At 33.4% G+C, this 121,896-nt stretch overlaps 2 protein-coding genes across 5 annotated transcripts; both read right to left on the minus strand.

The window, feature by feature from the left end:
* Positions 1-61,843: 61,843 nt before the first annotated feature.
* DIP2 (disco-interacting protein 2) lies at positions 61,844-106,138 on the minus strand. Of its 3 annotated transcripts, none has more exons than XR_013878445.1 (18): positions 106,081-106,138; positions 105,492-105,663; positions 104,722-105,125; positions 101,084-103,966; positions 98,009-98,281; positions 96,939-97,385; positions 96,346-96,545; positions 95,087-95,212; positions 94,410-94,516; positions 88,771-88,994; positions 84,644-84,838; positions 79,792-79,877; positions 72,297-72,388; positions 67,823-67,946; positions 66,724-66,829; positions 65,777-65,841; positions 64,132-64,441; positions 63,431-63,599 (listed from the first exon to the last, which is right to left on the minus strand). XR_013878445.1 is itself a non-coding variant. In XM_080156824.1 (17 exons), exons 2-17 carry the CDS (start codon positions 105,583-105,585, stop codon positions 64,360-64,362), a joined length of 5,508 nt encoding a protein of 1,835 aa, XP_080012950.1. In that variant the 5' UTR covers positions 105,586-105,663; positions 106,081-106,138; the 3' UTR covers positions 61,844-64,359. The 3 variants fall into 3 exon arrangements, 1 of the variants encoding a protein (XP_080012950.1); XR_013878446.1 differs by having other exon boundaries at positions 63,470-63,618; XM_080156824.1 differs by having other exon boundaries at positions 61,844-64,441.
* Atg6 (Beclin-1-like Atg6) lies at positions 106,115-119,170 on the minus strand. Of its 2 annotated transcripts, XM_080156826.1 has the most exons (12): positions 119,088-119,170; positions 118,664-118,736; positions 117,701-117,782; positions 117,470-117,543; positions 115,379-115,465; positions 114,769-114,810; positions 114,093-114,173; positions 113,546-113,691; positions 108,757-108,879; positions 107,701-107,854; positions 107,097-107,213; positions 106,115-106,727 (listed from the first exon to the last, which is right to left on the minus strand). In XM_080156826.1, exons 1-12 carry the CDS (start codon positions 119,162-119,164, stop codon positions 106,515-106,517), a joined length of 1,269 nt encoding a protein of 422 aa, XP_080012952.1. In that variant the 5' UTR covers positions 119,165-119,170; the 3' UTR covers positions 106,115-106,514. The 2 variants fall into 2 exon arrangements, with proteins under 2 accessions (XP_080012952.1, XP_080012951.1); XM_080156825.1 differs by lacking the exon at positions 114,769-114,810 and having other exon boundaries at positions 114,093-114,215.
* Between the last annotated feature and the right edge of the window lie 2,726 nt (positions 119,171-121,896).

Here is a 121,896-nt window from a genome sequence, read left to right on the forward strand (position 1 = left end):
GTCGTGCAACTAAAGATTTTGTTGTTTGTTGTCTGATGGGTGTTACTTATACCAGTATCTCGGTTGTTTCGACAGTAAAAAAGATATTTGGCTCCTTTTAATTATCCTTGGTTGTTGGACAGCAGCCTCGCCCTTATTCATAAGATCCAAGTAATATTATATCCATTGAATGATATTTATTTAATTATAGTTTAATTTTACTTTATAATTCCACTAGCGGCTTCGCCCCTAGCCTCTAGGGGCTTTGCCCCAAGAGGTAATTAAAAAAGAAAATTGGAGACGCAACCACTTATTTCGAACATATTAAAAAAAAATATTTTGGTGCTGCGAACCATAATTTTATGAGTTATCCATAACGCTTTCTTTTTAATCTTTTTAACGGACAGACAGACATCTTTCTACTTTGTATTAAAGATAAAAATAACTTATCTATATTCCACCAATATATAATCTGAAGTATAGAGAGGTATATTTGTTTTGTTGGTGTATGTATCTTGTTGTAATGTAAACACTAGGTATTACAGACAACCAGGGAGGTGGGAGAGGTCAATGGTCTGTTTATTACACTATTCCCCAAAGTTTTATAATATGATTTTTGATTTTTGAATTAATAACTTTGTAGAAATCGTTTGAATTGTAATTGGTTGGTTCATTAAGTTGAGTGTCCAAACGTTTCAACCACTATTTGTAATCTACAGAGGAGATAATTTTGTGTATCATCATTGGTATTTACATAAATTTATCGGCCATTGTCTTATCCCTTTAGATCCCTGACAGATAATACATACAATATTATCCCAATCTTTCTTTTTTCATACAACAGATAATAGTTGGGGAGTTGAAAGTAACTTCATAACAAGTAGCGGACTCGCTCCTTGTCGCCGGGAAGGTTCCAATCTCCGCTTAACCCATAACTTAAGACGTTAAAAATAGTTCCTACTACTGCTATGCCAGGAGCACAACAAAAAAAAATTGAAAAGGGGAAATTCCCTAGCCCAAAACAGGCTGAAATTATACTATGCACAGATAGGACTTCCAAGACAAAGGTTGTGCAGTCAAAAGATTGTTGTCTGAAGGACGTATGACCATATAACCATGCACAAAATTAAGCTAATTGTCTTACACCATAACATTTTATCTTTTGATTTCTATTGCTATTTACTCTATCTTTATAACAATTTTACCTTGGCTTATTGAATTTTATATAAGAAATCTTGTTTTGGCAGGATTTTGAATTTTAAGATATCCTGTCGTTGAAGCACTTTATGGTGTCTCCAAAAAAGGTGGACAAATGTTCCAACGTTTGGTCGAATTATGCCAATTCCTTCAAATATGATGTAAATTGTGATAGTTTGGCAAAGACAAGACCATCATAATTGTTCTTTTTATTATGCAGTTTGTTTTGTTGTTACCTTTATAATGTAAACAATATCCTGTTTGTAATATAAGAGTGGTGATTATTTAATTTATGTCTATATTATGCTGTGCACTAATCCTACAGGGCTAATACATGCGGCACCCTAACCATTCTGGGCTGCCCTGGAACCATTATAATAACATATTCTGACCTAAAATACTGACAAGTTAAAAAATACCCCCCCTAACAAATGTTTTATTTTTAAAATTAGGGGGGAGGAGGGTTCCTTGAGGAAGACCTCCAAAAACAATTAACAACAATCAGTTTAGTTTATCTTAAAAAACAAAGGTATCTTTATTTCAACTGCTATAGAATATGTTTGAAGCTCCCAACTGAATGATGCTATTAAATAGGGTATTTGTATTCATATCCATTATATAGACATAATGCCTGATCCTAAAATTCCAATTATTTTCACATCACCTAGGAATAAAGAAAATGTGAAAATTATGAATTATTGGAAGTATACATACATCCTTATAATAAAGTAACAGGTTCTCTATGTGTATGTTTGTATCGAAGGATCTCGCCAAACGATAATCCAATGGTTCTCCTTTACAATATAGCTAAAGGTCCTGGGAAGGTTTATAACTGTTTTAGGGGGAGGTTACCTCCACCCTCCCAAGTGGATATATTGACAGGGGAAAATGTCGTCAAGTTTTATAAAAAGAAAATATTAATTAGATATTTGAAATTCATATTTTATTTTATGTATGTCTATTATGTCAGTAGCGGAGTTACTCTGTAATTTATTTTGTCTGTACGTTTGTCTTTACGTCAGCTAGACAGTATCTAACTTACCTGGTTCGTTCGCCTGTCGGTCATGCTACAAAACACATACATTTTTGGATTTTCCTAAACCTATCATATTCCTATCCTTTTTCATGACAATTAAACATCTGCTTATCCAGCCATTCTTTTGTGCTTCGAAACTATGGCTATTATATGGTCGGTCCTTCCTTACGGCCGGAATTTTGAAATCTATTCGTTATCGTAATGTCCGTACGTCCATTTCAAACATGTCTATTTTTCACCTTTTAACGACAATTTTTTATTCAGAGCTTCGCTTTTATGTATGTTGTGATCATTGTTAATTTAGCATTATTAACCTTGGCTAGAGTTGAAAGAGAAGCTAAACCAAGTTTATTTTACAGTTAAGAAAATGAGTTGACTTCTGTGGGCTTAGGCCTATAATCTACAATGCAAATTGTAGAGCAATTGAAGTTATTTGAGGTATATTTAGCTGGCATATATATCAGGGAGGGAGGGTACATTGGGCTGTTTATTGCACTAGTCCTCAAAGTTTTATTTTATATTTTCTTTTATTCAATTTATTGTTATGGCTTAAAGCTTTGGGGACTTTTGATTTTGATTGGTTGGTTCATTGATCGAGTTTAGTGTCCAAACGTTTTAACTACTAATTGTAATCTACAGAATTGTAATTATGTTTGTTTATCATCATTAGAGATGTACTTCAATTTATCTGCCATTGTCTTATCCCATACATATATGCGAGAGTGTAGTAAAATAAGCACTTAATTTAACATTAGTTCACTTATACCTCAAACTATTTCAGCAGTGGTTTTAGCATATATTATACATATGTTAAGACTTTATTTCCCAGAGGGGGTGCCACGACCCACCTTCCCAGACTTAAATACATTCTAATATACATAAGCCAGACTCAAAAATTAAAAACCTTGTTAAAGACAAAGGATGTAGAATATCCGTGTATATAATTGTGCGTATAAAGGTGCTTTGACTTTTTGTGTCAGAACCTAAATTGGGACATAGTGCATTTCATTACCCTAGGTTAGGTAACTTCATTTCACTTTTCAATAAAATCTAAAATGCAGCCGTTTTTGAAAAAATTAGATTTGAAAATTTCAAGTTCAATTTTCATCCACTAGGAGTTACCGCATAATCATGACAAGAAAAACAAAGGTTATTTATTTAAATTTTTGAACAACTTTGCTTTTATAATGTCTGTCATAAAACCTCTCTATATATGATTTATATAAGGCTGAATTTCCGTGACCTTAGCAAAGCAACTGATAAAAAAAGACATTAATTACCTCACTTCAGGAGTGGTTTTATGAAGAACTTTATTAACCTTTACTAACCTAGGGTAATGAAATGCACTATGTCCTAATTTAGGTTCTGACACAAAACTCAAAGCACCTTCATACGCACTGTGATAATGACAGGGGGAAAATTGTCGTCAATTAAGGTTGCAATTTTCCGTCTCATTTATCGGTCAGTTTGTTTATCCAGTAGAATGGGGAGGTAATGGGGTAAAGGGTGTGTAGGGAGGGAATCGTTATTTTAGCCTGCTGCGTTTTCTGTTCATTAGAGAACATAATAATCTGGTGTAACATTCAAGTAATAATAAATCCATTGTTAGAAAACAGTAAAAGTGTCTGACTATGACGTCAGAAATATATAGCGGCCTCTCATTGGTTAATTGTTAATTTTTTCTGACGTCATAGTCAGACACTTTTACTGTTTTCCATTGTTACTTTGTCCGTCCGTCTGTAACTCTGCAGAGAGTATTGAAATTCGGTGGAGAAATTTTATTTTCTCTCACAAGCTCCTACTTCAGATAGATATCATCCTTTTAAAAGGGCAGAACAATATTAACAGAGTTTCTTATCAGAGAGGAAGGGGACATTGGGCTATTTATTACACTAGTCCTTAAAGTTTTATAATCACGATTTCTTATTCGTTGGATTAACGTCTTTAGGACCTTTTAATGAATTTTGATTGGTTGATTTATTAAGTTGAGTGGTCAAACGTTTCAACCACTAATGGTAACCTACAGATGGGGTAATTTTGTGAATCACCATTGGGGATGTAAATCAATTTGGCGGCAATTGCAATGTCCCATTAGATCTCGGTTTCTTATGGGGGAAGTTCTTGATTTGTGATTTTGCCATACCTATGATATTTTAACATAGGTCTAGTGTTATTTTTTAAATGATGACAGTAAGAAAAAAAGGAATTCTATTTCAAGCGTGTAGTTTTTTTTCGCCAGTAAAACTTGTCAATAAGATGTGTATAGTTTTCTACCTTTAAATCATGAAAATCAAATTATAAGCTTTATATTTTCATAAAATTAGAGAATATTATTTAGATACAAAGCACAGCAAAAATAGAATAATACCATACAAAGACTAAAAATCAATGTAGACAAAAAACAGTCCTGGACCTATGTGAAGCTTTGAATGGAGTATTTTATCGGTTAGGAAATTAGACAAACAATAAAACCTTACTACATAGTATTGTAGGCTTTCCCTACATTTTTTACTCACTAAAAGCTAAAATTGTGAAAGGTCTACCTAAAAAGAATCAAACAAAGAATAATTAAGATTTTAAGAACAAAAACATACCCAACCCTTTACATAACAATTACCAAAATTGATTTTATTTATATTAATAAAACTATACAAAACATTTTGAGTAAAAATATATCCAGTATAGCTTCTAAAGCATTTAATATCTACTGGACCAGAACCGGTTTTCATCCATACTGAAATATCATGTGTAGCATCGTGTTACAGACAATATTCCACGAATATTAAAATAATAACCATAAAATCATTACTTTTGCCCCTCGGGGCCAACAAAACTTGTTTTATCTTATAATTTTTAATTTTAATATTTGCGAAAAACTGTCTATAACACGATGCGATAAACAACTATTACCTATACATGGCTGCAGTATTTTTATGCATAGAGTTGTAAAACATCATATCTTACTTTGGGGTGTGCCATTAATTACGCACAAAAAAAAGTTTAATTCAATCGAAAAATAATTTTCTTAAATCTTCGTAATCACCCAGAAGTTTTTTGGCATCTGGGGTAAAATTTTATTTGAAGAAATATTTTTTTTTCTTTGGGGGGGGGGGTGGTGGGGGAGAAAGGGGGGGGGTTAATATGAATAAAAATATTTGTTATGGATGGTGGGTGTTAATTGTATTCGTCACCCCCTCCCCCTAGGCAAAAATAGCAAATCATTAAATATCATGATAAAATAAATATTTAAGTTCTTTGACATTTGGAATTATTTTTAACAGTAAAAGGCTAAAACAAAATTTGGCAATGGATATATTATAATTGGACCTTACACCAGATTTTCGAACTCAGTAATAGTGTCTGACTGATTATGACGTAACAAAAAAAAATTAGCAAATGAGAGGCCGTTATTGACCAATGGTAAAATTTATAGTGGCCTCTCATTGGCTATTTTTTTTTTGTTACGTCATAATCAGTCAGACAGTATTACTGTGTTCCAGATTTTCATGTTCTCTAATAAAATAAAACGCGCAGAGGGCTAAAGTAACTACACACCATACCCTCCTACGGGATGAACAACCTGATCAATAAATAAGTTCCACGTTAGCAAATAATAATAGGTGAAATTGACGACAATTCTTCTCCTGTTATTATATCAATATAATACATGCTACATCCATTTTTGGCGGTGATATAAATTGGCGCCAATTATAAGACGGTGGAAATGATGAACCGCCCTTACTTTGAGTTACTCCCCGACACCAATTATAGAGAAAATATGTTTATACAGATTATTCAATACATAAACCAATATTCACTATTGGATGGATGTGTCTATCTAGCATATATGTATATAAGTATTGTGTGTGTGTGTGTGTGTGTGTGTGTGTATATTTGTGTGTGTGTGGGTGCAGTGTCCGTGTGCTTTGATTATTTATATAAATGTATTATTGCAAGAAAGTACAGTGATAAACAAGATAAAAATTAGTTAATCAATTCTTTTGGGGATTTTTAGGTGTATAAAAATCCTGCAACATTCATAAAAAAAATATTAAAATTTTAAATTTTGTTGTATAACCCATGGACAGACAGCCAAAGTAAGTTGTATATTGGATGCTCATTGGAAAATAATACCTTCACAAAAAAAAGAAAAACAAGCAATCTATGTTCAATAGCATCAGAGAAAATCATGGAAAGATGGAAAATCTGATTATCATACTGTTAGCTACCCACAAAAATTTTTAAAATAGGACTACCCAAAGTTATGCATGAATATAAAAAATGCGCCGCTGTGATTGGCTGAAGTTCTGCGCACCCCGATTTAGCACACCATTGAAATGATTTAAAGGTCCAGCTGCTGAGAAGCAGATTTACAGCCGTCGGACGGCTAGGGATGTACTGTCTATACTTAAATAAACCATAGTAATAGGAAAAAAAAATTCATTTTCCCAATAGCGATAAGCACTGACGTATAGACTGACAAAGTGAACTATAGAGTAGCCTCACTAATGGACAAAGTGAGATATAGAGTAGTTTCGTTAAACAAAATCAGAATAGGACCATTCTTAATATAAATACACTTCTCAATTACAAAGCAAACAAGAATAACATCATCCATAAAAGCGAAGCACTGAAACGGTAGGACAAACGGACATGAACACTTATATAATGTCAGAACTGAATAATCAGAATATAAATGTATAAGAGTCGAAGCAAAGTTGTAAGTAAATTTGTTGAAAAACTGCTTTATACAGGATAATGGTTATGGACATACTTACATATTTAGGACTTGATTATAGAGTTGCTTTGCTTATAGCTTTAACTTTGATGTCCAATGAATCAAAAATCAGATAAATCGGATGATTAGATCAAATAAAAATTTGTTGTTAAAAAAGTAAAAAAATCAACATGTTTAAAATAGACGTACGAAAATTTTGGTAATGATTATAGAGTTGCTACGCTTTCTAAATCGTACCTAACTACTAAAGGAATCACCATGCAAAATTTGAAATCGATAGGACAATTCTAACATGCCTAAATTAACGAAAAAAGCTATCCGTTACGAACGGACGGACGGACCGATCCTAATTGTAGAAAAGCTTCGCTTTTAACAATCTAAAATAAATAATTAATGAATTAAAGGGTTAGAAAAGTTTTAACAATAACATAAAGTTTAATAACTAACTTTCAAATAGCCGCGTCCGCACTTTACCCGCCGCTTGAAAAATTGGGGCTACACTCCCCTAATGTTATGTAGCTTATAGTATAACCATGGAAGGGAGGGGACAATGAGCTGTTTATTACACTAGTCCCCAAAATTTTATAATAATGTTTTCTTATTCTTTGGCTTAGTAACTTTGGGGACTTTTAATGAATTTTGATTGGTTATTTGATTAACTTCAGTGTACAGTCGTTTCAACCATTAATTTTGATCTACAGAAGGGAAAATTGTCGGCCATTGTCTTTAGTCTTATCCCTTAAGATACCTGAGTGTAACCATGTTTACATATTGTTTCATCTTCTTCTCAAATTAGTCGCTGTACAAAAAGTTAACTGATGCACATCTGTTTCCTTACAAGAACTTTTCATTTGGCAAGCTGATGGAAAAACTGTGGAAAACAAATACATGCAATATCTTTACCTTGTTTTCATTAGTTAACTTGTGTATATACAGGGTGCAAAAGTAGTTTCAATATGTAAATTGAGCTTGTGTAGAAAATATGAACTGTCCATTTTTGTTAACACCCCATATTACACATATGATATGTACAATTGTACGGGTTTTTTTCTCAATGCTTTCAATTTCTATTCTTTTTTGATAACAACTCTGTAATTCTAAATGATTATCTAATTATATTAATAGCATACAAGTCTCTTTTTTTAGTCACCCTGTGTTAAATATTGATTTATATTTTATTTCTCTCTGTTTGTTTTAAATGAATTAAATTTTTACTTTTAAAGGATACCTTATTAATAAAGCAACCCATATATTTCTGTTTAAAGTCTTTTTTAGCTAATCACCCTGTATTACATGTATATATTACTTCTCTGTTTTTTTCAGGTCAAAGATAAATTTGTTTGTCGGAAGAAAAATAACATCTTCTATTCTTTTTATATCTACCTACTACAAATATCTTAAATGTTAAGTCTACCAAATAAATGTAGAATAGGCAAAGATTTGTGAAAACTTTTTTTATTTGATTTACATAAACAAAAAAATTTACTTTACACATGGATAATATTTAGATACATACTCTTTAAATCAGCCAAAAGGAATGGTGGAGAAATATTATATATTGGTTAGAAAGGTTAGATTTATACTACTTTTATGGACTTACATAGTTATATTTCATATACTTTAAAATAACCTAACAGCTTTGCCCCCAAAGAATATAGCTTGAAACCCAACACACGTACATCAACTAGGTATTTTCCTGAAGATTAAAGCCCAATCGGTTCAGCGGTAACCTAGATTGCAAGGCTCAGACGGACAAACAGACATTGTTCTGCTTTGTATCATAGGTAGTTTAATATAATGATGTATTTTTTCAACTAATCAACCAACCAATTAAAAAAAATTATAGTAACTTCATCTTCATCATTTGATAAATTAATTAATGTTTAAGTATTCACTGTCAATCAATTAACTAGTATATTAAGGACTGAACTATGATATATGCAAGATTATTAGTAGACACACATACACATACACACTCACACCACACACACAGACACACTCACACCACACACACAAACACAGAGCTTATCAAACTCCTCTTGTATGTGTAATTTCTCTAAAGTTTGAAATTAGTTGGCTGGAGGAAGTTTAATAAGATAATCTGGGAGATGATGACAAAGTGGAGCTGCCAGGTAAACCAAAGTAATAAACTTGTTTAAATTAGCCGGCATTTACACCTCAATATTAAGTGGACCTATAGATGTCCTAGGAGGGGGGGGGGGGGGGGGGGAAGGATTACATCCAAATTGAAACCCCCTATAAATTAAAAAAAAAATACATTAGGTCATCCTCCTTTGAAACCATACTGGTAAAAGATTTACTGGTGTAAAATACAACCCTATTATCTAAGATGTTTCGATTTCAATAGAAAGAAAAATGAATAATTATTTATCGACTTAGAATAATGATTCTAAATAAGTAACAATATGTAATAGTAAAGTAATTTATATTTTAATTAACTGTTATAACCTTTACAGCATTAGCCTAGATCACTGTAAACAATAGTATATTATTTTTACAAAAAAAAAGTTTTTTTTACCGAATGCTCATTTAAGTATTTTTTATTTTTTTCCCTATTTAAACTATAACAGTCAAATATTCTATTAATTCTTTTTAGTATAGTTAAAATGGCAGAAAATGACAACAACAAAAATTAAAACCAACGGATAGTTATGCTAATTAATGTATTTTATGTGGGTGTTTAATGTTTATTAGACTTTCAGGGGTTGTTTACTTTTTCAACAGACTAGCTTCTTGACTTTATTTGTGACTTGTTATATTATTTTCCCTTATTTATACATAAACCTGTATACTAAACCAATAAAAAAATATAATTAAACAAATAATTGAAATGTTATATTGTTTTTTTTCAGCCAGTTTCAGTTTCAATTGGTTGCGTGGCTTTTCTAAAAGCTTTATATTTGTATCCATCCGTCTGCAATATTTTTTTAAAGATCAATAATTCTTATTATGTACTACAGAGAATTTTGTTTTATGTGAAAGAAAAGTATTTTGATCTAAATCTTCGAAGAGTCGAAGGTTTTTATTAAGACAGAATTAGTTTAAGTAACACCCATCAGACAACCAACTCTTTGGTAGCTCGACCTTTGCCTGGAAGCCCTTAGTCATCCCCCCCTACTCTAACTATTTATGTCGCGTACATGACATAGCAGCAGTAGGAACCATTAAGCCGATATTCGGATCTATCACGCTACCCGACGACAAGCGGATGTACTACGTGTTGAGCCACAGTCATATGGGTTCCCATCTCCTTTTCATGTTGATGAGGCTAGAAGCGGAGGCGCCTGTGAAGAAAATAAAACACTCAATATGGGAACTAGAATTGTAAACGCCCGAGATTCAATTGTTTTAGCGCAATATAATCAAATTGCATTGCATTATATAAAAATATACACACAAATGTATATCTATGAATTAAGGGTGTCCCAAAACATATCATAAATGCGGAATTCTACAAGGGCTTGGCAACCCACAGGTTAAAAATTAGCTGAATGTTTAACCTGTTCCTAATATGGCATTTTTGTATTTCCTTTTAAGCGCGTTTAAATTGTAGATTGAGGGAAAATTGATCAAACTTATGTTTTCGTTAAAAAATTTAGTAGTTACTAAATATTTAAAACAAGGACAAAAATCTCCTAAGTACCTTAAGGCTCATGTTATCTAGATTCAGAGCTGAGTCCTATGGATTCTATTGCTTTAATTTTTACTAGCGGCTTCGCCCCTAGCCTCTAGGGGCTTTGCCCCAAGAGGTGATCAAAAAAAATTTAGGCGAAATTCGTAAAAGGACCAAGGAAATCTTCTGCATAAAAAAAGGACCAAGGAAATCTTCTGCAAAAAAAAGACCAAGGAAAGGGAATTTTCATTTTTGGGGGGGTTGGGGGTGTCCCACCCCCCAAGAAAATAGCTTAAAACCACCACAGGACCGATAGGTATACACCCTAAAGTATAATCCAATCGGTTAAGTGGTTACCGAGATCTTAAGCTTCAGACGGACGGACAGACAGACAGACATTAAGCTACTTTGTATTATAGAGGATAGTACATAAAATAACGATAGTTCATACACGCCAGCTTACTAAACACTTTTTACAGATGGATATATCATGACTTGGATCTTACACCAGATTCTAATATTCTATAAAAAAGTGAAACACACAGCAGGCTAAAATAACGATTCCCCCTTCCATCCCTATTACCCCATCCCCTCCTCTCCTACTGGATGAATGAACTGACTCATGTCATAACATAACACCAAAAATAACATACACGCCAGTTAGTACTGAATTTATTTTACTTTTTTACCGTTCTTTTTTTTACACTTTATTAGACACAATTGTCTTTGTTATTTTTTTGTGCTGACACACCCTGCCAACTACTTTGTAGTATACATAACACAAAGTGTAATTGAAAATAGATCCTTACAACCAAAAGTCAAATCAAATTTCAATCTATATACATGTATAAAAGTTATGTAAATTTATTTTAAGTGTGGCTTCCAAACTGATAAATACCACCTGGATTAGAACCGGTTCTCAGCAATAATAAATAATCATGTATAGCATCGTATTACAGACAATTGTCCACTCATATTAAGATAAAAATCATAAAATAGATACCAGTTTTGATAACCCCGAGATTTTAATCTTATAATTTTTTTTGATATCCGCGGAAGGCTGTCTAAAATACGATGCGTTAAATAACCAATATATAATAAAAATAAGAATTTCATGTAAAAAAAATCGACAGTCTAATCAAAAACTTTAATGTGTAAGTACAATGATACTTTTGTTTGGTCAATAAATAGCGCAGCTTTAATAGCTATCATTATTTGAGAGGAAAATGAAGTTTAAACCTTTCTATAGTAATTTCAAAAAGCTTTATGAAGATTTATTAATAAAGATTCTTTTGAAATTTTAAGTATGGCTGAGAACCGGCTCAAATCCACCGGATTCTAATCGGTTTCAAAGCAATACAGGATAATATTTTCCAAGCATACCTAACAACATTAGTAGCAAAGCTATTCTATAATCAACTTTATCTGTCGGTATGTCAGTCTATCAGTCTATGAAGCTTTAGAAATACGCTTCTTCGGCTATTATTTCAGATAGACTGCTGAGCGCACAGTATACATATACTGGGGTCAGTCTGTCGATCATGCTACATTAGACATTTATAAGTATTTAATATAAAGGTTTTGTGATTTTCCATTATTCCACCTCTCACTTTCTTTTTAACCTTTCTTTTTTATGACTACCGAATGTTACCTTTATAACTTAACTAGCGGCTTCGCCCCTAGCCTCTATGGGCTTTGCCCCTAGAGATGGTAAAAAAGTGTGGAAACCTTCCACAAAGGTTACAAAAAAAAAAAAAAAAAAAAAAAAAATGCAGCCTGCGGCAGCCTGTAGTAGAGCAAAATAAATATAAGGGGGGAATTTTTTTGGTTTTTGGGGGGGTTAGGGGTGTCCCACCCCCCAAGAAAATAGCTTAAAACCACCACAGGACCAATAGGTATGTACCCTCAAGAGTAGAATCCGATCGGTTCAGTGGTTACCGAGATCTTAAGCTTCAGACGGACAGACAGACGGACAGACAGACGGACAGACATCGTTCTACTTTGTATTATAGATAGTCCAGAGGTGAATTCTTAAAAAACTTTTGCCCCACTAAAATCGGATTGCCCCACTAAAATCAGTGGGGCAAACTAAAAATTTAGCGGGGATAATTTTGCCCCACTAAAATTTTAGTGAGGCAAACTGATTTAAGTGGGGCAAAAGTTTTTTTAAGAATTCACCTCAAATGTCTAACCATATTTTTTTGTGCTTTGTTACTTATGGATGTTATTAAACTTGTTTATAAATTCACTTATGTATATTACATTCATGTTTTTAAATTAATCTTTCTAATATCACATAAACTCAAATAAATAAAAAGGATGTCAACATCCTTTACAGCGAAGCAATAACGGAAGGACAGAACATTAACACTTGTAGAGTGTTGGAACTGAAAAAGCAGAATATAAAAATTAAGTCTGAACAAAATTGCAAGTAAATTTGTTGCAAAACTGTTAAATGCAGAATACTGGTTAAAGTACTTACTTACATTTTTAGGACTAGGTTATAGAGATGCTTTACTTATAATATTGTACTTTGTTGTCCTATGAATCAGTATTCTAAAAATCACATAAAAATTTGTTGTCAAAAAAGTTTAAAATCAATGTGCTTAAAATGGACGTACAGACTTTCTGTTAACGATTATAGAGTTTCTAAGCTTTCAAAATCGCATTGGTTCCGATTGGACGTACAGACGGACGGACCGAACATAATTATAGGAAAGCTTCGCTTTTAACAAACACCATTTATTTGATCTTCTCAATAAATCAATGTTTTGAATTATCATGCTTCAACACTTACAAATAAAATCACTTAAATCATTTAAATTCAATACACATTAAATGATTTTTCATTTTAAAAAAATCATTTTGATTCACAAGAGGGAGTTTTATACAAAACTAAAGTGTTAAAATACATAGCAGCGTAGCTCAACAATTAAATGGATAGACCGACGCACATGAAAAGAATATGTGTAGAGCAACAACGCATTTAATTTTAAAATACTTAAAAGTCTGAATATGTTCTTATAAATATTTATACTGAATTTTTTTACAATACAAATTACTAAATTTTATATGACCTGGATATTTTAAGATTTGATTATAGAGTTGATTTGCTTTTGACATGGTGCCAAAACAAACTAAGAATTAGAGCTAGGTTTGTAATCAATAAGACGATTCTGTCTTAATGATCAAAGCTCCCCGTTCCTACTGAAGACGTACGGACCGACCAAACTTATAGAAAAAAGAGGATTTCTAGTATCGCTTTGAAACCGATTAATATCCGCAGGATAAGACCCGATTCTCAGTCTACAGACAAAATTTTATACGTTTATATACTTTTCATAATAGTAATATAATATTTTTATTTTAATGTCTGCGGAAAGCAGTCTGTAATACAATGTGATTATTAACTATTTTTATACAATTTCCAAAAAACAAATTCCAATTTAGTACTTTGCAGATCAAATGTATTTTTTTCCTTATTTTTTGTGTACCATAAAAGCCAACAAGCAAACAAATTAAGTTAATATGTATAATGTTAATGGTGGGAGTGGACAGGTATACAAGGATTGGGCAATAAAATTTTATTTCAACACAAAAGTTTGGTCTGTAAAGGTTAACAAAATAAAGGTTTGAAAAAAAAAATATTTTTAAACCATTTAAGTAAAATTTTTAGACAAATTTAATGTCAAACATGTATTGAACTATGTCCACAAATCCTGATGCCAAATGCTGTCTTCAGGGTGATAGAGATCAAATCTCTTATTTCTTTCTTTTTTTACAGTTTTTAATAGTACAAAAATAATTTTTTTCTTCTAATATTTTCATCTTTTTTTTCATAAATTTGTTTTAATTTAATGTGCTAAATAGTTTTTTGTTATACGAAGAATCGCCCCTTAAGGTGCAATGCCACGAAATGGACTATACCCAAAAGTTTTTAGGGATAAAAACAATGCAAAATATTTCAATTGGGCATGACTAAAATATTTAATTTATATGACAAGCTCTTGATTTTAATAGTACAGCTAATATTTTGATTTTAAAAATGTGCAACACGGTGTATGTATCTCCCTTTATCCCTGAATATTAATAATGAACCTGATATTATAAACATATTATTACCTTATGTTATAACTAGCTGCTTCGCCCCTAGCCACTAGGGGCTTTGCCCCAAGAGGTTTGATCAAACCAATTTTTCGTATTTTAGATTTAAAAGAAAAATTTTTTAAAAAAATATTTTTTGGGGTATTTTTAATTTTTTGGGGGGGTTGGGGGTGTCCCACCCCCCAAGAAAATAGTAATAAACCTTCCCGGGACCTATGATAAGCTACCCTGTTAAGGAGAACCCGATCGGTTTAGCGGTTAGCGAGATCCTACGGTACAGACACACAGATACACAGAAACACAAACAAACAGACAAACATCCTGTTACTTTAGTATAAGGATTATAATTCTATATTATTGTCTATCCCTATATTTGTGTAGATATATGATAAACAAGATGTTATGAGCATATATTTGTTTACCCATCATATTATGTGTTAGTCAAGTAAACTTTGACATGTATAATGTGCATGTGTGTGTGTATGTATATTAAAAAGTTTTTTATACTTTGCCTAAATCTTTAAAATAATTACAATAAAGCAACAGGATGTCTATTTGTCTGTGTGTTTTTACCGAAGGATCACGCTAACCAATGAACCTATCAGGTTATCCTTTACAGGGTATCTTCTCATAGGTCCTGGGAAGGTTTAAAACTATTTTGGGTGAGGGTACGTACCACCATCCTAAGAGAAATAGCCCCTAGAAAAAAATCCCCCATCCAAAAAATAATTGTTTTAATTAAATTTTTTAAGACGAAAATTGAAATTTAAGGGTGTTGCCCCCTCCCCCCCTCAAAAAAACATTTCCCCCCTCCACCCAAAACCTATTTTTTACTTTTTCTTTTTAAATCCAAAATATAAAAAAAATGTTACCAAATTTATTTCCCTCCCTCAAGTGTCCCTAGAGGCCTCTAGGGCCGTAGCCGCTAGTAATTCAATAAAATAGATCTTCAAAGGAACACCAAGCTTAACTAACAGTTGAAAATTGAAAGAGCCATTTCAATACAAATTGTTTAACAATAAATGTGTCACATTTCTGTCTCTTACCATTATCTTTTTCAGGAAGATAAAAATAATTTGTTCCTTTTCTAAAAGAGAATTTAAACGCTTATTGACATTCGGGTTATCTCTACCCAGTTGGACAACTTTCTTTAAGTCAACTTTAAATGTATTGAGGCTTATCAAAAGTTCTGAAAGTTGTACATCAGTTGTTTCAGAACTGAGGAAATGGACATGAACAAACAAAGTTATCATAGCTGAAAAATATATCTTAATAAAAATGGTAAAACCCAGGGAGAGAGAGGGGGCCATTGGACTAATTATTACACTAGTCCCCAAAGTATTATTTAGTTGGAAAACAAGCAGCTTATCCAAAACCTTCTCAATATAATCAGTACTGCCAGGGTTCACTTAGATTCCTCTAAAATTTTTAACATGAATGTAAAAGAGATTTGCAGGGACGAAAAACTTTGACTTCACCATCCTGATTTTTTGCCAGAATTAAAGGAAAATTTAAGCACACTTCCTGATGACGACAGAAGAAATCTACGTGAGGACTTTAGGGATTGCATAATTGCTGATATTGCTTACCTTGTTAAGAACATGAACTTCGACAAGTCACTTTTAAAAAGTGTTTCATTTTTAACCCTCGTGAGTGCAACAGTAGATTCATCGCAAACAGCATGCTTGATGTTGCAAGAGCTACTAACCAATTTTCATCAGAGGAAATGAAAGATTTGTCGAATGAAATTGATATTTACAGAAGCCTTGACGCAGAAAAATTGTCAGTATTCAAGGTTGGATCATCAAGACTTGACAAGGATTTTTATGTAGTGTGTGGAAAATCATGACAGATTACATGGGAAGAATTCCTGAAGCTTTTATCAAATAAACAAAATGTGTCATGGACAAGCAGCTGTTGAACGTGGGTTCAGCAAAACTAAAGCAATTTTGCAAAGAGGTTTAATGACCAAGAAAAAAGTTGAGGGCTAAAAACAAACAATATGTTTAATAAGACAATATGGCTCCGCCAAAAATGTCCCTATCACCAAGTCTTTACTCAACCATGTCAATGAAGCAAACGCCAAATATAATGATAATATGGCAAGGAGAAGAAAGCAGCAGAGGAGAAGGCCTAAAAAAGAAAAATGGTGAGAGAGATAGAATTCTTAGGGAGGAACTAGCTGTCGCAAAAATGAATGGGATATAAAGTACAATAAATGTCTGGAACAGATACAAATTCTAGAAGCTTAACAGGCATCGCTTTAATCTATGGAACAGGCAAATAAAATAAGTCTGGTAAGAGATAAAAGAGTCATCACCAAGGTAAATTTACATTTTCCTCTGTAAATACACTTATTTCTTTGAACAATAATAACTGTCCTTTTTATTATTTTGTTGATGAGAAAAACATAATCTTTATCACATTATCTTCTTTTTTATTACATAACTTGTATTGATTATTATGTACGCAGTCTAAATTCAGTTTGATGTACATTAATTAAATAATCACACACATCAAATTACTGTGTTTTTTATCTAAAAAACTTCCTATTGTATATTAAAGCATCTTTAACTTTTCTGTAAATCCAATATCATTAAGCCATGTACTTAGGAATTAATTTTCTTTTATGTAAAATTTAGTTAATCAAATCTGTTGGGTACTCTACACAGACGTTACTGAGAGTTTACATTATAGCACATCAAAGTGGAGTGGATACATAAAAATTATTCAATAACTTATAAATTCTGATTAAAATACAATTTTATTCAATAAAGCACATAATAATTAACATAATATAAATTGATTAAATGATGAACCTCCAGCAAGCGTGTTCCAACCGGTGTTTGAACTAAACATAAGAGACCACTCTACAACTAATCATATATAACAAAATATGATCTTTGGGAGCAGCTAAAGTCCATAATTCTCTGATAATTCTCTGTTAGAACAAGGCGAATTAAACTTTTGGAATTACTAATCGGTTTACAAATAAATTTAAGTATTGGTATCTTCTGTAGCTTATAGGAACGGAGCTACTCTACAATAACTTAAATATAATAATCATAGAATATATGAAGACTACACATGCTAAAGGGTTGAAAAAAACAAGCTGATAAATTTAAGTATTGACCTAATTAACAGCTTGTAGGAGCGGAGCTACTCTACATTAACTTAAATGTACTAGACATAGAATAAACAAGGGACTATATATGCTAAAGAGAAAAGAAACAAGTTGTAAGGAAAAACCTAAATAATGATTTCTTTAACAGCTTATAGAAGCGGACCTACTCTAGAATAACTTAAATATGGTAGACACAAATAAACATGGAACTTTTTAAATATCTCTATCAAACAGATCTGAGTACTATCCTTAAATGATGTTAGAACTTCATACTACTATCCTTTTTTACCTTCAATGTGCTGCTTGCCTGTTGAGTATTAGATTAAGAGTTTGGAAAGCCAATCTTCATTTATTGGACCAATGATGGTTTACCATGAGCCGTAAGAGGTTAAGAACTGTGCTTATCCGGTTATTCTTGTTTGGGTACAATCCTTTAAAATATAATTAAATATAATAGAGTCATTTAGAATAGATTATTCCTCTGGAGGCCATATCTAAATTAAATAATATAAATCCACAGAGTATCTCTCTGTCTAAGATGGCCTTGCCTGAATAAAGTTTATTAAGATTCCTTACTACTGAGAAAGTTATTGTTTGACAACATAATTTTGTATTCTGTTAAAACAGAATGGAATACAATTATTTAACTAATTAATCAGGAAGGAAAAACTGATAGATTTGGGTTTCTATCCAACAAGCTTGAGACAGACCAGAGCAGCAGGGAAAATACTATTCTTAAAATAACATGAAGAAATAAAATTTGTACTTGTTTAAGTCAGGATTAATCCATAAATTTTAAAATGCAATAATACTACCTCAAGACAGGCTTGCAATGTTGATAGAAATGATGATGATAGAAAGAATCAGTCACTTAAACTGACCAATTATGCTTTTGCATGATACACAGTTTTTTGGAACAGAACTAATTTGAAATAATAGTAGCAATTATATCTTAAAAACAAGAATAAAGCTACAAAACAATATCCTATATTATAAAGTAATAAGGTTCTTAGCCTCAAGTTAAAAGATCTTGAAAATTCTGATCCTAATTGGTTGCACTTTCCAGAGAAGCAATGTAAAAGCCATCGGTGGATTTAGACTATTTTCCCAAGTGCCCCTGGAGGCCCCCAGGGGCATAGCCAATAATTTATATGATTATATGGATCACTGATATTGTACGCTAATATTAAAATGAAAAATATAACAATATGTGTATAGCCAATGAAGGTGTAATAGTTTTTTGTAATCCAATATTGTGAATTTTTAAAAATTATCATATCCAATTATACAGTTGTGATATTAATTAAATTTAATAGTTTTGTTGTAACATTTATAGTTTAAAATTTCCAATTGTAGAAACAAAATGTCCGAAATTGTGGAGAAAAAAAAATTGGTGTAGTACCAAGAAATGGTTGACCATATGAAGACATGTTTTTTAACGGTAGAGAATGGGAGTTTAAAAAGCTGCTCCATGCCTCCATGGAGGAAAAAAATAAGAAAAAGGATGAGCTGAAAAGGGGTTTGGCATCATTTAAGATCTTCTGGAGGAACAATTACCCTGGCCTGGACTTGGAGAATAAAAAGACATTCAGGTATATTAAGAAGGCGAGGGCTTTAATGGAAGCTACCAATAGAGCGTAAAGTGCAGAAAATCGGCATGCTAAGGTAAAAACTATTATATTCTCTTTCAATATATCAAACTTTTAATGTGTCTTATTTAATGGTTAATTTATTTCAAACTGTTAAATGATATTCATGTAAACTAAGCTAGCAATCTATTTGCTGAGATGATACATGTTATTATTATCATAGATATTTTTATAATTTTATGTTTATCTAAAACTACCTATTTTTTTAATAATACCCTACCTTTCATCGGAGAGGCTATTACTCTACATTTTGAGTTCTATATTAACATTAACTCTAATCCCCCCCCCCCCTAAATAAGGTTATCTATGATACAATGTAATCAACCTCCCCTCTCTTCAAGTGATGCTAGTATACTTATAAAATGTTCAACTGTTTTCTTCTTTCTCAGGAGGATAGGAGAATTAGAAGTCTGATGAACCTGACTGATGGTTGTTCACCTGTAGAACCCGATTCGGTGCCATCCGGCGACCAATTGATTCCGATGGTAAGTATTTTTCTAATTCACTGTTCATTGTCCCCATACTTTGAATCCAAATTTAGACCAGTTGCAATAATACTGTTGAATGAAATATGTTATTCTGTAGAAATAATCATTGTTTAATTAATTGTTATAGTTATAATATGTTATAGTCTATAACCAGGTCATCACCTACAATCAGATCTGGAGGTGGTCCAGGTGGCCTTCCTGGTTCTGGTACCTCATCATACATATGACAGACAAAATTTAATAATTTCTAAATAAAAATTTTAAAAATTAAGTTGTGTAAAATCAATAGGCAAGGTTACTAGATGGATAAATGTTTAAGGATGTTGGTCTTGATTGGCCTACTTAGGATTTAAATCCGAAAGAGAAATGAGGTTATATCTAAATAACATTTAAGTCTTATTTTGTATATTAATGTTTTATACAATCAAATATATCTATTTAAAAAAGATTACAGTAATGATTTAGGAAAACTTAATAATTGGAATGGGGAAACAAAATACAATGTCTTTAAAATTTCAAATGAAATATCAATCAATTGAAGATTACCAATTCAATATAGTAGTGAAGTAATGTAATAATGATATTAATTTTACATTGATTATCTATAGGATTAAATTCACCTATAAAATTCTAAACATAATTTATGAAGTAGAATCCCTGGTACCTGTGTGGGCAAAAATGGAAGTCCCGATTATTAACATTTTCACCATTCCGATAGAGGAGGTCTACCAAATCAAGGATGCTTTCTTTACAAAATCTGTAATGCTGGTAAAACGTAAAACCGCTCAGTCAATACAGATCAAATCTGAATTCTAATAATTCCAATCTGTTGACGCCATTTCATTTATTGAACACTAGATCATTATCTAGTAAATTCACAAATCTATATAATTTTGCATGTAATCTGAAAAAAAAGTTTAAATGATTTAAAATTTATATCTTATTTTATTAAAATAAAAATATTATTTAACTAAAATGATATTAATAAACAATTTCTTTATATATAAATTACTACCTACCTAATTTTATATTTTTAAAAATTTAAAGATTCTTTACCATGCAAAAGAAAAGTTGATCAAACAGAAACCAAATAATTTCAATTAGAGCTTTTAATAGTAGTCAGAAAAATCTATTATTTGTTTAATTAATAGTAGTCATAAAAATCTATTATTTGTTCAATTAATAGTAGTCAGAAAAATCTATCATTTGTGCAATTTATTTGCAATATTTATCACGTTGGACCAACAAAACTTGTATTATGAGTTTAGTTTCAATATTATTCTCTGACTATAATACTTTACGAACATGATTTTTTTATCATGGCAAAGAATGACTTCTATTCTAGAGGATATTGACCAGTTCTAAAGATATATGGGAAAAATATTAAGATCACTATTCAAAGTGACATTTTTGTCCCCATTATGAATCAGTAAAATACCCTCCCCCCCCCCTTAAAAGTTTTTTTTACCCATGATGTAACTTAAATTCTATTCTTGCCCTTTGAGCTTACAAATATATTATTCTAATCAAAAATTATTTAGTTAGCAGAGAGGGAGTGTACATTGGACATTGTGTAAATTATAGGTACCAGTACCCAAAGTATTAAAATGTTTCATTATTTTTAATCAATGGGAGAATTTTTGATAATGATTCATGGGGATGTAGATGAAATTATTGTCTGATTTCTTATCCCTTAAATTTCCTGATATTATTGAAGGACTTATCAACCAAGGATCTAAAGGGAAAAGACAATGGCAAATAAGTTCATTCTCAAAACACTCCTATGAACTCTCACACTGTAAAACTATCCTATTATTATTTTTTTTTCAGAGAAAATGAGATCTAGATCAGTAGTAAGACACCATGCATTGCTGAGACATTTTACTAAATAATATATTTACTACCTAGTAGAAAAATGTATGGAAATTTTACGAAAAAATGTTTGGATTTTTTTTAACATATATAAAAAACTTTGTGGCCACCCTGCAATTAACCAGTTTTTAACAGTGCAGTGTTTCATTATGATAGATTTATTAAGATAAGATTATTTTAAAGTAACATGAGATATATTTTTTAATGTCCAATTTGTATAGGTATATCATATAAAGGCTTAATAAGAAAATAAAGCATGTTGAAATGTACTTGTTTCATAATAGCTTATTACCTTACTAAATAGTTTCTTAGAGCTGAAATTCGGAGTTATTCATTGTTGAAAAGTTTTGATGGAAACCAGCTTTTCTTTTCCTCTCCTTGTCAAAAATTATGCTAACTTGATGACAGATTGTCCAAATTTAGTCTGTCAGAAGACCTGTACAGGCCTTTTGGTTTCTTTTTTCTCCATTTTTCTGAAATTGCAGGAATGAAGGAATCTTTTAAAGTGTGGATTGGTGGCAAATTGGATCTACAAAAAAAACTCTTTGTCTAGGTTGTTTGGTCTTAAATTTCTACCTTTTGATAACTGCATTTTCATCATGCTACCTATTGTCTCACATATTGCTTCAGTGAAAGTTCTTATATTGATGTATTCAAAAGAAAGTTTATCATTAGGCCTAGCTAGTTTGAATTGAAGAATTTTTTATATCCATGTTTGATATCCTGTATGTTTTCAAGGCTTTGTAACTCCTTTAAAAAGTCAGGTATATTTACCCTTCTCTTTATGCTTCTAAAAAATTTTAAGATTCAATTAAAGTTTAAGACCACTTTTTAAAGAGATTATTGTGCTTTTTCACCTAAGGAATACAAGCCCAATTGAATCTCACCCATGCCCAGAAGATTTTAAATTTAAAAGATAAAACACTAGAGGTAAAAAGGGTTAAATAACTGTATCTCCCCATCAAAACTGCCTTGTGCAATCTTTCTATTGGGTCATTGAAATTCAACCAATGGTGTCTCTTATATAAACACAGCCAAGTAGCAGAAAATAATTTAGAAGCAGACAAAAGAGGTCTTTGAAAAAGGAAGGGAGGTAGTCGTCTTTATATACATCTATAGCATCACCTGTAGCTAATTGTAAAATATGGTCTAGATCCCATGATCCAAAAAGTCCAAATATGGATCTAAACCAAAATGTTCAGCAAACTTATTGGTTAGATAAGCATCCACTACCACTGTCCTCTGGGGTAGCATTTACACCGTCGAAAGCCGCATGAACCACTTATTCTGCTAATTGGTACCTTGAATACTCTAAAGACATCATTAGATCATCTGCAACAAACTTTGCTGTGCTTTCACTATCATATTTAGTTGATAGCATAGGGTGGATCCTGTTCAAGTACAAGTAAAACTTGCCTAGGAAGAAGTAATTAGTCACTTAAACAGTATATGGTATATTACTAACAGTAACTTTGATTAGAGACCATCAAAAACCAAGTTGAGCCTAGGATAAAAAAGTTTATAAATTCCATTTTGTAGAAATTAGAGAGCAGAAATGTGAGTTAATAGTTTTATACTGAAATTGTTTCCATCATTCAAATCTTCTGCTCTCTTACCAATCCAATTCTATTGGAATATACAGTTGTTTACCATAACTTAAACATAAGTTTGTACAACATCTCTGCACACACAGTAGTAATGTAGTAATTGCCCTAGAAATACAGTCTTCTTTTAATAGATTCACGAATCGGAGCAATGTAATGGAAAATATCTAATTTTGACAATCCATAGAAATATCAGGTAGAAATCTTTTGCCATTACCAGTGATTGTAGTTCTGTTATTGACATACTCTTTAACTTGCTCCCAGGAATTATCTACTGGCACTCTCAAAATGTATTAAATTGATGATAACCATACTACTATGCTATGCTAACACTTAATATCTCAGCAATACATAAAGGAAAATAACAGCCTACTGAGGTTCTACCACCAAAAATGGACTTAACATTTCTTGTTGCAGTCAGTGGCAGGTTAGGTATCTGCTCTTTTAACACACACAGGGTGGGCCAAATAAATATGGACTTTTTTCAAATAGCCATAGCACCAAAACTACTTGACCAATCAGGAGATTTAAACATAGAAAAAGCTTTGGTAATTACCATTTTGCCATTAAAATTTTTGGACAATGGAGGACATGTACTCTGTGCTGGCAGCGCTTATGTTCAACATGGCAGATTCGAAATGCACAGTTAGTTAATCCTGAATTCTTGACTTGTGCCCGCTAAATCTGATCTCAGCCCATCAGTAGCTGAGATAGACTTATGAATCTTGCTAGAGATATTGTTATGTACTTAATGAAGACAATAGAAAAGACTAGAGCTCTCTATCCCATCTGGTTTTGCTGTAGTATTCCCGCAAAGTGAAATGTGGCAGATTTCAAGATGTCAAAAATCTTGAAAATTTCTCAGTTCTTGATTACATGGGCCCATTTGGAACTCTAAAACTCGTTTTAGACTATGTGTTGCAATTATAACCCTAGCTTAATCTTCATGCCAATTCCAGGTATAAACGTTATTCTAGCTTGATTATGGCCCAATGAGAGAGCTTCGGTGTCAAAATAGCATGAAATTTAAGTCATGAAGTTACTCACGTCCTTAAGGAGATGTGGCCTCCCAGCTGCCCTGATCTTCATCCAACTGACTTTTGGGCCTGAGGCACCATTCAAACATGAACCTATAGACACGCCCACTTTTCAAAGACCTCCCTCATTGTTACCATCAAGGAGATCTTTGCCAGCTTGAACAGGGACATGGTGATCAGAGGCGGGTAAAGGTGGTGGTTGAGGCTTGCAGTGATTTTATTGAATAATCTAATAGTCATATACCTAGTTTGCTTCCCAGTTTTTTAAATTTAATAAAATCTTTGAAATTGATGATTTTATGTTCATTTGTTTAAAATAAGAAAAAGTCTGGATTTATCTGGCCCACCCTGTAGTACCATGGTGATGTTATGATAATAGCTAATATGTATAAAACAAGCATTACTGTTTGCACCTGATTGATAGTCCAGGATAATTGCTACATACTTAATCAATGATTATAATCATCTCTTGGGAAGATTTCATGATAAAGAACTGGCTTATGGTAGGCCTTGGCTTCCAGGCAAAGTTCAAGAAGTTTGGATCCAACTACTAGAGTATTTTCATCAAACTTCTTTAACTCTTTCAGGTCAGCATTTTTTCATTTAAAAAAATACTTTCTTCTCAGTATTACTTAAAATTTTTGAAAACCTATCTGTCTGGTTTTGCATAAGTGCCTAAAACAATAATAATCTCTTTCAAGGATTGCTATTTTAAACATATGGTGTCTTCACATTAAACTAAGAAATGGCTTAGAATTATAAGTTATGGATAATTTCATTTTCATCCACTGCTTCACCAGAATATGCAGGTAACACACCAAGCAAAAGGTCATTCCTATTTTCACATTCAGGGATGCTGCTTATGACTGCAACTCGTATCTTTGACTACAGATTGTGGTGATATCCTCACAGGAATTATATTTCATACTATAAAAATTTATTGGGCGTTTTAACTGATGCTCTTGCTGTTTTTGTGCCCAAATATGATAAATAAATTAGAAAAGAATTATATCCAATTAAGCTTGGCCTTACAGCACAGTAAATTTGCCAAGAAGATCATTAATATTATATTATGTTAACCCCTTTTAGAAAAAAAAAAGGAATTACTTGAACACTCTAAACACTTAAACTTCATTTCCTTAGTCTGCACAAGTCAATTCTAAAATATTACCCTGTGTAGAGAAGGATCAAGCTATTCAAATAGCATAAAAATTGGGATTTAGTAAACCATTTTGTTGCAAACATTGAAAGCCTAAATTATCAGTTCAAAGAAAATAATATTAAGAGTATAAAAATTTAGATAAAATATGTTTATAAAATAATAGAGGAAAAAATACAAAATATGCTACTTTTTAATAAAACGTGTAATTCTGCAATTAAATGGCTAAAAATCTATGAATAAATACAACATACCTAAACAAATTTCTTCTGATTTTCTTGGAATAAAGAGATCTTTGATGTTTATAGATTTTTATGTTACTTAAGTTGCAATATTTGAAGATGATCTTCCATACAAAAATGTTTTAAGCAACTTTCTTTTAATGTTGCATCAGCATTTTTACTTTCATTAACAAGAGAAGCAATTCCATTTTCTACACTGTCAGAACATTCCATCTCGATTTTATCATTAAATCAATAATATCTCCATGACTGGAAATTTCAACATCATAAACACTGTCAGGACTCTAACCACCTCTTTCCTCCTCAGCCTTTTTTTATAGAGTAAACTAAATCTTTGCTTTCGAAGTTGGATCTCCTTTCACTGGTTGTTTTATCAACATTAAAATGCAAATTCATGCTTTTTTTTGTATCCTAATGTTGGAACAAGAACTAGAAATCTAAATTTATTTCTCATATTGAGAGCTGGCACAACTTGATTAGTTGATCAATTTTTGTAATATATTAGTAGAACTAACATGAATAGATCACAATGAAAAATCTGTCTAAACAAAATTTCCATGCATTTGGTAATCCTACTGTGCACCATATAATTCAATAACAATTACAAATACAGTTTTAAAAAAATTAAGAGTAAAAATAATAATAATTAATACATACATTACTAGGAACATTTAATTTATTTTTTTTATATGATCTTATTAATTATAATTGACATATGGCCCACTTTGCTTTAATTTCTACATATTCTTCTGTTAATCAATTATTTTAGAGACAATTCTTTAATTGAATATTAATTCAAAAATTAAGTGTTTCTCCTGAGGACAAGCTGGGATCATTCCATTTTATTTGTTCAATAGTTGAGAAAGTCCTGATGGCGTTATCCAAAGGATTTTCCCACCAACAATTTCATAACTAATTTTGTTCTCGTGTACAGTACATGTTTAATTCGTCCTCTTTACATTTTTTTCAGGTTTGAATGGAGCTGTGAAGTAAACTTTAGAGATTGTGGTTTTGTTGTGTGAATAACTGCTTGAAAATCTCTATTGCTAAGTTTTTCTGGATTTATAAAAAAGATTTCTGTAATTCTGATATTTGGATGTAATGTTTTTGTTGAATCAAACTCTGAATAATGTCTATTACTTAGAACACTTGAATTACTGCTTGGTGGCAGTGATTTAAAACGTCCCTTCTCATCCCATACTGATTCTACCTCCTTGTTTACCTCACTTACAAGCTCCGAGGGTGTCAACAAATCCTGCATGAATTGCTTCTCTACAACTATTTCATCTCATGGTTACTTGGTTTCATGGTATGCTTGACAATTAGCTCATTCTTTTTCTTAGTAATAATTAAGCAGCTCTCTGTTACCATTAACACCATTCTGTGTCTTGTTAACGAATCTATAGCTTGGTTTTGTGAATTTCAGTCCAATGAGAGAAGAAAATGAGTTTGTTTAAATAATTCAAATGAATTTTGGTAATATTATATTTATCCTTACTTTTAAGTATTTGTTGATGGCTTTGATATTGTTTTAATTGTAATATTTATTATTTTGTCCCATATTTTGATGTTTTTTTTTTAAATAGGAGAGGATAAGTATTTGAGACTGCCATATCTGATATGTCGCTCAAATCAACTTGATGCACAGGTGCCAAAGTACTCAGTATTTCTTCGGCATATCTGTCATTGTTGTGGGCATGCAATTTCCTGTAGTAACTAATTGGAGTTTGATTATCTTTATTCCACTGGCACAGTGTCATTGGGGTTAAACTCAATATTTTTACTGTATACTTCTTCTCCACACTGATGGCAATGAGGAAAAACTTCATTTTTGAACAGGAGCATAAGAGTACCATTCAACAAAAGGATGTATGGGTAGACTTGTTTCATTGTTAGAATGAGCAATCGTAGTAATTTAAGACCTTATCACATGATCAATATAAATTTCTGCTGCACTTTCATTGCATAAGGAGTAATATTGGTAAGGTTTTATTGTTTTTATAGGGTAGAAAGCACTTTAAGCTTCTATATTTCCACCTTTGTCTCCTGCAAAACACACATCATGTCTGCCAGTGATGCATACCATTTCTTCATCAAAAGATCATTCTATGCCTCTTTGGAGAGCCTCATTTAAAGGGCTCAAATCTCTTTTGGATGTGGTTAATGTTATCCATGATTATTCTTATTTTACTGCAAAAAGAATAGAGATACTCAAGAGATATAATGTCTAAATCAGCTAATCAGGAGAATTCTGAAGGTACATTCAAGACATCTCATTGCAGGTTAAAGCATTTTACAGATCTTGATACTTAAGGGCATAATTTTTTCATTTTGTTTGCATTATGAGTCAGCTACAAATATTTCTGAGGGTAAAACTTTTCTTTGATAAATTAATTCGTGTAAAAATTTCTACCCTTATATAATGTGAAGCATAAGACAAAACATTTAATACATACTTTGAATAAAATTAGCTTTCTAAAAATTCCTCTCAAATTTCGCTATCTGTAATCTGTATCTCGTGTATAACAAAATGTAAACACTGGTTTTTGTCTGCAAAAAAATACCTTCTTAAGTTTGACAAAAAATAAGATCAGATAGATTATCTAGATATATTATATCTATTTGTTAAAAGTTTTGGTGATTAGTGTTGTCTATACAATATACATCAAACTCTCTTTTTGCGGCTTGTTTAATTTACTGAGAAAATTTATCCCTCTTAAATACGAAGATATTGTGTTGACATAATATTTACTGTTAACAATGGGATGCATAAAAGGGTAATTTTTTGCGTATTTTCCGTAGAGTTGACTCAAATGCTCTTTTTAAGTCAAGCTTTTATTATTAGAGCATTTGAATATAAGGATTTAAACACAACTTTACATAAAACATAAAAATAAACATATTTATTTGGGCATAAAAATTAAACAAAAAAAAGTCATAAAATCAAAAAAAATATAATATACAATTAAAATTACTATAACAATAAACAACCAAAATCCTAATCAGTTCTGCCCGGGTAACCATGAATAGATCACTATGGATCTGTCTACTTTGCCCAAAATATATCAAACAAAGGAATCCTGGATCCCATTAAACTTATAGAACCTAGGTAGTATCGCCAAAATGAAAATAACATAAAAAGATTGCAAAATTTACAGAGCTGGAGATTTAGATTATTTGATAAAAATAGCTATTGCAAGGCATTAATTAGTTTAGACTTTATAGATTTAGCAAAAAGGTTTCTATCTTCAATAGATTTAAGCTCATCACTTAGATTATTCCAAAGGATGCCAAAGTTGAAAATTGGATGTTTTTTAAGATATTCATATCTATGAGGCCTTATATGAATATCATTGCCATTTCTAAGATTGTAATTACCATTTAGGTGATTATTTCTAATCCAGGTTGGATAAAAAGAAGGAGATAGAGTTTCATTTAAATAGTCATGCATAATCATAAGAGATGAATATTCTATTTGTTGCATTATTGGAAGGATATTATGTTCCTTAAATAGAGGTGTAGTGTGTTCATTATACTTTACTTTTGAGACTAATCTTATAGCTTTTTTCTGCATTTTAATAATAGGATCAAGTGTAGTTTTAGTACACATAGACAGAATATTTGAACAATAATTGATATGAGATTGGAAATTAGCATTATATACCAGTTTTAATATTGGTGTAGGAAATAGATTACTTATTTGTCTAAGTGAGTATAAATTTCTGGATAATTTTGAGTGTAGGGATTTAACATGTTCTACTAGAGTGAGATCTTGATCCAATAGAACTCCTAGTGCACGTACAGAAAATATTCAAAAATTTATAAGCTAACTATAATTTTTGTCGACTTAAACTCTAATGTGAATAATATCTTCTAGAACACTATAGTATTAAAATGCACAGAACAGGCAAACACATGAAAATACATCCTATGAATTTTTGGTTTTCCAGGTAATGGTTTTTAGTATCCCCACCACCATATAGAAAACATTTACATTTATTATTTTAAAAGTTTTTTTATAGCATTTTAAAAGCAGTGCAAACAAAACCAGTACTTGCGAGCAATTTTAAAATGTCTGTAGTGAAATAAATATCAATTTCCTATCCCGCGCACGGCGACCTGTGAAACTGTACCTTAATTCTGACATTGCCTCTCTGTGCCCAGAGATCTAAAGATATAACACAATGGTCGGTAAATAGATGTACATCTCCATTGATGATACACACAACTGTCACTTCTGTAGAATTAGCGGTTGAAACGTTTAATTACCAAACTAAACGAACCAACCAATCAAAGTTGCAAAGCCAACGAATAAGAAAACTTTGTCCCCTGTCTCTCTGTGTAACATCAAATTGGAAATAATCTCGATATAACAACAGCAACAAAGCTAAACGGATATTTTTGTATTTGATGAGCGTAAATTATTTGTTATTATAAAGGTTTTGATGAAAAGGTTTATTGTTTTAAATTAATGAGGTTTCAAACAGAAGTATTGTTCCTGAAAATTAATAAAAACGTGGAAATTTTCTTTTTCTATAGACAAATATCTAATAATTTTCTTAGGAACAAAATTTGAAGGTTTAGTATGTCAAATTTATCAGATACTGTTTGGTGGCTGGCAGGGAATGGACATTTGGCTGTTTATTACACTAGTCCCAAAAGTTTTAAAATAATGTTTTCTTATTTGTAGGGTTAACAAACTTGATATTTAATTTTGATTGGTTAGTTCATTGAACTTGTGTCCTAACGTTTCAACTATTAATTGTAATATAGAGAAGGAGTATTTTGTGTATCATCATTAGGTATGTGTATCAATCGTCCATTGTCTTATCACTTTAGATCCCTGATATGCTGATGAGGTATGCTTATTTGTAAGGTGAGGTAATCTTTGAAGATGACTCCAATAAAGACCAATTCGAAATTAGTCATTCCAAAAAGATGTTTTTTTATAAACCATAGAATTTATGATAAGTTTGACAATTAAAAAATCCAACTTAAAGAGTATCAAACAAGGATGACAACATCCATAAAAGCGAAGCTCTGAAATGGAAGAACACACGAACATTAACAATAGTAGAGTGTCAGAACTGAATAAACTGAATATTAATGGATAGGCTTATATGTACAAAATTGTAAGTAAATTTATTGCAAAACCGATTAAATACATGATACTGTTAAAGGACATACTGACGTTTTTAGGACCTGAGAGATGCTTCGCTTATCACATTGTACCTTGTTGTAATAGGAATCAGTATTCAATAGGTAGAATAGGATAATTTTAACATACAAAAATTTGTTGTCAAAAAAGTAAAAAAATCTGTTTGTTCTAAATGGACGTACGGACTTTCTGGTAGCAATTATAGAGTTGCTTCGCTTTCTAAGTCGTACCTAACTGTTATAGGAATCAGCATACAAAGTTTGAAATCGATACGACAATTCTAACCTGTATTCTCTAAATATCATATTATTCATTGGTTAAATTATCCCATTTTCCTATTAATTTTCTATATTTGCTGCCAATTATTGCTATCATCAATTATGCCAATTATGAAAGGTATAAAAATTATGTATCTTTATATATGTATCTGTTTTTTAAGTGCCTACTCAGCTGTATTTAGATAGAATTTGGGGGATTAAATATGCATGGTGTGTACATTAATGCACTCCAACACCAGCAGGCATATAAAGGGATAAGACAATGGCCGATTAATTGAAGTACATCAATAATGTTGACACATAAAATTACCCCTCTTGTAGATTATAATTAGTAGTTGAAACGTTTGGACACTCAACGTGATGAATCAATCTAACAAAATTCGATAAATGACCCCAAAAATGTCCATGCAGTTAATAAGAAAACGTTAATATAAAACTTTGGCTACCAGTGTAATAAACAGTCCATTGTCCACTCCCTCCCTGCACACCAGGTGTACACACACACACACACACACACTCACACTAAATAGGCCTGTTCATTATTTTAAACACTTTGAAAGTTTATGCTGGACTAAATACATTTTAGGGAAAAAAAACTTTGAAACCCTTCGTCTCAATTTCCTAAAAAGTTCATCTATTTTCAGTTGACTTATGTACATTTTTAATCTAAAATGTGATCAGATTTTCCCACCTTGTATTCCTATTGGTCCAATTACGGATTGATCATCTAGACTTTCTGTATCTAGTGTTGGGTCATGATATTCCTTTTCATGGTAATATTCTTTTAAGAAAAATCCTTATTTTTAAAGCGAAGCTATTCTATAATTAGGGTCGGTCCGTCCGTACGTCCGTCCGTCCGTAACGGATAGCTTTTTTCGTTAATTTAGGCATGTTAGAATTGTCTTATCGATTTAAAACTTTGCATGGTGATTCCTGTAGTAATTAGGTACGATTTAGAAAGAGTAGAAACTCTATAATAATCATTACCAGAATGTCCGTACGTCCATTTTAAACATGTTGATTTTTTTACTTTTTTAACAACAAATTTTTATGTGTTTTAATTACCCGATTGATCTGATTTTTGGTATATTGATTCCTGGGACAACAAAGTACAATACTATAAGCGAAGCAACTCTATAATCAAGTCCTAAAAATGTAAGTATGTCCATAAACATTATTCAGTTTTTCAACAAATTTACTTACAAATTTGCTTCGACTCTTATTCATTTATATTCAGATTATTCAGTTCTTACACTTTACAAGTGTTTATGTCCGTTTGTCCTACCGTTTCAGTGCTTCGCTTTTATGGATGTTGTCATCCTTTTATAGCTAGGCTTTGATTTGTATAATTATGGCAGCGCAGAAAATCTATAGTTATGACCTGTCTACATACGCATATCAGTCTATCTGTAATAATTAGTAAATTTTTCGGTTTCAATCACACAAACACATTTTTTGTAAGACAAAAAGATCTAAATTGATCTGAAATTTTTTTAAAGCGAAGCTTTTCTATAATTATTAAAAGCGAAGCTTTTCTATAATTATTAAAAGCGAAGCTTTTCTATAATTAGGGTCGGTCCGTCCGTCCGTTCGTCCGAGATAGTTAGCTTTTATTCGTTAATTTTGGCATGTTAGAATTGTCCTATCGATTTCAAACTTTGCATGGTGATTCCTGTAGTAGTTAGGTACGACTTAAAAAGCGTAGCAACTTTATAATTGTTACCAGTGCAGAATGTCCGTACGTTCATTTTAAACATGTTGATTTTTTACTTTCTTAATAACATTTTTTATGTGATAAAATCATCCGATTGATCTGATTTTTTGATTAATGATTCCTATTACAATAAGGTACAATATTATGAGCGAAGCATCTCTATAATCAAGTATTAAAATGTCAGTATGTCCTTAAACAGAATTAATTCTGTAGTTAAGAAGTTTTGCAACAAATTTACGTATAATTTTGTCAAACCTTTTCATATTTTGTATATTCAGTTCTGACACTAAACAAAAGTTAATGTTCGTCTGTCATATCGTTTCAGAGCTTCGCTTTTATGGATGTTGTCATCCTTGTTTTATTAGTTAATAACATTGTTTCACAATCAGCGCAGCTTCTATTTTACACTTTAAATATACTTACATATTAAAAATTATTCAGTGTTCATGATAAATAAGATAGCTCTGCAGCTACAACCACCAAGTTTTAAATTCAGCCATCCAAAGTCTCAACAACTAACCTGACCAGGCGGCGTTTTAAACCCCCGTACCTGCTGAAATACAACAAAACTAATGCAGCAGCAGCAGCAAATAATCGCAGCAAATACTCGCAGCCTCGGGAAACTCTCAGCAACAGCCACTCAATTTTAAGTCAGCCATCTACAGCTGCATATTTCAAGATTTGTAAAGTGATTTCTCGTATTCATTCGAATCTGGTGAATAGGAACCGGTTCTCATCCATACGAAAAAACTATGTCTAGCATCGAATTATATCCAGCTTTCTACGAATATAAAAATGTACAATCATAAGATTAAAACCAGTTTTTTAGCAGGTGTCTTCGGCACCTCGGGTCTAAAGAAACTGGTTTTATTCTCATAATTGTACATTCTATAACCGCGGAAAGCAGTTTTTAATACGATGCGAGAAATAACTATTATTTTATATTATTAGAGGAAAAAAACAAAGGACCAATATTAACAAACTGGTAATATACTAGAAAATGGCAGTGGGGCAGCTAGTCCTACAACCTCAAACCGTTCCATTTTTTTGTTAAAAAATAAATGTTTTTATAATGTTTCTTTTAGGATATATGTTACTTAATATTACTTTGATCTTATAAATCTTGTAGCTGACTAAAATAAAGTACCCCACCCCCCCCCCCTCCTACTGAATGAAAGAACTGACCAATAAATGATGTCCATGTAAACAACCTAAATTGGCGACGTTTTCGAGAAGCCTTTAAGTGCACTGCAGGGTTAGAGCCACCTAGAAATTTTAAAAAATTTAAAAGAATAAGAAGGTGGGGGGATATATATGGTCCACAAGTCTATTAAAGGAATTGTAGCGACAAATAATCCAATCAATATTGGAAATTTGTGATAACACTTTATATCAGTCAGAGTTGGGCCAACTTTGAAAATTAGAGGGTGATACTTGTATTTTCTTTACATTTCAAGCATGACATTCAACTTTTCAACATATTACATTATGTTCTATAGAACTTTGTTTCCCAAAATTGTTTTCAATTTTGCTGAAAACTAGAAAATTATAAATGTACTTTCAGCATGAGAAAACGCTAAATGTAAGGGTCTTGAACTCTTGCCTCCAGATCTATCCACCATTGAGGTGGAATATAGTTGGCCAGAACACAACTAAATTTGCGGAATTTTTATGGATATTTTAGCATTTTCTTTATTTTAGTAATATGTGATCATACTGTATCATAAACAAATTTTGTCAAATAGTTAAGAATCAGAGAGTTTTCAATAAACATACGGACGTTATGGTAACAATTATAGAGTTGTTACGCTTTCTAAATCTAATTGTTACATGAATTATCATGCAAACTTTAAAATCTATAGGGAAATTCTAACGAAAAGAGTTAAACGTTACGTAGAGACGTATGAAAGTACAGACCCTAATTATAGAAAAGCTTCGCTTTTAAAAATACACAAAAAGTATAAAAATGATATTGTATTACATAATATGATGTTGGTGATAATCTATATTCTTTCTACGTTGAAATCTTGTCACTAGGTTATAAATGATTGACACTTTCTTTTTACATTTTATACCAACAAGGATGACAACATCCATGAAAATCAAAGCTCTACAATCAGAAGGAAGGAAAAAGAAACAATAATAATCATGCAAAGTTTGAAATTGATAGGCAAATTCGAACATGCATATATTAACGAAAAGAGCAAACAGTTACGGATGGACTGACCGACCCTAAGTATAGAAAAGATTCGCCTTTAAAAAATATCTATCCATTTCCTAAAGTAATTGATTCCTATACAATACAAGACTTTTCATACATGGTATTAAATCGCTAGGACTATTCAAACATTGGATATATTAGAGAAGGCGGCTTTCCGTCATGCCCCAAAGACTGTATCTAATGAAGGAAAATTTCGAGTTTTTTTCAGCAGTATGATATTTAGAACTTACGGTTCTAACCCTGCGGGGATATATCACTACAGAGCTGGATCTTTAAATCATTTTAGTGGTGCGCCAGATCGGGGTGAGCCAACTTTCCACCAATGAGAGCAAAGCATTTTATGAAATGCCGCACTGTGATTGGCTGTAATTTGGCTCACCCCGATCTGGCTCACCACTAAAATGATTTAAAGATCCAGCTCAGATTACAATCCCTGCGGTGATCTTTTTTTGAAACAATAAGGTAATCAGGTAAAATGGAGAAGAAAAAGGGGAGGAATGGGTAGAAAAATTGGGGAGAAATAGAATGGAAGAATATATGGAGAGGGAAAAACGTTACAGACAAACGGAGAGACAGACAGACAGATGGACATTTTTAAACCAGCTTCTCTTTTACATAAATTAGTAAGGGTTTTTTGTCTGCAGGTTAAGATTTCGATTAAATTATCTAATTTATGGAAGCTTCCTATAGATTCCTGGATGGTTTTAGGCTATTTGATTTTCATATCTTAGTTTGGTTTTAGGCCATTTTCCTACTTTCCTACCTCCTTCGAATACAGAGTTTCTAGATGCTAGGAATGCAGCCGCTTGTTGGAACATAAAGTTTATAAAATATTAAAAGCCTTTTTTTATCCCATGCCATGAAAAGTAAGTGAGCCCCGATATAGAATGTTGATTAGAATTCACCTCTATACAGGGAATATAGAAAATTTATTGTATTACTCAGAAATCCAATGTCACTTCCGTGGCAAGGTAGGGAAGGAACTGTGTTATTATTTTGGACCAAGAAAGTTGAAGGTGGTAATCCAAAGAAACAGAATAAAAATTACTATTGTATATTTTATTAAATATATATACTTTCATCTATTGCTTTGTTTGATAACGTTTGCGTATTTGTTGACTTAACAACTTTGGGGACTTTTAGTAAATTTTGATTGGTTGGTTTAGTGGTCCCAACCACTAATTGTAATAGTTAGTTTGTATTATCATTAGGGATCTACCTCAAATTATCGGTCATTTTCTTATCCCTTTAGAACCCTTTATTATTATCATTTTCTAAAAATATTTGCACTAATTTTTTTTATAATTTTATATACTTTCATCTTCTGCTTTGTTGAACACTAGCGGCTTCGCCCCTAGCCTCTAGGGGCTTTGCCCCAAGAGGTGATTTTAAAAAAAATAACGCGAAATTCGTAAAAGGACCAGGGAAATCTTAAGCAAATTCTTTTAAAAAATAAAAAAGAGGGGGATTTTTTTTTTTTTTTTTGGGGGGGGTTGGGGTGTCCCACCCCCCAAGAAAATAGCTTAAAACCACCACAGGACCAATAGGTATATACCCTGAAGAGTAAAATCCGTTCGGTTCAGTGGTTACCGAGATCTTAAAGGGACAGACGGACAGACAGATGGACAGATGGACAGACGGACAGACAGAAATCGTTCTACTTTGTATTATAGACTAGCGGCTTCGCCCCTAGCCTCTAGGGGCTCTGCCCCAAGAGGTGATAAAAAAAATTATGGCGAAAATCGTAAAGGACCATGGAAATCTCCTTCAAAAAAAAAAAAAAATTGGGGGGGGATTTTTTGGTTTTTGGGGGGGTTTGGGGTGTACCACCCCCCAAGAAAATAGCTTAAAACCACCACAGGACCAATATTTAGATACCCTGAAGAGTAGAATCCGATCGGTTCAGTGGTTACCGAGATCTTAAGGGACAGACAGACGGACAGACAGACATCGTTCTACTTTGTATTATAGATATATTTTTTTGGAAATTTGTACTGTCTTTAACTTTAACTGGACTTTAGCCCATAGTTGGGGATAATCAGAGAGAGGGGACAATGGGATGCTTATTATATTAGTCCCCAAAGTTTTATAATAACGTTTTCTTATTAATTGGCTTAACAACTTTGGGGACTTTTGTGAATTTGATTAGTTGATTTATTAAATTGAGTGTACAAACGTTTCAACTACAAATCTTACGCTACAAAGGAGGGTAACTTTGTGTATCATCATTTGGGATATACAATATTTTATCAGTCATTGTCTTATCCCTTTAAATCCCTGGGGATAATGATGTATAAAAAATCTTTATCTTTTTCCGTTTCAGATTTCTGGCAGATTAGCTCAGCTTCGGTAACAACCAGCTCTGGAAGGGAGAAAATACAAGAATAACAATATCCATAAAATAACCATAAAAGCAAACTTAAGAATCTGCTTATACTTTAATTGAAGATTAATTTATCATGTTAAAATGTTAGTGCTTATTAAGTCGCTGTGACGTCATGTTCTCCATCTCTTTTTTGGGGATTTTCTTTCCCACTTCTACTCTCATCTCCCTATTTTTATGACGTCACAGGAAGACAACGTGGTGCAAAAGTTATGTATTTTGGGCTTCGTCTTATTTCAAGATTTTGCCTCTTCTTTAATGGAATCTTCACGAAAATGTAGTTTCAAACGGGAATATTATAATCTTACGCAAATTTCTAAAAAAAACTGGACTATTCCTAAATGTAGAAAAGCTCTGCATTTAAAAGAGTTCTAATGTAGAAGGATTAGGAAAGATTGAAGTGTGTTGAAAGAGATTGGGGGGGGGGGGGGGTTGAGTTGTAGACATTATTATAAAGGTGTCCATGGAGTAGATAGTAAAGAGAATAGGATGGTTGTGACATTGTTATAAAGATGTCCATTGAGTAGATAGTAAAGAAGAATGGATGGTTGTGGCATTGTTATAAAGATGTCCATGAAGTAGATAGTAAAGAGGAATGGATGGTTGTAGACATTGTTATAAATATGTCCATGGAGTAGATAGTAAAGAGGAATGAATGGTTGTAGACATTGTTATCAAGGTGTCCATAGAGTAGATAGTAAAGAGGAATGGATGGTTATAGACATTGTTATAAAGATGTCCATGGAGTAGATAGTAAAGAGGAATGGATAGTTGTAGACATTGTTATAAAGATGTCCATGGAGTAGATAGTAAAGAGGAATGGATGGTTGTAGACATTGTTATGAAGGTGTCCATGGAGTAGATAGTAAAGAGGATAAGATGGTTGTAGACATTGTTATCAAGGTGTCCATAGAGTAGATAGTAAAGAGAATAGGATGGTTGTGACATTGTTATCAAGGTTTCCATGGAGTAGATAGTAAAGAGGATAGGATAGTTGTGACATTGTTATCAAGGTGTCCATGGAGTAGATAGTAAAGAGAATAAGATGGTTGTGACATTGTTATAAAGATGTCCATTGAGTAGATAGTAAAAAGGAACGGATGGTTGTAGACATTGTTATTAAGGTGTCCATGGAGTAGATAGTAAAGAGGATAGGATGGTTGTGACATTGTTATAAAGATGTCCATTGAGTAGATAGTAAAAAGGAACGGATGGTTGTAGACATTATCATAAAGGTGTCCATGGAGTAGATAGTAAAGAGGAATGGATTGTTGTAGACATTGTTATTAAGGTGTCCAGTCCATGGAGTAGATATTAAAGATGAACGAATATTTTTGGACACTGCTATGAAGATGTCCATAAAGTATACATTAAAGAGGTTAAATTAAGGACAGACAAAAGAGAAAATTATAGAGTAGATACCCAAGGGCCATGAGAATCATTATTTTTCTACAGCAACCAAGAGAATCATGATTTTTTTTTTAACATTTAAAATAAATCATGTCTTTAAAAGCTCATATATTTATTGTAAAAGCTATTTATGATTTCATTTAAAGATAGTTTGAATGATTCAATAAATCCCAAAGATGTAAGATGTTAATTCTCAGTGGATTTTTATAATCCCATTTTCATAGATCTCCCCCCCCCCCCCCCTCTTTACAAGCTTTCAGTATGTAAGAAGGGCTTTAAAAATAAAGGGGAGATAAACCCCCCCCCCCCCATTTCCAAGTATGTTAAAGAAAATAAGTAATCATTTATAAATTTATATCTTTTCTTGTGTATTGATATTTAAGAGTCTGATAATAACATTAACAATAAAACAAATATCAAGAATTGATAAAAGAACCCTATATCTACAACTTTTTGCTATTCTAAATGCGAATTATTTGTGTAATGAAAATCACAGCCACCAAAAATGACACCCACCCAAAATAAAAACCTGTGCACGCCGCTGGAGGCAAGAAGCAAATATTCTAAATCCTTTTAGTATAAAATGGTGCCAATATTTCAGTTTAATCCAATGGATGAAATTAGTTTCTCTACAAGGTTGCCTACTAATTTAACACATGAATTACCAAGTATCTTATTTAATGCGTGTGTGTGTGTGTGCGTTAGCAGGAATCTAAAGGGATAAGACAATGGCCGGTAAATAAAGATATATCCCCAAAATTACCCCTTTTTTTTAGATTACAATAAGTGGTAAAAACGTTTTGACACTCACCTAAATAAACCAGCCAATAAAAATTCAATGAAAGTCCCCAAAGTTGTTAAGCCACCGAATGAGAAAACATTTATTATTAAACTTTGGAGACTATTCTATTAACCAGCCTAATGTTCTTTTACTCCCTGGTTCGTTAGGCCTTCTCATTATTTGTCTTTTAATTTTGTTTGTAAATGAGAAGAAAAAAACAAAGGGGACCAATTTTAAAAGTTTGAAAAATAGATTTATAAAATTGTATATCCTTTAAATGGTTCAAATACGCAACTTTTCTTCTTACTTTTTGATCTATACAGAAGAGGTAATATTGTGCATCATCCTTGGTGATATACATCAACTAATCAGCCATTTTCTTATCCCGTTAGATCCCTGTCTTGTGTGTGTGTTTGTGTGTGTGTGTGTGTGTCAGCTAGAAACGTGATATATATACATTAACAAGGATGACAACATCCATAAAAGCGAAGCACTGAAACGGTAGGACAAACGGACGTTAACACTTGTATAGTTTCTGAACTGAAAAATCGGAACATAAATGTATAAATGTCGAATCAAAATTGTAGGTAAATTTGTTGATAAACTGCTTAAAAACAGGATAATGTTTATGGACATACTTACATTTTTGGACTTGATTATAGAGTTGCTTCGCTTATAATATTGTTCTTTGTTGTCCCAGGAATCAATATACCAAAAATCAGATCAAACGGACAATTAAAACACTTGAAAATTTGTTGTTAAAAAAGTAGAAAAATCAACATGTTTAAAATGGACGTACGGACATTCTGGTAATGATTATAGAGTTGCTACGCTTTCTAAATCGTACCCAACTACTACAGGAATCATCATGCAAAGTTTGAAATCGGTAGGACAATTCTAACATGCCTAAATTAACGAATAAAAGCTATCTATCTCGGACGGACGGACGGACGGACGGACGGACGGACGGACGGACCGACCCTAATTATAGAAAAGCTTCGCTTTTAAAAAGGTGTAAGCCAAAGTTCACACCCTTCGATGCAAAAGATTTAATAAACAAGAATGACAATATCTATAAAAACGAAATACATAAAACTAATTTAAATATACATGAATTTGATCTAAATAGACATGGATTCTCAAAATTTCTGAAACATTTTGTAATATTTCCATTAAAATACCGAGGCGATTCATAATTTTGACTTTATCAAAGCATTTAATGTGGAAATTTTAGTATCATTTAATATTAAACACATTATGAAATATTACATGTGACTAAGCTAATTTATGTTCTTATAAGTCTTGATTATTGGGTCTCAGTTACAATTAGTCTGAAATAGGTAGCCTATGTCTTTGAATATTATATACAGTAGTAAGGTTTTTTGTCTGAAGCTTAAGATTTCTATAACACCTGAACTGAAGGAGTTCTTCTCTTAGGGAAGCTTTACATAGGTCATGGGATGGTTTTAGGATATTTGTTTTTTAGATTTAATCATTCGGATGGTCTGAGGCTTTTTTTCTGCTCCCTCCTTACCCCTTTAAATAGAACGCCCCTGGATGATTATATCTTAATTCAAAAACGGTAAAAGCATACTATTGCAGGTGAAAATAATATAATTGCAGAAAATCTTTGCTATGAAAAAGTGCCAAACCTTGAAATTTTCCTTTTCACGGCTATAAATCTACACAGCCATGAACCAATTTTATACTTTTTCATTTCATTAGTAGTTTTTACAGTAGGACTTCGAAACCTATTGATATCCGTTGGATTACAACCGGTTCTCAGTCATACTGAGAAAAAAAACATTATATCTCCGTATTACAGACAATTTTCTATTAATATTAAAATAAAGATCATAAAATTAAAACAAGTTTTGTTAGCCAATGCCTTTATTTCCCTCGTAGAAAATTGTCTAATTTTAATCCAGCGGATATTAGTCAGTTTTGAAAAAAATGCTTATTTAATTTAAATAATGCTTTCTTGTAACAAGAAGATAAATTACTTAACAAATGCACTATGCCTCGCAAATCTATTGATATTTTTTCAACGAACAAGCAAGATTAATTAAATGTTTCTAGTTATCATAGCATAACATTTTTTTTACTTTTTAAAACATTGTTATAGAAACTTTTAAACTTTTTTTTAGGATAAAAACACATATAAAGAACTTACCCCATCCCCCCCCCCCCCCACCAACACACACACATATACAATTATAAGTTAGGTTAAGATTTACTTGGTTTTTGTCTATGTCTATTGTATATAAATAAATGTATAATCATAGATGCATAACCCAGACAATTTTGTGTTGGGGACCTTTTTCATCTGCTAGCAAATTGCTATCTGCTCTTTTGTAGCGACTTGCTGTGTTTTCCTGCGCTATTGGCTTTTATTCAGACCCAATTGAAAGTCGGCACTCCGTGAATATACAGTTATTTAACTTCTACCCCCTCTATTATTTTACTTTAATGTACATAATTTATGTATGTATGGTAAAGTTTGTTAAAAGGAAATGCACCCAAATATATAAACTGTAAAGTCAAACTTATTTCAAAAATAGTTAACACTCATTCCAACTCTTTCAACAACTTTTCAGACACAAAATTACATTTTAAACCTTAGAAAACAACTTCCTCACATTTGAGGCTTTTTTGCGGCATCTTGATGCGCTTTTTTGCATATTTGCATTATGCATTGCATTACCCAAAGTTTAAATATAAATATTTAAACTATAATTTTTATTAAATTTACAGGAATATTAACTAAACTTGGATTTTACGCCAGATTTTTATGTTATCTAATGAAGTAAAACTTGCAGCGATCTAAAATAACAATTCCACCCCCTTTACTCCATCCTTTCTAGTCATACTGAATGAACGAACTGACCAATAATCGAGTTCCATGTTAGCAGCCTAAATTAACGACATTTTTACCCCTGTCATAATATCTACGTGTATTCTATATGGATTGTGGTATTTTTGTAAAAACTTTTTAGTAAGATACATCTATATAAGATAAAGTCGAAATTAAATTGTAAGTAAATTTGTTGCAAAGCTGGTTAAATACTGGATACTGTTCAAATTTCTACTTACACTTTTAAGACTTGATTATAGAGATGCTTCGCATATAACATTTTACCCTGTCGTAATAGGAATCAGTATTCCAAAAATCAGATAAATAGGATAATCATATCACATAAAAAAGTATTTTCAAAAAGGTTAAAAATCAATATGTTTTAAATGGATGTACGTACTATCTGTTAACTATTAAAGAGTTGCTCGCTTACTAAATCGTACCTAATTAAGTGTTACAGGAATCATCATGCAAAGTTGAATTCGATAGTACAATTCTAACATGTCTAAATTGATGAAAAGAGCTAACCGTTACGGACGGACGTAAGTAAGTAAGAGAGACGAACATTAATTCTTTTAGAGTGTCAGAACTGAATATACAAAATATAAATATATAAGTTTTGACAAAATTATACATAAATTTGTTGCAAAACTTCTTAAATACAGAATACTGTTTAAGGACATACTGACTTTTTTAGGACTTTATTATAGAGATGCTTATAATATTGTAGCTTATTGTTAGCGAACGGACGGACGGACATACAGACGAACCGACCCTAATAATAGAAAAGTGTGTGTGTGTGTATGTGTGTGTGTGTGTGTGTGTGTGTATGTCCGCAAGTGAAGACAAATCACTGCTTGTGTGCAGCTACAATACCACACAAACAAACATATGGACGTATTTCATTTTTATACCCGCAACCCCCATATTTTCATGTTTCTAAAAATTATAGAAATGTTTTGGCGTTCATAAAGTCGCAGGAGCTAGCTTGTTCTAGTATACTTGTTGTTTTGTCCTTAGTTTCCAGAGGCACAAAGCAAAATTTATATTTTGTGGGTCTAGATTTTTACGGGTGTGTGTGTAATGAATCACACTCCCGAGTGCTGCAATCTACCCCCCCCCCCCAAAAAAAAAAAAAAAAAAAACCTTCTACTTAAAGTTGCCTGAATCTTTTATAAATATTCTTTTTTGTACGTGGTAAAAACTATTGATGGTGAATTTCATTCTTTCAATTTACTAATGCATTTGCCTCAAAATTTTCTTTGGCCAAAATTTTTAAGGTTGGGTAAAATTTTCCGGAAGTTGGTTACCCTAAAAATTCTTTAAATCGTCACTAAAAAACAAAACCCAAACTCATAAAAATAAGAGACGAGAGGAGAAGTGGGAAAGAAAACCCCTTAAATAGAGATGAATAATCGCTCATCTTTATGACGTCACATGTCTGATTTTTGAGTGACTTTCTCCATTTATAAAGTTCGATTCTGACCAGAATATATATATATACCCTTATAGTATAACTAGAAATAGGAAAAGATTTATGAGGGCTGAGAATAAATGATCAAACATTTGTAAACCTTGCATCAATTCTCACATGGATTTACAATACAACCTCAGTCAAGCATTTGTGCTGTTATTAAATCGACAAAATACAGTTGTTATGAGCCTATCTGAAAATTTGATTCAGTGTTTTTGCCCTGGGGGGGATGGGGAGAGAAAAAAGAGGAATGTAGGTCCACTCAATTTAAATTTTAGGGGAAAGTGATGAGTGTTGACACCCATCCGCACGCCTTTGTCAATCCTTTAAAAAATCAAAATGTCTATTAACAGATGTGCTGAAAATGGATTGCCTATTTATTCACTAATTTCCAAAGTTGTACAGCAGATAACCTAATTATTTCAAACGCTATTTTCAGCTACTCCGGTCAAAGGGAAAAGCGATATAATGTATAAACGATTTATACATTATACATTCAAAATTTAAATTTTTTTTGGACGTTTGAAGCTTTTTTAGCTAGTAGTAAATATTGAGATAGGACGCGGAGGCTTGGTACACTTTCGGAAACTAAAATTCAGTACATCTATTAACAACATGTGAATGATGGGATACAATTCCTGCAGTACTTTCTTAACCCTTACATACCCCAAGGACTGCTATTCAAGTAATTCCATTTGAAATTGCCGATAATCAAATATTTTGTTAGAGTAAAGTTGGAGTGAAACTTGTTTTTTGGTGTAACTGAAAGGGAAGTGGGTAAGAAGGGAGAGAAAAAAGGGAAGGTGGTTGAGGGAAAATTTTCACTTAAAATTGTTTGTTAGAATCACATTCCCCTTTACCTGACATAACCTAACACAACCCCAAATTTCAAAAAGTTCTTCCTTCCTCTATATTTAGTTAGAGGGAAACCGACTGTAATATATAATACTTGGACTCAATTACTAACATGTAATTATACTATTATTTACAAAAGTTTACCTTGTGGCGTGCACAGTGATTCACCAGAATGATGTGACACCTTAGGGGATGAAAAAAGGGGAAAGGCGGATCTTACTAAAATTAATTATGATGGTGTTTACATCCCTACACCCCCCCCCCCCTACCGCACACCACTCTGTATAGACAAATAAAAAAACTTTATGAAAGCACAAATATATGAACAATAATAACTCTTTTAGAGTCAGAACTTAATAAACAGAACATTAATTTGTTTCAAAATTGAGTAAATTCAGGATTCAGTAAAAGTACATACTTTCATTTTCACGACTAAATTATAGTGATGTCTCGCTTATAATATTATACCTTGTTGTCCTAGGAATCATTATTAAAAATTAAATAATAGGACAATCGTATCCTAAATCGTACCTAATTATTATAGGCATCATCATGCAATCAATATAACAATTCTAACATGTCTAATTAAACTAAAGGAACTAACCGTACGGACGGACGGACGTACAGAACTACCCTAATTATAGAAAAGCTTCCTTGCACAAAATGTAAGAAAAAGTATATCAGTAAGTTTATCTATTTGTTTTCAATATTCCGCTAGTTTCAATATTCCGCTGGTTTCATGAGTCCTAAATGATATCAATAAACGATAAAATTATTATACAAGGTGTTTCACATAAATTGTCCGATTTGTAAATATAAAATGAATTTGAAAAAAAAAATTAAGAATTATAAAAAGGTAAATGAACACAGTAATAGTGTCTGACTAATTATGACGTAACAAAAAAATAGCCAATGAGAGGCCACTATAAACTTTACCATTGGTCAATAACGGCCTCTCATTGGCAAATTTTTTTTGTTACGTCATAATCAGTCAGACACTTGGAACAAAACGCTGTTCTCGAGGAGCTAGATATGTTAGTGTTACCCAGCTACAACTCTCACTTACTCGTAGATACAACAGTTTAACCCGTTCCGTCAGAAATTCAATGTATATTTTAACCCTTTTGTACCATGTCCTAAATCCTAAGTCAGATTGAGACTAAGTTAATTATACTTTTTACACTTAGAGTCAATCCGCCTTAGAATTATCAGTTTTCCTACTCAAATTCTACTGCCAATCCCTTATCCCTGGCCTTCAAAAATTATCAAACAAACTGCCAGGACGTCATTTCCTCTAGCCTGGGTTTGACCCAGAAATTGTTTGAATAATCCAAAAGCGGAGGATATTCTGCTTACATAATTTCTAGTAATGTTGGGATTAGTCCCCTTAATTAATTAAAGAAAACCAGTCATTAAATTTCAGTATTTATTTTAAGTTCTAAGAATTAAATTAATTTTAAAAATATTCTATTACAGGTGCTATTGTATTTCGAAATCACATCACAAATGAACGGGCTTATGGCGATGTACAGAAATTGAACCTGATGTAGTGGTACCCGAAAACTGATACAGAGATCCTATTGTATCATGTATTTATAAGATTCTGCCAGTGAAAGTGTTCATAAGCGGAGGTGAGCTTAACCCTTTTTTGTGATGTGTTTTCACATAAAACCGTGATAATATATTAAGAAAAATAGCAAGATCACAATGTTTAAGAAACTATTTAAAATATACTAAATCATTATAGACTATTTCATGTTACGGGTTTTATCATAAAATATTATAAAAATGTCATCACATATATTGTTAACATTTGTTAAAAATCACAAATTTGATAATCTATTATTTCATTATATGTATACAAGATTCCATATTATAATCATGTAATTTTCTGTATAAGTTTTAAAGAGAAAAAAATATACTATTTTGGTAAATTTGTTGTTTTATAAGAACGTTTATTAAAGTAGAAAGTATGTTTGTCTGTTTATAACATTATGATTTTGTTAGTAAAAAGGAGCTGAAGGTTGCATTGCGTTTTATTTTAACTAGGCCATTTTAACATAACTGGATAAAACTGGAAATAGAAAGTGTATTACTCAAATGATTTTTCATATACGTTAAAAAGGGGAGTGTTCGTCCCAGTCTTTGTTAGGTTGGGTGATTTTGATTTACTTATGTTTTTAGTCCCCGTAAACAAAGACAGGGTCGAGTTCCATGAATTTTACTATTTTAATACTGTTATTATTATAACTTTCTCTTTTTTAAAAGGTCAAACTAGTACTTGTTATTTATTCATTGTAATATGGTTTTTAGAACTGTTTTTGGGATCTTATACGATCCACACTATTACTGTGTTCAAGGTAAATTGGTTAAAATTCGGTATCTTAACTTCTAAATTTTCAAGAAGGGATGGGACATGGAAGTGAAAACTACACTGGTACCCAAAGTTTTATAATCATGGTCTCTGATTTGTTAGTTTAAAAACTTTTATTACTCTCATAATTTCTTATTTGGTTGGTCAAATTTTCAACAAATAATCTAATGCACAAAAGGGGTAATTTTGTTAATGCACCAATTCATCGTCCATTGTCTTATTCCATAAGATCCCTATAAATTAGTTATGTGATTAATATTCAAGAAAACCTGTTAATTTCTTATGTCAAATTTATGAGTAAAACAACTCAGTTGAGTGATTTTTTATGCATTTGTAAATGTCTAAAAAAAATTGGTCATTTTTTGTGACGCACCCTGTACTACATATGAATATAACATTAGGTATATATATTACACAAATAAATATTTTTAGTTATAGAATAATGTTTATTTTAAGAGGGAAAGGTTGTTGATAACATTCATCAATAAAAATTCGAATCGATGTTTTTTAGAATAAAAATATAAAATTAAACTTGGGTAGCAGGCCCTCCCCTTTTGACCCCGAGCAATATATTAAAATTCCTCCCCTCCCACCCCCCCCCCCCCAAAAAAAAAAATCAAAAAAGTAAACATATTCAGTCTTGGCCTGTGGAAAAATATTCAACAAAAACAAATAATATGTTTAAATGCCAGTTTGTTCGCCCAAAGCCTCTCGTGGAGGGCAGAGAAGGGCATTAAAAAAGCATCAAATTTCCCCAATACATTTTTAAAAAGTTTCTGAAAAGTTTAACTTAAACAAACCAGCAATTTTTGAGTTTTAAATCTTCAGTCAAAAAAATTTAACTACTTTATAAAGACAAGAGTTTATTTAAAACTTCAGTGTAAAAAAGAATATAATCTAACAATAATAAAAAAAATAATCACTTATAAACCGTAGAGTTGCTATGCATCTACAAAATATGTCTTTATTAATCAAAACGATTTGTCTTTTTGAAGACTTGTTAAAAAGCATCCATCTAGAATAGTTTTAAAATTGTGTCGAATGCTATTATTAGGTCTAAAGTACATAAATTATTCCATGTGAAATAAATTCATGTCAATGTATAGATATTAATCAATATACACATGCTAAATGATTATTAAAAATGCTTTGCTAAAAGTGTTGCTATTGTTTTGAATGGTTTTGCATCTGAAATTTCTATATAAAAAAAGGTTTTAATCGCACTTTGTTTATCAAAAGCAGTTGTGAAGTGTGAACTAAGTTGATAATTTGTTTTTCTCGTATTCATTCGAATCCGGTGGATAGGAACCGGTTCTCATCCATACGAAAAACCTATGTCTAGCATCGTATTATATCCAGTTTTCTACGAATATAGAAATGTACAATCATAAGATTAAAATCAGTTTTTTAGCCGGTGCCTCCGGCACCTCGGGGCTAAAAAAACTAGTTTTAATCTTATAATTGTACATTCTATATCCGCGGAAAGCCGTTTATAATACGATACGAGAAATAACGATTAAGTTATTAATACACACACATGTATAAACTATTAAAGAAGTAATGAGTTTGTGTATTAATTCATGTTGTTAAGGATCACACTTTACGCTCAATGTATGTTTGATTTATGCACGTATGCAGTGCAAATTTTATTGCCTATTAAAAGATTATTCAGCTGATTTTTACGTTATTCAACGACCATTTCCCACTGCCTTACAAGTAACTGTTGCGCGGCTGTGAAGACCGAATAAATTTATACTTAATTCAAAATTGTAATCTAGTGTTTATATATGCTCCATTAATTCGTGTTTATTTCTTAAATGTTCCTTTTGAGAAAAACTGCAAAATTCTATAAATTCGGCTGTCAATCTACTACTAAGTTGTCTTAACTAACTTTAAATAACTCGATTGAAGACTTTAGAAAAAGAACATCCAATAGTTCAGAAAAATGACCGAGGTTGGTGGGGGTTAGTACCCTTAAGTTTTTTTCGTGATATAATGTTAGTTATGTTTCTGCAAACTGTATAAACAAAAAATGTTAATTGTGAATAATAAAAAATTATGACAATGTAATAAACGCTTATGAAAATGTAAATAAGTCAACTATTGCAGTTAGTTGATATACTAGGTCAAGTTATCTGGGTTATTAGATTTGTCAACACATCTCGAAACTAACTTTTTACTGCATCAAACTTAATGTGGGTTCAGCCCAACAATTAGCAGAATATCAAATCGGACTATACATTAATGCTTACAAATCAAAATTTTTCCATTACCTAAACTCCGTTTGGGGAGTATGGAGAATTTTTTTTGATAATAAAGAAATAAAGAATGTATGGATTTTAATGGAGGGTATAAAAACAGAAAAGTATTAAAGTAAAAAGAAAATTTTACTCAAGAAAACTTAAATATAGGCTGATTGATATAAACATATGTACTTACATTTGAAGACATAATTATAGAGATGTTTCGTTAATAATATTTGGTCTTATAATCCTAAAAATCAATTGTCAAAAAATCAAGTACATTGGATAATTGGATAGGACATGAGGACTTATATGAAATTATTATTGAGTTGCTACAACTTCTGAATTGTACTTACCAAATACATTATTCATCATGCAATCGACAGGACAATTCAAAAATGCCTAAATCAACGATAAGAGCTATCTTAAATAGAAAAGAGTGCTTTTAAAAATAAATTGCTAAAATTAATGTTGCTACATTTTTCCAGTGCAATAGTTTGAATTATAGTGGAATACTTGGCAAATGTTATACAAGTGATGGTATGTGTGGTTCAAAGACCGTCTCTAGTAACTTCAGCTGGATTCTAGAGCTAGCATATTTTAGTTCGATGCCATTATAAATCTAGTGGACTAGTATTGCTGTGACAAAAGACTTCAAGAATTAATTTTCCGGTTTATGGCTGATAATCCAATTTTTAGAATTAAATAAACAGTTCAAAATTGATAAATAAACTAATAAAAGGAAAAATCTCTAAAGCTTTTTCTATTACCGTATTACGTAAACAAAGCCTGAATTAAATGATTTGATTTGATTTTCGTATCCTTAGACAAATGACTAAAAAGATATAGGTTCAAAGAGAAAATATAAAATATAAAAGTAAATCCAGAAATCTTTGTTTTGTGAATTTTAAAAATGGGTTACAACCTATTACTTTATGTCTTAATTTGATTTAAATCAAAATTTTTTTTATAAGAAAGGACATTTTAAACAAATTCCACGTAGGTGGAGGGAATATACACGACTTGTATATACTAAGAAACCTTGTAGTAAACATACCTTCAGCGGCATCTCAATGTACCCTTAACTCTTTTCTTCAAGGTTTTTTGATTAAATTTTTTCATTGATAAAAAAATCCTCCATCTAAAAAACATTGAGAAAAATCCTCCAATGAAAACATCCAATAATGTTAATGCTAATCTTTCTAGAATTAATTTTCCACATCCTTGTCTGTCTCGCTGATCCTGTGATAATCCCTGAACTTGACTCCCAGCGGATCCAGATTCCAGGTGAAGATACATTTTCTTACATACTAACAATAAAACTTTGTAATGCCTTCCATAAACATGCAAACTATTTCCAACATTTCACAGAATTTACTTTTTTTTTCTTCAAGTTTGTTCCCAACTTGTTTAGCAAAGAAAGCTAAAAGAGTGTTTACAGTGTAACAGTAAACACAGCAGGAATAATTAAAGGGATAAGACAATGGCCGATAAATTAATATACATCCATAATAATGACATACAAAATTACCCATTCTGTAGATTAAAATTAGTTGTTGAAACGTTAGAACACTCAATTTAATAAACCAACCAATCAAAATTCAGTATAAGTCCCCAACGTTGTTAAGCCAACGAATAAGAAAAGGTTATTATATAACTTTGGGGACTATTGCAAATAACAGCCCATTGTCCCTCTCTCTCTTTTTCTGAGTGAACAGAGGACAGTTATGTCCATAAACAGCGAAGCAATTACACGTTGACCACAAAAATTAAGGGAATTTACAATAGAAAATTTAATTTTTGCTATGCACTATTAATAATGTCCATACATTTGATAGCTAAATTAATCAAGTAACTGGGATTTTTTACCCATTAGTTTAACATTATCAATGATTTTTTTAGTATTGGGTTCATTACCTTAATTCTATTACTATGGAAGAAATTTAGATACACACATAGGACAACTTAACTGACAGAGTAATCTTTTAGTGTAACTTTGCTACATAATAATAGATTTTTAGCTGATTTGTAAGATTACCTTTTCGATTAAGAGGGTAATGGTATGTAGTACACCATGGGGTGTGCAATTATTCTAGCAAAAAATCAATATCATAATGTCATGACACGACGCAACTTTCTTGTTAATCTTAAACACAAATTGATTAAATTAATAAAAAGCAGTATTAAAGATGTGAGCTAAAATAACATTTAATATCCAGTTACTATATATAACAACAAAGCACTTCTAACAAGCACTTGCAATTCTTTTAAAAAACAGAGGTTTATTTGCTATATTGATTTAACACCAATCGTGAGATTATTATGTAAAAATCATTGTTTGGAATCAAATCAAAAGATTAAACTCTGGGTCATTTATTGCAATTTTTATTTTCATTTGGAATTTTTATCTTTCAGTGAACTGAAAGTTCATGAAAAACTAAGCACAACTTTTATTATTTAATTTTTCATTTTCAAGAAAGAAAGTTTTTAAAACGTTTATACAAAGACGGAGTTATAACAACCCAACGGGAAAAAAATATATCAAAATATAAAATTAGCATATATATATATATGCAGATTACAAAAATTAAGTATAGATTATTAGATACCCTAAAGTTTTATAGCATTGTCAGTAAATTAGGAAAGACTTGGAGTTTTTTAATTATGAAACATGTCAATAATTAAAAAAAGTTGGTTCCTTTTCCTACAGAGAAATAGGTTTAACAGACAGTCTGAAATACCATCAGGCTCTGATGTTGAGTAGCTACGCTACAAAAAAAATATAATGAGAAAACCTGAAACTCTTTGTACGACCTTTGTCTGCAATTTTTAGATGTGCTTGGTAATGAGTTGTGCCTGTTTAAGGCCAATACATGCCTCCTACTCTAACATTTAATGTCACGCATCTGACACCAGTAGTAACATAAAAAATATGGATTTTGGGGCATTTGTTGTCTACATTAATGAATTTGTTTATATTTATATATTTATTAATGTAGTGTCTTAAAGAAAAAAGTCAATCAAATTTTAGGGAGAAAAAAAAACATACTGCTTTAAGTAACTGACATATAAAAACATTATGTATGCTTTAATAATTGTGGGGAAGCTTAATGATAGTTATTTATCGCATCATATTATAGACAGCTTTTCTTGGACATTAAAATTAAAAGATAAAAACCAATTTTGATAGGCCCGGGGGACTAAAGGCCCGGCTAAGTATTAATTCTATGAATTTTATTTCAATATTTCTGGAAAATTTTCTGTAATAAGATTCTATACATGGCTCAGGACCAGTTCTAATCCAGTGGATATTAATCGTTATCGAGGCCATACTTGAAATGTACATCCTCCTTCTCCCTGGGCCGAAATGAGTCTGCAAAGTTAAAACAAAGGCCATTATAGTTAAGTGAAAGTTGATGGCAAAAAATTTGCTCATTTCTTTCCTTTCATAACTTGTGGCCAACAAAAGAGGAACAAGATAAACTTTCTATAGAGGCCGCAAAATAAAATTGCTTTGTTTTTGGAGCGCAGCTCCTCTACAATGTAATGTAAGGTGTTAACTAATGTGAGTTACTAGAGTAACCCTTAATGCTCCCTCCAACCGCAACAACCTCCATTAAGTTTTATTTGTGTATTTGTGAAATATTTGATTTTACTAGCCGCTGCGCCCATAGCATCTATGGTTTCTGTTTTTTTCAAAGGGAAAAAAAGGTTAGAAAATGGACTAAAACCATCCCGGGACCTATGTAAAGATAACATTTAAAGGAGAACTAAATCAGTTTAGTAGTTTTTGAAAGCTTTAGTCATTGACAAAAACCTTCTGTACTACTACTTCTTTATAAAAAGGATAAAAGGCTAAAATTTAATGTATTTTTATGTCCAATGACTGTACACAACTGGGAATTAAAATTCTTTATTGTCACCTTTTTTTGGGTAGCTACAGAATGCCAGCAAACCTTTTTTTGGAAATCCAGAGATGACAAAACATTAAAAACGCTAAAATATTACATAATAAGTGTTCAAGCCTATTTAAGGTTCAGCTTTGATCATGCAGGTTCAAAATGAATTTTTTAGGTAATTTTGTGGTATTCGGCAACCGTGAGCCATGCCTATGGCACCCCTGACCGGGGTTCGGTGGAGGGTCAATGGCCCTCCCCCGAGTCCTGGGGAAGGGGTCTGTCGACCCCCTCCCTATGCCTAAAATTAATGATTGAACCTGCCAAGTTTTATTATGGTTAACTGTATTGTTAATTCCCCCCCACCCTTTCCAGGGATGGGGGATCATTATTGCCCAAACTGACTATTGTATATGTATTATAATGCTTTTATGTTATGATTATTTATTCCTGTCTGTGTAGTTATTGTTTGTTGTATATAGCTTTAGTACCCTTTAGACCTGCAATAAAGTGACAACTGAAATAGATGTTGATTATTATTTAGTGAATGCTAGAGAAGCGTAGCTTCTCTATAGTAAGGTGTCCACGTCTGTCACACTGCCGTAATCTAATTGAACTCCGGTGTCTGCCATTTATCCTCGGCGGATACCACAACTTTTGGTGACAGCTGTGTGAGATTACGGCAAACCACAAGTGTAGAGCAGACGCGCAGCTGAGGCTAAGGTACTCCCAGCAGTGAAACTGGCAAAACTGACACAAGCAACCTGAATTACCCACCCTGGATAGCAAGGTCTAACTCTGCATCCGGCAGTTGTGGAAGTGAAACAGCGAAACTTGACGAAGAACCGCGAGAAGCGCCGACATCTAACGGAGAATTGAGCGCTCAAAGGGCTGAAACAGGCCTGCGGACCGGCTGAAACAAGCCAAATAAGTGTAAACGGCTGAAAATAGGCCAATTTTACTGCAAGAGATAGCAGGATCCGAACCAGTGGCGCTAGCAGGACGGGACATTCCCTGCCGCCATCAGCCGGATTTGGATCAGCAGCGCTAGCAGGACGGGACATTCCCTGCCGCCGATAGGCTGAAACACGCCACATAGCTGCGAGCTGCGAGCCAACATACGAGTGTAGTGCACCAAAGCAGAGAAAACTACGTCAACTCCAAGTATCCTGAGAGGCTACAACGCAGCCACCCATCTAGAAAAACAGATATTATATCACATTGCAGGGATTACCACCCTGGTGTGATGGCTAAACAATAGATTTATGAGCAAAGATTGGCAAACAATTTGTTGTGTTGTGATAAAACTAAAAATAGAACAGGGTTGGTAAACAAATCTGTTATGTAATTGTGATAAGGACAAAAATAGAAGCTAGATGTAATATAACAAATGCCCTGATACACAATCTAATCACCTCAAGCCTACAGCACAACAACAATACACCCCTTATCTCAGAGGAAAGGGAGGGGCCCACTCTCCACTGAAGGAAATACAATCAAGGTGACATAACAGATAAGCCTAGGATTAAGGAGAAAGGGCACCATTACTTCATCACACAGTTACCTCAAACCCACAGCACTCCCCCCTTCCTCACAGGGGGAACGGACGGATTTACCCCCGTCCCCTCACGCGCTTCCCCCCTCCTACCCACACTAGACTAAGTCCGCCCACGGTGTGGAGCTAGTGGCCGGGAACACAGAGCGCCATTTACGGGTAGCGCAACGGAGTGCGGAAATATCATAAAATTCAACGGACAAAGCGGACCAATGAGAGAGCGAGTTGAGGGATAAGTGTGCGTTTTACCTGTGTGCGCGGATTTGACGGTGCGTAAGCGCGTTGCAAGGACAGGAGATTTCACGCACACACACACACACCGGAGCGGAGCTACTCCATAGCATCTAACAGAGGTATTTTTAGAAAATAAAGAATTACAAGCTTCCTCCTCCTATCTGTAGTGTGATAAAGGAAAACCAAATCAGTTCCTGACAGCAGTTCAGACCCTCAACACCTATCTACCCCTACCAGCCTACTCTACAACCTCAGAATTCAACTAGTGATAAGTACAGCTAAGTTATATCTTTGTAACTAAACTACCAACCTAGTGATAAAAACAGTGTTGGCTGTTAGGCTAGAAAGCCTCAAGTGACAAACCATTATCCTATTGCTTTATAACTTTGTGTCCCGCCGTTGAACCGTTGACCCGATGGAACAGCCGCAAGCGCCAGGAGGCGACCAGGCCCCAGGATGGCTCCAGGATGACCCTCAGCCGGCTCCAGCCGAGTACCGCAAGCTGATGCTGAGTAACCTGCCAGAGTATAGAGGACCGCCCAAGCAATCCTGGAGTTCACATATCCGCAGACTCGAGATGTCATGGGCGGCTTACCGCGTGCCACCCCATGACTCCCTCAACCGCCGCAATGCCCTCTTACTGTAACTGGTAGGGCAAGCGGCGGAAATGGCTTCTCATCTGTTTGGCGAGGCAGGCCAAGCCTTGACCTACGAACAGGTCAAGGCCGAGTGTGAAATGTTATTTCGTCCTGCTTTTGAATCCCAAACGCTTAAACAAGCGTTTAGGGATTACAAGCAACACTCGACAGAACCTATACAAGCATACATATCAACCAAGTGTGCCTTGTATAGGGACGCCTACAGCCATGAGGATCTCGAGTTGTTAGTGGACGAATTAAATCGTGGCATTCGTAACGCTAATGTGAAACGCGAGATGATGAGTCATGAGATCACGAGTGTACCTGAGTACACTCGTAGAGCCATGTTCACCGTCACCATGATTACCAAGCAGCTGAAGGAGGGTGTGTGCCTAGTGGACTCTACCGACGGGCTCACTGGATCGGCCAGCATCCAGTTGCCCCAGTATGACGAGTCGGAGCCAATGGAGATTGGCGCCTTGGCTCCGGGTCTCCACCAGATGGGGAAGGTCGCTCCAGATGACAAGGTTCCAGGGCGCTGTTTCCGCTGCCAGGGGAGAGGTCACCGAGCTCGAGACTGCCCGACACCTATGGAAGTTAGCCTAGAGGAGAGACGCACCCAGCCACGCCGTGACCGTTCTGCCAAGTGCGAGCGTTGCCACTATGACGGTCACACGGCGGCCGAGTGCAGAGCTGACTGGGCCCAGGTAGCCAGCCGCAGGCGCACCGCCGATAAGGGTGCCCCTCCAGGGAAGCCCAGCAGAGTGGCCCATATGGAAGGGAGCGCGCCCCCAGCACCACCGCAGCAAGCAGCCGCCCCCAAAGCCGCGGACCGAGCCGACGGGATGCCGCAGTTTGGGACCGTTCCAGCTAGGATCAACGTACTGGGCGGCGCGGCTGAACCCAACCGGGTTGGCCTGGGCTTCAGTCTCAACCACCTGGGGCCGGAGTTGGTGCAACCCTACAACATCGCCGAGCCAGAAGTTCTGAGGCCCCAGCCGTTTAGCCTCAACATGATGGAGCCTGCTCGACCGAGCCTACCCAGCAAGAGTGGAGGGGCGCTACCCAGCGTCACTGAGACGGTGTACGGGGAGGCCCTGGCGGCCGCTGAACGAGAGAGGCAGGAGGCGCTAGCCAGCGCATCAACATCGATGTATGGGGCGCCACCCGGCGCCGCCACCTGTGATGACTGGGGGGTGCTATCCAGCGCCTCCCATCTGGAGCCTGGGGCAACAACCGTCGCCGCCACCGAGATACCTGGATCCTGGAACGAGCCAACCTCCAACCTGGTGCCTGGGGCGACCTGGCCAGGAACCGAGTCTACACGCTGCCAGGCAAGACCCAGCCACTGACGTTCCAGCTGAACCATCCCCTGTTCTTCACCCTCGATATGGTGGGCGCCCTCGTCAACAGCCCCGAGGGGGTGGGTTGTGAAGGGGAGGACGTCCACTTCGAGGGCCAGCTGTACCGCAATGAATTAGTGCTCCAGGAGCGACGGCTGCTGGTCAAGGAAGAGACCTACGTAGTAGAGGATGGACGGGTGGAGTCCCAATCTGACCACCTGACCTTGGAATGTCCCCATTCAGAGCTGTCTTGCATCACTGGGGAAGCAACCTACGTGTGGGACCACCTGGGGAGAGATTGCCCCTTGAGGCTGATCCGCAGCCTCCAGCCTAGCCTAGTGATGGATGCGTTCCTGGTTGACCATCAAGCACAGTTTTTCATCAACATGACCAACCCCACCTCAATAGTGAACTGCGACTTTGAGGCCCATGCTACCAACCACCCAGCATTGTTCGTGGCAGCTGACCCAGCCGCGGCAGCGCTGCCCAGAGTATCGGCCAGGGATGTTGATGTCCCCCTGCAGGCCCAGATACATGCAGGTTATATTGGATTTACTCTGGAGACACGCATGAAAAGCACAGCAGCAGAAGAAGTAGCGGCCAACTGCTGGAAGCTCCAGCAACTAGACCCGGCCCACCCGGTGCGTGTCCAGGGGAGCACGTTCTCGGTGCTGAGGGGAGATGTCCTGCTCCAGCTTACCTGCCAACGCAACAAATATGTTGTCCGTGAACACAAGGAGTGTTGGGACAAAGTGCCAGTAGAGCCCACAGGGTTTGTAGACGCCGTGACACGAGTGTATAGCAGCCACGCCACCAAGATTCCCTGCTTCTCCACCTACCCCCTGACTGTGCACGCGGAGGAAGGCTGGATAGAGTTAACCCCCGCTCCTAAGAAGAGGCCACCCCCGCTGGATACGCCTAAGCAGCTGCTGACAGAACCCTTGGATGACTTCAGTTCAGGGGGCTTGTATTCGCAGGCTGAGTTGAACGACTGGCAGCAACTGCTGGCGTTCCCAGCATATAAAAGCGCCATGCTGACCGGCCTGTCCTATGGCTCATGCGTTCAGCAAGGTAGCTGTTCGGCCACAGGTGACCATGGGATAGTGTCCTACAACATCGACCGACTGGCGGAGGAAGGAGAGGCCGCCCTGGATGTCTGGGCTGGGTTCAGACAAGCTATCCACGAGTGGGGAGATGGCGCAGCCATACTGTGCTTGCTGTTGTTAATCCTCAAACTGCTGGGGGATCTGACCATCATTTCTCTGGCAGCAGCACAAGGAGGTGTACGGGCAGCCATGAATGCGATGTCACAAGTGTTCCTGTACCATCCAACTTTGTACAGGAAGGCCTTGGCCAGAGCCCGGCTCACCCATGCCAAGTCCCGGGACTTTTCAGTAGACTGGGATGCCATCCCCATCGGCCGGGAAGCAGCCGAGGAAATGGTGTCCATGCAATCAGCCGATAGCGGGCATGACCGCCCAGGCAGGCCAGGACCGCCCTCTGGAAGACCCCGCGGCCCCTCGGGAGGTCAGGCTGCCGCCCAGACGGTCAACTTGGCAGCCAGTGCCCCAGCCGCTGCCAACAACAACCAACATGCTCCACTGCTGACTGTCCCAGCAACAACTGTGCCACCCGCCAACCTGACACCTGCCGGCGCTGAACTACGTGTCCAACCAAAGCCAGCCTTTGCCTTCTATCCCACGTTGGGACCCCATCAACCCTGAGAAACACTCACCACTAGGATTCCATTGAATCATTATCGTTTGTATATATCTTAGCCCTAAGGAGCGGACCGAAGGCCTCAACCACTGTCGGAAGTCTGGTAGGGAAACCCTCTCCCAGCCTTCCGAGGGGAGAGTTGTGGTATTCGGCAACCGTGAGCCATGCCTATGGCACCCCTGACCAGGGTTCGGTGGAGGGTCAATGGCCCTCCCCCGAGTCCTGGGGAAGGGGTCTGTCGACCCCCTCCCTATGCCTAAAATTAATGATTGAACCTGCCAAGTTTTATTATGGTTAACTGTATTGTTAATTCCCCCCACCCTTTCCAGGGATGGGGGATCATTATTGCCCAAACTGACTATTGTATATGTATTATAATGCTTTTATGTTATGATTATTTATTCCTATCTGTGTAGTTATTGTTTGTTGTATATAGCTTTAGTACCCTTTAGACCTGCAATAAAGTGACAACTGAAATAGATGTTGATTATTATTTAGTGAATGCTAGAGAAGCGTAGCTTCTCTATAGTAAGGTGTCCACGTCTGTCACACTGCCGTAATCTAATTGAACTCCGGTGTCTGCCATTTATCCTCGGCGGATACCACAATTTCACTAAATTTTAGAAATAATAAAAAATAAAAAAAAACTTTAATCAGAGTGATCTTTATGCGTCTTATTTTTTTTTCATTGAGTATTTATAAACACATCCTTACTTGTTAGAATGTTTTGTAAATAAAGCTTATATTAAAGAATTTTTGCATTAATCATTTCTGCACTTGCTAAGTTGCTTGCAGTTAAGGTCAAAAATATTTATTTACTTTAAACCAAAAATTTTGCAAACCAAATTTTCGGAAGAATCGCTTTAAAAGACTAGTGGATCTCCAACCCCCATTTTTAGAAATGTCCAAAAGTATACAAACATGTTTCTAAATGTTTTTCTTTTTAGATAAAATGATCATTATAATTATGTTTTCAAAATCCCCAAAGAAGGGGATTGTAGCTCAATGGTTATTTCATTGGATAAAGAATATACGTGGATATTATCACAGACGAAAAATTGTCGCCAATTAGGTTGCTAACATGAACATCACTTATTGGTCAGTTCTTTCATCCATTATGAGGGGATGGGGAAAAGGGGGTGGATTGTTATTTTAGCCAGCTACAAGTTTCACTTTATTAGACTACATTATAACCTGGTGCAAGATCCAAGCAATAATGAATCCATTGTTATTGCCAATTTTTTATCGTGCAAACAGTATGGTAAAGGCAACATTAGATCATTAAGTAATACAGGATGAAGATTAATTATGAGAATTTTAATGAAAACTACACTAGATCTTTTATGCGCGCATTGTAAAATTAATTTTGGTGGTTATTTTTACCGGGTAGATTTTTCTTTTGGGGGTTTAAGTATCCTCTATTTAAATAGTTAAAAACCTTTTTTGGACATATATGAAGCTTTACTGTAAAGGATAACCATAATAACAAAATTAAATCATTTTGGATCTCTGCCACTCGGGGCAGGTAATTGCCTGGATTATAATCTATACTTAAACTTATACATTTATTATCTAGTCCTTAAAGTCATTCCTTATCACGTATAATAAATATTTGCCAAATAATTGTAAATCAAAATATGATTGTAAATCTTTTCTTAAAATCCAATAAAAATGTCAAAGTTCTTGGTACAAGTTTAAGAAAAATAAATGCAAAATGAATATAGTTTTAAACCGCATCTATCACAGCTCTCCTTTTGCCTCTCTCCGGTCCTCATCTCCTGCAACATTTTGTTAAAAGCGAAGCTTGTCTATAATTAGATTATAATTATTAGTCCGTCCGTTCATCACAATTTCAAACATTGCAAGATGATTACTGTAAGAACTATGTACGATCTATAGAGCAACTCTTTAATAGATACCAGAAAGTCCATACATATACTTTTTGTAAGATATAATTATTCTAGAAATCTGCTTTTTGTAACAATTATTCCTAGGACAACCAAGTATAATAGTTTTAAGTGTAGCGTCTCTATAATCAAGTACTAAAAATGTAAGTATGTCCCTAAAACAAAACACTATATTTACACAAATTTGCAATAAGTTGAATTTATATTCTGCTTAACAAGTTTTGACTCTTTACAAGTGTTCAAGTTCGTTTTTTCTACCGTTTTTTATTTCAGAGCCTCGCTTTTATGGATGTTGCCATCCTTGTTATAAATATATGTTGTATATATCAACTTATGTGTCATGTTCTGTTTTAAAGTTTTTGCAGTCTCAAGTCCCAATTCCCCAGTTTCAATATATTTGCGTCTGCAACCCAGGGATCTAAAGGGATAAGACAATGACCAATAAATTAATGCATATCCCCAATGATAATACAAAAAGTTATTCCATCTGTAGATTACAATTAGTGATTGAAACGTTTGGACACTCAACCTTATGAACACATCATTCAATAAAAGTCCCCAAAAATGTTTAACCAACGAATAAGAAAACTTTGGGGATTAGTGTAATAAACAACCAACTGCCCCCTCACTCTTTTTCTGCAAGCAGAGGTGTGCATACACTTCCTCCTATACATCACATCGTCATAAAAATATGCAGTGTATTACAACCATGGATATATTATTACTTGGAACTTAAACCAAATTTTCATGTTCTCTAATCAAGTGAAACTTGCAGTGTGCTAAAATAATGATTCCCTCCTTCAATCACCATCTACTGAATAAACGTTATTTTAGCCCACTACATGTTTTACTTTATTAGAGAACATGAAAATCTGGTGTAACATATTTAATATATCCATTGGCATATCATATGGGTGACTGGAGTTAATAATTATAAAACAAGTTCAATAGGATTAAATTTATTCAATATTTTTAAATACATTGCAAACAACAATTTCTTATATAGCTTTCTAAATTAATATTTCACTTTTTAAAATAACTAAATTAAAGGACTGAACATTGATATTCTTATACATTACATATATATAATATATCTAACTTTGCTATCTTTTTATTTTATTTACAAAAGTCGTGGTTTTAGCACAGAGAATAATTTGGCTCGTCTTATTCCCATATAAAGTTGAAATAGTAAAAACTTGTTGTGATTCTATAATACAAAATTATGTAAACTACAATAGTAGAGGTTAATAAAGGGTTTTAAATCTTCGATGAAAAATCTTCGTTATTTAAATTTATATATTAAACTTTTCAGCTGGTTCCAGAGTTGTTTTGTCATAATTTGATAATAACTACATATTTATAGGGCTCGGCAGCTGTTCGTCAGATGCCTGTAAGCTTCAGGAAAATCATTATTTAAAAAAACCAGCTGGAATTCTAAACCTGACAAAATTAGACAATCTCTCTTTCCAAAAAAAAGGTTTAAAAGCATCCAAACGGGTTTAAATTTGATGCTTAGTCGCGGCTGTCGAGCCCTGCATGTTTGTAAATTGGATTTTTAAAAATTATGACAGATCAACTCTAGAATCAAGAATCTAAAATTTCATAACAATTTTATTAGGTTTTATAGTAATTATGAAGCTATTATATAAAAGTTTGGGGTAAAAGGTAAAATTGTAAAAATCTAAAAAAATGTTAAACAAAAAGGCAAGTTAGTTACAATAATAGTTAAAATATAAAAAGAACAATTCTTGGTAAATGTATGTATATAGGCAAAAGAAAAGGGTTCGAAGAATAATATGTCTTACAGTTTGATCCCTTGTAAGAAGAAAACAAGTTAGTTTTGGGAGAGATAATAAAATATGGATTGGAGTTTAGTCGTTGCAGTTTTTAATTCTTTACTTCTTCTGCACACAACATGGTGCAAAATACACAAACTAAAAAGACACTCACACACACACACACACACACAAACACATAAAAACACACATACACACACACACACAATCTCGCCTAAAGTTTTGCACACAATATTTCAAGCATAACCCAGCAAACTGATTTTAATATCTTGCTAAAGAAAGAGTTGGGGATCTCTCTACCACAAGAAGGGATAAAATACACATCTCTCATCAACAAAATATTGGCCTTAAAATTACAAAAACGGCCGTCATGAAAACTTGTGCGTTTACTTAAAAAAAGAATTTTTTTTCAATTCCAAATATCTTGTAAGAAGAGCAGCTACAAAATCTTACTACTTGATTTTTGAAGCATTTTTCTGTTGAGGATAGGTGGTGTACATCATGGACTGAAATGAAAATTATAATAAATCCAATTTCCAGTATATGCTTCAAGCCCGCTTATTATCCGCTGGATTAGAAACAGATCTCAGGCATACTGGAAAATCATGTATAGCATTGTATTAAAGACAATTTTCAACGAATATTAAAATAAAAACCATAAAAATAATATAACTGGTTTTAATCTTATAGGTTTTAACTTTAATATCCGCGGAAGGCTGTCTATAATACGATGCGATAAATAACTATTACATTTCTTATCTCTCTGTCCCTACTAAAGAAAAAAAACAATTATAATTTAAAGCTGTAGACAAACAGTTTCAATTTTATGAGATCAATATATGTAAACATTCAAATTCTAATAAGCAAACTGCAGCTCAAAATGGCTCTCTAAAAGTTTTTATGCTGATTTTTAAATTTTTTTCTATAAAATGTAGCATCCAATAAAAATTTTGTGAATTAGGTAACTAAAAAGATTCATTTTGAAAATCACAATTAAACAAATTTAATATTGTAAAATATTATTGAAATTCTAAAGAAAATCACAAAAAATCTTTAAATTGTATGAATTAAATGGAATAAAATTTATATATCATCTAAGTAGAAAAACAAGTACTGTGGTATTTTCTTTTTTAAATTCTTATATATTAAAAATCAATACCAAATTACGTAAAAAAATTTGTTTTCTTTTGTGATATTATAAAGAAAGATTCTTTAAAGAAGAAAAAGATTCATAATAAATTTATAAGCAGTTTTAAACATGAAGCAATATTATGCTAAATTGCCAATATATTAATTAATATCCTAACTAAAGTAAATTACATAAATATCTAATTTGGAATGAACATTTAAACTCGTCTAACAATTAAAAATGTATCGCTTACTTTTTTTATAAACTAAACTAAAAACTAAAATGGATGTCTTTATAGAAATCAACATTTATCTAAATAATCCATACATTTTAAAATTGATTACAATGAGCATCAATCAATCTACAAAAAAAAAATTACTGATAAAATTTTCACTTTTTTTGATTATTAATTTGTAAATATTTGCCACGTGGATCCAAGTTCTCTGTTCTGATAGAAAGGATCCAGCTACAAAAATAAACAACAAGAACAAGACTTTTCACAGTTAGAAATGTAATTTTATTGTTTTGTGTGTTTTACATGTTGTATGCCACGTAGATTGGGTCTAGTTGATCCGCTAGGAAACCATCTCGCAAGTGCATCCGTTGTTTCTCACCTCTGAAAATCAAAACAATTGTGATAAAATTGTGAATGTCTGCTTAATGAATATATAATCAGCGTTGCGGAGTTTGATTTTGGTGCGGCTCCGGCTCCGACGACATATTTTTTTCCCACGTCTATTTTTGACTTTTAGAGGTTTTAAAACTTCAATTTTTGATAAAAATGGACTTGAAAAACTTAATAGGGACATTTTCACATGACAAAACAGAGTTACCAAATTATAATTTATAAAAAAAAATTCTTTATTTATCTAGTCCGGAGCCGGAGCCGTTTTTTAACGAAAATTACGGCTCCGGCTACAGCAAAATATGGCGGCTCCACGGCTCCTATATATAATATACGTTGATATTATAGCAGGGGGAAAAATTCTGTCAATTTAGGTTGCTAAGATGGACATCATTTATTGGTCAGTTCGTTAATCCAATTAGAGGGTAGGGGATGGGGTAAATTTTAATTTTTAAGAATCGTAATTTTAGCCCGCTGCGTTTTTCACTTCATTGGAAAACATGAAAATTTGGTGTAAGATACAAGAAATATCATATCCATTGATATAGAATACGTGGATATTGCAACAGGGGAATTTTGTCTTCAATCTAGGTTGCTAATATAGTTCTCAGATATTGGTCAAGTATCTTGTTACGGGATCTAGAGGGGTCTATGAACAAGAACATGTTAGCAATACTGAACCTATATGTAAACTTTCTTAAGACATTGCAGGCACTAAGTACATATCAGCAAGATGGCAACAAAATTACAAACTTCTCAATTTTATTTGCAAAAGAATTTTCCATCAAGTTTTTTGTTTCCCGCGTACTTGAGCTAGAGTTTATATTGAGAGGGTACAGCTGAGGCTGTGCAATCTCAAGTAAAAGGTGAAGGATCACTCATTATATGATTAAAAAGTTTATATCAACGTTTTAAGATACAAGTTGCACAAAAGTTCAGTTACGAAGCACAACAATTATCATAGGGAATACAATAATCCCATAATCTCATGGAGGGAGGAGACATTGGCCAGTTTCATACACTAGTCCCCAAAGTTTTATAATAACGTTTTCTTAATCAATGGCTTTACAACTTTAGGGACTTTTATTGAATTTTGATTGGTTGGTTCATTAAATTAAGTGTCCAAACATTTAACCGCTATATGTCATCTACAGAAGGGGTAATTGTGTGTAACATCATTGGAGATGTACATCACTTTGTAGGCCAAGGTCTTATCCATTTAGATCACTGACAAAGATCCCACATTCTTAGGACCTTTGTCTGGAAGTCCTATCATCATGTAGCACAAGCAAACCATAAACTACTTGATCCAAAGAAAAAGTTTACCTGGAATTAATTGGAACCGTTCCAGGATCTGCTATCACAACTATTCCAACTATTAACTGGTGATCCTAAAATTAATCTTTGCTTTAAAAAATTGCTAACTAAAAGTGAAAATATCAAAATGGGGGTCTTTTTTTCGCGTATTTTCCGTAAAGTTGTGCCTTAGCGTTTATTCAAATGCACTTATTAAGTCAAACTGTTCTTAATGACAATCTCATAAATATACATTTGGTCATGATTAAGAACAGTTTGACTTAGTAAGCGCATTTGACAAAATTGTAAATACGAGAAAAAATTACTCGTTACATTATAGTAGTGAAATTACAAGTATTTTTTGCTAATAATCTCTAAAGGAGGTAATTCCTTGAACTATTCTACTTTCAACTTTACAAAACTATATATAATTTCTTGTTGAGATACATCCAATCTTTTTATTTCAATACCTTTATCTATAAGTCTTATCTAAGATATGTGTTTAAGACTGTTTAATGGCCAAGACATTCTATCGACTCCTAACTATTAATTTTACAGGCCCCGGCAATTAAAAGAAAAAAAAAATTTTAAAAGTGTTAAAACTATAAAAAAAATAATAGTTGCTATTAAATATTAAAAGGCATGAATACGTTATAGCCAATAAGCAAATAAATATAAAATAATATTTTGAAGAAAAAAAGGTTGACATTACTAATACGCTTTGCGCTCCCAAATCTCGAAAACTTCACGAATATTTTTTTCAGTATGGCTTCGAAACAGATTAATATCCGCTGATTAGAACCAGTTTACACTCATACTGAAAAATCATGTATAGAAAATTTTCTACGAATAATAATAAAATAAAAATAATAAAACAAACTGGTTTTAATCTTCTAATTTTTCATTTTAATACATGCGGAAAGCTGTCTATAGTGCGATTCGATAAACTATTTTCGAACTAATTTGTTTTAGGTTACCTCCAGGACTATATTAGTGACTAGTGGGACAAGGTCCAGTGCTTCATTCTCTCCTCCATCCAGCTCAGCAACAACCACCAGAAGGTTCGTCCAGGTGAACACGGCACTAGACAAAAACAAATTCTTATAACTCTATAACTGGAAAATTTTGTCAGGTATGAAACAATCTCTGTATGTCTGTCTGTGTGTGTGTACCGAAGGATCTCGCTAAAGAATGGATGGCTGTGGTTCACCTTTACAGTGTATCTTGTCATAGGTCCTGGAAAGGTCTATAGCTAATTTGGGGACCGGACGGTACCACGATCCTCCCAAGAGAGTTCGCCCATTAATATTTTCAAATTCATGCTAGTCTCTGCAGCTGTATACTTACTTGACTTTCCTTCATGAAAGGATGCCAAAACTTTTTCTTTTAAAACTAAAAAGAAACTAGGAAAGCCGACTTTTAAAGATGGGTTGTTTTTTATTCCTTTAAAAGAAAACTTATTTTATTGCAGTCTAAGAATTGTAATGTGTGTGTGTGTGTGTGTGGAATGAAAATGAATGCCTCTAATTAATATACCTTGAATTTGTAATTATATTGTGAAGCGACGAGATGGAAACAATTAATATTTATACAACAATTATACACACACACAAACACACACACACACACACACACACACACACATACATACACACACACATACACACACACACACATACACACACACACATTTTTGTCTATTAATTATAGAAAGTAGGGTCTCACTACCGCTGACAACTATCATTGATTTGGATGATAAAACCAAAATATATCATGAAAAGTTAGAAGACAAAAAAACTATCTCCCTCAAAGAGAGGGGGGACATATAAGACTGTTTATTACACTAATCCCCAGGATTTTTTTAATAATGTTTTCTTATTCGTTTGCTCAAATACTTAGGGGACTTTTATTGAATTTTGATAAGTATTATGTTTGTAAATCATCATTGGGGATGTAAATAAATTCATCGTCTATTGTCTTAACTCTTTAGATCTCTGACCCCCCCCCCTTTCTATGTGTCTACTGCAAACATAAAACACCACCTCTTTTAAAACTACACAAATTTAGCAAGCTTACCATTCAGCAATTTTCTTATGTGATCTGAGAACTGAATTTTCAATGTCTATAGGATGATATCTCATACCGCGTAGCATCATGGTCTCATCCAGTGCACCAACAACAAATACTGCATCATGTTGCTCTAGAAAATATTATCCATTATATAAATTAAAAAGGGTTTTTGAATGAAGCTTAATATCTCAATTACTTCTGAACTGATTGTGTTCTTTATTTTAAGTAAGCTTCATAGATTCTCTATTTTAAGTTAGTTCTGTGATGGTTTTAGGCTATTTCATTTTCATATTCGAGTCCTGGGATGGTTTTAAGCTATTAATCTAGCCCTTTCTGACCATTTAATTACAGTTTCCCTAGAATATTGGCGCAATTGGTTATTATTTTATTAATATTTTGTAAGGATGCATTTTTAATTTTTCTTTCATAAAAACAAATACTTTAAGATACAAAGATGATAAAAACGGCTATAGAAAATACGTGAATATTATGGCAGGAGGAAAATTGTCGTCAATTTAGGTTGCTAACATGGATATCACTTATTTGTCAGTTTGTTCATCCAGTAGAAGGGAAGGGGAAAGGGATGGGGTAAATGGAATGGATTGATGGGATCATTGTTTTAACCAGCTACAAGTTTCACTTTATTAGAGTATATGGTAATCTGGATTAAGATCCAAGTAATAATAAATCCATTAATATTACCTATTAAGAATTAATTCCTTAATATTTTGTAGGGTAGTGCGGGGTTATTCCGGTCAATTTTTTGCTTCAACTTAAAAAAGAACATACTTCCCAAAATCTTTTCTGTTTTTAAGAGTGCAAATGAAAGATATGGCAATAACGAAGAAGCCTGTCTTGGTCCCGTTAAGATCTCGCAACTAGAAGTCGGTCAAAAATCGGTTTTAAGGGCGGCGGTTGGCCTATACCGGAATAACCCCACCGGTGGGGCTATTTCGGTCAGTTGACTTTGGGGGGGTGGAACACCCCCTTAGAATATTTTTTTTTAACATTTTAAACTATGAGTAGAAAGCTGAGGTCATTAGCTTTCTAACAGTACTAGTCGCATGCAGATCAGAAAAATTTTTGACCACATTTTGCCCATTTTAAAAAAGTCGGTAAAATCGCAAAAAAAACATCGATTTTTTCATGCAAACTTTTTAAAAAAATCATACTTTTTATTATATGATTAGGTTTTTTAGAAAATACGTGAATATTATGGCAGGAGGAAAATTGTCGTCAATTTAGGTTGCTAACATGGATATCACTTATTTGTCAGTTTGTTCATCCAGTAGAAGGGAAGGGGAAAGGGATGGGGTAAATGGAATGGATTGATGGGATCATTGTTTTAACCAGCTACAAGTTTCACTTTATTAGAGTATATGGTAATCTGGATTAAGATCCAAGTAATAATAAATCCATTAATATTACCTATTAAGAATTAATTCCTTAATATTTTGTAGGGTAGTGCGGGGTTATTCCGGTCAATTTTTTGCTTCAACTTAAAAAAGAACATACTTCCCAAAATCTTTTCTGTTTTTAAGAGTGCAAATGAAAGATATGGCAATAACGAAGAAGCCTGTCTTGGTCCCGTTAAGATCTCGCAACTAGAAGTCGGTCAAAAATCGGTTTTAAGGGCGGCGGTTGGCCTATACCGGAATAACCCCACCGGTGGGGCTATTTCGGTCAGTTGACTTTGGGGGGGTGGAACACCCCCTTAGAATATTTTTTTTTAACATTTTAAACTATGAGTAGAAAGCTGAGGTCATTAGCTTTCTAACAGTACTAGTCGCATGCAGATCAGAAAAGTTTTTGACCACATTTTGCCCATTTTAAAAAAGTCGGTAAAATCGCAAAAAAAACATCGATTTTTTCATGCAAACTTTTTAAAAAAAATCATACTTTTTATTATATGATTAGGTTTTTTTAAGCTTTATACATAAATTAGAGGCAATTTCTGATTCGCAGGTCTTGGAATTTCTTGAAAAAAGTGATTTTTTCCAAAAAAAATTTTAACTTTAAAAATCCTGCCAGTTTTGACAGCAGTTTTTGATACATTTTTTCTTGTCTCAAATTGGCTAGGATTGACCTACAAGGGTGGTTAAGGTGTCTAAAGATGCAGAATTACATGCCTGACAATTAACTCCAAATGATATGGGGTCTAACTCTAATATTTCAACACATTTTATGCAACAGGAATTTTGAAATTACAAAATCTTGAATATGTACTCTAAATCTTGGAGATAGAACCCATATCCTGGGGAGTTTTTGTTAGGACATGCAAAGAGCTTTCTAAAGACACCTTAAACACCTTTCTAGCTTAATCCTAGCCGATTTGACATAAAAAATCCAAACCGCGCAAAAATCGCGAACACCCTCTTATACGAAAAAGATGCAAGGGTTTCATATGGAATTTTTTAAATCTTCTAGCGGTCTTTCTAATAGACATACCCCTTCTTACATGAGCCAATGCAGCTGATACATCTTCTGGCAAATATTTAAGGCGTTCCTTTGGGTGATATACTCTTCCCATTACTATAAAAATGTGTCTGAAAAATTTTTAATGTCTTTACAAATTGAAAAGCTTAGGCAACAAAACATGACATAATACAAGCAGTAAAATGACTAGTAATGTACATCACACAACAGGCAAGGCAATGATTAAAGCTTAGGTCATGCATTTGGGTTGTTCATGCTTCCAGATCACCTAAAAAAAAATTAGGGTATTATACATTTATAAATACAGTAATAAAAAAAAGTAAAAAAAAAGTGACCGGAATAGACCCTTTTTTTGAGACGAAAAAAAAATTAGGAAAAAATCAAGTTAGAACAACGCCTCCAATTGCAAACGATAAATGAATGCCATATCTTTCATTTTACAAAAACCCAGGGGTCGATAGGACTTACCATTTTTTCACAATTTTAGATTGAACATGGCCTATTTTGAAATTTTTTTTTTGCAAATTTTTTGCAACTTTTTAAGGGCAAAAAAATCATAGAAGGAGTGATCTGACAAAAATTTGCTAAAAAAGAAATGAAAGTATAGGCAATAAACTACAACTTTGCTTTTCTGAAGATAACTCGCAAACGTTAAAAAACGGTTTTAAAAAAGTTGGTCGAGTGACCGGAATTAGACCCCCCTACCGCATTAACCCCGCACTACCCTAAGGATGCAGTTTTTATTTTTTTTATTTTATAAAAATAAATACTTTAAGGTACAAAAATTATAAAAAATTAAAGGATACGCTGTAAAAATTGTATATCCCCTTTAAAACGAAATGGATGTTTTCAAAAAAAATTTGCAAAGATACGATAATAGCATACAGGCTATTAGCTGGACGTATATGGTTCTCCTTTATAATGTAGCTTCTCATAGATCCTGGGAAGGTTTATATCCTTTCTTTGGGGGAAGGTTTCGCCACCCTCCCAAGAGAAATCACCTCTAAAAAAATGACCTCCCCCCTCTCAAATTGTTTTAATAAACAAAAATTAATGAGGGTTGGTCGACTTCTAACCACCCGACAAAAAATCCCCCCCTTTCCCCAGTATCCGATAGTAGCAAGTATTGCATCAAAATGGACCATTCTTAAGATGCATTGTTTTTATAATAAATCTTTAATAATATTAAAAATAACTTTTATGTTGACATCTGATAGAGACTGTCAGCTATATTATTATTAATACATAAAATTATTATCTTTCGCTTCATAAAAATACCTAGTACTATACAATAAAACTAGCGGCTTCGCCCCTAGCCTCTAGGGGCTTTGCCCCAAGAGGTGATAAAAAAAAATGATGGCGAAAATCGTAAAGGTCCATGGAAATCTCATGAAAAAAAAAAAAAAAAAAAAAAAAAAATGGGGGGGGGAATTTTTTGGTTTTTGGGGGGGTTGGGGGTGTCCCACCCCCGAAGAAAATAGCTTAAAACCACCACAGGACCAATAGGTAGATACCCTGAAGAGTAGAATCCGATCGGTTCAGTGGTTACCGAGATCTTAAGGGACAGACAGACAGACGGACAGACAGACATCGTTCTACTTTGTATTATAGATAGTTTCTACATTTAATTTTAGTTTATAATATATTTAATACTCTAATTCCCATAATATTTTCATTTGTTAAAATTTTAACATTTACATTACACTGTAATTTATTTTTTTCTGACATAATGCAAAATGACTTGGTCTATATCTTTATGAAAAATGGCTCCGTCTGTAGCTTAGGGTCTTGCTATTCGCTTGGCCGATATGGTTCTCCTTTACAGTGGATATACTTCTAGGTTAGGCACACACTATAATAGGGGAGGGTACCAACACCCTCACAATAAAAAATTACCAGGGACCCCCCTCCTAATGTATTTTTTTAAGTTGAACTAAAATTGAAAGTTAGATGTCCCTAAAGGGCTCTAGTGGAGTAGTAGTGGATAAACTTTCCCATTTATTCTTGACAAAAATATCAATGGTCTTAAATGAATATTGCCTACCTCCATCGCAGCCAATTGACTGAGTTCTGCGTAGGAATCCCAGATATCCAGTCCTGGCGTAACAAGTTCGAGTGTTGCTTCCTGTACTCAACCTAAAACAAAAACGTATTTTAATTATTTTTCTTCAAAGTATGTAATTTAGAATTAAGACACAATATTGAAAATCAACTTTTTAACAATGAAAAGCCAGCGAAATATTTTAGTAAATATTCAGAAAATAATAAATATGAGATCAAAGTATTGAGTTGGTGATTTTACTCAAAGCCAATTTTGGAATACAAAATCCCTTCTCCGTAATTTATGTCAACAAGATATTTCTAGCCGTGCGGGGAGCTATAACGCTACGTGGAATTTAACAAAACGCAGTACTATTTTCGAGCTGTTCTAATTATCTTGTATTATTAAAGTTATGGAAAAGGTATATGGAATTTTGGTTTAGGCAAATAGGTAAATCATTGTTAATAAATTAAATTTCTTGATTAGTATAGCTTGGCTTTTTATATATGTTGTCATCCTTGTTTAATAAACGAAAGAAATACATACTATGGTGTGAGCGAGAGCAGGAACCTAAAGGGATAATACAATGGCCGATAAATTTATATACAACCCCAATGATGAAACACAAAATTACCCCATATGTAGCGTAAGTTTAGTGGTTGAAACATTTGAACACTCAAGTTAATAAAACAACCAATCAAAATTCACTAAAGTCCCCAAAGTTGTTAAGCCGACGAATTAGAAAACTGTATTATAAAACTTTGGGGACTAGTGTAATAAACAGCCCATTGTCCCCTCTCTCTCTGGATTGAGAGAGTAATAATTTATCAATCTTATGATAAAATTAGTTTGTGATGGGAGTGCAATACTTTAATCTGCATATTTTACACAAACTCTTCTTAAAATATAAAATTATTTCTTTTAAACTTAATCAAGAACGATTCTGTCCATAATTATAAATCAAACTAATCACCTTATGAATTGCAAATCAGAAGTCTAAAGGGATAAGACAATGGCTGATAAATTGATGTATATCCCCAATGATGATACACAAAATTACTAATTTTGTATATTAAAATTAGTGATTGAAACGTATAGACACTCAACTAAATAAATCAACCAATTAAAATGCATTATTATTCCCCAAGGTTGTTAATCCAAGAAATAGAAAAACGTAATCATAAGACTTTTGGGACTAGTGTAATAAACACCCCAATGTCCCCTCCCTCCAAGGAAATTATGAAAATAAATTCTAAAAAACTAGCCAAACATAAATTTTTTGGTCTCTTTAATAAAGATGAATCTTTTGAAAACAATCAAAAGCTTATTTTCTGCACTATAAAATCAACAAAATGATATTTGAAGTAATCTTGAGATAATATTAGATTATTTTTTTGGTTGAACTGTAGCTGTTGAATGAGTTTACTTGAGTATTGCAATTTCTATATTGGTTGCACAGCTAAACTTTATCCAGTAAGGATTATGAGTGAATTATTATTTACAAGAGCTTATCTGTTTTATTTAAATTATATATCGGTTGGACAGCTAAACTTTATTTAGTAAGGTTATGAGTAAACAATTATTTACTGGAGTGTATGGTATTCTGTTCTGTTTTATTATCTATATGGGTTGAGTTGAAGAGCTGAACTTTATCCAGTAAAGTTATGAGCTTACTACTACTTCCTAAGGTTGATTTAGTCGTCTATTTCATCTTAATAATAATCATATCAGGAGTTGTGTTGAAAAGTAGGAACTTTTATCCACTTCAGTCCACTGAAGTACCTCACTATTATCTGCCTCTCAACTTCTTCTGTACATTACTTACTTAGGAGTGACACGGAAATAATTTTAATTCATTCTGAACTCAGTTTAAACTTTAATTCTTGTACTTAAGTGGAATTTATAGGCTCTTGATTTGAAACAATCATAAGGTGCTATATCTTTCTGTTTCTCAGATGGACAAAATTGTAAAAGAATTTGCTACAGTGATATATTTTTCTAGAGTTTTCGTATTTTTAGTTCTTAGCTATATAATTAGGTCTTATTTCAGACTTTGTCAGCTATGAAATTGTCAAAAAAGACAATGACCTAGTTCAAAATCTTTGAATATAAGCCTGCATCCAATCATACTTAAAAATATTGTTAAGGCTCTTAAAAAAGATTATATTGAAATTTTTGTGAAACTGAAGACCCAAAAGATAATGCTAATTTAAAAAAATGAATGAAAGTGTCAGAATAACCCCAAGTTTCATAGGCTACGCTGGTAGAGTTGATAAAAACTTTATGTACACAATTTTAGCTGAACAATTCTAAACTAGTTTTAGGTAAATAAAACTTTTTAACACAGCTTACTGTACAGTAACTGAAACTTTTACAATTAAAATTACAACTCATTAAGCTAGAAATAAAATTTCGTTTTATCCACAAGCTTTTTTTTAAAAAGTGGGTTCAATACAAACTCTGGAATTAAAAGTTTGTAGAAGACGGATATTTTACAAATTATTTTCTACTTATTAATGCAGGATTTTTTTATTTAAGCAGATTTAATTTAGAATAGTCAATATTTAAAGTAGATTCAGCATTAGAAGTTTAGCATTCAAATTAATATTTGTTAGATGTTTGATCAAATACCCGATTAAAATAAATTTTAACATCTTAAAAACCTATTTGTAAAGATCAAGTTAATATAAATCAAATGCCTTTATCGTTAACAAATTAGGTGAAAAAAATATTAAAAGTTAATTGTGTCTTAATAGTGACCAATGACCATATAATGATTATAGAATTACTATGCTTCTATGTTATACCGTAACATCATTGTAATGATCTTACACATAGTTTAAGCCCGATAAAAATGTCCTTTTTTACAAGCAGATCTTTCGTGCGGACTTTCCATATATCTTAAAAAGCATCGTTTTCCAGGGAGGGAGGGGACCATTGGTTGTTTATTACACTAGTCCCCAAAGTTTATAACGTTTTCTTTTTCGTTGGCTTAAAAACTTTAGGGGCTGGTAAGATATTTTGATTGTTTGGTTCATTAAATTGAGTGATCAAACATTTTAAAAACTAATTTGTAATCTACAGAAGGGGTAATTTTATGTATCATCATTATCGGCTATTGTCCTAATCCTTTAGATCCTTGAATGCTTTTAGAAATATGAGGAAAATTGAGTTTATTTGGAACTAGGATGCGAATTCAGCCAACATATTCCGTTTTCATTAGATTAGTCTGGGTTGTCAACAAACAGATGTCAATCAAAAACTTTAAAATCAATTATCAAAGTTTAAAATTGAGGCAGCTTGCACTTGGTTCATCAAGTTGACACCTTCACAAGTTAGGTACATGTTTGATAGCTATTAAATTAGGAAAGCTTATTAAAAAATCTGGCAATCTGTTATTGAGATCTTAAGCTTCAGACAATAGGATAGGTTTGATAATAGGAAATAAAAAATAATAAAAATCATAAGCCAAACAGATAGACAAATGCCTTTTCAAAACCTTCTTTGTCCCTTTTTAACGAAGACCGACTCTTTTGTCACCATCTTATATAATCAAACAATATACATTTCTTGTACAATGTACATGACTATAAAAATCTTTTTAATAAAACAAAAAATAAGCTCTTCCACTGCACAGAAATCCATTCATGTATCTAAATGTTTTTATTCTTCACCCCAAAGTTACAATCCAACTAATTCTAATGTGGGGAGAGGGTGGGGGTGGTGGTTATTGAGGGGTGCCCTAATTTCCTTCTATTTACTGTTTTGTTTATTTGAGACTAATTTACCTGTTCTGGTGTGCAAATATTAAGTTGCAGAGGGGGAGGGGACATTGGGCTGTTTATTGCACTAGTCCCTAAAGTCTTATATTATCATTTTCTTATTTGTTGGCTTAACACCTTTGGAGACTTTTATTGAATTTTTAATGGTTGGTTCATTTTGTTGAGTGTCAAACGTTTCAACCACTAATTGTAAGCTACAGGAGGGGTATTTTTGTCGGCCATTATCTTATCCCTTTAGGTCCCTGATTAAGTTGTATCTGAATAAGTTAGATAATCAGTCAAATTTTTGTCTACAAGTTTCCTATTTCCTTATTGAATTAACCAAATTCAAAAGCTGAATGTGTGTATGTATGTGTAAATTCAGAGATCTAAAGGGATAGGACAATAGCCGATAAATTGAGGTACATCCCCAATGAAAAAACATAAAATTAACCTTTCTGTAGATTAAAATTATTGGTTGAAACGTTTGAACACTCAATTTAATGAAACAACCAATCAATATTCACTAAAGTCCCCAAAGTTGCAAAGCCATAGAAGAAGAAAATGTTACTATAAAACTTTGGGAACTAGTGTAATAAACAGCCCATTGTCCCCTTTATCTCTGGTATAAATTTGATTATTTGTTGTAATTTTTGCAGGAAAAAGGAATAAAATTGAAAACTCTAATAACACTTGAATAGGATATCAAAGGAGATTAAATTCCAGTTTTGTAAACACAGATTTTAATGTAGACATAAAAATTCCTTTGTGTAAATAATATTTAATCTAAGATGGCTTCTAAAACGATTAATATCCGCTGGATTAGAACCAGTTCTCGGCCAAACTAAAAAATCATGTATATCATCGTAATCAGAGCAATAGCTGTACTGGAATATTTATTCATCGCTTTGTATAATACGGCGTATAATACGATGCGAGAAATAACTATTATGCCTTCCATCACTTCTATGTAATAATAATCATATGATGTACAAAACCAAAAAAAATGTAGAGATAGAAAGTTATTTATAGACAGTAAGGCAAATAAATTACAATACCATTTGTTAGCTCGATGTTTAGTGGATAAAAACGTATGAATGAGAATTTATTTTTTAAAGAAAAATTATTTAATAAATGAAGAAAAATGTTTTAACGTTGTAATACGAAAATTACATTTATACTATGCAAAAACTATTTTCCTTAAGGGCTGATTGACCATCTTTGTGTGCGTCATTTTTAATCTGGATCATTATGGTAGGGGAAGATAAGGGAATAGGTAATTATCACATCGTATTATAAACAGCTTTCCGTAGATATTGAAATAAAAAATATAAGATTAAAACCAGTTTTGTTAGCCCCAAGAGGCCGATATCCAACAAGGCTAACAGAACTGGTATAAATTTTATAATTTTTACTTTAATTTTCGTGGAAAACAGTTTGTAATACGATTATATACAAGATTTTTCAGTATGGCTGAGAACCTTACATAATAAATATAAATAATCACTTAAATATCCTTTGTTTTTTGCTTGTAAGACCATTTATTTCTTCTAAAACCCGGAAGAATGCAGAAGAAAGTAAAATTGACAATTAAAATGGATCCTAAGGACCAAAGTTCCTCCAAATTATGTACTATCTATTGTCTGTTCTAGTTTGAAACATACTGTGACTGCAAGCAATTTTAAGCCACCAGAATCCACTTTTTTATCAGTAAAGGTGATTAAGAAGATAATGGTGTAATTCTCTAATTAAAGTGTACTCTTAAGAAAGGATGAAAATATCGGTTGTAAATTGCATTCCAAGGTTATATCTTATTTTGAGGAAAATTGAATTTTTGTAATTAGGTACCTAGTAAGGTGTTACACAAAGATCATTAGGTACCTAGCTGTATTTTTCTGTTTGACATCATTTGATTTTTTCCTATTAGATTTTAGTCGATCCATTATTTAAAAAGTGAAAATTGATGTCTGTAGGCGATGATAATCATATTATCCATTACCATATTATTATATCCTTAGAATTGCAAATCCTTATATAAAAGTAACAGGAACTGTGTCTGTTTATCTTTACAGAATTATCTTGAAACCCGCTGAACCAGAATGGTTCTCTTTTAAAATGTATCTTCTCCTGGTAAGGTTTTTAACTATATTACGGGAGGGTACCTCCACCTTCTCAAGATAAATCGCCCCTAGAAAATATAACCCCCCCCCAAAAAAAAAAATCATTTAAAATGGCATAAAACCTGTCCGTGTCCATAACCATCGAATTGGACATGAATTGCAAAGAGTAAGAAGCAAAAAAATAAACAGCAATAAAAACATTCATTAATTGCAAGGTCATCATAAGGTTTGGTTGTTAATACACAAGATTACATCGGACGACAAACTTTTCATGCAAATTTAACCATTATTGGCCAAATCTTTTTACAATTTTGCTGTGTGCAAAAAATTGACTACAGTGAAAATGTGCATCAATTTTTGCATAGCCCCAACTTTGTGACTAAAGATAATTTGGACATTAATTAAGAAAGTTTTGAAAGGTATATCAGAATAAGTTAGGATTGTAATACAAAATAATAGTTCTTTTATAAGCTGGGTGTCGAGAAAATCTAAGCAGTCTAGCTTTAATACAGAAAATGATATAAAATTAGGTATTGATGTTTTTATGACATCATTATTCAAGTAAAGCATTTGAATTCAAACCAAGGGACCAATTCAACGGAAGATTAACAAAAAAATATCCCTAAACATTTTGAAACTATCTTAGAATTTAATTCTGATCAAATCTTATAATTAATCTTCCATATACAAGTCCCTGTATTTCTTAATTATTCTAGTTTTTAAATTTTATATAAGAATTGGCTAGGATGGGTTAAAATCAGGGCTCAGCAGCCGCGCGTCTGCCGCCTGTAAATCTTATAGAAAACAACCTTTTACAATTTCAAAATTTAATTAGCTGAAAGTCTAAACCTGACCAAAATATGGCAATCCCTTTAAAAAAAAGCATACAAATGGGTTTAAATTTAAGGCTTGGACGCGGCCGAGCCCTAGTCGAAACTTAATGAAGCAAACAGTAAAAAGTGAAGGTAAACTCTCTGGAATGAAATCAATTTAATTCGGTAAAAAATACCCAGGGAAGAAAAAGACGGTCAGATTAGCCATGGTCCCCCACCCTAGCTTCCCGTCAATATTTATCTGCTACCAAACTTCAAAGACATAATTTTTTCATAAGAGTTGGGACGAAATATAAATTTTTGATCAATTGTCTTATGCCTAATCCCTGGCAGAAAACCTGACCTCTATATTACTGGAATGCAGTTATTGTCTAACATGCAACCAAACTAACCCCCCCCCCTCCCCCTCCTTTCCATAATCAAGAAAACAAATATATTCACAAAGGTAGAAGACAATGGCAGAAAAATTTATCTCTCCCCAAAATTGTGAAATCCCCTAGAAGCAAACCTTTTCGATATAAAAAGGGTCATTCTTTTCCCGTATTTTCCATAAAAATGTGTGTTAGCGTTTAGTCAAATGCGCGTATTAAGTAAAACTGTTCTTTATTTTGACAAAATGTATAAATATGAAATGTTCATAATTAAGAACAGTTTGACTTAATAAGCACATTTGACTAAACATTAACACACAACACTACCGAAAATACGCGAAAAATTTCCCTCTTTGGATTGGAGATTTATTTATCTATCCATTGTCCGATCCCTTTATCCCTGGTAAACTTACTTTGCAGCAAAATGATCGTTGTATGTTGCATCCTCTCCGTAGATTGTGTAGTAACCAGTGGAATTGTGCGGACACTCAACCCAGATCTAAATAAAAATAGTTATCAATTCGTTTCATAATACTTTTTTGACATATGCGAATAACAAAAATAAATAATACTAAAAAATAGCCTTCAAAAAAAGTTTGGGACTTAAAAAAATATTTCAAGTATGGCTTCGAAACCGATTAATATCCGCTGGATTAGAACCTGTTCTCAGCAAAATTGAAAATATGTATAGCATCGTATTGCAGAAAATTTTCTACGAAAATTTACAAAAAAAATCATAAAATTAATAACAGTTTGGTTAATCTTATAATTTTTCATTTCAATATCCGCAGAAAGCTGTCCATAATACGATGAGATAAATGACTATTATACTCTGTTTATTATTGTAAAATGAAAAAGTTTCTGATATTGTTAGGTAACAGACAGAAAGACAGACGGACAGGCAGGCTCACATCATATCACTAAAATAGGATTTAATTCTTATATTATATTTCTATCCAAAAAGAATTTAGTTTAATCCAGGTTTCTTGTTAATGCCTTTTGTGTGAGTGGTAAGTGTGTTTGTGAGAGTGTGCATGTGTGTGTACATGTGTCTGTGTGTGTGTATAAAGATGTAGATGTCTGTTTGTGTGTGCAGGGATTTAAAGGGATAAGACAATGACCGATAAATTACCACTTATGTAGATAACAATTAGTGGTTGAAACCAAATCAAAATTCAATAAAAGTCCCCAAAGTTGATAAGCCAACGAATAAGAAAAGGATATCACAAAACTTTGAGGACTAGTGTAATTACAGAATAATCTCACTACATCCCTGTTGTGTGTGTGTGTATGTGTCTGTGTGTGTGTCTGTGTAAATGTGTGTGTGTGAGAGAATGTGTTGAAAGCCTTAAGGAAGAAGATGGTCACCTCACCTAACCAACTAATCTCCAACCTACTTCTATTCTCATGATATGCCAGCAGCCACTCAACAAAATTAGACTAATCACTTATAAAAGTAGATCTGAATCTGGAACAAAAAAAATGCAGCCAAGGCCAATTAGGAAGAAAGATTTTGTTGATGCTAAGCACAACATTTCAATTTATGTTGGGGCCTTTATCTGGTTAGAAATTCTCGGGTTGGTGCCGCTGCTTATCTTGTCTTATTTCCACCTTGCCTCAAGGACACAAGGGCATCACACTTTATCAAAAAAACAGGCATCTTTGTATATTAAAGGCTAATTTGCCTCTAACTCCAGACATTTAAAAATACGTTTCGAATATTATTAACTTATTTGGGTCCTAAAATAATTGCTTAATTGGATATGTTAAAGATGCCATAACCTAGTCTCTGACTTCTAAAAATTGATTACCCCATCCCAACATGTTGGTATATGATTACAAGGAGGAAGGGGACATTGGGCTGTTTATTTCACTGGTCCCCAAAAGTTTTATAATAACGTTTTCTTATTAGTTGGCTTAACACTATAGGGACTTTTTTTAATTTGATTTTGATTGGTTGGTTTATTAAGTTTAGTGTCTAAACGTTTCAACCACTAATTGTAATCTGTATCTTTGTGAATCATCATTGATAATGTACATCAATTTATCGGAATTGTCTTATTCCTTCAGATTTATGATATGATTATGTGTGCAGGGATCTAAATGGATAAGACAATGGCCGATAATTTGATGTACGTCCCCAATGATGATACACAAAATTACCCCTTCTGTAAATTACAATTAGTGGTTAAAAACATTTTGGCAACAACTTAATGAACCAACCAATAAAAATTCAATATAATTCCCCAAAGTTGTAAAGGCAATTAATAAGAAAACGTAATTATAAAACTTTGGAGACTAGTGTAATAAACAGTCCAATATCTCCTCACTCCCTGATGGTGCACAAGGAGATAGAAGACGCTAGGGAGTTGCATTGATTGACAGATGAAACCCATTCCATCAGATGGGAAATGCACAAAAGCCTGCTTTTACGGAAGCAGAAATAAATATGTTCAAATCTCAACCTTGGACCACAAAAAATGTCCAAGTTTGTGGAAAGTAAACAGTTAAAGATTTCTAAGAAAAATGAGGAAAAATGATGCAAAATAAGTTAGTACTTTACTTGACACACACACTAATTTGTCATACACATACACACACACACACATTAATATGTCATACACCTACACACACACACACCCACACCCACGCACAGATTTTCCAGCTAGCACAAAATAGCTCATTTGAAAAGTAAAGTTTGAGAGTGAACCCTAGTGTTTAAAACTTGTGGTTAGTGAGCAAGCATAGCACCATAGAAAAATTAAATAAGAGTTGAATTGATATTCTTAGCATAGCAGCATAGAAGAACAAAATAAGAGTTGGGTTGAAATTCCTACATACCAGCATAGAAGAATAAAATAAGAGTTGAATTGATATTCCTAGCATAGCACTATAGAAGAATAGAATAGGAGTTGTATTGATATTCCTAGCATAGCACCATAGAAGAAAAAAATAAGAGTTGAGTTGAAATTCCTACATAACAGCATAGAAGAATAGAATAAGAGTTGAGTTGATATTCCTAGCATAGCACCATAGAAGAATAGAATAGGAGTTGGATTGATATTCCTAGCACAGCACCATAGAAGAATAAAATAAGAGTTGAATTGATATTCCTAGCATAGCACCATAGAAGAATAGAATAGGAGTTGGATTGATATTCCTAGCACAGCACCATAGAAGAATTAAATAAGAGTTGAATTGATATTCCTAGCATAGCACCATAGAAGAATAGAATAGGAGTTGGATTGATATTCCTAGCACAGCACCATAGAAGAATTAAAATAAGAGTTGAGTTAATATTCCCATGCAAGTTTTATTTTGTCCTAAGCTAAAGATTTCAATAACCACAGAACCGATTAAGTTCTTCATTTTATGGTAGCTTTACATAGGTCCAGAGAAAGTTTTAGTCTATTTTTCACCCTCCTTTAATACAGAGGCTCTAATTGTTAAAGGCGCAGCCTCTAGTAAAACAAAAAAGAGAAATGCTATTAAACCTTATTAATTCAAACTTCACATATTTCATAATAAAAATTAATTTTTATAGGTTCTAATAAAGGTACATGGGGTTATTATAAAAATAATCAAAAATAACGTTGAGCATCTTTTTAATTAGAAACTAACAATAGATTTTTATAGCATGATATTATTGACAGCTTTCCCCGAGAAGCCGAAGGCCCGTGCTAACAAAACTGTTATTAATCTTACAAATTATATTTTAACATTTGAATAAAATTGTCGGTAATACGATGCTATACATGATTTTTCAGTATTGCTAAGAACCGGTTCTAACTGATATTAATCACTTTAGAAGTCAAGCTTAACTTAAATCAGGAAGGTATTAGGATTATAATACATTTATTTCTTTTAAAAGAACAGTTTTCGTGTAGCAACCATAAGGGCCCACGGAGAAAAGGATGGGGACAGCGGGAATGCAATTCACACACAAAAAAAAACTTAGTTCATAAAATATTTTCTCCAACTTTTGGTTTCTTCTGGTGCATTTCACATTTTTGTGGGGGACAGGCGAGAAAAAAGACAGGAATCTACAGGGATGAGACAATGGCAAATTAATTAACGTACATCAAAAATGATGATAGATAAAATAACACCTTCTGTAGAACTGTTAGTAGTTACAAAATTTAGACACTTAACTTAATGAGCCGACCAATCAAAATCCTATAAAAGTCCCCAAAGTTGGTAAGCCATCGAATGAGAAAAAGTTATTATAAAACTTTGGGGACTAGTGTAATAAACAGCCTAATGTCCAGTCCAATCCCTTGATGGAAAAAAGAATACAACTACAGAAAAGGATTCTTTTTGTAATGCAATGATGGTAGAAAATGGTTTGGTGTCTCTATATACCCCTTTGTCTGTCTATCTGTCCGTAACGCTACGGAGGAAATGTAATTTTCTCGGCTGCTATTGAAGATAGACAATTGAAATTTTCAATGAAGATTCCTATGACATATGTGCCAATATGTCTGTCTGTACGTCAGTCAGTCTTAAATAGACATTTACCTTACTTTTTAAAGGTTTCGTGATTTTCTTTAGCTTTTGCATATCGTCTCTCTTTCTATTCTTTGTTATGACAATTGAACGTCTACTCTAAAACTCACTTTGTCCCTTTACCATTCCATGATTTTTGTACTTGGCTAATTATTGATGTTGTCATCCTTGTCTTATAACTGATTGAGAAAGGAAAGAAAATATTGAAAAAAGTTTGTGAAATATATTCTTTCATTGATGACATTATTTTTACTGGGTCACAAAACTTATTCTTATTACATTTAGTCACATATCATTTTTCTTCATTTGTCTATCAAAAAATAAAGAAAATAATAAAATTTATGCTATAATGTTTCTGTAAATAAGGATGATTATAACCATTACTAGTAGAAATAAGTTTTAAAAGGATTTGACATTGAAAAAAAATTATCTTTCTCATAATATTAGCATTTTGGCGTTAAAAAATTCTACACATCAGAATGGATGTATTATTACTTGGATCTTACACCAGATTAATCTACTCTGATCTTGTAGCTTGCTAAAATAACGATCCAACATCCACCCCCTTTATCCCATCCCCTCACCTAATGGATGAACAAACTGACTAATAAGTGATGTCCATGTTAGAAACCTAAATTGACGAAATTTTGCCCCTGTCATGACTCATAATATCCAAGTGTATTCTATATCTTTCCGCTTAAACAAATTATTCCTTTTTGAAAATTCTGTGCAATACAAGCCATGTAATAAAAAACTTACCTCGCCCAAATTAGAGTCACCACACTGGCCCTTAGTTTCTGGATCCGCTATTACGAGACTCATTCCTGGCAACAGTTTGCCCGACTCCATGAGAGGGAGGGAGTGGGGGGCGCCCCGCTCCACTAGAGTGACCCGGTCATGGCGCAGAGCACGCAGGTCCACGTACACTGTTGAAGGATCTGGCGAACTTGCACCCTAAATATAAAATTTGATCACAAACTTTTTTTCAGCTGATATCTTCAGACTGCTGTAGTCTTTTGTGAAGATTCCTATGCCAACTGAGCAAACATTCAATAATTTACTATGTTCGTCTGTTGGTTTGCTGTGTCTTTTATATAGACATTATGATGAAGAAATGTAATTTTTTTCTGTTGCTATTAAAGATTTTTGTATTTCGCTAAAATAAACATCTACGTTTTAAATTACATTTTTACTTCTGTTGTTGATTGTTGTTTTGAAAGCGAAGGTTTTCTATAATTTGGGTCGGTCCGTCCGGAACGAATAGCCTTTTTCGTTAATTTAGACCTGTTAGAATTGTCCTATCGATTTCAAACTTTGCATGATGTTTCCTATAGTAATTAGGTCAGTACGTCCATTTTCAACGTGTTAACTTTTAACTTTTCAACAACAAATTTTATGTGATATAATTATCCGATTGATCTGATTTTTGGAATACGAAAGGACAACAAAGTACAATATTATAAGCGAAGCATCTCTATAATCAAGTCTTAAAAATGAAAGTATGTTCTTAAACATTATCCTGTGTTTAAGAAGTTTTTCAACAAACTTACTTACAATTTTGTTTCGACTTTACACATTTATATTCTGATTATTCAGTTCTGAAACTCTACAATTGTTAACGTTCGTTTGTCCTACAGTTTCAGAGCTTTGCTTTTATGGATGTTGTCATCATTGTTATTAATACTTAGAGCCTCCCTACTTATGTATGTTGTTAACCTTTTTTTAGAACAACTATCTCTATATGTAAAATTTGAATAAAATTGTGGATAATCTGAAAATTTTGAATTATTTTTATATTTAGTTGAAAAGGTATGAAATATCTAGTCTAGATATTTGGCAATTCTTTCAAATATCCAGTACAAAATTGTCTGGGCATATCTTTTCAGCTGGATAAGATCAAACCTTTAAAAGTTACAAAATTTTAAATAATATATTCAAAAATAAAATCTAAAATCTATAGACTTGACGTTATAAGGAAAATGTAAAATATACCTATCTGCAAAAATTGCTTAAAGGACCAGAGATATTAGGTGAAATAGGGATAAGCGTCCAAGACAGTTGGGATAGAAAAAAAGCTAGTGATTTAAACTTGATTTTTTGGTTGACATTTGGTTGAAAATATTGTAATAAGGTTGAACCAAGTGCAACAAATAAATGTAAGCTGGCTTTAAAAAAAGGTTTGGCACAATTTTAAAAAAATCATTTAAAAACTATATTAAATTGCTAAAATCTATTCTTGAAAGTCTTTATTTGTGTCCCTATAGTGGTGAGAGTTTAAAAGAATGAATAATGACAAGATTCTGACAATTTTGACATCTGCCATCCAGCCACCGCTCAATTTCAATTTAACTTACAGGTGTGGGTGGAGAGTCATCATGGAGGGAGGGGACAATGGATATAAAATATACGTGGATATTATAACAGGGGAAAAATTGTGGACAATTTTGGTTGCTAACATTGACATCATTTATTGGTCAGTTCGCTCATCCAGTAAGAGGGGAGGGGATGGGGTAAAAGGGGTGGATAGGGGTATCGTTCTTTAGCCAACTATGAGATTTACTTTATAAGAGTACATGAAATTCTGGTGTAAATTCAAGTAATAATATATTCATTGAGGGGACCACGTAAATTAAAACGTACCTTATTTGTTGGATCTTAAAATTTGGGTACTTTTATTGAATTTTGATCGAATTGTTTCACAGTAGTAATGTCTTAACTTTTCACCCAATAATTTCAAGGGGAAATTTATAATTCATTGTCTTATCCCTTAAAATCCTTGATTGACGGGGATATTTCCCCTAAGGATACAGAGGGATAGAAGGGAAGATCATTTTAAAATAATTTTCTTTCTCTCAAATTTTTCTTTTGAATACTACATTTATATATTGTAATAGACCATATTAAAAAGAAACATTTTTTATCAAGTTTGCTTATTTCAATGTAATACCTACTTAGTAAGTTTTTAAATAAAATACACATTACAAATTTTAAAAAAATGAAAATCCGTTGTTTCTTTTATATTAAACTTAAATCCAAAAGAACTAATAAAACTCACTGAATTCTAGTACATCATGATAAATAAAACTTTCCATTTATGTATTTTATACCTACAATTCTTATACTTCCTATGAAAAATCTAATAAATTGCAATGATTCCTAAATAATTTCGCAAAACAACATAAAAACCCAATATTTGATATAAGAAATAATCCCACTAGAAATGACCCTGAAAAAAAGGGAAAAGATTAGAATATATGGAAAAAAAAGAGTGGGTAAGGGGGGGGGGCTGAATAAAAGTTATAGAAGAGAGAGTGTGATAGGAAGTTTCAGGAAGGAAATGTGAAAAGGGAGGAGCATGGTGGGGCGGGGGTGCGAGGGTGCGAGGGTGCGGGGGGGGAGATAGAGGTGCAAATATTCTGCACACTTTACAATTGACAGCTTTGCCAAAATACTTTTTTGCACTAACACGCCTGAGCTTCAATTTTTGAATAGAATGGATCCCCCATGTTGCTGTAGTTCTTTTAATTCTAGAATTGCAAATGGTAAAAATGTTTGCTAAAATTGTTGTATATAAAGTGTAAACAGGAGCCAGAAAAATTCTTGGAATTTTGTTAAGAATTTCAGGGAAGGTGAAGAGTCAAGTTTATATCTCTCACAACAAGTCTCAAACTTTATAAAATTCTTTTTGAGAAAACAAAGCTTTTTACATTAAAGGTTTGTCCGTCCTTCTGTTCTTTTTAGATATTTGACTTTTTTTTGAAGAAAACTTGTAACAAAAACAGATACCAGAATGTCCGTTTGTCTAAATGTTGGTTTTTGATTTATTTTCATTAACATATTTTAACCTCACATATTACCAATAAAGAACATTTTAACTTCAGTTTAAAAATAACAATAATTACGTTTTGAAAGTATTTTTCATTTTAACTTTTACTTCCCTATCAATGGGGTAGGAATCCTATTATATAAAGTAATAAGATTGTAATGTCCATAGCTTAAGATTTCTATATATACTTAACCGATAGAGTTCTCCATTTTGAGAAAGTTTTATATCATGTCCCGGGATGGTTTTAGACTATTACATTTTTAGATTCAAGTTTTGGTATGGTTTTAGTCTACTTTTCAAGACAGAATTCCTAAATGCTTATAATTAATAAAAAATCTTACGTTGTACAAATGAACAATATTAATTCTATATTTCTTTGATAATGTATTGACAGTACAAAAATATCTATTTTGCACCGAATTCATTTTTGCAAAGTTAGGGAAAAAGTGAAAATCAAATTGATGCATGTTATGAGAAACATGAAAACTACCTAGTTCTTACTCAGTTTCTGAATCCTTCAAGGAATAGTTATTTATCGCATCGTAATATAGTCAACTTTCCACGGATATCAAAATGAAAAGTTATAAGATTAAAATAAGTTTTCCGAAGGCCCGGGCTTAGAAAACAGGTTTTAAATCTATATTTTAATTTTGATATTCATGGAAAATGTCCTGTATTACGATGCTTTACATCATTTTTTGGGGTATGGCTTAGAAATGGTTCAAACCCAGCAGATATTAATGGATTTCAAAGCCAAACATAAAGAAACTAGAATTTAAATACTAGATTTTCCAGAGAGAAAGGGGACAATGGGCTGTTTAATTTACTATACCCTAAAGTTTTACAATAACGTTTTCTTTTCGTTGGCTGAACAACTTTGAGGTCTTAAGTGATTTTTTATTGGATGATTCATTAAGTTGAGTGTTTAAACGTTTTTACCATTAAATTTATTCTACAGAAGGGGCAAAATTGTTTAGCATCATTGGGGATAGATATCAATTTAATGGACATTGTCTTATCCCTTTAGATCCCAGGGCATTTTTGGGTAAAAAAGGTTTACCTGTAGACAAATAGCAATATTTTGTCTGCATCCGAACGATGTTGAAACAGCGCGCGGCGAGAGCCCCAGGGGCGCAAACAGAGCTGTGAATGAGTTACAGAGAGCTATGCGAGGCCTCTCCTCGGCGACAACCACGAGCGTGCGCACACAGCTGAGCTGAACCCCACGGGACTTGAGCTGGGCTACAGAACCTCCCAGGCCTCGGGTACATAACTCCATCACTCCTGAAATATATTTTAAATTAGTTTTAATATTCATTAAAAAAAAAAATAATAATACAAAATACCTAAATACCCATCCAATTTTAATTTTATTATGTAGCTACAAGCATATATAAATCTGATGAACAAGCTGATTGTAAATGTATGAAGTAATCCAACAGTAAAATATTAATTTAATCAAATTTTTAGTAATTACAATTTAAGTCTTGTAAAACTGTCACTGTAAAAAAGTGATCTACCTCATACAACGTAAATACATCAAAACTATTGATCTATCAAAAAATGGGCGAAAACAAAACGACCATGTTAATGTTTTTGTCTATTTTAATTATTCAAATCTGGCCAAATAACCACAAACTCTTTAAAAATCCATGAAAATTTAACGATGCTTCATAAACTTGGAATATGAACGCTCATGCAGTAAATGTGAAATAAATGTTATGATATAACAAGTACTACGGCATCCTCAAGTAATTTCATACAGTCATACTGACGGCTGAACTAAGTTTACACAAAAATGTTGACATCTTTTTTAATGATAGCAACAGAGAAAGAGGGTCTTTTTTTGAGTATTTTCCGTAAAGTTGTAAATAAGCATTTAGTCAAATGCGCGTATTATGTCAAACTGTACTTAATTTTGACCAAGTGTGTATATATCAAATGGTCAAAATTAAGAACATTTTGACTTAATAAGCGCATTTGACTAAATGCTAACACACAACTTTACGGAAAGTACGCGAAAAAATTACCCTTTTTCTCAATAAGCTTTTCTATTGATGTAAGTAGTTGTAAAGCCAGGCGGACAAACACCAACTTTGATTTATAAGCTACACAACTAGAAGCACTAATATGCACGAGGTGCCAAAGATGTGGTGAATGTTGAAATGGTAAAACATAAGGACAAAAAATTTCAAAATTGAAAAAAAACCTTAGAGAATAATACCTTTCCTAATAAGAAAACGTTAATATAAAACTTTGAGGACCAGTGTAATAAACATCCCAATGTCCCCCCCCCCCCTGAAAAGCACTAATATGCAGAAGGTGCCAGATATGTGGTGAATGTTGTCACTGGTGGTAGAACATGATGTCAATGTGTGTAATTGTACATGATAGTGCAGTGCAGTCAAATCATAAGTTACTACAATAGAGGGACAAAGCTTTACATATCAGGGATTTTAAGGGATAAGACAGTGACCGATGAATTGATTTACATCCCCAATGATGATACACATAAATACCCCTTCTATAGATTAAAATCATTAGTTGAATAGTTTGAACACACAAATTAATGAATAAACCAATAAGAATTCACTAAAGTCACCAAAGTTATTAAGCCAACGAATAAAAAATGTTATTATGAAACTTTGGAACCAGTATAATAAACAGCCAATATTGTCCCCTTCCTCCCTGATGAGACATATAAGCATTTGAAACATTATTATGTCATTTGTTTGCTTATTCGTTTTGCTACAAAAGAGAACATTATGCATTTTCATTCAAATTGATTGTCTATTCTTATTTATCTATTGTCACATTGGATAAAACTTTAATTCTAATATTTAAGTAGTGAATATAGTGTGTCCAAGTAATAGGCCATTTTTGGGCAATTACTCAATCTGTAATGCTCTTACTTATGATTAAAGCGATTCCATTTTAATGACATTGTTATCAACAAGTTTAACTTGTCAGTTTGCTAATATAAATGTGTATACGTCAGGGAAAGCGAAAATGCCCCCCAAAAAAATGTGAAGTTGCCTATCCTTCCTTTATTTCTTTCAGGGAGAGAGAGAACATTGGATCGTAAGTTACACTGGTACCCAAAGTTATAGAACTACGTTATATTTAAAAATTGGGTTTGATTTGTTGGTTCGTAACTAGTAATTAGTGTCCAAACTTAAAAAAAAAAATCTTAATCTACATGAGGGCGATTTTGTTTATTATCATTAGGGTTGAATATCAATATTTCATCCATTGTCTTATCCCTTAAGCTCCCTAACTTCTTTCAACTTTTTCATGGCGACATCTCTAAGTTTTTTTTCTATGTGCTTATTGGATCTTTGCATAAAAATTTAAGTTAAAATAAACTTCTGTATTTTATTCATTTGTTTGGAAAAGTATCGCTTTCATCGAAACTAATCTTCTTCGTTTAAGAGACATCTAAGAATGTAAAAAAAAACTTTCCAAGAACTATTAAAACCATAACCTAAACATATTCAGGCGACAATTGACCAAGAATTATGATAAATGCCCTTCTCTTGACCACAATTTAAATGTCCAATAAATCTTGTCGGCTTATTTAATGGTACACAAAATGTGACTGCTATATTTGTCTTGGTAAAATCCTAAACAAGCGCGGCCCACCCTCCCCACCCCCGATTCAGAAATTGTGCCAAATGCAAGAAATATTTGCATAAATGCATAGCAAGTATCACATACACACACACAAAGAAATATTGAAACAATAATGGTAGCATTAGTAACTTTTACATGTTATTATATTATATGATCTTGGTTAATAGTTGGATGTAAATGTCGCGGTTCACAATTAATGGGAATATTAAATATTTTGTTATGTTCATGAGTTTTGGCAGATAAACATTAATAAGGAAATCATCTATATTCAGGGATCTAAAGGGATAAGGCCGATAAAATGGTATACATCTACAATGATAATAAACAAAATTATCCTTTTTGTTGACTACAATTAGTAGTTGAAAGGTTTAGACGCTCAACTAAATCAAATAAATCAACCAATAAAAAAAATCACTTAAGTCCCCAAAGTTTTTAAACCAACAAATAAGAAAACGTTAATATAAAACTTTGGGTACTAGTAAAATAAACAGCCGATTGTTCCCTTCCTTTTTGTTAATACTAGCGGCTACGCCCCTAGAAGCACTTAAATGTTTTTTTTATATTTAAAATATGTCTATGTTGCGTTTGACGTTTATGTTTGCGTTGAACTCTATTTCTAAAATCAAGAAACGTAAAAAAAAATTTCGATTTTTTGTGATTTCTCTTGTGAGGGTAGTGGTACCCTCCCCCAAAATAGTTAAAAATCTTCCCGGGACCTATGAGAATATACCCTGTTAAGAAGAACCCGATCGGTTCAGCGGTTAGCGAGATCCTACGGTACAGACACACAGACAAACATCCTGTTACTTTAGTATAAGGATTATCAAATATTGGTTTTTATTTTTCTCTTTTAAGATCTCAACCGAGTGACATTTAATTTCTATTCCAGTGAAGCTTAATCTGGGCAGAAGTCATTTTTGTATATATTTCATTTCTGAGGACCCTAACAGCTAGGGGTGTAACTGATAGTATGATAATAGTCTTTGCAATAAGCAAAAAATAATATTGAACTTAATAAACTTAACTTGGACTCATCACTTATTGGCTAGTTCGTGTATCCAGTAGGAGGGGAGGGATGGGGTAAAAAGGGTTTGGATCGTTATTTTAGCCAGTTAAAAGTTTCACTTTATTAGAGTACATGTTAATCTGGTGTAAGTTTCAAGTAATAATAAATCCATTGCTAGAAAAAAAAACAATGTTTAGTTTTATTTTTTGAAAAATATTCACAAGATTTTTAAAAATTTCCACGTAAGATAAATAAAAAGTAACTTATATGTACATTGACAAGACGTAGAATTAATTAGAATTAGCTTCACTGTCTTCTAAATAACGTAAAACATTGGAAGTAAATTTAATTAAACAACTTTCTTTTTAATTTACAAATTTCAAGATATCAGGTTGCGCTAGGAATAATTTCTCTCTATACAAATATGTATTTTGTACAAGACTGAATCTTAAATAATGGAATAATAATAAAATCAGAAAACTGTGAGTTTGCATATATGAATATTTGCAAGTGTAAAAAAGGATTTGGAAGATATAAGGAGAAAGAAAAATTCAAATCCTGTAAAGTACTTCTAAAACTTTAATTGTCATTCCTGTATCTTTACATATTTTTCTGTTGTTTTTCTTGGAATATGTAAATTGTTATATAATTCTACGGATAAAAACAAATATTATGAAATACAAGCATTAAAAAGAGCAAAACATAGATTTGGATACAAGTATTTTGACAAACATGAAAAACTATTTGCCAAAAAAAGGAGGACTATTAATACTAGTAACTAAGTCCAGCAAGATCTCAAAACCTCTGGATGGACTGATTTGTTTACAATCTAAAACTTCAGAGAAGCTTTTAGTGGTCCTAATTAAACTATACTGCATAAGGAAGGGAGGGATGGGACATTTGGATGTTTATTACTTTAGTCCCCAAAGTTGGCTTACCTAAAAACTTTGTGGAATTTTACTGAATTTTGATTGGTTGGTTCGTTAAGCTGAATGTTCAAACGTTTCAACCACTTATAGCAATCTTCTGACTAGGTAATTTTGTATATGTTCATTGAGGATATACATCCATTTATCGACCATTGTCCTATCAATTTCAGATCCATCAGAGTTCATTACTGTTTTTTAATCTTTCTTGGACTTTAAAAAGCGTTTAATAGCAAGTAATATCAAGTTAGCATTTAAGTAATGGATTTATTATTACTTGGATTTTACATCAGATTATGATGTACTCTTATAATGTGAAACTTGTAGCTTCCATTCCCTTTATCCCATCCCCTCCCTTCCTACTGGATGAACGAACTGACCAATAAATATGTCTAGTTCATATTGGCACCCTAAATTGACGACAATTTTTCCCCTTTTATAATAACCATGTATTTTCTATATTCATATTTTAAGTAAATATTTCTTGAGTTGAAAAAAATAGGATAGGTCAAAAAATAATCTACCTAACCTTATGAGCGTCTTTTTAGTGTCTTTAATGTAATAAATACATTACGTTGCGTACCTACCTCTCAAATGCAACCCAATTTTGAAAATACCAAATATTAATGTAATGTATAAACCCGAGAAGGCCAATCTACTAAATCTTGTGCATTTCCTTGCGTGTAGTACACACACAAACAAACACTAAAATTATCTTCCAAGCAACACATTGATTTATGTACACAATATTTTCTAGGTTTGGAGAAAAAGGTTTCGTGATTTTATTTGGAATTTTTTTTTCTTTTTTAAAACTGTAAAGTTTGAGAGTAAAGTAACTATGAGTGTACTACTTATATCTCACACCAGATTATAATGTACTCTAAAAAAGTGAAACTTGTAGCTGGCCAAAAAAAAAGAGATCCACCTATTGTAAAGATTAAAACTATTTTCTTTTAGCCCCGAGATGCCGAAGGCACGGGCTAAAAAAACTGGATTTAATCTTATAATTTTCATTTTATATTTGTAGAAAACTGGATATAATACGATGCTAGACATTTTTTTTGTATGGATGAGAACCGGTTCTAATCCAACGGATATCAATCGGTTTCGAAAGAAATCAAGAAATGAACTTACCATAAGAGCAGAATGTATCTCTAACTTTGTATTGACTGACAGCGGTCAACCAGAGGCCGGGATTAGCCTCCACTTCACTCGGGGGGATCAAAATTGTGTGGTGACCACTGCAATTAATAAATAAGGTTCAAATATCTTTTGTTAACATCATCCTATTATCAAGGGGGGGGGGGGGGAAGTTCTGACACATTTGCGTAAACGGTGAGTATAGGCTTTATCTTTGGACTGAGAGGATAGGTTATTAGGGATAAAATCATTCTTATATGATGAATTTCCCCCAGATTTAAGATTTTTTGGATAGGCCTCCAGGTTCCGGAGCTCCAGGCCTCCAGGTGGTCTCTGTACAGGTAAAAATGAAAAATAAAATTTTTTTTTTAAAGCTACAGGTCAACTTATAAAACAAAATATGCATCTTTTTAAATATTATTCACATATTTGAAGAAAAAATATGCATATTCTGTTTTATAAGTTGATTTTTAACTTTAAAAATTTTACCTGTACAGAGACCACCTGGAGGCCTGGAGCTCCGGAACCTGGAGGCCTATCCAAAAAATCTTAAATCTGGGGGAAATTCATCATATAAGTTTTTAAAGATTTTTTGCTAAAAATCCCCTGTAGTGTTTTTTAAAAAAAGAGTAGCTTAGTACTTATTTATATAAATTACAAAAAATGTTTACCTGTATACAGAGCTGAGACACCAGAGCGCAAAGCCCAGGCCACAATATGGATCCAGGCAGAGGGCAACATGTCTGCTAGGATACAACTCACACTGGAGCTTCATAGCTCGACACAGGGCAGTTGTACTGATAAAATATGGACGTTAGGGTGTTGCAAAAGTAACTTTTTTCTTAACAAAATGGTTTAAAGTAGGAATAATTTTTAATGGTAAGTTAAATAATTGTCTTTGAATAGTTCTCTGGAGTTTATAAGTTTTATAAGTTAGAATTTAATTGTGAAAAAAGATATTTGACAAAAGTCACTTAAAGAAATAAATTAATAACAAATGGTTTACTTTAAAGAAAAATACAACGTATGCTAAGTAATTAAAAATGAAATTATTCCTTTAGATCTAGAAAACCTACAAATAGATCAAAAAAAATTTATTTTTTGAGATCCTACAGTTTTAAGGCCCCTTTTTAAATTCAAATCATCTTCTATATATTTCTTAAATTCTTACATTTACACTGAAGACAAAAAGAACTGTATTTGCACACCCACTAATGTTGTACATTATACATAATATACTTGGAAAACTTTATACATTAGCCACACTTCCTAGGCATATATTCACATCTCTCCCGGGAGCCAACTCCCACACCCACACCCCAGCAAGGCAAGAAGAAAAAGAAGAAAATCTAATACACCCTGATTAAGAAAGTTGAAAAGAAAATGCAAATGCACTTTTATTCTAAAGTGACTGACTCTGACTGGCAGATTCTTGTTTAAACTAAAAAAATAAACTCAACAAAATGGGAAGATTCAAAGTTTTATTTAAAGTTGAACTATGTGTAAGTTGCTGCACAAGATATTTAAATTTTATTTAATTTAAACTAAGCTAGTTCTTAGTTTAGTCAATTAAATTTAAATTGAATTTTTATTTTTTAAAAGTTTTTGAATGAAAAATAAAGTTTAATAGGTACCTAATTTTTAATACTTAATTGATATCACAAATAAGTATATTATGTTTTGTTAGAAAGATTTATAAAATACATGACTACATTTTTTTGGACAACATCTAAAAAGCCCGTGTAGTAGACTTACTCCCAACCACATGTCGAAATTTTCTCCTTCCCCCCCCCCCCTCAGGAAGAAATAAAAAGCTTGGAATTTCTTAAATGTCACTATTCCCTTTGATTATATTCTTTGCCAATTTTTATTCTGTCACAATACGCCCCATTCACCTGTCCTTTTCTAATGACAATAAATTTTAAAATACCTGGCATGGGACATCTTAATTCCAGCCAGCATACCCGTGGTCGACACACTGAAATCCAGGTATGCCAGAAGCTCTGGGGTCGGGGCTCTGTACACCCCGGGTAACTTGCGCCTGGGCAGCTCGTCTGTATCCAGGGTAGGACACCAGGATTTTATATCCACCACGTTGCTGGCTTCTTTGGATTTTAGCAGTTTTATCACCTTAAAATAGAATATTTAATATCATTATCTAAAAATTAGCGATTTCTATAAGTCTTTGAGAAACTTAACCTAATTTTTAGAGTTTAGACCATCAAAAAATCTTCGTATTAATCCGTATTATGATTGGCGTATTGGTTAATCATATGAAAAGAACTAAACAAATGTTCGAAGAAAAATTCAAGCATATTTACGTTATACAATACATACATGTTTTTAATAATGTCCGTCTTTTCAGTTAGTAGATATAAGAAATAGATTTCTCATTGTTTTACTTTATTTCCCACAACCGCTGGAATAAAAAGATTTATACATGTTTAAAAGCTTTATTTTGTTCTAACTAAAATAAAAATTGAGGTTTCGTGATTTTTTTTGTGTTAAAAACAATAATAATACCTGGGAAGAACTAAGAATCACAACAGATTTAGAAACATCCACAATCATGCGAACAGTCGGCAGCGTTGTCTGCAAGTTCTGTGGATGCGGGGGCCTGATGGTGACGGGTACGACACCCACATACAGACAACCATAGAAGGCTGCAATCAGATCCACGCCAGGCGGATAGATGAGCGCCACGTGATCACCAGTGTTGAGCCTGCCCTTCTCCAGAAGCAGGCACGCTATCCTCTCGGCTTTCTTGTGCAGCTGCGAGCAGGTTAATGTTTGAGTGGCCACACCGCGGTTGTTTAATAAACTAAACAGTACGTGGTCGGCCGTTGCTTGCGCCCTCCAACGCAATATTTCTCCGATAAACTGGTGCTTTTTGGTGCCGGGTTCGCCGCCAACTGTTTCGTCCTCCAGACCGCCAATATCTCGACCAGAGGCCTCAGCTAATCTGTTACCCTACAATATTTTTAACTCTTTATTAAACACTTAAGAATCTTGAAGTTTTTATCCTATAAACCCTTTAGGAAGGGTATCTTATTATATAAAGTAATAAGCTTTTTTAGTCTGTAGCGAAGGATCTTGCTAACCGCTGACCCGATATGGTTCTCCTTTACATTGAAGTATCCTGAGGTGGTTTTAGGTTATTTTATTTTATAGATAAAGTCTGGGTATGGTTTTAGGCTATTTTTCTGCCCTTATTTATCCTTTAGAATAGAGCCTCTAGATGCTAGGGGCGCATCCGCTTGTTCTATTATATAAAGGAATAAGGATTTTTTTGTCTGTATTTAAAGATTTTGATTACTAATGTAACAATTGAGTTCTCTATTCAAGGGAAGCTTCACATATGTCCTGGGATGGTTTTAGGCTATTTTGTCCAGAATTTAAGTCTAAATTTGGCCCTTTCCTAGCTCTCAAAATACAGAGCCCCTAGATACTAGGGGCACAGCAGCTAGTAATATTGAAGATCCACATACAAATTTATTTATGGAAAAAGTGTTTGTACTCCATTTTTCATATAAAAACATCTAAACTACTATTAAAAATAGTTTGTAGTGATTAGTTGAGGAATATTTTTTTACCTGAACCAGATTGCCAACAATAACACTGGCGGGACCAACATCCGTATGAATCTCTCTCGGCTTAGGCAAGTTTGTTACACACGTGTGTGGGCACATCAACACATTCACGGGGTGCAGGGTCCCCTCCAGGAACCTCTTCTTCGTCTCAGACAAGTGAATGCCTCCCAGAGGAGTTTTGGGCAGATGGTTGTGGGGGACAAGGGCCAGGCAGTAAAGTCCAACTGTATGGATTGAATCCACTGCCTGCAACACTCGTGACATCCATTGGAAACTCTAAAAATTAAAGTTAAAATTATTTAAAGTTAAAAACATCACAATAATCAAAAATGTTCTATGATATTTATGATATACCTATATAAATAGTTATCGACTTTTTAAGGGTTCCACGACAAACGTAGGAGTCCCAAACGTAGGAGTGGAAAAACATCGGAGTGGACAAACGCAGGAGTCCCAAACGTCGGAGTGGGACAAACGCAGGAGTGGGACAAACGTCGGAGTGGACAAACGCAGGATTTTTTGAACAAACGTCGGAGTGGACAAACGCAGGAGTCCCAAAATATTTTTTTCAATTTTGAATTTTTCTTTTATTTTTGATTTTTTTTCAATTTTGAATTTTTTTATCCAACCCCCCCCCCCCCTTTATTCGGTCCCCTTATTTTTCTAAGTTAGGTTAGGTTAGGTTATAGGCTAGGGGGCCGAGCGCTGCGGCTAGGCAGGCTAGGGGGCCGAGCGCTGCGGCCAAAACCATTATTTTGTAGACAGGGGTATAAACAAATTTCAAAATTGTCATATTATTAAAATAGCGGACACTCCTGCGTTTTACTTAAGCAATATCCACTCCGACGTTTGTCCAATCCGACGTTTTTCCCACTCCTATGTTTGTCCACTCCGACGTTTGGGACTCTTGCGTTTGTCCACTCCGATGTTTGGGACTCCTACGTTTGGGGTAGGACCTTTTTAAGTAATAGATACAATGGGTATAAAGGTTTTTTAATAGTTTACATTAGCTATGTATTATTTAAGATTACATCAAAAGTTTATTTGACAGTTCCTAAACGATACATTTTGCCTTAATGGAAGATTTTAGACTTTAATTTCATACCTACCAAAATATTCCAGAATATAACCCCCTAAAAAAATTCAACAGACCACATAGGTAGTAAGGTACATAAAAGAAGCTTAAATAGGTACCTAAAGATTTAAAGAATAGGCTACTAATTAGTGATGGGAATCCGGATCCGGAATCCGAATCCGGAATCCGGAATCCGCCCAATTTTCGGCCAATTTTGGAATCCGAATCCGGATCCGGAATCCGTTTTTTTATAGGGTAAGGGGGGGGAAATTTCGGTTTTTTTTCGTTTTTTTTGAAAAAAAAATGGGGTAAATATTAATATTTTCAAATGAAACCAAGACCAGTAGAAAGCTTACGGAAAGGACTATCAGGTCCTAAAAGGACATTATCCTAGGACTTTTAGAAGTTGGCCGAAATTGACCGCAAAAAAGTTACCGATATTTCCCCACCACCGGGGGAAATATCGGTAATTTTTTTCAACCAAAAAAAAATCGATGAAAAACGGCCAAACGGCCAGTCAAACATAAATAATCATAATTAGTATAGGTTATAGGGATTATCCACAAAAAGTTTCATAATGATCGGACTATTCCTTCTATGTTAAAAATTAATTTTTTTGAAAGACGCGAATTTTCGGGGTTTTTTTTCGAAAATTTTTTTTTTTTAAACTTAAAATTAATATAAGAAAAAAACGTATTTTATTACTTTTTAGGCCTGATCCTAAAAAAGCTCACATTGAACTATAGATTTAGCCCAAAAAACATGAAAATTTTTTAAAAATTGACCTCAAAAATTGAATTTGAAGCAAAAGTGTCATCTTTGCAAAAAATCTTGACTACATTTTAACCTAAAAAAAATCGATGAAAAAAGGCCAAACGACCAAACAAGCGTAATAAATCATAATTAGTATAGGTGATTTGGGATTAACCACAAAAAAATTCATAAAGATCGGACTATTCCTCCTATGTCAAAAATATTTTTTTTTCAAGGAACCAGAAATTTTGATTTTTTCCTCGCAAAATTTTGATTCAAAAAATAAAATTAATTTTTTTTTTGTTTTTTATCTGTTCTATTCATTTTTAGGCCTAATTCTTAAAAAGTCCATATGGAATAATAGATTTGACAAAAGAAAACATGAAATTATGACCTTAAAAGTTGAATTTTAATTTCTTTTGAAATTACCGATTTTTCCCCCGGCGCCAACTTTGGTCATTTTTGAAAAAAATATTAACCCGATTTTAAAGCTCTCAACGGATTTGGAAAAAGCGGGCAATTTCTAGTTCAAAAAGTTTTTCAGATCAGCTCTAGGTCTTACCAATTTTTGTGTAGGTCGATCTTTACACACCTACTAAAAAATTTTTGGAAAAAAAAAATTTTTCGTCCGACTTTGAGACCCAATAAGTACCCTTAATATTCATCTCACAAAAAATTCATTTTATACTTTTTTGTAGGCAGTTTAATAAGGAACAAATTTGCTTTTATGTTTTTTTCTGTCATTTGAAAGGAACATGGAGAAAAAGGTCATTTAATGAAGGTAGGTCGAAATTACCGAGAACAGCCCCTTACCGAAACTTCCCCCCCCCCCCTTACCCTAGCGGATTCCGGATTCTAAATTGGTAGGCTAAATTTAATTCAAATAGGTTAGAAAATACCAAGCACATTTTTAGGACATACGTAGCACTTAAATTTTTAAATTTACTAATGTGATGTAAATGTTTTAGTTATGCTGGAAGTCAACACTTAAAACAAATCAAGGCTTCAACCAAGTAACATAGTGATAAATTAACGAAAAAAGCTATCCCTCTGTGACGGACGGTCTTTTAAAATACTGCTAGAATCCGGAATCCGAATCCGGAATCCGCCAAAAATAAGAATCCGGAAACTGCAAGAATCCGTCACTTTTTTTGACGGATTCCTTCAGAATCCGGAATCCGAATCCGGCCCAAAAATTCGACGGATTCCCATCCCTACTATTAATTAAATTCCATAAAAAGAAAATTTACCTCTTCCTCTGAGCAATCTGGTCTTTGTTCTGCCACCACACAAATTCTATCATCTCTCAGAACAGTTATACTGAACACAGCTATTCTGCCACGATAGATGAACTTCATTGGCTCGACAGCCAAGACCGTGGCAATGATGTCATCAGTGTTATGTTTCCTACCCGACACAGTCATCAGCCCATCCCTGGAGCCACACACAAAAACAAGCCCGCCGGGGCCCAGGAATCCAAGAAGCCCAGTGCGGACAAAGTCACCGTCGCCCACCGGCTTGCCGTCCTCGGTCTCTGGCCGAACCTTGAAAATATTTTGGCTGAGGCCAGGCAGGCCCCAGTAGCTGGTGGCTGTGGCAGAGGAGGAAACAAGAATTTCACCAACTTCGTCCGTCTTACAAATAACTGGGGATCCGTCCATTCTGACTATTACAATAACTGATCCTGGCAACACTTGGCCACAATCCTGTAAGGTTAGGGAGGTCAGAGAGTTTTCTTGGTCTACTCTAACGACACCATAACTAAGAGCTGACATGCTGAGCACTCCTCTTCCTGTTGCATTAACTCCTTCACGTCCTGGCCTACGTACCGACACTGTCAAGCCTTCAGCACTTGAAGCACAAGGACAAATGGCCTCTGCTCGCAATCCTTTGGATTGAAACACCGTTAAAAACTGGTCACATGAGCTTAGGCTCCATGGATTAGCGCCATCGGCCACGAGCAGCAACCTCAACGAGGCTAAATTTATATCACGATGGTCTTTGGTGGCCAGGAGACCCCAGTGTAGATCACGTGACTTACAAACAGCTATGGTTGCTCTGTGCTTGGTTATCATCTGCATCCACGAGGCGGGATTCACTTTCATCAACGAGTATGGAATAAATATAACATGCATACCATTAAATACAGAAGCAATGACTGCATGCCACAGGCCGGCGTCACGTTTAAAATCTAGAACACAAACCATAATCTCGCCCTCGGTGTAGCCACAGGCAAGGGTAAGTGAGCGTGCCATGGCCAGCATTGCAGTTCTTGATACAGACACACCCAGCACAGAACCATCCTGCTGAGTGGTATACTCTACATAGGCTGGTGTTTCGTCTGTTAGTCGTGGGGGAGGATTCCATTCCTTTGGAGGTCGGGCCAGGTGCTCTGTTATGAACCAATTCAGCTTTGGCCAGCCCTTAAATTGTGTCACATCACCGTTTGCAGACTTGGGTAGGCCTTTAAAGCATGCCTCCGATGTTAATGCCAAAGAAACATTGCAGGAGCCGAGAAGGAATCCAATCTGTTGGCTGCCCGCATCTCGTCTGGTAAGAGGCACCTCGATCGGAACCGGAACGGCACCTGCCATAACACAGCCGTAAAATGCACAGATCATGTTCAGGGGATCGTTGTTAGGATAAACCAGAGCTACTCTGTCACCGGGCTTGATAAATGACATGCCCTCTTTACCATTGTTGTTGCCAGTCAGCCCTATTTTGTTCAGCAACGCATAGGCTATTTTGTGACTACGACTTAGTAATTTTCCATAGGTCAGTGTTATTGTAAGTTTCCCTTTAGGATCAAGAACAGTCGCAACAGGAGCCTTATAAGTTGCTGATCCATATCTCTGTATGGCTGCTTCCAGATTTCTAGGTAAACCAGCTGGAATGACCAGAGATGAGCCAACAGCAGGTGACATGTTGCTTCCTTCTGGAGATGGAGCATTGGGGTCTTTGTTCCTCGCTGCTATCTCAAGCTCAACGTCGTCATCTTCATAGAATTCTGGCAGAGGTCGCCTCTTTGGTTTCTTTAGAGTGTTCAACAGCTGTTGAATTTTGGCGGACACCTTCCAACGGCTGGCCGTTCCTATGTCCGAATGTGAATCGTGAATTGATGGATGGCTGTATTTTCCAGTTGAGACACGGACCGACCCAACATGAGCAGAATGACGATATTGTGATTTCATTGGCGGCGGCAGTGGAGGAGGAGGAGTACCGCTTTGCTGGTGGCGAAGGCCCGGCAGCGCCACGTCAGGAGTGCTGCTGGATATTAGGCCGTGCTGGTGCGGGGATTGGTGGTGTTGGTGATGGGAGGAGGCTTTGGCTTTCAGGGCAGTTTCATTTGATAAAATCAGTACGTCATATGGTTCTAAATTTGTTTCTACGAGATCTGAATTAGCTGTGGTTTTGTTATTTGTTGTACTAGGTTTGGTTTCAGTTTCTATTAGAGAGGACCTTTTGTTTTGTTGATGGCTTGGTACATCTCTGCTATGTCTAGAATCTTGATGGCTATCTCTTGAAGATTCTCCTTCCCTTCTCTGACGGTCATCTCTTCGTCTAAGCTCAACCCGTTCAGGAGGGGGATTGGTAGGTGGGGTGGAATGATGGTGTTGTGGGGGTAGAGGAGGAGGAACGGCCTGTTGCTGTTCTACAGCAATAGATGATCTTATGCCAGCTGAGGATCCATCCGAACTTGTTCTCTTTCTAGTTGGATCTCTGGTGTAAGTTCCACTATTTGTGCTCGACACCTGCCGTGCCGGGGGAGGCGGGGGAGGTAAGACATCATCTTGGGGCGAGGGTGGCAGTGGTTTACTAGCCGGACTTTCTCCTGGGTTGGGTAAGGGGGGCGGCGGCCGTGTAGGCCCTCCGCTTGCAAGTGAATTATTACTACTAGTGTCGGACATACCAAGGGCAAGATTGCGTGTCTCCACAACCAGGTTGTTGGTGCTGCCCTCAGTGTCCTCTGTGTCCTGCAAGCCGTCGCCATCATCATCGCCAGAAGAAGAGTCATCGTCCTCCCCAGCTGGAGGAGCTGGGGCAACACTGGCACGCTTGCTGGGCAGAGGAACAACTTGTTTAGGTTTGTCATGTAGGGCTGCTAATGCCTGTTGAACAGCCTCTTGCCGTACCTAAAAAATAATTATGTTCATAAAGGTTAGGAAAGGAGATAAATTTACGAGATACATATTATATCCTAATATATAAAGTAGTAAGCTTTTTATGTAGTGAAGGATCTACTACACCAATGCAGTTTTCATGAAGAGTGAAGCTTCTCATAAGTCCTAGGAAGCAATGTAGCCCCCCCCCCCCAAAAAAAAAAAATCACGTTTTTTCTTTTGAAACTGAAATAAAAGCCCCAAGGCCATCATTACAAGTGCCCCTTACGGCCTCTAGGGGCGTAGCCGCTAGTATAACGTATTGATTTATACTTTGGTCCAGAATTACATTCAAACACTAATATAATAGCTGACGTTTTGAATTCTCATTTACATTTAAAGTTAACAAGTTGACACATTAGAATTGTTTGTAACTTGATTATGCTCGTAATTTATGTAGTCAACACTCATATATTACATCTATCGTGAAACTTATGTTATTACAAAACAATCTAAATCCTTTAATAATCTATGAGTAGTTCTAAGTAGCACAGCTATGCTATAGTCGTACTGAATGTGTATCCAAGTATTATGAAAATAAGTGTCGATAGGTCGTAAAAGTATTTCAAGAAACTGGTAATTTACATTTTTTCAATTTGTTTTTAATATTGTATTTATCCTTTTTACATTAGAGATGCCTTTAATCAATAATTTCAATATATAAGTAGGTAAGTTTTTACTTTTGGGCTAACATTCAAAATAAAATCCTTGATATTGATAATACTAACCTCTGAATGATATCTTTTCTCATTGTAATATCTTTTATGTGTGCGTCTTGATCTCGGCTTGTTAGCAGCTGCAGCCGCCTGGTCAGGAGCACTAGCCGCTGCTGTCGGGCCCGGCACAGTTATGATAGTAGCTCCTGATGTTTGGTCTACGGTGCTGCTAACAGTTGACCCACTTGCGCTGCTGCCAGATCTGGATGCTTTGGCAGCACCAGCCGACGCGGCGGCAGGAACAGCCTTTACAGTGGATACTTCAGGCGACTGCTGCTGACTTGAGGAGGATGAGTTGGTAGCCGCCTCCTGCTGTGCGGCTGCTTTCTCTGCAGCAGCTTTGTCTGCAACTGCCTGCACGAAAGGCTGCAGGAGTTTGTTTCGTTTCTTTTCATAGCCTTTCTGGGTTATGTCACCTAGAATACATAGAAAATAAAAATAAAAATTATTATTTTACAAAGATAAGTTAAGGGACAGAAAGCACGACATTTTTTTAAAAACTAGATTCTAAATTATCCTTTTCATAAAGTAACAGGATATCTATGTGTCTGTACCGAAGAATATTGATAAACGCTAACTCAAATAGTTCTCATTTACAGTGTAGCTTATCATAGGTCCTGAGAAGGTTTATAACTATTTGGATGGAGGTTACAGCCACCCTTCCGAGAGAAATCACAAAAATAATTTTTGGTAAACTGCTGATCTATGTAAATCATCAAAAAAACATTTTACGTTCTGCTAGAGGCCTCTAGGGGCGTAGCCGCTAGTTTTAAATATTTTACCTTCTGATAATTCAAGATCTAGTTCAGCTAGCTTCTCCTTGACATCCTCAGGAAGGCTTTCAAAATCCTTAAGAACTTGTGCTAGCTCCGCCATCCTGTGCCAACATTTCTCTGCGGACACACGCACACACACGCCCACTCACACACACACACAACTCTTACATCAAGTTACCTGAATTTAAAAAAATAATTATGGTAAGGTAGCTTTGAAAGAAGGGGGGCACCCCTTAAAGTGCTTACCTAGTCTAGTATTTCTAAATAAATTGAAAGAAGGGGAGATTTTTTCCGCAAGTTTGTATTTTACCTGAGGTTAGGTTAGGTAATATTGGGTAAAGGGTACATGGGTGGGGTTCCTATGCTCCCCAGGCACTTTGAGGGAAAGCACCACAAGAAGTCATGATAAAAACACAATCATTTTAGGAATTCCTAAAAAGTTACCTAACCCGCCATAAAAAATATTACCTACCTGAACTGTTTTTTTTTTAAAACTACAATTGAATGTGTGGGGGTCGACTTCCCCCTCCCTCCACCATCACCCCCCTTCCTTAAGGGCCCCTAGAGGCCTCTGGCGGCGTATAAAATAATTTACCTTGGAAAGAACAAGATACTATAATACATTTCTATCTGAAAATATCACAGAATATTTCAAGTTAATTAATATCACAATAAATTACATATGTTCATATACAGATGTACAATAGGTTCAGTTTAAAGAAAATTATTAATTAATATTGGAGAGGGTAGAAAAAGAATCTCCCTAAGCAAAATATAGGAACACAAAAATCAGAAGGGGAAATTTTTTTGAAGTTATTAAAGACTGTGAATCAAAATTTTTTTAATAAAAATGAATTCGAATTCGGTGACTAGTATTGACCCTATACAATTAAGAATTATTATTGATTGTTTTTACTAGGAAAAAATAAAAATAGTCTTATTCATCAAACATAAAAACTAGAAGAAAAATCATATAAATATTCAGTTAAATTTAAGTAGGTATACAGTTGACAATATAATAATTTGTATTTAAGAAGTTGCTTTACTAGGATATTTGGATGTAACCCAGGCCAATCCCCACTTGAGGTTGGTCAGCATGTACTTCATGGCCTTGGTCCACTGTTCCTCGCTGTTGAACTGCATCTTCACTGAGTAAGAGTTGCCCGTGGCTTTATCCACAATTTTACCCTTTTCCATGTCGTAGGGAAGACAAAACCCAGAATCTCCTCGCTCAACCTCCTCCTAAACATAATAAAAAACATCAGATCAAAACATTTCTGCGATGATAGAAAATTACTTTAAGTGCTTTTAGTTTTAACTCAGTAATGTATTCTTATATAAAAGTAACAGGATGTCTTTCAGTTTGTCTGTCTGTGTGTCTCTCTATAGGTATGATCTCGTTAACCACTGAACCGATATTGGTTCCGCTTTCAAATGCTCTAGGGAAGGTTTATACTATTTTTGAGGAGGGTACCTCCACCTTTCCAAGACAAATCGCCCCTATAAAAAAAAGACCCATTGAAAAGCCGCGCTAGTAGTTATATATTTTTAAAATAACTTTTTGTGAAGTTTAATTCACAATATTATTAGTTTCCGTAAATATTTTGTTACCTTAAATTGTTGTAAACACTCAAGAAAAGCTGCCATGCCGGAATCAAACTTGTTATCCCATATTAATTTAAATCCTCCAGAACCATACAGGGGTAATTCCTTATTCTCTGCCAACACCTATCAATAACATTAAAATGTTTCAGGATTATTTTGAAAATATGAAACGCCTTAAATAATGATTTTGAATGGTACAACGTTTTTTTATTCATTCATACAACTTTAACAGATGTACTATAATAAAAGTATAACTAAGTCAGTTAAAAATGTGTTTCTTTTTTATAATGATAATTTGCATTAAACTTTGTTACAAAAATATTCTATCTATAATAAGTAGTAAGCTTGTTTCTAAAGCTAAAATTCTCGGAAACTGCTAAAAAAAAATATTGTACGTTAGATAAACTTTTATACATTTCTTTTTTGGTTTTAGAATATTCTCCTGACCAACTCCGCCTTCTCCTAGAGACTAGGGGCGAAGCAACTACTAGTTTTGAATAAACTTTTTAGTAGCAAAACTTGCTAAATACCTTTTATGTATTTATCCATTTTATACTTATTTGGTTTTTTTTTCTATTCTTAAATAATCGTAAAGGTTGTTCAAATGTACCTTTATATAAGAGAAGTTTCCAAAAGGAACCAGCTGATACTTAGTGAGGGATAGATTGATCTTCCTACAGAGACTGTATAGAAGGAGAACAGTTTGTCCCCAGGCTGTGTTCACCTCACTCCAGTCAACTGGCACCGAGGGAAGACGACCAAGCCTAAAAAATAGTTACTTGTAAATCTAACTATTAAAGAAACTAACTGCTACGCCCCTAAAGGCCTCTAGAGACACTTAAGATGGTGGGGGTTTAAATTCGACCACAAATTTTAATTTGTCTAAAAAAGAAAAGTTATGAAAAAAAATTTGGGTGGTGGATTACTTTTTTCCATGGGCGATTTCTCAGGGGAGGGTGGAAGCACTCTACCCTAAAATAGTTATAAACTATCCCAAGACCTATGAGAAGCTTCATTGTAAAGCAGAACCATATCGCATCACCGGTTTAAGAGATTCCTCGGTACAGACATACAGACACACACACACAGATCCTGTTACTTTATCTATAATACAAAGTAGAACGATGTCTGTCTGTCCGTCTGACCGTCTGTCTGTCTGTCCCTTAAGATCTCGGTAACCACTGAACCGATGGGATTCTACTCTTCAGGGTATCTACCTATTGGTCCTGTGGTGGTTTTAAGCTATTTTCTTGGGGGGTGGGACACCCCCAACCCCCCCAAAAATGAAAATTTACCCCCCCCAAAAAAAAAAAAAATTTTCTTGAGAACACATTAGACTATGAGCAGCACCAGTAGTAATTTTCTTGAGAACACCTTAGACTATTTTTTTACGAATTTTGCGAATTCGTTATTTAATCTAGAAAATGTTTTCCTGCTGGGTAGGTGCAAAAATTTGCGATCCGTTCTGCTGGGTAAGTAATAGAAGATGTAATAATACCTCTTGGGGCAAAGCCCCTAGAGGCTAGGGGCGAAGCCGCTAGTTATAAGGATAAAGTATCAATATTTTAACTCTTTTTGTCTTACGTAGTTTTCAATTTCTTTATCTTGCGGGTGTTGATCAATGAAATCACGAAACCTTTAGGTTATAAAATCTATATAAACTTACCTAAATCCGTTAATAGTTCCAAAATGTCCGGAGTGCCAGATATGAAAAGTTGCATTGAAAACATTGGTTTTCTTTAATTTCTCCAGCTGATTTTGCGTTGTTCTCAACTGAAGGTCAAGACTCCTAGATAAAACAAAATATAGATACCTAATTTTTGGGGTTTTTTTAGATAGGAAGGTACCTATTTAAAATAATATGTTCATCAATAAAACCACTGATAGCTAACAAATAATGATTTTTAGGTGTGCAAGATCCTATTCTAAGTGCAGGCGTGTGTAAATATTAAGAAATGGCTGTACATCGATATGTATGTAAATTGATTGTATCAATTTTTAACATGGACCGTGGAAGACAAAATATTGTGAGTTGATATCTAAACTTATTTGTAGGTACGGTCTTGCTTTAGTAACAACACAATATAAAAATGAGCTCCTTGAAAAATATGAAAAAACATTGAATTCTTATTTTGTTATGGACAAAATTCAAATATTAGGTAACCATGGTTTTAAGTTTTAACGGCACTTAACAAAAAATCTCCCAAATTTATATTAAAGCAAATATCCCTTACACTTAACATTTTTAAAAAATTTAAGTACTTTTTGATATTTTATGTACTTGTATCATAATAATAATAGACAGAAATATCAGGGATCTTAAGGGATAAGACAATGGCCGATAAATTGATTTACATCCCCAATGATGATACACAATGATTAACCCTTCTGTAGATTAAAATTAGTGGTTGAAACGTTTGTACACTCAACTTAATGAATCAACCAATCAAAATTCACATATGTCCCCAAAATTATTAAGTCAACGAATAAGAAAACGTTATTATAAAACTATGGTAATAAACAGCCCATTGTCCCCTCTCTCTTTCTCTCTGTCTGCAGAAATATAGTTAATGTTTTAAGAATTTGATATAATATTTGAAATTCTAAATTAGCAGGAGGAAGCTTATCTGAATTTAATTGGGAAGAGTTGGAAAGGAGGAGGGAAGTTTGCCCAATAAATTCAATGCATAAATTATACAGAATGAAAGCAGATATTCGAGAATTATGAGAAATAAATATAAGTGTGAACCTTTGCTTTTTATAAATGTATTCAGCAATATTTTTTTGGCAATAGAAAGAAAAAGTAGTAGCAGGTTTCGTCGTATTTTCACAGTAGCTTTTGTAAGGTTATTTTAGGTTAAGTTAAGTAAATGTTAATGATTGTCCCGCAAAGTTAGAGCCCCCCCCCCCCCACAGTAGGATTTTTGGTCATTTTTTAAATTTCCTCAATTTTGAGTTAAATGTCCCAAAGGCTAGTATTACCATTCAAAAGTTGCCATAAGACAGATTTTTTGATATACTATAAAATTTTAGGCAAAATACAGCAGTTTTGCTGAACGTGGTCAAAGGAATATTTTTAAAAAGTGAGTTTTTTCATCAAAATCATCATACATTGCTTTTCCTACTTTTTCCTAGAATAAATTGGTGTAAAAATCTGATTAAATGATATGTAACAATATTTCATTGATATAGACAGATGTTTCTACTTTAAAATGCCAAGAAAAATAAGAAAAGTTGTCATAAATCTGTAATTTAAAATCCAAGAACACCTCAAATTGCATCTTAAAATAACATGTATTTTTTACGTTTAAAGGTTTTTCTAACTTGGGGCTACAAGGTGCCAAAAGTTATTTAGGCCCTGATTAAATTCAAGTATTCATAATTCAAGATTAGTTCATAATTCTTGGCACCTCGAAGCCCCAAAATAGTAAATTAGCTTTAAAAATGGACAATTCTTAATCTTATTTATATTTATCAAGTGCTATTATGAAGTCAAAATACCATCTTTTGAAAGAGTTTAATATAATATATATATTTTACTAGAGGCTGCATCCCTATCAATTAATGGCTCTGTATTAAAGAAGTAAGAAAGGGTTTAAAAAATACCTTAAAACCTTCCTAGGACCTATGTAAATCTTTCTTAAAATGAAGAACTCAATCAGTTAGGTAGTTATTGAAATTTTAAGCTTAAGACTTAAAAACTTACTACTTTATATATTAAGATATAAACCTATTTTTAACACAACTAATCTATAAATCATAATGTCCGTATGTCTGTAAATCTGTCCATTTGTACGCAAGAAATGTTATTGGCGGAAACATGAATTTCTCAGTAGCTATTCAAGAGACATCTGAAAATGAATGTGAATATTCCCTACACTAATGAGCAGCTAGTTTATAATAATATTAGTCTGTCAGTCTATTGTTAATTCTCTGACAGACAATTGATTTGTAATTTAAAAATTTCATTTACTCAGCTGTTATATTAAATAAACAGCTGATTTTTATATAATAATAATTTTCCTCATATGTATATCTTGATTGGTACATCAGTATGTCTGTAATGCTTTAGCGGTCATCTTTTATAAAATGGCTTTACAATTAGATAAAATTTTTGTGCTAGTCTTAATAAGAGTTTAGGTTTAGAATAATTTTTATATGAGAGCCAAGCTCAATATATATACATGAAGGTCATGCTGTCTGCCTATCTGAAATTGTTATGGTATACATGGTTTCTAAGCCTGACAAACTACCTTTTTTCTACATTTTTTGTCCGTCTGTTCTTATATAACTCTGTGTAAAATATTTAATTATATTAAAGGTAAAATTTTCAACTATTAAGTGCTATTGGTCTCTAAATGTAATGGAATTAATCTTATAATCTACTTTCATTTACTCTATTACCTCAATGTTCGTCCAACTTATAATATTCTTAACATTTAAAAGATTGGAAAAATTTTAAAAGTTTACAATATAACAAGAATGACAATATCCATAAGTAGCGAAGCACAAAAAAATTGGAATATACAAACGGGCAAAATGGGGTGGTGGAACAGTTGTTCAGTTGTCAGTCATAACAAAAGAGAGAGAGAGAGAGATTATGGAAAAACTCAAAAAATTCACAAAACCTCTAAAAAATGAGACTTATGTCTTTTGAAGAATGACCGACAGATAAACGGACAAAATAATGTATAGAAATCTTCACTACAGCTGTGAAAATCACATTTCTTCTATGGTGTTACGGACTGATATGTTATATTTTTTAAGACGTTTAAAAAGTCATATACATTCATAAAAAAAACGTTAGGTAGAAATTATAATAATATACATAAGCTATAATACTTTTTGTTATTGATAATATGATCTAGATATCCTATAATATAACCTAAAGTTTTTTGTCTGAAGCTTAAGATCTTAATAAATACTGAAAATAGGTTCTCTAAATTAAAGCCGTGTTGGTTTTATGCTATTTCATTTTTAGATTTAAGACTTTAGGGTATTTTTCTAGCCCTTCTCTGTCTCTTTTAATACAAAGCCCCTTAACTCCGGGGCGCAGCCACTAGCACTGAATTTGAAGTAGATTCATTTAATTTGAAGAATATTCTTACTATAAACACCATGAATTAAAATCAGTTTATCGATTTGAGAACGTAAGTAAAATCATAAACAACATCACCTATTTTTTTCTATTTTCATGGCATAATAGGGCTCGGCAGCCTGTATGCCTCAGGAAAACCCTTTACAATTTTAAAAATCAACTGAGAGAAAGTTTTAACTTGACCCGACTTGGCATTCCCTCTTGTAAAGAAATCTTTTTAAAACATCAAAATGGATCTAAATTTGTGGCTTAGACACGGCTGACGCGCGGTTGCCGAGCTCTGTATGATATTGTTGAAAAACTATGTATATCAATCGTAATCACCTTAATAAGACCTAAAAGTTTTAATAAGTTATAATTGAGGTATAAGTCAGTGCTAAAAAACTTTTCTCTCCAAAATGAATTAAATTGGAAATTTTGAATTTTTAACCATTTGAGTAGGTTAGTTCTAGGGACATTTTCTTATCCAGTATCACAATAATATGTGCATAATATGTTATATTATACAAGCCATTAACTGTATGTGATAGGTTTTAACTTTATTTTCATTTAATATAAGCTTTAGTTGGCATTTGTGACTGGTAAAGTTAAAAAATCCCCAAAACCGCCAAAAATTCCACTGTGCCCCCCCCCCCCCCCCAGGGGCTAGAAATAGGAGAAAAGATACTATGAAAATATGACGAAACCCGCTTCTTCGTTTTCTTTCCATGATCCTTTTTTTTATTTTTCATTTTAAATATTTTCTAATTATTGTATTGATACTGGACTGTAAATTACCAGCACCCAAAGTTTTATAACCAAGGTATTTATTCGTTAGCTGAAAACTTGCGATAATTTTATTAAATTTGTGTACTTTAATAACAATAATTTTAACCTAGGATAGGGATAATTTTATTTTTATTTCTTATCATTGGGGATGTGTATCATTTCATCGTCTATTGTAATATTAGATCCCTAGGCCATCTATATGGCTTAAGTACCGGTACTGGATGGAGCTCCTATAGAAACCCCAATAGTAGTTTAGCGCAGAAAGGTGACAGAGAATTTCTTAAGCCGCTGACAAATTTTAAAATGAAAACAGAGTCAAGTTTTGAAGGGATCTAAAGTGATAAGAATTTGGCCGTTAAAAGTATGAATTCTAATGATGATACACAAAATACCCCTTTTTGTAGATTATAATTTGTGGTTGAAACTTTAGACACTTAACTAAATGAACCAACCAATAAAAATTCATTAAAATTCCCCACGGTTGTTAAGCCAACGAATAAGAAAAGGTTACTATAAAACTTTGGAGATTAGTGTAATAAACATCCCAATGTCCCCTCCCTCCCTGCAAATTTTGTATAAATAAGTTTACCTATATTCATCTTCAGCTTGCAAAAGCTTATGCTTATGCCTGCTATACTCTCTCCAATATCTCTCCTCCTCCCTCTCCAACTCCTCTCTCCGCCTCACCGCCTCCGCCAACATCGAGTCCGCCTCGTTTTCCTCCCGTTTCAAATCCTAATATAAATCACTTTGCAACAAATAAATTTTAGATAAATTGCTAATAAATCTTTTAAAACTAAAAATATGAGAAGGTAGGTATTTGATATTTTATCAAATTTAAGGAAGAAAAAACGGATTTAAAAGCGGATCAATTAAAAAAAGGTAAATAGGTAGTAAATTTTAATTGTATGTTTTATGATCCCTTTCAATTTTTTCTAGGTACCTACTGAAAAACTGCATACATTGATATCAAGAAATAATGAAATAATTTGTTAAAAATTAAATCTGCATGGTAAACTCTAATTTTATTTTATCTGTGCTTTCTCTCAAAGTCCCTAGTGAGCATACAAAAACCTCTCCTTAACTTATATTGTAAATTGGAGGAGGGGTAACAAAACCTCCGTTTATATACCTACCTCAAGTTCTTGATTAAGTTGTGACTCTTGAAGTTGTAGTTGTTGAAGTTCTGTCTCGAGTGCACTCACAGAACTCGAGTCCTCAGTCTCCTGGTTCAAGTTGTTCAGATAATCCTGGTACTCCTGGAACAAGGAATATTATTAGTACACTCACAGAACTCGAGTCCTCAGTCTCCTGGTTCAAGTTGTTCAGATAATCCTGGTACTCCTGAAACAAGGAATATTATTAGTACACTCACAGAACTCGAGTCCTCAGTCTCCTGGTTCAAGTTGTTCAGATAATCCTGGTACTCCTGAAACAAGGAATATTATTAGTACACTCACAGAACTCGAGTCCTATGTCTCCTGGTTCAAGTTGTTCAGATAATCCTGGTACTCCTGGAACAAGGAATATTATTAGTACACTCACAGAACTCGAGTCCTCAGTCTCCTGGTTCAAGTTGTTCAGATAATCCTGGTACTCCTGAAACAAGGAATATTATTAGTACACTCACAGAACTCGAGTCCTATGTCTCCTGGTTCAAGTTGTTCAGATAATCCTGGTACTCCTGAAACAAGGAATATTATTAGTACACTCACAGAACTCGAGTCCTATGTCTCCTGGTTCGAGTTGTTTAAATAATCCTGGTACTCCTGAAACAAGAAATATTATTAGAGCACTCATAGAACTCGTGACCTCAGTCTCCTGGTTCAAGTTGTTCAGATAATCTTGGTACTCCTGGAATAAGGATTATTATTATAAAAAAAATATAGAACCATAACACTCCTGCAAGAAGAAATAGGTACACTATTTTAATAAATGTAACATCAACGTTTGTTAATTAAGGTAAAGAATGCATATTTGCGCTCCTTGAATGGATATAGCATAGACATAATATATTATGACGGGGGAAAAATTGTCGTCAATTTAGCCTGCTAAAATGGACCTCATATCTTGGCTAGGTCGTTCATCCAGTAGGAGGGGAGGGGATGGGGAAAAAGGAAGTGAATGAGGGGGAACGTTATTTTAGACAGCTACAAGTTTCACTTTATTAGAGTATATGATAATCTGGTGTAAGATTCAAGTAATAATAAATCCATTTACTCATTGTATCTAGGGGCTCTATCTTCGAAAAGAAAAGGGAGGGGACACAAAAATAGCCTTAAACACCACAAATCTTGTAATAATAAAATAGTCTAAAACAATCTTAAACGAAGAACTCCAAACGATTCAATGATTTGTTATATGGACAAACTAAAAGCCCTTACAAGTTTTATATTTCAACATAGCAATACAAACAGTGTACCTGTGCTTCCTGTTCTGCCAGCTCTAACTGCCTTTCTATATTTTCTAATAAAGAATCTGTACATTCCTCGCACAATGGATGGTCAACCTAAAAATTCATAGTAATGAATTATATAAAACTAGCGGTTGCGCCCCTAGTATCTAGAGGTTCTTTATTCAAAGGTGTAAGAATGGGGCGGAAAATAGCCTTATACCACCCAAAGACTTAAACCTATAAATAGAATAGCCTAAAACCATACTGGGACCTTTTTAAATCTTCGGGGAAAAGGAGAAATCAATCGGTTTAGCAGTAATTGAAATCTTAAGTTTTAGGTAAAAAAAATCTTACTTTTTTCTATCATAGGATAAATTCTAACAAGAATCGCAAAATCCATAAAAAAAAAACTAAAAATCAAAACAATGACCAATAAATACTACAAGTATATCTACTGAACGCGCAATATTGTACCAAACCTCACAACGGTTATAATTAAATAAAATCCTTTTAAAACAGGATAAGTAGTAGTTTGATTAATTTAAATTGAAATTATATATTTACCTAGAGGTCATAATTAACAAGAATGAAAGAATCAATAAGAAGGGAGACAAAGACACAAATCCTTGATTTATAGCTTAAATCTAATTTTGAACAATTCTTGTTTAAAGCTGCTTGGGGCTTGTCTAACAAACAATCTTTTTAAGGTAACTATTTAAAAAAAGGTAATAAGATTTTATTTAATAAGGCGTAAAAAAAATAAAAAGAGTAAAAGAAATTAGTCAAAATGTAAGAAAACCAATAATCAATTAGTCTTAATTTTAGTTCGTTGCATTGAAAACTTTTGCAAATAAAAACCAATACTTGAATTTCCTTCTTCAGATATATTCATCAATATTTCATGACTTCAATCCAAAAATCAGGAGAAATATACATACATACATATACATATTATTATAAGAGAAAGAGAAAATCGGATATCCAACTCTGGAAATAATTTCCATGTTGAGTTCTTTTTTTTACACGGAAATGCATCGTCATTATTGGTTCACAGAATTAACATAGAATTTTAAACAGCTGGGGGAAGGTGGGGGGTTTGTTTTGTTGTTGTTTATACTTTGTAATTCACCAAATGTCCCTTTACTTGTCTAGACATTTCAACAAACAAGGATGAAATTATTCAAAATAGTAAAGCGTAATATAGACATAAATCCATTATCAAAGTATTTACTTCCGTATTTTCATTATATTGACAAATCTATTGTATACGATAATATAATATGTATAAAGCAAAAAGGTTTTTTCATTAGCTTATGATTTTAAATATTTAGGTTATCATAATTTTAGATTTACCTTAACTTAACTTTAATTTAATAAGATAAATTAATAAGATTTGGCTAAGGGTTAGCTAAACTACTAAAACAAAAACAAAAACACCCTGTATCAGTGTATATATATTCCTTGCAAAGAAGTGACTTTCCATTATATAAATATAAATGAAATTATGTGTTTATTAATATTGATAATGACATTCGAAGAGAAAATAATCTAATTTACTTAACAAAGACAAAAACTATCCCATAATATAAAGTATCTAGTAAGGTTTTTTTGTCTGAAGCTGGTTTTAGGCTATTTTCCTGGCCTCCCGCGTACCCACACCCTGCCCCGAAGCAATTAGTATATAAGTAAAGGAAGAATGTTATTTGTATTTTAATATCTCCAAAATTGGAGAATTATCCTATCAAGTCCCCTTTTAAGGTGGAGACACAACAATCTCCAGCCTTGTGTTTGATAGCAAAGCTACTCTATATTTGAAATATTCGTCCGTTCGTCTGTAGGAAACAGAATGGGGGAAACTTGAATTTCTCGATGACTGTTTAAGATAGACGGCTGAAATTTTTTTGTGTAGAATAAGCATCCAGAAAAAAATTTCATTTGTCCGTCGGTTTTTTTTTACTTTCTATATACCTACCTATGTATTCATTTTTTATGACAAAAAAAAACATGTGTTTTATAACTGGCATTGTCCGTTTTTTAGGCTTCGCTAATAAAAGTTTTTGTCATCCTTAATTTCATATGTAGACATGTTTGAGGTATCTTGCTTGCTGAGGATAATACCTGACTATTATCTGACAACATGTCAAAAAGTTCACTGGTAACTCTTAACTGGTGACTAATTGTGGACTCCTGACCTAAAAACAACATTAATTAAAGATATAGGTATTAAAGTTCATATTGTTGAAACTTAAACTTTGATAATATTAAATCAAGGGAATATTTTCGGTGATTTTAATCAATTTGGCTTAAATTAATCAATGAAAGATGGAAAAGTTATTTTTAAAGAAAAACCTGATTCCCCAACCAGAGTGAATCCATTTCCAGTAGAATCTGCTAACTTGGTTGGTAAATATAATCTGTCTAGTGAACCAGCCTACAAACAAAGTTGACAATTAAGTCAAGATCATATTCATTCAGTTAATATGTGTTTACACACACGCATGGACACACACACATACATACACGTATCATAGCATAACAAACTATTTGCACACATCCTGTCAATTGATTTTGCAAAATTTCAATTTATTTCAAACATTTTAGCTCAGCGGCCGCAAAAGCTAAAAATAAATTATAAAATTATAATATGATGGATATTTGCAATATTATTTTATAGGTTTCATGATAAAATAAAAAGCGAATTTAATTCAAAATAACATTTTAAACATTTAAAATTTTTCTATAATACAAAAATTCCTATGTAAGGTCAGACTCGTGACATTATAATCGACAATTATTCTTCATAACGAATGTATTATGTACAAAAACTTTAATAGAGGCTTTATCAAGGCTAGTGGTTACAACCCTAGTTGCATCCAGTGCAGGGTATCTATATTTGAAGGTACGAAAATAACCTTAAACTAGGAACCTACCCTTCATAAACTTTAACGGACGAACAAAAAACTTACCTAGGTACCTAACTTACTACTTTATATAATAGAGTAAGGTAGGGGTATTTTATAAATAAATATAAGTAGATGAAAATAAAACGGTAAAGACGTCAAAAGTATTTAATTTATTAATGACAAAACGGTAAAGATTCAGGGATCCCAAAGGGATAAGACAATGGACGATAAATTGATGCAAATAACTTGATGAACCAACCAATCAAAATTCAAAAAAAAGTCCACAAAGTTGTTAAGCTATAAAGTTATTAAAGTTATTATAAAAATTTGGGGACTAGTGTAATAAACAGCCCACTGTCCCCTCCATCCCTGGTAACGATTAACTTTTTTTTAAAAATAAATAACATACCTGGTTAACAAGGTCCACATCAGGGGCAGGAGAAACGGGTAGGGCCAGCTCAGCAAGGGTGTGCTCGTCTATGCTGAATAGAAAAATATAAATCAATAATGGTATAATGTTTACAATCATGTAAGATTATTATGAAAGGATTCGTTAGTCCAAAGACGAAAGAAAACTTAATAAAAAGTTCAATAATTTCAATATTTATAATTTATTAGGTTTTGCCGTTTCAGAGACATAATGAAACACTAAGAAATACCAACATGAACTAGTTTTAAGGATTCAATTATGCTTAGTATTAATGGCGGAAAACATTACACCCGGTCTGATCGATGAAAGAATAAATAAAGCACCCTTACTGAGTGACGTAAAAACGGACAACTCAAATTACAAAGTAGCGGCGCTCCAAATGATTAGGTAGGCAATTAAAAACCTGTATAAAGATGGATCTAATTTTAGTGGTTGTTGACATCTCTGACATAAATATTCTATTCTGTGATCATCTCCCATTTTATAGTTCTGAAAAGTTAGATATATGTTCATTGCTCATGTTGATGTATAATAAATTCAAAATATACTCTTTTACTCAAATTATGATGTTGTACTATAACTAGCTACGTACACTGCTGCAGTTTTAGGTTCGAATCTCGGCCTAACACCGCGTCATATCCAAACACGTTAAAAGTTGTTCATACTGATGATATGTCAGGTGCGCGGCATAAATAGTTAGAGTAAAGAAAATTCCTAGGCCCAAAACAGGTGCAACTCATTGCCATGCTCAGTTAGGACTTCCAGTTAAAGGTCGTGCAATCAAAGAATTGGTTGTCTAAAGGGTGTGTGCCATATACAATGCATTATGCACAGCAATTAAGCAAGATTTGGTTCAGATCTCGTGGTTCATCCCGCCCTCATAGTCTATCCTCAGGCATACTGCAGTGTTCTTATGTTAGGAGGAGATACTGCTGTAGAAAGGAAATAGATGTTTATGGTATGCGATCACATTCCATCTATTGGATAATTGCTATCATTATCAGAAATCTTACTTACCTAACCTTGATATAAGTATGGCAGCTGTTATATATATTAATCTACCCTAAAGAATGGAATCAAACATTAGGGCGAAGTGGGAACCAAAACTATCTACCCCCGAAGGACAGAAATAATAAAATTCAGTACGAAAATGTATTTATTTTAGGATTAGATCAACACAAATTTAACAAATTATATACCTATATATAAAAAGATATAATATTATATTTAAGGAAACCGAACGAAATATTTTTAGGTAGCTTGTAGATTTTAAGGGTAAGAGAGGCATTTAAATTAATCTATCTGTAAGCTATTTGGTCTCCTCTAGCTAGCGTTCTTTGTATATCTATCAGTATCATTTGCAAAATTCTAACCGGTTTTTCATTGTACAAAAAATATACAAATATACATTGGTGTGTTTATTTTTTAAAACATAGGCTAGTTATGTATTTATAAATTAATATATACATTAATTAGACGAAATATTAGGACATCATAGCTTTTGAAATACTAGCTAACTATTAAATTTAGACAAAGAAATTTTTTATTCATATTTATTTTAGAAAAAAATATACCTACATATTATTATTTGTATTATAATTAAAACTATGTTTAAGTAAAATATACACTTAAAATTAAATAATAAAATAAATTAAGATTTAAACAAAACTAGCTGGGTTTTTAATAATGCTAATAGATAAGAAGATTTTTAATTTTTCGATTTAAAAACATTTCTCATCAAAATAGTGTTCATTAATAAAAAATAATAATTTGTCACAACTAAGCTATTTTATAACTTTATTTATACATAAATTAATTTAAAGAACAATAAAACATTCTAAAAAACAATTAATAGAATAGAATTAATTATACTCACTAATGTATATTCTATATATATGTATGTATATAGAAATTTTTAGCTAGCAAAAAAACAATAAATAAAAAACTAGCACAAATTTCCTTTCACTGCGTAGATACTAAAATATCCCTAAAATTTTTATTTTCATAGTAAAATATTTAATATTATTAGATAATCTATAGTTTTATTAGCTTATTTTCACAGTAACTATTTCAATTAACACAAAAAGTCAATGTTTATGTTGTTAAATTCAGAGGCTCTGTGAGCCAGCCATGTTTGTTATGAATAAATACGAGGATTCATTCCAACTCTGGCCGCTAGGGGGACAAATTTTAACCCTTGGTCATTATGCCGTGAAAATAATGAATACACGATACTATTAGTCAGCTCCTTACTGCTTCCCCTCCCCTATCCTTTATTTGAATAGGTAGGGGAAGGGGGTGGTGGTTTATTATTGTTGGTTTTTATTTAAGAAGAAGGTTTAAAGGAGTGGTTTTATTGGCTTGAGTTGAGATAGCATGAAATATATAAAGGAAGGGCGGGGGAGTGTAGATTGTGTGATATGCCTCTATCTAACAGATAATATTATATTGTATAATGGTTGATTTACTTCTGATAATGGTTTGACAAATAAGAACAAGATATAATGATAAGTGCTTTGAGAAAGTAGCAAATTAAGAACTTTAACTTTATTTTTGAATTTTAGCATTATAAGGATTTAAAAAGTTATTTTATGGATATTTTAAAAACGCGCTATGTTTTTCTACATTTAGGGGTTCTCGTAAGTCTGAAACGACCTCAGAGTTGGCTCGATGATTTAAGTTTGCATGTTGGAATCGCTTAATCGATTTTAAACCTTGTGAATAAAGATCCATATATAAATGGGGTAAAATCCATGATAGCAAAACTACTTTTTATTCATTATCAATTAGTATGGTCATGAAATTGATTTTTAGCTTTTTTAAATTATATTTTTTTCTAAGAATTAACCATGAATACAAATTATTTACGTACATTGTCCTATCTCTCTATTTCTAATACGATTGTATTCCGAAGTTTATAAAATGTGCCCGTTAATTATAAATTTGACAGTTGAAATTCTGCATAACGTACATGCAATAGTAGTGTGTTGTGATTTATTAGTTAAAACAGAATTAAATAAATCACTGATTATGCTTAAGGTCATTTGAATTTAAATTTCCGAATGTGTACACAGTTTCTCGGTGTTTCCTCATCCTATCTCAATATTTACTACTAGCTAAAAAAGCTTCAAACTTCCAAAAAATCAAAATTTTGAAAATTTGGTAGTTTGAAGCTTTTTTTAGCTAGTAGTAAATATTGAGATAGGATGAGG

Source organism: Acartia tonsa, chromosome 4, assembly GCF_053477335.1.
Source record: "Acartia tonsa isolate MP-2025a chromosome 4, ASM5347733v1, whole genome shotgun sequence".
Taxonomy (NCBI): Eukaryota; Metazoa; Arthropoda; class Copepoda; order Calanoida; family Acartiidae; genus Acartia; species Acartia tonsa.

Bases quoted from the DNA above. Each gene is read 5' to 3' on its own strand.
- DIP2 (XM_080156824.1), bottom strand. From the start codon at position 105,585: ATGGCGGAGCTAGCACAAGTTCTTAAGGATTTTGAAAGCCTTCCTGAG. The intron at 96,546-96,938 runs GTATTATTATTG...TTCTATTTTAAG, and splicing joins TGATTCTTAGTTCTTCCCAG to GTGATAAAACTGCTAAAATC. The intron at 88,995-94,409 runs GTAAGTTCATTT...AATATATTTCAG, and splicing joins AGATACATTCTGCTCTTATG to GAGTGATGGAGTTATGTACC.
- Atg6 (XM_080156825.1), bottom strand. From the start codon at position 119,164: ATGGGAGATGATCACAGAATAGAATATTTATGTCAGAGATGTCAACAA. The intron at 118,737-119,087 runs GTTTTTAATTGC...TTTTCTATTCAG, and splicing joins TTAGATCCATCTTTATACAG to CATAGACGAGCACACCCTTG. The intron at 117,544-117,700 runs GTTTTTCTTTAA...TGTTGTTTTTAG, and splicing joins CACTCTGGTTGGGGAATCAG to GTCAGGAGTCCACAATTAGT.